Source organism: Passer domesticus, chromosome 3, assembly GCF_036417665.1.
Source record: "Passer domesticus isolate bPasDom1 chromosome 3, bPasDom1.hap1, whole genome shotgun sequence".
Classification (NCBI taxonomy): Eukaryota; Metazoa; Chordata; class Aves; order Passeriformes; family Passeridae; genus Passer; species Passer domesticus.
In genome coordinates this window covers 16,748,966-16,893,144 of record NC_087476.1, presented here as the reverse complement: position 1 = coordinate 16,893,144, position 144,179 = coordinate 16,748,966, and the positions used below count along the sequence as shown (strand labels likewise).

Below are 144,179 nucleotides of genomic sequence, written 5' to 3'. Positions count from 1 at the left end.
GTACTTTGTTTATGGCCATAGTAGACTTCTAATGAGAGAAGAAAAACACACTTTGAGGATCATCCTCACTTGAGAACGTCTCTCTCTCTCCCATGAGAGTCCACTGATGCTTTTGAAGATAGGAAAACCTTTGCTTCATCATGAGATAATGAAAGGGATTTGGTCATGGCCAGGAGTAAGATTTCATTATTTGATCTGCAGTCACAGAAGTATATAGCTCCAGGTGTTTTAAAAGGGATGTCATGTATATAGAAAAATAATCCAGAAATCTGTAGGGATACTTAACTTGCAATGGTGGCATGTAGAGCATTCACCCAACTTGGGAGTTTCTGAAAATTTTTTTTTTAATTTTTCGTGATACGTATATATATATATATATATATATATATATATATATATATATATACTTGTGTGCATATATATATATACACACTTATATTTATATATACTTATATATAAAGCTATAAAGTTATATTATATACTTATATATTTGATGTATATGGTATATATGAGCATACATACCTATATACACTTCTATATCCATAATTATATATATACACCAGTATTACATAAATACATGGTAGGATATATATATTGGGTTTTTTTAATTTCCTTTTTTTAATGAACACCATAACAGTTTCATCAAATTGCTGACTTTTAGTTATTTTCACACATTTAACAGGGCTACATACAGGTCACCTCCTTAAATTCAACAGCGGCAGATCTGTAGCAGTCTGTCTCAGGCTTTCACACTGTAGCAACTTATACAACTGAAGGAGAGAAGCAGCCACAGTGCCAGTCAGCCCAAGCATCACAGAATCACAGCAGAGTTTGGGCTGGAAGTGACTCTCTAAGCCATCTATTCCACTCCCCCTGCCATGAGACTGGTCACCTTCCACTAGATCCTGTCACTCAGAGCCCTGTCCAACAGGACTTTGAATGATTCCAGGGATGACACATCTGCCACCTCTCTGGGAAACCCATGCCAGGCATTCACCCACCCCCAAGGTAACATCTTTCTTATGTCTAGTCTGAGACACAAACACTCTGCATCTTTGGCCTAAGGTTTCTGGATTGTTCCTGGTTATTTGGAGCTATAAACAGCCAATTTAGCTGATCAAATGTACCTATCTTAACTGACATTTAAATTATTACATTCATGGTGAATCAGTTCTCTGTTCTGGAGGTTTTTAGAACCTCTGCTTGGCAAGGCTCTGCTTGACAAGGCCATGACTAATATGACCTATGTAACAAAAGTTCTGCTTCAGGCAAGAGACTAGAGAAAAGGGCTTACAAACTTCCTTCCAACATTTCCATGATTTTCAGATTCAAGGAGCTCTCTGTTGGACCTTCTGCACAACAGGCAGCAGAAATCTTCAAGCAGAATTTCATTCTTTAATATCCAAAGTTCTTCCTGAGTTGGGGTTTACTTTCAAAAAGTCCCAGTCTGTCTTTATGTAAACAGATCAGAACAGGAAAAGAGACATTCTTTCATGAATGAGAAAATTATTTTAAAATTTAGTTTGCCTCACAGTTCAAAATATGATTGCCATTTTTGGTTTGAAATTATAGCAAATTTCGAGGGGCTGTGTCCAATCTTGCTTCTCCTCTCCCTTGGATATCTTGTCTAGCATGCTTTGTATCAGCTTGGAAAGAAACAATGGTCAAGAATAAGATTTGACAGTATCTGCAGCGAATTCTAAGACTTAACTAATTAACATTTGTAATAAATACTGAAGTCCTCTGAACAAAGCCATGAAGCAATGGGTGCAATTCTCATCTCCTGTGGTTTACCAGAGTTGGTGTCACTGACTGCTGGTGTGCCTCCAAAACCACTCTGACCCAATAAGGGGCAATGAATATGAAGGTTGTTGCTTAAACAGCATTGACAAACTTTCCTCAAAGAAAAAATGTCTTAATTTGTATAAAAAGTTAAGTTGTAAGTTAGCTGTGGGTTTATTTTTTTGAAATAGAGAATGTTGGCAGGTGAATTACATCCCAAGAAAGCCCAAAGCATTCATTACCTCCAAAAACTGAGCCAGCCACTTGTGCAATGAGTGTGAAAAGCTGGGAGAATCCAGTCTTTTTTCCATTGAAAAGATTCAGAGATTCCTCACGACTTTAATGCAAGGCTGATATTAAAGGGATTGGACAAACACAAAATGGAATTGAAATTCTGAATACAGTCTGTTTTAACATTACATTTGTATTCACCTTCTTCAACAGTTTGAAGCTCAAAACAAACACAGATTGCTTTCCCTCCCATACCCTCACAATTCTGGATGCAGAAAAATGCTCAGTGAAGGGGATGCTGCAATGTCCAAGTGAAAAATCAAAGTCACCCATCAACAGTATTTAAATGAGTGAGAAAAGTAGAAAGTCTCCACTTACGATCAATTGTCTGCCTATTCAGACATAAGATATCATAAACTTGTGTCACAACCCCCTGCCAACTTTTCCCAAATATTTTACTTTATTTCACAATATGCTTGAGTCACATTTGAATTTGCCTTCATTTTCACCTGACTTCTAAAGAAGTGCATGGAAGGTGGAAGAAAAAATCTGTAAAAGCACCAACCTGATAGAATGTCACTAGGGAAAAATACAACATGGAGCAGAGATAATAATAGCCTGTCTGTCCTTCAGCAATGGGCTACAATAAAAATTGAGAATCCTAAGTGAGAATAACCATTTAAACCTAATCACCTTGACATATAATGAGATTGAAAGGGGATGGCAGACAGAAAGAGGGGAATCAAAGTTCCTGCTTATTGAAATGCTCCTTTTAACAACAGTATTTATTTCACCTAGGCTCAGTAAAAACTGTGACTTACCATAGGCTGTCTTAGGAATAGCAGCAATTTGTAATGAATGAGTTTTTTTTCCCCCCGCTCATATTTTTAAGAGGATCTGCATAAAAATATGAAAACCCAGAAAACAATCCTCTACAAATTGAATTTCTTTAAAAGAAATAAAATATAAGTGAAAAAAAAAATGAAACAGCACCATTATTTGGATTACATTTATCTTTAATCCACTTTGTCCTCTATATGAAATACAGTATGAAGACATCTGCCAATATTTTAAAGGCTTTTGCCTGTGTCTGAATTATGTTTTTAAATTAGACCCTAAAGCTGCATTCTAATGCATTACTTTCATTTACTGGAGTATGCATATACTATCATACTACTCCCATGACATTCTTTATTTAATCAGTCTGAGAGCTGTACAGACTCATATCTATTCCCACATAAATCTCTGCCAAATACTGCTGACTTTTAGATTTAACCTCACTGGCAATGAATGACCTCCTTGGGAAAAAAAATTTATAAAATGGACAAATATTTTAGGGGAAGAAGCAATCTTTTTGGATAATCAGTGGTAGGTATGCAAATATGCCTGGTTCAGAATGGAGGTGATGTCCTTGTGGTGAATAGGAACTGCTGCAGTAAACAACTTTAGCCTTTCCTATTAAAGGTTAGGGAGAGTGATTGATATGTTTGACAAAGAAATGTAAGGTCAGGAGCAATAAAGGCAATCTGTTCTTTATACAAAAAGTACATGAAAAGCAGTACATATACTAGGTATTCTCTAGTTGGTGTTGGTGCACCTGCTATTTCAGAATAATTAATGCAGCTGAGTCCCATTTCAGCTTGTGCAGGTAGGGGAGATCACTGTTAACTCACTCTCTTCTCTGATCATTGGTTCTTCTTTAAAATAAGATAGTCTCCTAATCAGCTGCTCCTTGAGCCTATTTTAACCCCACTTTTTTATTTGTACCAGTTAAGGTGTAACAAAATCCACAACTGCTCCTCTTATTTAAGTAGAACTGCTTGAAGAAAAGCACCATCATGCTTCAGGTGAGGGCATTAGAATATGCTGAAATAATTTTAGACCTGTCTTGGGCTAAGTTTACCAGAAGTATAAATCAAGGATGTATCATGACATCGTGCTAGAAATGTCTGTCCCTAATGTTTAAGATTTGTGTATATATTTTCTATAAGATTCTAGGTGCAGTTACATTATCTTAAATTGGGATAAATACACTTCAGACCATCACTACAGGTCTTTATTTAAATTATCTATGAATTTTAGCTCCTCATCAGCTGGTGAGTTCTGAAAGCACAATCTTCTGCCATCAACCTTCATCCTCTTCAATGCAGATGTTATTGGAGGTTTATTAAATATGCATTCACAACAGATAGTTCATCATGGAATCTGGACTTCCATAGTGAATGCGTAACATTAACATTTCCTTTGTAGCACAATTGACTTACAGTACACACAAGTGACTTAATAACAACAATTACACAAAAAACCCAAGGAACCTCACAAAAATAAACATATTTTTATCAGTCAGATAAGCTGGGGTAATGTGCTTGCCCCCAATGCAGACGTTTTTCCTCACACTGAAGGCAATAGCAGACAACACAGGTATCATACTATTCTGATAGCAACAGGGGTAAAAAGACCTTGAGATATTATCTAGACTTTTCTCTATTTGAAAACAGGAGCAGATATACCTGAACTGTTCCTGAAAATTGTTTTTCTGAATTGCCTTTCAAAACCTCCAGAGATGGGACTTTGGTGGCTTTTTGTGCTGATTTGTTCTGCTATATCATGATCTTCTTCTCTTTGGTTCCTCTCAAATTTTCCAGTTTTATTAGACCATTTCAAAGCAGTTTGGATCATTTAAACTAGACAAATATGACTGACTTTTTTTTTTAATAGAAAAAGATTACCTCTAAATACAAAGTATTCCTCTATTCTTGAACCCAAGTTACATTTAAAATGTGGAAGCAAGGTTTAACCAAGGTCCAATACTGCCAATAGAATCTGAAACAGTACTTCATCAGCAGGGATTTATGTATCCCACATACACACCCAGGACCACAGAAGAACTCTGACAGCTCATGCCTTGCACTGTTGTTGCCTGCTTGCAGTGTAATCATAAACCTACATCTGTATATCAGGATATTCAGCTGACATTTCGATTTCTGTCTTGAATATTCTATGTTTAATGGCTCCGTGCCAAAACTGGAACATCTTTAACAGACCGGCCTGAACTTCATCTGCAGAACTAGGTTCTCACATCTAAGATCAGATGCTTGTGTGTTAAATGTTACAGAAAGGACCTGACCTCGGGGGAGGAGGTGGCTCAGAGAGGCGTTTCTCATGCCTAGTAAAGTTTTGAGTAAAAGATAATTACTAGTTATACATTTCTGACCTGTCTGTACTGCCTGTTAGAAAAGAAGAAAGGAAGAGCTTTCTTGAAACTGGGCTCTGGAGTCAATGAGACTCATTTTGTGGAAGAAGGGTGGAAACACCTCAACTGCAGCTCACTTTCATTCACACTCCCTATTGGACATGAATGAGAATCATAGAATCATTTAGATTGGAAACGACCTCTAAGATTGCTGAATCCAACTGTTAAACTAATTCAGAAAAGTCCACCACTAAACCGTTTCCTTGAGTGGCACATCTGCTCGTCTTTTAAATACCTCTAGAGCTGGTAATTAATGCATTTCCATCATCAGTTGTTGCAATGTTTGGCCACCCTCTCTGTGAAGAAATGTTTCCTAATATGGATATACACCTAATTCTCCCCTGGCAGAAACTGAGCTTATTTCCTCTTGTCCTGTTACTTGTTACCTGGGAGAAGAGAGCAAACACCACCTGGCTATAACCTCTTTGCAGGCAGTTGCAGAGTGTGATAAGGTCCCCTGTGAGCCTCCTTTTCTCTGGACTAAACAATCCCAGCTCTCTCAGCCAGTCACAAAGGACTTTTAGACCCTGCCCCAGCTCTGTTGGCCTTCTCTCGACCAGCCCCTCAACATCCTTCTTGCAGTGAGGGGTCCAGAACTGGACACAGCACTCGAGGTGTGGCCTGACCTGTGTTGAGTACAGGGAAACATTCACTGCCCTGGTCCTGCTGGCCACACTACTGCTGATACATGCCAGGATGTCATTGGCCTTCTTGGCCACCTGGGCATACACTGACTCATGTTCAGTTGGCTCTGAACCAGCATTCCCAGACCTTTTTCCACCAGGCAGCTTTTCAGACAATAATTTGCAAGCCTGTAGGGGGTTGTTGTGACCCAAGGATCCAGCAGTTTGTCTTGAACTTCATGCTGCTGGCCTTGACCCATCAATCCAGCCTGTATGGGACCCTCTGCAGAGCCTTCATATCCTTCAGCAAATCAACACTTGCACCCAGCTTTGGTCACCTGCAAACTGATTGAGGGTGCCCTTGATCCCCTTGTCCAGATCACTGATAGATATTTTAAACAGGACTGTCTCCAGTTCCAAGCTCTGTGGAACACCACTGGTGACCAGTCTCCAATGGAATGTTACACCACCCATCACCACTCTTTGGGTTTGGCCATGCAGCCAGTTTTTATCCAGCAAACAGTACAACCCTCAATTCATGAACAGCCACCTGATCATCACAGTCCTCTGACCAGTGGCCACAGACATTTGGCTTAAGGATCCAGTAGTTTGGGTATATTGTGAGCTGGGACATAGGCTTGGACTCAAGGAAAGGATCACAGAAATTTCTAGCTTAATAGAAATCATCAGCATGCTGCTCCAAAAACCCTGGACCTCTCCTTCTGCCTTCAGTGTTCTCTTTCTTTCACACTGTACACACCTTCAATCTCACCTCTTTAAATCTTCCATTTCATCATCTTTTTTTTTTCTTCCTCAGAGCATAAATATACCCAAAGGTCTTAACATAAATGCCTGTCCTCTGGACTAAACTCCTCTTTACAGCTTTACACATCCCACAGAAAGAGATTTATTTATTTCAGTAGGTTTATCCTCTGAAGCCAGGATTTTCCCGTTTAGATTCAACTCTCAGGAGAAAAACTTGCAGCACAAGTCATTATATATATCCAGGCAATGACTCTCAGCTGCCAGAAAATTACAGACCAATGGGACATTGCTGTAATCTCTGATTCCAACTGGTCCATGCATTTCCAGTGGTTGTGCATAAAGAGACTCAGAATTGTTCATTAAGTTTGTTGTGAAACCAAGTGTTTAATATCTGTAATTCCAAAGGATCAATGGGAAGTTAAATTGAGTGAAACTAGTTTTGAACTTGTACAGTTTCAGAGAAGCAGCAGCATCACATATCTCAAAAGAACTCACATTTTCATGATTTTGAAACCATTTCCACTGTTTCGGACTGATGAGTGTTTTTTATTGTTGTTGATTTGCTTTTTAATGAACAGCTTCATTGTGCATGTTAAGAAACTGCTGCAAAAGAACCCCCAAAAAACAAGCTGCAATGAGTAGAAGCATTTCTTTTCCTGATAGGTTATCAACCACAACCATATTATTTGAAAAGTCTTGTCAGCAAGAAAGTTGAGTTAGTTTCCTTTTGTACACCTCACTTGCATTTTCATGTTATTAAAATGCAAGAACAAAACCACATTGGGAATACATTTGTCTTTCGTAATAGTTTCTTGTTTATTATGGGTTCTTCTGTCTATTTAGGTACAAATTACCTGGTTCATTGATCTAAATATATTGGACATAGTGAATACACTCTTTGTTTTTTAGTGTGCAGCTGCTATTAAAGTGGTCTCTCTCTCTTCCCTGAGAGGGTTCCAGGGCCCTGAGGACACAAGCAGCACTGAGTGTCCCAGACCAGCCCCCCCAAACTGTCCCCCACTTGATCATGTCCCAGGATGCCATGCCAGCCTCCCAGATCCAGCCAATCCCTGCTCCAGAGATGCCAGAGCAGGGCTGATCTGTTCCCTGCAGCCCAACCCTGTAGCATCTGGGATTTTCCACCAATCCCTGTGCACCCTAGGACTCACGTCTCCACCCCCAGAGAGGTGCTGATGCCTGGGGCAGGAGCTCCCTTAACTGTCCCCAGCGGTCCTGCTGCTGTCTGAGGAGGTGGATCACTCCTAGACTGTTTGTATAATTTGTGGAAAGCACTATTCTTTGCCTCTGACACATTTTCTCTATCTGAACAGGGGTAAAAGCAAGGATGGGCTCCTTGGCTCAGGAAGCAAGAGAAGTGCCTTGGTAGCATAGACAGGCTGTCAGGAGGCAGCATCAAACAGCTCTTTTCTGTATTCCCTAGAATATTTGGATTTTCAGGTATGCTGATGCTGCTGAACTAAGCTGTAGTCAATGAGAACTTATAAAGCATTTTGAACAGTCATATCAAGTAAAATTAGACAAATGTTACAAAGTGCATATATTTCTTTGGGAATTTCTTTGAAAATTTTCACTTGAAAATTATCATCATTTCGTAACAATTTAGGACAATGGAATAGTTGTATATTTTCTTGGTCAGATTGTTTAATAAAACCAATCATAATGGAACTATTAAAGGCTTAGGACTTTAATATCATTGTTTTTTAAAAGTATTTATTTAGTTGCCCTGAAGGCTGAAAGAAGAAAGATCCTTGACAATGCTGTCTGAAATAAACAGTAAGGAATATGTCATTGCTAGTATGAGAAAAGATACATTCCATCCTATTCTAGGTAGAATATATGCCTCCTGATAACTAAACAGGGTTAGGTGCTGGGGTGAATGTGCTTCACACCATGCCTTGCAAATTAGCAAATTCAAACTTGTTACTTCATCAGCTGGTACCCTCATAGCACCTCTTTCTTGACAAGGGATTCTGGAACTTCAGGGGGCCTTGACAAGACTGGATCATAGCTTTTTAAGTTGGTTTAATTATTTTTACCTTGTCGGTGGCCAGAAATCTCTAGAAATACTACAGTATTCCAGTGGACTACTTGCACTTCCTCACACAGGACATGTCTGGAATGGAGCAGAGCGGAGCAGTTTACCACCCAGGATGGATCCAGACTGTACAACAGAAATAGGAACTGAGTGAAAGCAGCAACCCTGTTGTCTTCAGGTAGGAGTTAGGAAAAGTGAGCTTTTCCCTTTCATTCCTCTTCACTTTTTTCTTTTTCCCCTGTGGATCTGTGACATAAAAGTACTAATAATAAACAAATCTACATTTTCTATAAACTAGTAATGAACTTGTATTTTTTGTCTTTGTGGCTGTGTTGGTTTGTATGAAAAAAGTTTGGATAAAGGGTGTCCTAACAGCTTGCCATGAAGAAGAGGAGAGCAGGAGAGGCTGTGAAAGGAATATGGAGCCAAATGCTTATATTACCCATATTTTATAAATCATAAGATGAATCAAAATCATTGAAGAAATTTCTAAGTCTCTACTCTGGGAGCCTACAAAATAAAATTTCTTTTCTACAGTCTCTGCCCTGCATTTTGCTGCCAGCCTAGACATGATCCCATCTAAGCTGCAAACCACCAGAACTGTGGTTAACTCATAATACACTACTCTGAGGCAGTTTTTCCCAAAATAGTAAATATCATTCCACAGTAAATTTTTTCTACAAGTCTCTTTTCTCTCCATTGCCATACTGGATAATTGTATATGGGTGAAATAGAAGCAATGCCACATGATCAGAATATCATAGTATAATGTAACAGAGGCTAATAAATATTATTTAAATAAAATGACATATTTTTAAGTCCAGAAAGATCTGGTCTTATAATTTAGTCTGAACTCCTGCTTAAGAAATGTCACATAGTCCCCAATTTTTCACAGCAGAGCTCTAATTCCTGTACTGCCAGGCCAAATTCAACAACTGAACAAATAACTAACTTTTAAATAATTTAAAAAGAAAATCAAGAGGTATGGAAAATTACTTTGATATTGGCTGGTTTTCTTATTCAGTAAACAGCACATGGCCATGCAGTGTCCAGTACAGTATGTACAGCAATATGGAAGTGTTTTCTTGGCAACAACAAGAAAGTAAAGCAAGAGATGTCCAAAGGAACATAAGCGGAAGGCTGGTTGCTGGTGGGCAAGATAAGTCTCCCCACCGAATTAGCCTACTTTGTCATTCCAACTGTTGAAAACCTGATATTTTCCAAGACGTAATTAATATTCACTTTGAAGATGCTTTTAATGAGCTATGGATGCTAAGTTATTCTCTAACAGCTTTCCAGTTGTAAGTAATGATTCATTCGGAGAGTAACAGATTCAGCCTTGGAATGTCCCATCTTACTGCCCAGTCTTGCTATGCTCCTGCCAGCAAAACTCAATGTCTGCAGTGGTCGACCAAGCCATGTGGCACTAGTACTGTGCACAGTCTCTTGATATTAACCTGGCATCTAGCCCCCTTATTTCAATATTCCTCATTTTGTGTTGCCATTAAGGTAGACTATTATTCCACTATTACACGGCACCAAAGGACTGTTCAGTCCAGCCATTAATATGCATAGTTAAATATTCTACTCCATGTATTTTCAAGTGTCAGGGAAAGAAAAGACACTGAGGATTTTATTCCATTTGTATCCCATATGTACAAATGGGTTCAGCTTATGGCCCTGGAGAGAAACTTCCCAGCTTCCAGAAGTGCATGCATAGCCTGGAATGTGAAAATGCCGTTGTTTTCTTTCTCTTATATTATCTTTGATAATAAAGACTGTACAGTCACATAGCTGGCATTTTTACTAATGACTCATAAGGAAGAATAGAATCCAATTTCTTGTCCTTAACTATCTTGGCTCTGATGCTGTAGTAAACAGAAAGCACTTATTGTCAGACAAGTATGTAGATATTCAAGGATAGGGGAGGCCACAGATCATTTCAGAAAAAAAAAAAAAAAAAAAAAGAAGAACAACAACTAGTGAAGCCTGATTTGTTAGAGGCTCTTTTTGGGTATCCCAGCAAGTTCCTTATTTCCTCTTCTTCTAAATCCTCTCCTCATCTGTTGAGCTGGATCCATGTCAGTTCTGGTTGAAACTGAATAACAGGCTCCTTCATTTACAGAAAGTGAAGATAGAAACAGCTCTTCCAGAGAAAGAAAGACAAGCACAGAGAAAATACCATTTTAAACCCTTAATTTCCTTGGAAAAGCAAGCTAGAGTATGTTTGGTATTCTAGCATTCTGAAAGTGAGTTGAGGCCCTTACCAATACTCTGTCCTGGTGTATTTGGTAGTACTAGGAAATGAGGAGAGGGAAGAAGCTTTTTCTATTTGGTCATGTCCTGCACATTGGCAAAAAGCACATTCAGCTAAAAAATATATCACAGGTCATAGTCCCCTTCCTATAAGGTTTTGTCTTGCATTTTCCCCTGCAGTCTCTAGTGCCGTATCAGCTATCAGCATTGAATGAAGTATTAATTCAAATTTCCTAAAATGTGTTTCTTGTAGAAAGTCAGAATAGGTATCAAGTAATTTCTTCCAGTTTTAAAATGTCTCAAGAAATATTCAGAAACAAATAATTTCAGGCTCAGCTATTTGAAAATATCTATTAAAAATACATCCAGAAATATTAATAACTAGACAAGAAAATAATCAGTTGTCTTAGACTTTCATTTCTGTTGACACATCTTACAACACACTTCCTGCCTTGTGATTCCATCCCAGGAATTTCTCTGATGATGAAAACCACTGTCAAATATTTCAGCCCACTGAGCAAACCATTAATTGTATTTTTAACATTAGCTTTCATTTCATTTTCTCTGTTTACTTTGGGCAATCTGTAGGAAGAGTAGCCTCATTACTTCCTGCAATTCTTGATTTTAAATTCCACAGTATTATTTTGACTGTTTTAGTACTGGTAAGGAAATAACACCTATAATCTCTGTATGCCCATACTGTCCACTTCATGCTCCTCTTCAGGCTTGGGTAAGAAAGGGGGCTGGGAAAAAGACTTGCCTAGAAAAAAGCAATTAACAAGAGATATGTTTTACAAATATACCCTAATTTAAGCAGTAGAAGGTCATGTGCATGCTAGATAATTAATTTCAGGATTTAACAGACCAAAGGTCAGAATCACAACAAAATTAGCTGGTTTCTTTATATCAGCACTTATGAGGCAGAAGGTGGGGGATATGTATTGTGAGCACTCTCCAGTTAAACTGTTGTGCTAGCACAAAACATTACTGCATTAGGCTGTAGCCTGTAATCAATCCCAGCTGGAAGCTCATATCAACATTACTGTTCTTCTTGCCAGTTCCTTGTTAATCCTTAGAAAGGGTAGGTAAAAAACAGGACTAGTGTCTTATATTACATAGGTTGATTTATAGAACCCAGCTATTCAAACATTTTATTCTGCACAATTTACAGGCCAAATAATTTTATTTTTGAAATGCTTAATTTGTTAATTTAGACCATGCAAAATAAATGACAAAAGGCTCCAGCGGAAATTCCATCCCACAGTCTCATTTTTGAGTATTTTGTTCCCATTTGTAATGTCAGGCCTCCCTGTGTTCAATGTAGAAATGCTTTGTTAGGCTGAGAAACAAAGGTTTATATGTAAGTGGAATTCTTAGAAATACTGTCATTGAGCCAGGTATTTCAAAAGTGCATGTTTTCCCAGAAATCCCCATCTATCAGATAGCATGTTTGCTATCTCCTTTTTCAGAGATGACACAGGATGGATTGGTAACTCAAAGTGTGAAGTTTTAGCTGCCCTGAGAAGGGCAGTAACACCCTCAGGTACTCCTGTTTTCCAAACCAGTCAGTCCCATCATAAGGAAGCCAAGAAAATCGTGTAAGAGACTGTCCCCTGGATGAAACCAGAGGAATTCAAATAGAGAAAAAAACCTACAAAATAATTTTAGCCAGAAAACAACTAGCTAGAGCTTTGTACTTTTTTTTTTTTTCTTTGGCTTAAAACCTTCTCTTTCTACTCCCTCCTGACCTATAATCTTCAAAGTAGTTTGGATCCTTGGGGTCTCATTGACTTGTCATGAATTCTGGAAGTTAGTAGCCTGTCTGATGAAAAAGTCCTTTTCTTCTACAAGTTACTGACAAATTCCATCCCTGTTCACAGAAGTAGCTGGGACCATAGGGATCCCACATATTGGCTTGTCCCTGATCAAATTCCCAAAACATGCTATTACTAACCCTGAACATAAGGTTGTGTTTCTGCTGGCATCAAATGCAGCTGCCAAGGCTCAGAGCAGTGTGTATCCCAGAATTCTTTCCCTTTTAATTCCCATACATTGGTCCTGAACTTCCATGTCATATATAGATAGGTATGAACTAGTTTTCTGGGTTAAATAGTCATGTTCTGGATACCTTCTAAATACACTGAGACCTGCTCAAAGACATTGTTGATATTATTAAGTCAGTTATTCAGAAAAGGATGCTGCTTTAAATGGGGCTGAAACCAGAAAAATCCACAAAAGCCACTGAACAATGAAAACATTCCTAGTCTTAAGGTGTTTGCTTTGGGAAAATACAGCAAATAGGGGGCCATTTTGGGATGCAATTGTACTGTTAGGGAGATTCTGATTGGAGTCATATTGGCTTCATGCCCAACTGTGCACAACTCTACTACTTACTTCCAATCTATAGTGAGGTGTGACTCAAAAACTGACTCCAGTTTGTGTTTTTCTTTTTTATTTTGAAATTTTTTTCTAGCAGAGATGAAAGATTAAAGCAGATCAAAGTTTTAAAGTCTGAATTTCATGAAGCAGATTTCAGTCCTTTAGCCCATAGAGTAAACTGTCCCTTGACAGTCACAATAGATAGCCAGAGCCTTGTGGAAATTTCTAGGAGTTTTTTTGATTCAAACTTCTAGTCAATTTCCTAGAGGAAAGAAACTTAATTATATCAGAGTTAAATGTGTTACCCTAGATACTTAATAAGGTTGGGGTTTTTTTTTTCATTTTGGTGGGGGCTTTTTTGGTTTGTTTGTTTTTGGGTTTTTTCATTCTTTTGAAAACCATCATGTTAGAACCTAATAGTGTTTTCATAAATCATTTTCCTGAGGTAGACAAATATAATAAAAAAACCCCTTACTTTAAACTCAGTGCTACCTTGATTTTCAACTCTTGACCTTTTGAACATCTCCTTGACATTTGAATCCTTATTATATCTTTGACCCTCATCTTGCAACTAGTTTATTCTCCTAGACTTGTAACAGTCAGTACAGGGAGCTAGAGACTTTTCTTCCATTTACTGCAAATTGTTATGGGGATTTTTTCAACTGACTTTAAGTCATTCTTTTGTGTAGAGTATCATTTCTTTTTCTGCATTCTCACTGTTTGTCTTAAGAAAATCTTTAGTTTAGTTATTAATCTCTTATTGGTTTTTAATAGTATCAAATAGCACCTCAGAATTCCAAGCCTTGATTTTGTGAGTTGAGCAAATATTTCTTACTGAAATTTCACACAAAAGTAAAACTGTAGGAATCCAAATAAGATAAAGTGTTCTAGGTGCAGAAGAAAAAAAAATAAAAGAAAAAAAAAAGGCAAATTATAGAAACATTACTTGCTTTAGCAGAAGTCCATACTATGCATCAACGGATGTCAAATTTACAGTGACCATGACTGCCATTTATTTGGTAGACACAAGAGTTTTGAATATTTATGTCAGAATTTATTGGCTAGGGATGGGTGCAGACACACAAAGCATCATATCTGACATGTTTGGGTTCATCTAACCCACTGGGCATTGCTTCATGAGAAGCTTGTGTTTGTTCTGTGCCTCCAAATGTGTCCCATGTGCATCAGGCACATCAGCTACCCAGCGATGTGCAGTGATTCCAACACACCTAGAATTGGCAATTTTGTTACTCAGGTACTGTGTAAATATCTGAGCAGCCAACGGACCATAGGCAGCTTCTTGTTCTGATGTCTTCCTGCCTCTAAAAGTCCAGCAGAGCTACCCTGAACACCTATCATCCACTGCCCTCTGCATTTATAGACTCTGCCCTGACTAGGCTGCTCTGTTACGTAGAAGTTTCCTTGAAAAATATCAGGAATTGTCACTTCTGCTCAGATAAAATTTATAGTTGGGAAAACAGTTGTTTAGAGAAATGCCACAGGCCTAGTAACACTATACTGTCATGAGGAAAAAAGCATAGAATTACCTAAAATCTGTCCCTAATTGATCAGGCCTGGTTCAAACCATTTGGTCTCTCAAATCATTTGCTCTGTCTGTAACTAATACAGCAAAGGAGCTCTGCCAGACCTCTAGATTGAGTATGAAGTCTATGCTTAGATGTTCATTAATTTGTGGTTTATTTGTTTACTCTTTGATATTCTACTTATTATTAGATGTTTATATTGCTTAAGAAAACTTTAAATGACTAGTGAATCATTTTATTTTGGGGCAAGGTACTGTGTGACGTTTCCTAGATACATCCTGAAGCAAATAATATTTATGGGATGACATTTGTGAACAGAGAGATGTAGTACTTGTTTTAAAGCACCATGGAAACCAAAAGTCTGAAACGTCCAGGATGTTCCATGACAGAAGAATTAAAAATATTGCTTAAGGTGCCTTCATGGGCAATAGATTTTTAATCTGTGAGCTTGAATTAATAAGAGCAATATAAAGAAAATAATATATTTATAGAATTGTTTTCTGGGTTGTTTTCTTTGCAAGTAAGTAAATATTCTTAGAGGTCTTGATGATCTTAGAGGTTCTTCCCAACCTTAACAATTGTATAATTCTATAACAATGCTGATATCCTCAAGCACCTTTCTTTAGCACTCCAGGAGCCTCACAGTAGAAAAGAAAATGAAAATATAAAGTATAACAGCTTTATACAATAAAATCACTGAACATAAGGAAGCAGGCACTTCCCCTTTTTGCTCTCAGTACACACTGACGTTCTTCAGTGTCTGATCTTTATTAAACTGAGTTTCTGGAAAATATATTAGATAAAAAGAGTTTTGACCCTATGAAGGCAAACTCTCTTGTAGACTATTAGAAAATCCAAGTGGACTGTTATGCTCACTCAATGTGAGAAACAGACAGACAGGCTCAAGGATATTGACATGATCTAATACAGTAAGACAGGGTTTCAGACAAGGTTTAAAACCTCCAAGCGTCATTTGCAAAACACACATCTTCACGAAATAGGTGCTTCTTGATTTTCGTAAGGATAACAATTTTATTCAGCATTTTTGTCTCAGGTTATCTGTTGCAAGTAAATGCAATTTTCTGTTTGCTAGATGTGTTCTTAGTGTTTCTATATAGATTTGAAAGTAGATTAATTAGTAATGATTTGGGAATCCTTATTTAATAAATACAAGCTTGTTGGGCCCCATAGACCTTTTTTTTTTTGATCCTGGCTGGACTTTCAGCAGATTTTTTTCCTCAACTCAGTTTTCAGACTGATGCAAAGGTACAGAACTAAAGTTACACCTTCCAAAACACCTTCATTTTTATTTTGTGAGAGCTGCACAAGTTTGTCTAATAGTAAAATTTGACACTCCCTTTGATAGAAAAAAATCTTCTACAAATCATTCTCAAAAGATAAACACTTTCAAGATGTGACAGACTCTTGTATATCAAAGTTTATTAATTTTATGGGATTGTTCTGAGAACCAGATATGTTGCTTATGCAATCTCCCAGAAGTCTTGGAAAGGCTCTCTTTAAAAACTGAAAATCTTTACACAAGTTTTCACATACAAAAAATTCTAAATGCTTAATATAAAAACATGAAAGTGTACTTTGAACCATGAGCTCATAGAAAAAGTAGATTTAGGCTGCTTGCAGTGCCTCAACTAAAATTTCTTTATAGAATCTTAGAGGGTTCAAAAAGAAAGTGAATTACTTTAAACTACATTTTTTTTCAAGGCCATTTATATACCACATTGTCAGTCATCTGCAGCATCATATGGCAGCTTCACAGCAAATAATTTTTCCTAAGGCCAGAGTCATTATTAGAGCTGGACAAAAAAAGGAACAACTCTATCTCATAAATAATGTAAAAATTCTGAGTGCATCTTATTTCTGCAAGAGGCAGAACTGAGTCTTTTCAATGTGTTTAATGAATCAGCCTGAGGACAGTCAATAGGTAAGAACAAGTGTTTGAATTTGCATTTAGCATAAAACATTATTTGCATAGGCTTCTAGGTTAATAGTCCCATCAGCATGAATTCTCTATCTTGATCAATCTTCCTAGTGAACTTTCCTCAAAACTAGGAAAATTCAAGCAAAAGTTCTTATTTGAGTTGAAATGATATTTTTGGGGTTGGGGGCGGGGGGGGGAAGGAGAAAAATTATTGTTTGACACTTTTTGTTGTTCTCTGATCCTTGCTTCTTCGGTGACAAAAACTAGCAAGTCGTGTAATGCAATAGCCAGGTGCAAAAATGATTCCACCACAAATTATTTTAAAAGGAGGACGTAAAGACAGCAAATTTCACGCTTTCAACAGGCTTACACTGTCACATTATCATGAACAGAGGAAAGAGACTCAAAAATACAAAAAAAACCCCCCAAACTTTAAAAATTATTTTACTTTCCTACAAAATTTCAATTCATATCAAATTAATTTCTGCTATATAATTTGGTTGTATAATCCAGAAAATGTTTTGGTTTCTATGTAATTTATGTAATTGAACAAACATGTCCTGTTCTCTTACAGATCTGAGATTTGATCCTGTGGACTCCAGCAGGGATATTATCTCACCACACTTTCTCTAGTGTGGGTCAGTAAAACATAAAGGAACTTAAGATGCTCGAGAGAGCTGTCCCTCTGTGCAATTTGGTTGTGATTAGTAGCACAGTCAGAAGTTATTAGGGAAGGATTGACTAGCAGACAGGGAGATTCCAATTTGTGCTGCTTCCTTTCCCACAAAAAATAACTCCCTTATTTTGGAAATTGGAATGATATTCCTTAGCTCCCCTTTTCTGAGAAATTTCTGGGTTTTGGCTTTAATTCTGTTAAATTCCTTGTTAGTTTTTTCTTAGCTTTTAAACATTTTTATAATTTCAAAGCATATATTTTTATATTTTTAAATTCCAGGTACTTTCAACTCTTATACAATTCTTATGCAATATACAGGTCTTTTGCAATATAGACAGGTTAAATGTCATTATTTGAAAGGGAGAAATTTAGAGGATATTTAGGACTGGCTGCATAAAGGCAGGAAACCACATTATCCTAAGACTTCGTTGAAATACACAGTGGCATCAGTCTGTCTTGTTCAGCATTCTTTGGACACAGACTACTGAAATATAGACTGGTATAAACAATCACTGGAAATGTGCAAATATAATCCCATGTGGTCACAGGCCACAATATACCACTAAAGTAATTTTTCTTCAAGGGATAAATTGTATATTGTTTGCTGCCCTCCTCTCCTGCATGTTTGATATTCAAACCAAGACTGAGCACCAGTCAGAAAGGGCAATGTCCACACCAGGTTGTTGGAGGAATTTCTGGTTTCTGTCTGCTTTCCATGGGAACACAAAACATGTGCTCAAATCTCTCACTGTTCGTGTGATTGTTGTGTTTGACATATTATAAAGAGTGTGAGCCACCATTTTAATGGTGTAAGAACCATCCACTTGCAACTTAAGCTGGAAGTCTCTTACCATGTTGTGTGGCCATGGATGTGAAACATGGTAACAACCAGAAGTTCTCTGGAGACATGATTTGCTAATGTCATTTGGAGTTGCCTGATTCCACTTTTGGATTTCCAGACTGAAAATGTTCATCTTTTTCGTGCTCTTTTCTGAGGAGTTAAAACAAATTTTAACAGGTATTTAAACAGCCCAGATGTGTGTGCAGCACGTGTGTATTTTTAAATTTTTACCTGTGTCACTATAAAAATGTGATATCACCCTTAACTGTTCAATCCAAACTGAGTAGCGTGGAGTTGTTATTATTGTCAGAACACGTGAACAATTAAACCTTGCGGAAGCACAAAAGAAGAAGAAAGTAAGCCACTGCTGCTTCCACTTGCAGGAAAACAGATTTGTCATTTACTGTAAGAAACCAAAGATTAGACTACAACAGCAGCAGCAGCTTACTGATTTCGTTAATTTTTTTAGCAAGAAGAAATCAGCACTTAGACAATGAATTTTCCACCTAATCACCATCACAGATAGGATGCTCAATTTGGCAGGGTAAAGATATCTCCACAAGGAGTTATAGGATTTCACTCTAAGAATGTGCAAGTTACTTATTTAGTGTTTAGAACATTCAGTGGCTGAGTTTCAAAGCACAAATGTAAGTGTTAAATACTAATTTATTACTTTGTAAATTAATTAGAAAATTGTTTTACGCTTTAAAAAGGCAATTTGCAATCACCTGTAAGACATAGGATATGTGTGTTTGTGTGTGTGTGTGTGTGCCGTAACCTTTTGAAGACTGCAATTTAATTTCCTCTTTGTAAAACAGTACTAGTACTTTTATAGAGCTTTGTATTCCTTAGCCAAACATTTTAATGGTGCAAGAGACAGGCTACTTCTCTGACTGGAAGACTCAACAGCCTTCCAAAATATTTTTTCTAAGTCATCTTTTTAAAGTTAAAATTATTCACCTTCCCATTTGATTTCAGTAACATGTTACTGTGTACCTGTATCATTACCATTTACTGATATAATCCTGGGAAACATCCTCCTAATGGGGTCTTTTGCTACTAATTAGACAAAAGGGGGCCTTTTGTTGGAGGGGCTCTTACACCAATGATCTGACAAAAATAGGCTGTTCATATGCATAATAGCTGCCACCAGTCGTGGTAACTAGTCTCATCTAGAATCACATGCAGACAGTCAAGCACTTGATTCTGGAAATTACATCTGCTGAGATAAAAAAAGAAACAGTGTTTTTTATGTGGGTTTTTTTGTTTGCTTGGATTTTTTTTTTGGGGGGGGGGTTTGCTTTTCTGAGCCTCTGCTGAAGGGAGTGGATATATTAAATATCCTAAATATTCTATTTACTTATTACTTTCCAATTTATGATAAGCAAACAGCATGACATCTCAGGGACATAATATAATAATTGTATAATATTGAGAATATATTGCTTTTGATGTTATACAAATCCAAAATACCAAGGCCCAACACTGATTTCTGAAAACATATGACTTGTTGTTTCAGTCATTTTAATATAAACATTTAATAGTGATCATTATCACAAGCACATCACATTTACATCACCTTTATAAAGCAAAAATATTTTATTCTCTACTTTTATTGATTTGGACTTCTCCAAGATAATATAGATAAAGTGCTAGAGAAATATCAAGAGCATGTTTCTTGACTGCATCCATGTTTACCATGCACTTGAGAATATTGCACAGGACCTGGCTCTGGGTCCTGACTCCAGACATGACTGTTATGCCAGCTAAGCTCCAACGTGGTGATGAAAAACTCAAAGATGTCCCTGAGCTTCCAGGTTGATCCTCAATTCCCTGCAACTCATCAAACACCAAAAACTCTGGTAAAGGCTTTCTCCTATCTGCAGCATGTTTCATCTACAGATTATTATAAGAGAGTTTTGGGTTTAGCATTATTGACTTGATATCTGCAGAAAGCTTTCACCAACAGGAGCAGAGTCATCCCTCTGCTCCCTATGGGCAGGCTGCTGCTCATGGGTTTCCAGCCTAAAACCAGGGCAAGGATGTAACTATGATACTATAAAGTAATGCAGCCATGTGGAACAAAAAGGCACAAAACCAGCTCTGGGATATTTATATGAGGAAAAGTTGTTTAACACTGTTTTTGCCCTAGGAACTGTCTGAACTATATCAGATACACTACGTGGAAGATTTAGATTTAATTACAAATTCTTTGAAGTCCACCTTTCAGATATACTGCTGAAAACCAGGAACAAATATTCAGCAATATTTAGGCAAAAGTTAAATTAAACTAAATCCTTCAGTGAAAGAAGCTTTTTTTCTATGAATATTACTGTACTTGAAACATTAAACTTTTACTAGTACTGTAATAGAGAAATGATTGCTGGAAAATAGTCTTTACCATTCCCATCTAACCTTTACTATATTAGACTGCAGTGCTGTTCCCTATGGTGTGTTTTCAGGCACTTTGCCTTCTTTAAGCAGCTTATTCATTTGGTGAGATCACTTTCAGGTTATGTTATTCCTCCACTAGTATCTTAGTAGTTTTGGAGAGGATCTTGAATATTAAACTCATTTCCTTGGAGGAGATTATTGTGTAGCCCACTAGAATTTACTCTTCAGAATTGCATATGGACATTCAAACTACATATCCTTTCATTTTTAATCTAATTAATGATGCTTATGAAGCCTAAAAAGATCTTGTTCCTCCCTGTTTACCTGTATTTCACTTTGGTGTATATGTTGTTGGCATATCTTTGTCACCGTTCTTCATTATGTAAAGAATTTATTTAATTTCTCTTCTTTCTCATTCTTCCCTTGTTTTTAATATAAGTAATTTTTCCTCACTTTGTTGTCACATTTTTCCATCCCTAATATTAGTAAAATGTTGTATTTTAGCTTTATTTTCATAAGGCTATGAAAGCAAAAATTTGTGGGTTTTTCAGTCTTGAGGAGGCCTTTGGAGGTTGGTGGGAAGTTGTTTGGTTTGTGCATGTTTTTCTACACTGCCTTAAACTATGTTGACTTAACAGTGCCATTCTTATGGGAATTTTGCCATGGCTTGTCATGCATAGCCTTCTATTAGAATTACTGCTTTCTTCTTTCTTGTCTCCCAGGATTTCTGTACTTTGCATTGTTGTTTTTGGGGGTGTTTTCTTGTTGTTGTTTTGGGGTTTTTTATTTAAACAATTCTTTTGTAGATTTTCGTCTTTTAACATCCTAATTCTTATAGTGAATTCATTCAGTTTCCTCTGTGCATGAGCATACACGTCTGCTCACCTACACGTCCCCATTAATAATTTTTAAAGTCGTTGTTCAGATTGAACAAATGTTGACAGAAGCTTGAAAGTTCAAAAATAATAAGTTTAATGAAAAATAGATTTTTTTTTTTATCATAAGAGGTTGCTATGTTAAATCAGAAAACACACTTAGCAGAGAGACATTAAGAAGGACTTCATCAAAGGAAAATCTTTTCTACATTACTTACTTCCCCGGACAAAAGAAAATCCAGGAACACAAAGCTGTGGGAGTCTAGCTCTGTTGTTCTCTGATGATAAAAGCTTGTGCTTTGCAGTAAACTGTCTTGATTGTTTCCAGTTCCATTTTCTATCTGCCTGTATATTGGCTCTCTGTGGCCTGGCTTACTCACCCTAAATTGTCTGACTGATACATTGTGGGTATAACATATAAATATGGTAAGTTGTAGGCATCGTTATTTGAAGTGAGACTGTAAATACTCAGGAGAGAGCATATATAGAAATTTACGTGAAGAGTAAATGCAAAAATCACAAAAAACATTAATTTTAAAATGCCCGAGTGTCAGGGCAAGGAGGACAATTCTTGGGATTTACACTGCTTCAAGAGTTAGTTCTACACATTGCCTAGACTGAAAAAGCAGCATTTTCATCTATAGTTTTTCCTTGACAAGGCAGTGTTATAAAAAATTCTACTGAATTTAAAAAGAACTTTAAAAGAATTACTTTAAAGGAGGTATAGGAAATAGGGCAAATTGTGTATGCCTTTCACCAGCATGAAGCACAGGAACAGTATTTCCTAAACTCTGCTGGAATAAGGCATTGCTTTATTATCCTTACAGGCACATCAAATCCTTCTGCTTCTAATCTTCTAGAAATGCTTAAAAAATCTTTCACACTGATGTTTTCATTGGCATTCATCTTCAAAGGTTCCATTTCAGTCCTGAAATAATTCTTGATAATTTTCTTTTGTGGTTTTTTTTCTTTGTTTTGTTTTAATTTTTGTTTGGGTTTTTTTGTTTGTTCTGGGGTGGGGTTTTTTGTTGCTTTTTTTGTGGGGGGGTGGGTTTTGTTGTTTTTGTTTATTTGTTTGTTTTTAATTTTATTCCCTGTTAGTTATACACCAAAATTTCTGGTCCTTTCATTCTATTTGCTTCCAGATTGCCAGGTACCTGGCTAGTTGCAGAGGTACCCCATCACAGCTGCAGTCTAAGTAAGGCATGATTGCAGCCTTTGGATGCTGAAATACGTACCAAAATAAATATGAACTATGCTTCCACATAATTTTTTGATGCTTTTTTGATGTTGTTTTTGTTTTTGTTGTTGTTGTTGTTTTTAATGCAAAACAAAGAAAGAAGCTGGATCTTTGGTGTACCTTTCTGAAAAGGTAATTACTTCTATATAGATATAGATATGTATTTATGTGTATATCCACTTTCCAGAAAAAAAACACACAAAAATTTTCCTATTTATAAGCCAGGTCTACAAACTCTCTACATTTTAGGATAGAGGAGCTCTACCAAATCCTGTCTGTTACAGTGCAAGCACCTCACTTCCATGATAAACAATTTAGTAAATGGCCACTTATTTTACAGCAGAGATTATAAGATTGCAAAAGAAAAGAAAGAAAAAAAATGCAAAAAGAGACATTTTCTTTCCAAGCTTTACTATATTTCAGGTTTAGGCAGATCGATGCTGGCATCCTGCCCAGCTTCCAAGACTGGGTTGTTAGCTATGCACCAAACCTCCTCATTCTGGTACACACCCTTGGTGTATCTGCTTACTGACTAAAAGGGAGAAGTCAAACCCCATCCTTTATTTAGCAATTAACAATTACCTGGGAACTGTGAGTCTTGGAGTGGAGACCCTCCTCAGCCTGAGCAAATTTCTATATGCAGTTCCCAGCTTCCCCAGCCACCAGATTGGCTTTTTACCTGCCTGAGGGCCCGTGTTTGCTTTGCCTCAAACCACTACTGCAAAGGAGTTTGGTGCATGAGAGACACAGGACACAAAGAGGCAGGGAAGGAGGGAAACTCAGAGTAGCCATGAGGATCTCGAACCCTCATGGGCAGGGAATTGTGCTGCTTCCAGGGGCCTCAGGGGAACGTGAAGCAGCCAGTTTACAGGTTAAGGTATCAGATGTACAGAAGAGCTTGGATCACATAACCTTGGGGAGTGATTTGCTTCATTCTAGGGTAGGCATTTTACCAGCTGTGCCAGGTGTCCTGCTGACAGTGCTAACACAATTCCAACTGCTTTAGGGAAAGTTTTCTTATCTTGATTTCTTATAGACCCCTACAGAAGGACAGATAGATGCAGACATCTTAACCTGAGATCTGAAGCATACAATTTCTACTTTATTTGAAAATCATAATAGAGCAAATGTTTTAAGGACCAAGATCAGGGACTCAAATCTGTTCCTTCCCATGGGAATATGGCCTTCTTTTACATGTTCCATGTCCATCCCATTGTCAACAGAGGGGATGCTGCACTTTCTCCATTTCCCAAATATCTCATACTGAAGTGATTAGGTCACTCTCTTGAGATCTAAGTGCTACGAGTTAAACCTGCTCACCTGTTCAAGAAGAGTTACAAACTAATTTTCCCTTTTCCAGTGTTCTCTAGCTATTCAGTTATTGCAGGAAAGAAGTAGGTCACTGCTCCACCTTTGAAAAAGGACTCTTCTGGGTAGGCTGAAGGTTGAAGATTACTATATTTCTAATGCAGCTTATAACTGTGACTGATTGACCTAGATTTCCAAAAAGATATTTAGATAGTAATTGTTACCACAAATTTATGTAACTGTTGTTGATACTTTTCCATGTCAGCTGACACTGCTAAGCTAAAATATAAGGCACATCAGAATGTTTTGGAGTAATTTTGATTCTGGAATATTTCCTATTTACATTAGATCATGAGTAAGTTTTATTATATTATCTCCAGGGCACAGAACATTTAGTCTCAGGGGGATGTTTATTCTTTAATTCAAGGCTACATTCTCTCTGTTTGATAGCTGCATTTAATGTTCAGAGTCCTTTCTAAATCTTTACTGTAAGTCATCATTTATCCAGAGCTCTGCAACTAGAATGGTAATCCCCTGTGCCATTGAATTTACAATGACATGCTGGAGATCTATGGTAGTTTTTCCCCATTATATGAGAGCAAGGATTTTTCTAGCCTAAAAGGCTTTCACCTAACCATATCCATGATCAAATCACTTTTTTATGTAGACACAGAACCAAAACTGGAATTTAAGTTGATGTGTAAGTTGTGGTTTGTGTTTAGCAGTCATAGAGATGAGATGTAAAATTGTAGAATCACAGTTTTCTTGGTGCTGAAGGGCAGTCTGTCTTCTTAGAAAAAAAAGGTATGTTAGAAATGGTACACAGACACTTCAATTTGCTTCTGAGATGACTGAATAGATATCAAATAGAAATATGGATGTTCTCGAGTTGTTGTGGTTTTTTTTGGTTTTTTTTTGTCCAGACTCAAATGAGTCTAATTTTCTGTAGCTGCTAGTACAATCTGGATAGCAGCATCAAGACTCTGTGGAACAGAGACAACTCTGCACTGACACGAAAAAGAAATAGAAGATAGTCAAATTTGCAATGCCATTACTGGCCAATAGAGACAATACCCTTTTATTTTATCAACTGATTGCCCATTAAGAATTTTATATTGAATACATTAAACTATGGTGACATTTGTGATAAATGTGCAAAGAATGCTGCAAGCAGATCAGAAAGAAAAGAAAAAGAAATGTCAATATAAAGTAAAAAAATATGGATGAAATTAGTTTAATTACAGTGGAATTCCTGGTGGATTATATTATATTCACAGTAATACTAGAAGAGCTCACCATGATTAATGTTATTAAAGTGTGTGCCAAGCCAAATAATGCTTTTTCTCCTTTCATAGGAAAAAAGTTTCCACTTACAGTGTAGTAAGATGAAATATTTTACTTTTGCTGTGTAGATATATTAATATCTGTAATTAAATGAATCAGATGCAAGGGTATACCTATAATTTTCTAAAGATGACTTCTCCCTGTAGGACTCTCCCTTGTCCCTCTGACCCTCCACTTTCTTCTGCCTCAACTTCTAATTTTTTTTTTTTAAACTCTCCTAATTTCTGACCTATTTCAAATATTCAGTAGTTTTCTTTTCAACATTTACCACCTAAACTGTCTTTTTTTTTTACACTCACCTTGCCTTTCCCCACTATGAATCGCCTTATAGTTAAGAAGTGATCACTTTTAGCAAATTTTTGGAGCATATTCTGAACTTTCATTTTGTTCATAGAACACCATCACCAGTTCTATCTTTCTTGTGTTTTTTCTGCTCTCTCCTGTTTCTTCTCCTTTCTCTACTATTGGTTTTTGTTGTTTGTTTGATATTTAATGATTGTTTATTGTCTCCCATTCCATTCTCTTGCCATTTTTTCATGTCCCTAAGGAAACAAATTCTAGCAGCACCATTATTCTGTTCTTTTACAGATCTGCACTTCTATTCCAAAATTTTAGACAAATTAAAATATCATTCCAAGTTTTCATTTTCTGCTACACTTTTTCTCTCCTACTTTCAAAATTGCACCCAAATAATATGCCTAAAATATAAAGTAGAGCCTTTGCAGCCCATATATGAAGGTAAGATTTATGTCTTAAATCTGATGACAACTTTTATTCTGATTCAGCACAACTTGTTATATTCAGAATAATGCAGCTCTTGGTCCATCACTTTACTTCTATTATCTTTCTTTTTCCATCATTCCCTTTGCTGTTCCATAAAACAGCTCAAGAAACAAGTTCCTTGTTTGCTAATTCATCCTACTGCTTCCAAGTGTTAAGAGACCAGATTTGCCTTCAGTTCCTAAATCTCACATTTTATTTCAGGCTCAATTTTTACACTGATATTACTGTAAACTTTCCCCCAAACTTAAACATCCCCCTTTAAATACACCTTTAAGAATTTTGTGTATGAAGATATGCAACAACAGACTGACCACAGCTGACACATGAGCACTGTCTATCTACTGGCAGTAGTGTGTTGTAATTTCCTGCACGGTTCCATCTGTGTGCTAACTGCACACAGTTTGTGCTTAAGCCTTCTTAAGCTCTTTCTATTAGAAAGCCTCTTGTATTTGTCAATCTTCTGGAAGAAAAATCATAAAACATAACCAAGCTCATAGCTAATATTAAAATACAAGCAGTATTTTTGAGGGCTTTTTCAGATATATAATTCATATTTCTATAGTGCAATGAAAAGAAGGAAGCTCAGTGACTTTGAGTGAGTTCACCTCACCTAACTTCAGCTACATCTGTGGTAAATTTCTTTCATAGTCAATAGGGAAAATAAGTACTTCTAGAATGTGATTCACTTCCTCTTAATGTCAAAACTTGGTATGTAGCAAGAATGAAATCCTACTCTGTTAATGTTTAATTGGAGTCTGGCCATCAGCATCAGTAGGGCCAGAATTTATCCCAGAATATGCTAAGAATTTTTTCAAAGATATATTCAAATCAACTTTCCAAACTCAATAAAGTACACCAAAATCTTAAGGCAAACCCAGCAGAAGATCCAAAATCAATATGACTTTTCCAATATTATAACTTTTAAAGTAGAGAACTTATACATTTCCACTTGGAACATGACAGGAATTAAGAGTGACATGTTGAATAAATAACTAACTAAGTTACAATTATATTTTTTAATCAGAGACAGAATTTTGGATCACCTCTACGGAAAAAATAGATACCAGTGAGCAACAAAGCTACGACCTCAAAAGAAAAATGAATACTCATTATCACTCTTAATCAAATTAATTAATTAGAATATATATTAGAAACAGAATTACTAAAACAAACCAACACTTTTTAATTTAAAAAAAATCTCATTTTCCCAATGTCTAATAACTCAGTCGATGTCATCTATTTATCTATTTTCAATAATTAGTATTAGTGGAGAAAAATGTCTTATGAGAAAAGCTAAAGGCTATAAAAGTCCTCAAGATGCAGATAATGTTTTTATCCTATGCCAGTTTCTTCCTCAGAAAATGATTAAGGAGAAACAGCAAAACATTATGTGGAGTTGTATTATTAAAATTGCAGTAATAATTGCAATTATCATCCTGTCACAATGTCTGGGCTGCTTTCTGTGAAACTCCACTTCAAATATAAAGACCCTTCCAAATAAACTGTTATAATCTGTAAATGAGCATGGTGGTGCATCCACTCCCCAGGCCACACTATGATCTGAGGAATGCATCCTAGTCCTTGGCCTTGATGAGCAGCAGCTGGGCTGAGCTCCTCTTGAGCTTATCAGAAACACTGTCTGCTCCCAGGAACTTGTGCTGTCTAACGACCTCCTGTGTTTTAACAAACAGCCTTGGAAACTTATTTTTCATACCTGAATAACAATCCAAGTAGAATATTATTTTCATTATTAAACATTCAAAGAAAGTTACCAGTCTGAATTGTGGCCAGGGTGGAAAATTTCAACAATTTTAGTGTTTACTAAAGCCAACTCTCTTGGGACCCTGTAAACAGCAGCCCAAAGTGAGACCCTTGGAGCTCTCCTGGACCGCAGTGCACTGTGGCCAGCATCTCCCTCTTGGGGCTAGTGAACTCTCAAGTTTGCTCAAGAACTCACAGGATCACCAAATGACAACAGATCCTGGGTTAATACCCCCACTCCTCAAGGCTCAGCACTTTGCTCATTGAGAAGATGCAAAGGCATCCAAATTTCACTGAATTCAAGGGGAAATGGGTGTAGTCTCTTTATGTCTGTGTGCATGTGAGTGTGAAAATCCTATAGCAAATATACTTAGGAATATTGTTCTCATAGATTCTTAAGTAGTTTTAATTTGTAGTAAGTCAGGCCTATAAATAAGTTACTGTTGTGATACAGCAAATTCTACATTAATCCTTTGCTAAATCATTTAACTTAAGCTATCAATTAAATGCTGTTGAGTGCAGTTGGGCCTTTAAGCATAAACTCTTGGTCGATTTAGCCTCAGTTTAGCACGGGAGTGTAATTTCAATCTTGTGACTCAACAGGAGGATCTTCCTTTTTGTCTTTACCTTTTTCTATCCATTTCTGTACACCTCAACCTTTCCCTTGCCCCTGCCTCTCCTACCTCTCTCCCCCTCCCTGCCCAGCTTCCACCTAGATAGTTTTGGGGTTATTTTGGTTTGGATTGATTTATTTGTGATTTTTGTTGGCTTTTTCTCTGTGTATTTTAACAATCTAGTAAGCAGTACAGTGAATTTTGACAACAAACTTTTTTGTGTTTTTTTTTTAATATTAAACCTGTTTTTGCCAATACTTTTGTATGTGATTGCTTAAACAATCTTAAAACATTCATTCACAACAACAAGGAAGAAAACTTGAAATTGTGATGTGTGAGGATAAAATTTTTTTTTCATAGTAATCACAGTTATACCTGCTTTGCTTCCCGCTTAAACCTTATGCTTCTCAGAACAGGATCAGGTCAGCGCTGCTTATGAAAATAGGTGAGATTGCACTGGATTTGGCTGGGGTAAGTTTTTCACAGTAGGTGGTATGGGGCTGTGCTTTGGATTTGTGCTGGAAACAATATTGGAAACCCAGGGATGCTTTACTTATTGCTGAGCAGCTCTTGCACAGAGCCAAGGCCTTTTCTGCTTCTCATCCCACCTCACCAGGAAGAAGGTTTTGGTGCACAAGGAGTCAGGAGGGGACAGAGCGAGGACAGCTGACCCCAGCTGATGTCCCATACCATAGAGCAACATGCTCAACATATAGAGCTGGGAGAGAAGGCTGAAAACAGGGATACTCCTCAATGTACAGCATTTGTCTTCCCAAGATATGGGAAGGGTTAGGATTAAGGTTACATGTGATGGAGCCCTGTTTTCCTGCCTGCTATTAGGAAGCAGTGATTTTTTTTTCTTGCCTTACATGCACAGTTTTCACTTTATCTATTAAATAATTGTTTACTCACCCCATGGGTTCTCTTACCTTTACTCATCCTATTCCTTCCCCCATCCCACTGAGTAGAACAAGTAAATAACTATGTGACAGTGAGCTCCCTGTTGGGAGCCCAACACATGTTAAGATATAGATGTAGCATGAGTTACTTATGTTGCAGGAATGGTATTCAATAATATTAATTTCTAACCATCTCTGGTTTTCTGCTTTACATAGTTTAGACCAATAGGATAAAGCATACAGGAAACTCATGGAGGAGTAAAGAATCTGTGATTGAATGCTTGTGTAATAGGTATGGTATATTTGTCTAAGAAATCAGGAAAAGCCATGAAGACTAAACCACTAAAATACTTATTAAAAATATGAAGATCAGTAATCAGTTTAAAACATCTTACTTCAAAGTACCACCCTGTTTCAGAAACATTAGAAGGAGTAAGGAAATATGCCTACAGTGTTGGAAAATTGCTAAACAAAAGAGACATTCATTTAAAAAACCCCAAACATAAAATATATTAAATCCTATTGACAAAGGGGGATGGGGAAATATTCAACAACTGGCAAAAGTATAAAAACAAACTCAAATGAGAACCAGAAGTTCCACAGCAATCTAGTGGAAAAAAAGATGGGACCACAAGTCAGCTGCATACTGATTCAACTCGCAGGCTATCAGTTGGCACCGAGTGATATATGAAATCCCAGAGAATGCCAAAATACAAACCAGCATAACATTTAAACTACAAAGGGGCCCTGCTGACCCATTCCAGAGCTTTCCTTATTTTTTAAATTATAGGTTGGCCTCTTAGGCGTGCTTTGGCCAAGCTCTCAAAAGAAGGGATTTAAGTCTTTTTTATTTGGAATCATTATTTACTTAAAGTTCATACTTCTCTCTTCAAATCCAAAGCAGGGTCTGAATCGTCAATGCACAAGAGCAGCAGAGAGCAGAGAGGTCATGCACACTGTAACTATCCAGATATCTTGAGCCATGCTGTCTATGCAGAAGAATTATGAATCTGAGCTGGACTGCAAATTTAACCAGGTTTTCAAATGCTTTTCGTTGTTGAAGTGGCACAAAGAAGAAAAACTCTACCATAGAGTCTGGCTAGGATCTGTGCAGATTCAAAGACATTGACTAAGACTTATGCACACTGGTTAAGCTTGAAGGAAGAAAACTGTTGTAATATTTAGATTAAACATCAGCTGAAAGCAAACTCCTTTCTTTTTTTTCACCAAATGCATGACTAGGAAAGTTCTCAAAAACTAGAAAATGTTTAAGCAACTGAGCTATTATTGTCATGACTATGTTTTTAATGTTGTTTAATTATGTTGAGGAACAGAAGGATCAAAATTTGGAGATGTGGTAAGTCGTACAGTATTTGTGGTCTCACTATACCTCAAAATTCTGGAAATAGCAGGACACATTTTGTACTCTCAAGACTTATAGTCAAATTTATAGACTTCCCAGGCTAGTTAAGTATGTTATTGTTATGGATAAGACAATAATCCTCAATTCTGGACAACTGCAAACCACAGATTAAAATCAATATCCATGGTCTGTACCTCTGTGCTTTTCTAGTTTGGATTAATTATTTGAATCAAATATCGAAGGTATCAACAAAGAAAAATCAATCAGAAACATATGCCATTTTAAAGTTCTTGTTTCAGCTGTTAAGGGGAATAGAGAGATGGTTTCTTGAATAAATCCATGAGGACTTGTGATCCACCCTCCAAAAAAGCCAGTTGAAGGAACCATATGAAAATAACAGTGAAAGCTGTCCTTACTATCCTCTTACACATTTCCATTTTAAGAGTGTTGTCTTTAAGCAGTGAAAATAACTACCTGTCTCTTCTGTCTCAGGTTGGCACAGTTCTGTCCCATTTTTCTCTTGAAAGAAATGAAATTATTTAATCTAGAACTTCAAAATTTACCTGCTTAAGTCATTGAGTGGGAAAGAAAGGGGTTGCCATTTAGTAATGTTTTACCGAAAATTTGGAAGGGAGAATGCATTTCTTTTCAGAAATTAAAATACAAAATTTGGAGCAGAGGCCTAAGAAATCTTATTGTAGATGATAATATGTATATGTATATGGATTATACACATTTTTTTATATTAAATTGAAATCTGGAGATCTAATCCAGCAACAATTTCAGCTGCAGTCTGTAGGTCCCTATCTCCCATACTGACAGTTTCTAATTTAGGTACATCATGTAAATGTCTAAGAAAAGTCAGGTTAATCCATCAGATACAGCCTCCCGTGAAGTCTGTGCCACATTGGGACAGTGGGAAGCTTTAGGTCCAGCAGGCCTGGAACCAACTGTCTCAATGCCTAGGGTGCCTGGGGCTACAAAGCTGGGACACTACAAAGTGTTTTAGCCCAGGACAGTCCCCACAAAGTCTTGGACATCTGCAGGCAAAAGTAAGCTGGAAATAGACCAGTCAGGTTTCTGAGACAAGCCAGCTGGAAGCTTGTTGACATTGCTGCATGTCCATCCAACATGAAAGTCTACTTTACTGGAAAATGCCTGACCTATTCTGTGCAATGCTGCCACACAAGGTTTACAGTTACTGAAGAGCTTTGGACTACTACAGAATCACTGAATTTTTGAAGATCTGCGTGTAAGGAAGAAAAACAGGGAAAAACCAAACCCAACAAACAACTTTTGGCTTCTTTGTATCCCTCAAACTTGAATGTTGCTTTCAGTTTAACAGGTCTTATCCATTGCAAGAACAGGAATTTATATGCAGTTGCATGTACTGCTGAGTGTTCCTTAGAAATAACAAGACAGTTGGGAAATGGGGAAAATGTTTATAAGACAGACACTTTATTTTAAATTACAGCATCATAAAGTCTCTCAAACTGTTACAGAAGATATAGAAGCAGCATGCATAAACCTTAGATAATTTTCACAAACCTACTGAAAAGGGATGAGAAGCCACTCAAAATGCCACATTTCTTGTTCAGAACTTTGGTGATATTCTCTTCTAATTACTTTGTAAGTTTTTGTTGTGCCTCTGTATTTCATTTTTCCTTTCCCATTTTCCTGTCCCATTTTTCCCATTATTTCTAAAGATATTTACACCACAGTGGGATCAGATGCTAATGTAAAATTAAGTTTACAACCTGACTTCACGAAAAGAGGCAATTCTAAAAATAAACCTGAGTAGTGGTTTTAAAGCTGGTATAGCTTCTCTGACTATTTTTGCATCTTGTATCATTTTATGTCCACAAAAGTAATACCTACAATTATTTTGCTGAGTGGAATCAATATTCTGGTTTTAGTGTGGCTGGCATACATTTCTATAATCTTTAATGTTTATCTAGTTGATGAGCTCCAGGTAAGTTAGTTGAAAGAGAATTAAACAAATGTTAATATTAGGAACAGCCTTGGAGTTGCTGCAGAGAGTGGAGATACTGAATAACTGGACTGAACACCAGGTTCAACCACAGGCTGCTTTCTATTCTTCTCTTCTAGCTCTGTAAAAAGAGGGGTAATATTGCCTTTTTATTACCTTTGCTCTCTTTTGGGCAGAGACCCATGCTTTCCATGTGTGCTTGCATGGTGCCCCTCACAACAGTAGCTGGTTAGTAGCTAATTAGCAGAAAAAAAATACATCTATATGTTTGCCTGAAGCAAAACATTTTGTAGTAACTTAATGTTTTATGTTATTATTAATATAACTCAGGGTCAGAACCCACTTTCTGGAGAGATAAAGAACAGAAACTGTGTAGGACACTCACCTGGAATGCAGAGTTCACATCTAATTCATTCAAAAAAAAAAAGGATCTGGACTTAGTTCTCATAGCAGGAATGTGTTTTTTTCTTGACTCAAATGTATTTTATTTCATCTTCTGCAACTGTTTGATATAATTTAATTAAGTATTCTGTGGATAAGAAATATCCAATTCACCATGACTTATCTCAGGAACTCAACTGAGCTTCCCTAATTAATAGCTTAGGTATACTCTATACTGTGCAAAAAAGACAAAAGCCTTTTGGACTGTTTTAAGCCCTTTTTGATGTTTTTTGCTTGTTTCTTTGTTTGGGGTTTTTTGTTTGGTTTTTTTTTTTGGTTTTTTTTTGGTTTGTTTTGTTTTAATATGAAATAAGGCATTAATCCTGAATCTTTTACATCATCAAAATACGGTCTAACCATAATTGTTCCTTGTGGGGCCTTTCCAACTCAGCTTATTCTGTGATTTTGTAATATTTCTTTTGTGAGAAGTTCACCAGTTATTATGACCATTTTAGAAAGTTTCATTTGCAATCCAGTAAAGAAAAAGTAAATACAATGTTGACATTTCAGATAATTACAAAGAATATTAAAAAAAAATCTGTGTCTTACAAGGAAGTAATAAACAAATCTTTCGGAAAGTCAACTCTATGTTTTTGATCAGATCTTTCTAGATAACTAAAAAGAATATATAAAATTAAATAACACTCTCTGCCCAGAATATGATCTTTCTAAAAATAATGCTTCAGCTTTATCCAGAAACTCTAAAATAAGACTTGTCTGATATCATTGGGAAACATCTCCTGCCATAGTAGTCACATATCATTTTCCAAGTAGAAGACATGCTGCCAAAATGGTGTAGCAAACTCGTTACCATAAAGTAAAAATTCACTGGGTTCTTAACCAAATGCTGAAATTAAATTTAGTCACACCAATTTAATATACCTACAAGACATCTACAAATGTCAGTAAACATTGCAATTGCTTTATTATTTATTCAGCTTTTAAAAAGCATGAGGCAATGTAATGTTGTAGTAGTTTTTGTTCTCCTTCACAAAAATGAGAACAGGGAGGGCATTATTCACTTGAGAATTAGGAGAGCTATTTTTTACATGTCAAACACAGTAGACAGCACAGTTATTGTACAGAATTTCATTAGCACCGTACTTCTTTTAGAAGTGTATATAGACATGAAGGGTGACAGATCCTTTAAACCATTTTGATACTCCAAAATCTAGGCCAGTGATGCATTTATATATATGTGTATAGTTTGCATACATATATTATGAAGGAAAATGGCAAGGCTGCCATTCAGAGAGATCTAGCCAGGTTGGAGGAGTGGGCCACCAGGAGCCTTGTGAAATTCAGTGAGGACAAACACAAACTCCTGGATCTGGGAAGGAAGAAACCTTTGCAGAAATGCAAGCCAGGGCTGCCTGGCAGGGATGTATCTTGTCAAGAAGCAGTGTGGTCCAGCAACAACCCCAGGGCCAGGGACTGAGGGAGGTGCAATACTGACTGTGCCCTCTCCCATGAGGAACAGTCCCATGGAGGTGGTAGCAGGGTCCACTGACAGACTCTGACAGAGCAAGTGATGAAAAGGACCCAGGGCAGAGCTGGGGGCTCCAGCCAGGCAGCAAAGGAGCAGAAGAAGGGCTGGAGCCCAGCACTGCTGTCATCTTGCTACAGGGACTGATGGAGCCTTGCTAGGCTGAAGTCAGGTCTTGGACAGCAAGAGTGGCTGGGGTTCTCAAAGGAAGCTGGGCAGGGCAATTAAACCCTTGATATATTCAAGGCCTTGAAACATCTGTGTTTAAAGGATCTGGGCATGCTGGGGAGCACAAGGTGGACATTGGCCAGCAGTGTGCCCCAGCAGTAAGGACCTCCAACAGCATCCTGGGCTTCCTGAGTAGAAGCACAACCTGGAGCGAAGGGTTATGCTGCTCTGATCGGTGCTTCTTACATCACATCTAGAAACTGCATATAAAAGGAAGATATTGTAAAACTGGAGTTCAGTGAACACAAACAATCTGGCCAGGGCCAGAGCATTGACCTTGTGAGTGAGTCTGAGGGTACTGGGTTTGTGCGTTTTGGACCCTTGAAAAGACACAGCTTCAAGGTGCCTAACTGCACCCCCCAGTACCTACTGGGATGTTATCAAGAAGTCCTGAGTTGCATGGTGGAAGGCTAAAAATAGCAAGACCAAATTGCAATAAAAGAAATTCAGTATGAATATAAGGAAAATTTTTCACTACAGGGAGAGTCAAGCAGCCAAGCAGGTTTTCTTGAAAGTTTTGGAAGTTCTAAAGACTTCAGTAGGTAAAGCCTTGTGCCACCTGGCCCAGTCTCATAGCTTACTCTGCCTTGAACAGCAAAAATCCCTTCCAACTGAATTATCATATGATTCTATGAAAATAAAGAGCAAGAATTACTGATTACACAGGCAAGAGGTTTTCATGTCCCCAGAATGAAATCAAACTGAGCTACTTCCCGTAACAAGACAAAATATTTACAGGATGGTGGACGCAGTTCCACATATTCAGAATTTTGTATCTGAAAGACTGAAGTTTTGTCAATCTCACTCTTTAGATGGATAATATAAAACTGCAGTTCATCATATTACTGCTGCTTATCCTTCCTGTGTGCTCTCCTAAATCACTCATTACCAAAATGCTGGCTGACTAAGTTTAATTTAGAAAATGAAAGTCACAGCAAACATCCCCCTCAGCTTCTGCATTAATTTTTGCTTCGATATACTGCAGGCTGAGGAATGAAATCAAGTCCATTCACTTATCCTTTTACCCTCAAGGTGGAGGTAGCAGGTGTTAGACACATCAAGAACAGTAGTCATTTCTCAGACACAAGGAGAAGAATTTGACATTGAGCTTGGTTCTGATTCAATTGTCCATAGTAATGCAAATTGATGTTAGTCCCACAATCGTTTGCCTCAGAGAAGTATAAAATCTTAGAAATGCTGTGCAATAAACGCACATCAAAAGCACTTTTAGGATTGCATTAGTGTGCATACTGACTATAATTACAATAATTAGAATATAGAAATTATGGGAGGAAGACTCAAAGAGCACATGAAAGCTTGCTTGTAAACATATCATTAAAATATTCAGTCAAAAGTTGGACTGGAAGATCTGGCATGGCCAAAACATGGATTTTCTTTTAGATGTTTATGTTTCACTATTGACTGTTTGTATTCTCTGATTTGAGCCAAATTTCACAGAAAAAATAGTTTTTAGTCTGACTACCTGTGTAATCTCCTTCTCTCATCAATAAATTGATATGGACAGCCCTGGAGAAAGATCAGTTTCACCTATTGGTAAACCTGTCTTAGGAAGGGATAATCAATCTTCTGAAGGCTCCTGTCCTTATCTCCACTGCCTTAGGAACAAAGTTCAGGAGACTGTCTTAGAGCAGACACGCAGCTTTGAGATGAATTCTCCTCTTCTTCACTTCCAGATATTGATTCTACAGTGTGTTAAAAGTAACCTACTTTTCAAATATTTCTTGGACACTTAAAGATACTTAAAGACACGTTTCAGTCTTTTCTCTTGTATTTCTCTCCTTCCAATTTTGGTGTTAAATTACACTTTTGTCTTCATTTAAAAAACAAATATCTGTAGCTGGATTCTTCCCTATTCTGCAATTCATTAGTTTAACTTGTAACAATTACTTTTGGTTATTGTTTCTGAATTGCTATTCGGTTTTTCCTTATCTGGTATTTAATCTATTTGCTTATTACATGGCACATATTCAAGTGGAATTTGAATTGAATTGTATACAATTCTGCATATATTTGCAATGTGTGTATACATATAATGAAGTGGACTATCAGATTTCTACAGTATCACTCACTTTTTTTATCTGCATATTATGAAAGCACCCCTCTGGACTTTTAGGTGATTTCAGTCACTTGAGTGGCTAGTTCTGAGGTGTTGAACCTGCGCTGTGGTGTTGAAGAAATGCACTTCTACAGCGACCCTTCAAATGAGAAGTCTTCAGAGATTATGTGCTCCTCTTCCAGAGGAAACAAGGAAAATACCAAAAATGATGACATGCACACTTTAGGAAAAAGGCTGAGTTAAAAAAATGCACATGAATAATAAACCAGAAGAGAATACTCTTTTTGCAACCTTGTTAACAGAGTGGTTTGGTAGATATCAGTTGCTGGAAGGGCAGTTTGGACATATTTATGTCTGCACCATCTGCTGTCCTATGCCCAGAACCCTCCAAAGCAAACCTGCTGTTTGACATGAGATTCAATATGGCCATAACCTATACCTAATTACTGGTGACTGACATCTGATATTTCAGAGCTGTGATGTATGTGGCCTGGTGGTAAAGGGAATAATACCAACAATAATAGCAGGGATAACTAATCAGTAAGTATGCTTCACAATGTTATCATCCAGAAAGCTCAGACATACTCTAATGCCTCATACTGTGATATTTGGGATTATAGAATCCTAGAATATAGGAACAGTAGTTATTGATCACTCAATATTCTCTCAAGTCCATACCCTGTGGATATTTTTTGCTGTTTGTCGTCTGCAGCATTTAAATCCTCCTTAGCATTCTTCGAAAAGACCTCAAACTGTCCAGCACAGTACACACTGCTCACTCAGCTGTAAAATGATCAGCCTGCCTTGGAATTCATCTGCTGCTCCTTGCCATCCGACCCAACAACCTTTCCAGCTGGAAGGGCTTACTCTGACCATGGAAAACCAAGAGTCCATTCCCTCAACACCAGATGTCAGTCATCCTCTAAAATCCATCTAGCCTAAAGGGGAGGTACATTTAATTCCCCAGTGCCCCACAGACAAACTGCAAAATGCCAAATGACAAAGCCTTCCACAAACTCGGCCTGAAATCAGGCTTGTTGGACCCTTGCAAAAGATAGAAGCATAATAAGATCTGCTCAGCCATATTTGCTGTCTGCATACACGACATTTTCATCTACACTGGAAACTTCAGCTGAATCCCATTAGGAAGAGAACTGGTGCGAGAGACATTTCTAATTTATAACATGTCTAATTTCTTTCAATTTGACAACAATATGGCTATAATTTTAGCTGAGACATGTCAGACAATTACTGAATATGTGCAAATTTTTTAAAAAGACAACAAAAATGACATGGCAAATTGCAGGCTTTTCTTTAAAAAGTAAAACAGAATTTTATGGAGACAGTGCAGTCTTTCAATATATTGCTTAAAATAATCTATGTAAGGAAAGGATTGCCAATCTGATTTTCCAATATTTGTGATATTTATTCAATCAAAATGAAACTAATATTGACTCACTTGTATTTATATTGCATTTTGCTTTCTGTATTAATGTTTGTTTGAATTAATCTGAATATTCCACAATTTAAATTTCAGCACATGAACTGAATTAACCTCATTAATGAGAATTTTGCCTATGGCACCCCTTTTATAAATGCTTTTCCCATTGAGAATCTTGCTGGGAAGACAGCTTGATTGTGAATATATTGACATTCTACTCATTACTGCAAGTCTCCATTTTGTTTTAGATGTTTTAATATCTGATGGCAAAATTGGCCTGAAAATGTAGGATATAAAATATTTGCTTAATAAATACTTGAGGGCACTGAACTCAGTGGAGTCATTTTGCAATGATCAAAGCAGTAAATGGTATTCACTGCTGTTTTCTCAAAAGCTCCTTCTTCTGTCCATTGTAGGGGAAATTCATTATGGAAAACACTACCAAAAATTAGACCTTAAATACTTTATCAAGTTGACACATGACCTGCTCTGATTACCATTTTGATTCATGTAATTTCAATATCTTTAACTGGATTAGGACACTTACCTATTCAAAATTACTCCAGGGTTCTAATATAACTTTTTTTTTTTTAAAAAATATACAGAGATAATTTAATAAGATTTCTTTTGTTTATCTAGATACAGAAACTGTATTATCCAGTTACACATAAATAGCCTTGGTGCGGAAACTCATTTTCAGAAGAAAACAACTGTTCTAATAATCTTCCTACTCCTGTTAAGATCTTAGTAGTGCAAACCAAGAGAGAAAAACTGAAACCAGACATGACATTTTGGGTGACAAATTTCTCATTCTGTAATTTTATAGAGTGGTTTGCTTTCCTCTCTGATGCTTTACTACAAGACACTGAGGGTTCAGCCAACAGGCATATCTATTCTCAAGTGGAGGGAATCAATTACTAGTCATTAGTCCCCTTGCTAATATTAGGATGGCAGCAATAAGCATGTAAATTTGTTACCCAGGAAAATAGATACAGAAAGAACAGTTTTCTGGAGTTTTTACACTAAAATCCACAATTTGGTGTGGTAAAAAAACAACTTGTGGCATTGTAAACCACCTGTGCAATATTTTGCTCACATTCAGCTCAGGTTGTTGTTTTTTGACAGCTATTATCACCCAGCAGCTGTTTGATAGCTGATGTGAAGCAAGCAGGCAAGCTCAGTCCAAGATTCACCATTGACTTCAACGGCAGTGGAATAATCTCCAAATGGTTCTATGATTTAAAGCATCAAAACTAAATCATCAATATTTACCCTTTTAAAAGTTCCTGAAGAAAAGCTGATAAACCTGATGATTATTTCACCTAAACTGCCTTACAATCCTTCAATATCATCATACTAAGTTGCAGTGTGAATACTAAAGACCTTCCACATTATGCTCTGATAGTAAACTTTCCATCTTCGGGAAATGTTGCAGGGTTGACTCTTTCAATATCGTGGGAAAACCATATCATAGCAGGCATTTTATAACTTGCACTGAATCTTAGTCCTGTTCCCACAGTGGTGATTTAAGATAGATTTCATGAGGACATGACAGACCCCATAGGTACAAACAATGAAAGGGCCACAGAACACTGCTAGAATGGAAAGATACAGGACGTTAATTAAAAGGTAAAAATGGAAAAAGATTCACACAATTAATATAAAACTAAGTAAATTCCTATAAAATGGAGCAACTTCCTTGGATTCTTTAGTGGGACACAATTCTTTTAGCTCATCTTGCCATCTGGTACTGTCTCATTGATTAAAATTCAAATAGCAAAGTTTGCATGCTGCAGTCCTGGAGCATGTTACAAAGCATCACCTCCACTCCACAGAGGAAAAGGATATACAGACTTCTAGGCCAGAATGTACTTAGCTGTTTCACAAGTATTTCTGCATAAAGTTCAAACTGTATCCTATAAGAAATGATCCATTTTAATAAAATTATTTTGAATACATTTTTTTGGGTTATGACAACACATGCCCTTTGAATAATGTTGTCAGGGAACATAGAGCAGGTAGAGTACGTAAATAAATGGGCTAGTTTTTTCATAACTCCTTGTTGGACTTAATTTTTAGAACTTGAGATTCAAACAGTTCTATCCACTTAGACCAGATGAAAATCTCCTTTAGTACCTAAGTTTTGTATCAACTATTTTTATGCTAGAAAATCTCTGCAACCCAATATCATAATTTTGAATATATTTCAAAAAGAGAATGCTGCTAGTCTATCACAGGACCGAGGGTTGGAAGAGGTAGATTTAGTACTGCTGAAGGAAAAGTATTTTGTCTATGCCCCATCTTCCATAAGTGCATAGTGGAGGGGTTTTCAGGGCATAGTTCACTCCTGTTTACTTCCCATTGCTATCAGATACATCAGCATAGCAAACCTAATCTGGAGTCTCAACACTGCAGTCTCATCACATCAGTGATACAGCTCAGTTGCTTTTCAGTCTTTGCTAATTCCAAAATCTCCACATGTGACCTTGATATGTGTTTTACAAGTGCTTTAAGATCTCTGGTTGAAAAATTCAGAGCAAGACTGAGGTGGAATTATCACATCCCTTCTGTCAAGCTACCTGTAAGTCTTAAATCTAAAGGTGCTTTATCAGCCTGCTAACCTTCCTCTAATAAACTTAGACCTGGTAACATTATTAAGCAAATATTACAAATCAGCTTTCATTAGATGTTGTTAACTATATCATGAAAGCAATAACAACCTGATCTATAACTTTGTGCCTACTACAGCTGGAGAAACATGCAGGAAGGATGCAGAGCTGAGGAGCTCAGATGACAAGGGGCTACACTGTTCTCACACTGAATTGGTTTGTTTTTCATTACTTTAGAAGTGTTTTCTGGGAACAGGAGGCTTTGTGTAATGCTTGTGACATATGCTGGATGCTATTGAGAAAATGGAGAAAAGCTGAGATAAAAACTTAGTGCTTCTTTTAAGTTTCCACCAACAGGGTGCAACAGTGCACAGCCACCCTCAGCGAGCTGGGGGCTAAAGGCAGCTGACAGGTATATTTTCTCATCAGATAACACTATAGACCTGTTTATCTCTGGCGTGAGTAACACCATAGCATCTCAGAGAAACAGAGTTGTAGCCCTGTAGGAGCAAAGCTGAGTATTCTACTTATAACCAAACCTGACATGCTGCTCCAGTTCTTTTTTCCATCTGTAATTTTTTAGTTTGTACACATTAGTATGCATTCCTTTCTTCCCCCTTCTTCATCATTTCACATAGTGCACTGAGTTAGGCTTCTTTGTAACACCTTGTTTTTACACTTGATCAAAGTAACCTTATTACTTTTTGTATCATCTGAAAGCTTTCTAATTATTATTACCCCAAATTCCCACTGTCAGACCAACCCTAGACTGCTTGTCTTCCAATAAACATATTTGAAGCTTTATTTCATTATCTTTAACTTATTAGGAACACCTGTTGTAAAATTTTTAAGGCTCTTTTTGGAATATTTCACCATCTTCATAGAATTAGGTAGATTACATATCCACAAGCTGGTCAAACAATTGCTTTCTCTGGTGTCTTGTTAGACATAATGAGAGAAAAAGTGAAAGAGAGTGAAATTGTTCTTCTGGGATGACAGTAGGAGAGTAAAATCTCGCCTTCAGAAACTGTGGATGAATACCTCAGCTCGTACTTCAGTCTACCTAAAGTAATTAGCTCTGTGAAAGTGTCTCTTCACCAACTGCCAGTGAGCCAAGGGCCCACCAGTCTCCTCCCTTAGCTGGTTCAGTTGGGATCTTAAAGTTGGATGTGGTGAGTTCAAGTCTTAGGGACCAAAATAGACAATAAGTGTTTGAAAAATTGTTTTCACAGGAAAAAAAAAAACTCAACAAAATATCTGAAAAATATACCAAGGTGAAATTTGACAGTGCATTTACTATTCTTTGCATGACTATATCCCCATAAAGTCAAGATATATAACTTCACTTTCAAAGTGTAAAAAATGTATTTGCTTTTATAGTACATGAAGAGCACTCAGGAGGGATGGTGAAGGAGAATAGCTAACCCCAGCTTGCTGTGAAGTAGCATCCTTCTGAATAGAGACAGAAAAATTGTGGAACTGTTCTATAGAAATCAAGTTGCAGAGACATTCAGCAATATAAAAGCTACTTGGCACTTACTCAGACTTGAATTCCAAAGTTTTTGTGAAGCTGGGCCTCGACCTCAAGATTTAGATGTGATGACAGTAAGCAATAATGCCAGCAAAATAGGACTGAAGATGTGCAGGGAGAGAAAGGGGAGGAGGCATGTTTAATTTTTATAATTTATGTTTTAACAAACTTGCTAGGACATGAATATTCCAGGCACAATCTCAGGGTTGTATACTGTATGTACATATCCTATCAGAGCCAGTGGGATTCTTCCCCAGCCATGCAGACTGGAAAGTTTGTGGACAGCTTGGTGGATGGCTTTCTTCTGGCTTATGTGTCTTGTCTGTCATTTTATGGCACAGCTCATTCTTGCATAGGGTCGGAAGACAGCTGGAGGCAGCTGGACACAACTTCAACAGAGAACAATAATTGTCTTTTCATGCATGCATCACCTATGGAAGATCAACCTGAAAAAAAGGTAATGGTCTTCCTAAGAGTATCCATAAGAGAGTGATTACGTCTTGACAAAACACTCTTCCCATACTTCTTTTATAATAGTTTCACGTGTTTAGTGAAAAAAACCAACTAAACGTTCTAGTAGATTTGCAAGTAAACAGAAATGTTCTGTGTTTGTGATGCAAATCCTGGTGGGTTGCAGTGAACCAAGCTCGCTGTTCTTTTCCTGGACACTGAACTACCTAAGGGTTGCTTACAAAGTGTGTCTCCACAGTCTGCTGCATTTATGGAGTTTTCCTATTGATTCTACTGATAACAATGAGAAAAAAACATCTTGAGTTAACAAGTCCAGTTTTTCATGGAATGGGAAAAGAAGATGCATTTTCTGATTTGCTTTTTTACTCCTTCCCTCACCTCAAATTTCACAGTCTTCAACATTAATAGCACTTACATGACATCCCACTAAGACAGCTAATGAAAACAATGACAGAATTAAAGGGAATTTTAACTATTTATTTTCTTGGAGTTTCCATCTGTTGTTGAAGATGATCACTCCTTCAATGCCAGGATATTAAAACTGTTATTTAAAAGTAAAAGGATCTGGTTGTCACATTCTTAGCTCTGTGGAGAGTTATCTGCACTGGCAAAAAAAAAGGGTCTGTCTATTAATAAATCAAGACAATCATGTTTTGAATTCACTTTTCCCACAGGTAAAAGTGCAAACCTCTGCAAAATCATATACCACACTCTCATGCAGCTGACACACCTTTTCAGTTGGGAAAGTACTGTTGGTCTGCAAAGGTCATGTTTACAGTTCAGTTACAGGGAAAGTTATAGACATGCATGCCTGTACCAGATAATTTCAGGGGGGAGAGCTGCTCTTTTTATGCTCTCAGCATATTTAATAAACACCACCCAATACTGGGTAAGAGGATGTGGTTTCTATCAGAAACCTTTAGAAGATAATCAACAAGAGTAGAAAAACACACCTACGCAGCCACAGGTGCTTTCAGATCCTCCAATCAATGGTGAATGAGTATTAGTGTTCTCACTTTTCTATTATTCTATGAATTAAGTTTAAACAGATATTCAAGGTGTTAATTTTGAGGTTTTTGAAGTGAGAGAATGCACAATGATGAAGATATTTATGATACAAAAGCTGGAATAGAAGATGTTTACTTCTCAAATTCTGGCTATCACCTGACTTAAATTAATTCTCTTGCATAAAAACACAATATTCCATGGTTTGGTAGTAGGTTGACACTTTATTTAGCTCCATGCTGGTGTTGTTCCAAACTAAAAATATGTATGTATGGGATCTCCTGAACACCATCTAAATGTCTTCTAGATGTCTTATTTTTGTCTGAGAACTTCTAGTATCAATAAACATGTCTTAATTATTATAGCCTTTATTTATAGATAGTCAATTTGAGATTATTTACTATGGTGATATTCAGAGGAAGGCCCTGCCTTCTGTTTTGTGGAAAATCACCTTGATACATTATGTCTCACTGAGCACCTAACTCTGACTTTATTTTTCCCAAACTATGCTCCTAAAAAAGGCTTCTTTCTGAAATGCTGCTCTCTTCAGAAAGTTCACTGAATACATTAGCACATCTAGGCTTCTTCACACTCTTCTAAGAGTTCAAAGACTTACTAAAGTGACTGTACTCCTATGGTTGGTCAAAAGCACAGCTGCCTGGCATCGGTCAAGTGGAATGATGAACATCAGTGCCAGACCTGAATCAGGTGAGGGAAGGATTAAGTATTATTGTCAAAGTGGTACATCCCATATCTTCACACAATGCTGTTTTCTTGAGAGTCACAGTAATATAGGCAGGCTTTCCCAGCAGAGTAAATTGGGGGAGAGAAAAAGGAGAGTCAAGATCCTTAGTAGGAAGCAGAGGGGCAATCCCTTGGGTCAGCCATACAGACGCAAAGTGCTGGAGAAGCTGTAGGGAAACAGTACAAGAGGGCAGGGGCACAAGCACTGAAGGTGAATGTTAGGCTGTAGAGAAGCCTCAGGGAATAAAGTCAGTGCCCAAACTGCCGTTTCAAGATTCAAATCTCCCCTCTGTGCCTTGGCTTTTGCCACTCTATGAGGTTTCACTAGAGGGTGAAGGAGCATGGCAGACACAGGTTGTGCATCTGGGTAAAACCCTCTTCTATTCAAACTAAGGCAGTTATGACAGGGGTGTTAGTGGTTCCAAGTTTTCTCCCTTGATGCTGCAGAGTGTTCCTAGTTTGAGGATACCACAGAAGGCTGAATGTGTGGACAAGTGGAAGTCCAAGAGCCACAAATTGTTGAAGACTGAGTGAGTGTTCAGAGAAAGGGCAAAGTTGTTCTTGTTCTTACGTCATCTTAAGCGTGCACTTTTGAAGACTGCAAGCTGGACTAGAAGGACTCAGTGTGACTAAGTATAAATATGCTTCATGTTGTATTGAGTAATGCTCTAAACCAGCAAAAACTATTCATCTTAATACTAGACAATGTCACCTTGAGAAAAGCTGTAGTAGTGTGCCAGCAGAATGACTTTCTATTATCAGGTTTTGTCCTTTTTTCCTTCCAATTACACATGCTGTATTTCTTCCTGATCTGTTTAAAATCTAGGCTTTTCAAGATAAGTGATCTTCCACAATAGTACAAATAATGTTTTCCATCTCAGTTGTTGCTCTGATGCTACATAACAAAAAGAGAATGAAAGAAAAAAAGAGAATAGAGCTAGGTATCATGATGGCTTTTCAAGCAGAAATGCTTTCATTTGTATAATGTGTATCAAGCTATCACACCCTTTTTTCAGTCCCAGCCATCTTAGTGCAAGTGGTGTACTAGCCAATTCCCATTCATTTGTTTCTAAAAGAGGAACATGTTGTTTGGCTTTGTTCAGGGTAGATGAGAGCGAACTTTGATTTTAATAATTTTTTAGCAACTCCACGGCTAAAATAACTACAAACCTCTCATACACTAAAAAAAACCCCCATGCACAGGGCTGCAAAAATCTGTCAGTGCATTTGCAGGAGGAACAAACAGCATCTAATGTAAGTATAATGGAATTTGGAGTGACATCCAGGCTGTGAGCAGCCTTATGTTGTCATGCCTGGTGTGCAGAATATCAAAAACTCTCTTAGGAACTGAAGCTTGCTTTTCATCAGGATGTTTCTCTTTCTGTTCTTCTGTGAGCACTGTCTGAGCCACAAACACTAAAAAGGACATTTGTCCTGCAAGTGCATTTCTGCCTCTATTCTGGCCTTGCATTTGTCTGCTAAATCTCACCTCAAAACACAACATATCAAATGATGAGAGAGTCCTTTTGTATTTGTATTATGTGAAACTGAGAGAATTTATCTATTTTAACATACAGTCAGGTAAAAATGTGGCTCTCTTGACTGAATTACTTTTTGTATTGGTAATTTTGTTTGAGCTGAATGTTGAAATGCATGTAATGGGCCTGCTCTTGAAAGTCTCATGCATTTTCAGGGATTGTGTTTTCTGAGACAATCTTCTGTCTGGCTTCAAACCCAGTGGCGGGGGCACGGGGGGGTGGTATTTGACCTCAGAAATGGATAGATTTGGGGGCAATGGGTAACTTTGTTCCTTCAGCTCTTGAATTTTCTGAGGATATCTTGATTTTAATTTAAAAATTGTAACTTTAGTGCATTTTCAAAGTGAGAGACGTGCAATGTTATTTATTTGGGAGGATTTACACTTGAGCAGGCCATAATTATCCAAATAAAGCTGGGGAGAGAAATTAATGTCCTGCAGAAGTGCAGGAAATCAACCTGCCAAAGCAGCCGTGTTTTAAGGAGTCAGGTACAATGACACTAAAAAGTTTTACTATTTTTTTTCCAGATGAATGACTTTATCCTAAATGTGTAAAGGGAAGGTGGGAAAATACCATTTAGAGTGTGTCCGTGAGCACCACCTTGAATTCAGGATTTGGCTGCCGGAGTTCAGTGACCAATTAGGGAAGATGAATCGAACCATCGACATAGTAACAAGTACACAGGGACAAAGATGAAATAAAAGAGCGGAAGTTGGCTACATTTTGTACTGAGGCTATAAAAGGCTACAGCATGATCTGAAAAGGAGTTGGATCTGCCAACCTTGCTGTTTTTCACTGAGTTTCATCTTTTTACTGTTCTGTTTCTCATTGACACATTAGCTGCTGCACCAATACATCACATGCACATGGCTAAGTCAATCCTGAATTAGATGAGCCATGGAAAACCATAGAACCTGCCAACAGAGAAGAGATTTAGCCAAATATTTCTAAGTAAAGCCTGAGTATGCTCAAACTGCCAAAGAGCAGCATTTGCAAAGACAGCGGGGAGGTAGACGGACCCACTCTGCACTGATCTAATCAACTGATCTTAAACCTTTGCTTGTCTGACACTTCTTGCTCATAATACCACAGAAGGAAGATTATACAGGAGTGAGTTGTACTGAAAAATCTTGTTCTTTAGTGAGTGGAAGGAATTAAAATGAAAGCTAGAAGGCCTTTGAGGCAGGTTTTACATTTCAGATGGCTACACTAGAGCCAGGTCAGATGTGAATAAATAAATGCTCTTCTAAATAAAGCAGAAAAAGTAATTGCTTTTTCTCTCTCCATGTCCTGCACAAGTGCTTCACCCATTTTTACTGCCAGCATACCGTAAACTTGATATGACATGTAACTTTTTTGATCAACCACAAAGAAGTTTTCCAGCGTCTATGGAGCCAGCTAGTAAGCACAATTTATAAAACAATGAATGACTAACCCCTGTAACCATTTTAATGACCCTAAAATAAAGTGCTTAGAGCAACATCTGTCTCAGCAGCTGGGTTCTCTGCATGAGTGGGCAGAGCGACACATTGGGACAAATTCTGTTCTCCCTTTTGACAGAAACAATTGCAGCAGATCATTTTTATCGTAATCAATTTAGGTACAGTTTCTTGGAAACCATCTGTGTAGTGTTCATAGATTGTGCTTAAGAATTTAAATGTGTGTATTTTTGGTTGCTTGATGTAGCATCTGCTAATGACCACATAAGTTCCAGTTTTTATGCATAAAGCTGTTTCCTTGTAAAGGGATTAGTAGAATGACTACTTGATTTTATCCTTTTAACTACCCAAAATAAGCTGTCGCAGCTTGAATGACATCCGCCACAGAGTGTAAGTTACAGAATTAATTGCATTTTTGAGCTGGAGCTGAACACATAAGGATAATAAAGCATTAGAAAAACATATTAATACATTTGTCTCTCAAGTTAATAATTAAAAATTAATACAGGTTTTGTGTGAGCATTTTAAATTAAAGAAGAAAAAGTGATTTTTTAGATCAAAGATACTTTTTCAATTCTTTCCTGGTTTTCCTGTCATTCTTCATCAGCTTTTTTAAGAAAATAAAATTAGTAACATTAAACAAGTATAACAAAAAAAGCAAAACCATGGTTTTTATTTTCCATTTATTTGAGAATTGTCTGAAAGGATAATGATTTTTAAAGTGCTGGAAATATACTGGAGAGGTATTCTTTTTGAAAAGACTACAAAACATCAAAAATGTTCAAAAGAATAATAATAGAACTCAACTCTAATTCTTTTTCTAGTGTCACATAGATTTAATATCTTATTATTATTATGAGGGCCTTTATGATTCCATGTAAGTGTACCACACAAAATTCATATTCCAGTTTTCCACTCTGCTAATGGGTGCAGAGGTGGTTTCTGTATCTGTGCATCAGAGACTGGAGTTCACAGAATGCTTGCTCAAAGGAGAAATACAAAAGGAAAGCTCAGAGGAAATAATAATAAAAAATCAAAACCAAACAAAACAAAAACAAAAAATAGAAGACAGATATTTACAATTTTCTTATTTAAAAGGATTTTGATAGTAGAGTGTGCTTACCTCAGGCATTGGACTGAGGCTTTGGGATGTATTGTCTCAAAATAGAGGCACAGGGCCACTTTGCAAAATAATTAGAAGAAAAACACCTCTTCCCTCAAGGACTGGGGTAAACTGTGATAGTTCTCCAGAAATTTCCAAGTGCTAGGTGGCCACGTGAGTGTACAGCACCAGGGCTGCTGTATATACGTGTGTTTATGAGACATTCATCAGTGGTTTTGCACTCACAGCCCAAAAGAAGGGTAAGCTACCAGTTAATTGCCCCGTTATGAGAAAGGCCGTCTCTGAGAAAAATCTACGTTTTTCAAGGAAATATGTTCACTTCTGTTTATGGGAATTCATTGGATTCAATTCAGTTACAAACAGTAGGGGAAAGGATGCACAGTATGGTTACATTCTCAAAACTAAGAGTCAGAAAGGAGAGGCATAATAAAAAAACATCAGTAACAAAAATTATTAAAGCTACATCAGACAGGCAGAGACAATTTAATTTATCTATATATTTGTTTTTGTTTAGAGCAAATTTGGGAGAAAACCTCCAAAGGAGTTTTTCTAGAAAGCAAATTCAAGTGCTTCCGTCCCTAACTGGTTTGGTAAAAGATTTCTTTGGAGAAAAGTGGAAAAAGGTGTTTATTTAACAGGCAAAATATTCACTAGCACAAAAAAAAACCCAAAACCGATATTAAACAATAAAACCTCTTGCTGCTCTGAAGAGATGACCAATTTAGAAAGTCCTGTTCGTGGGTTGCAGTTCTGCTCACCCAGTCTGTTATCGATCCCTCTGGCGCTGGAAATGCCGCGGCCCAGGCCAGGCCTGGGTGGGCCACAGGTGCAAATTCCCGGTGCTTTTCTGGGTTTTTAGCCCAGAGCAGTTTCAAACAGTTTTAAGTAAAAGAAAAACCTGGACTCTAGGGACCTTCTCTGCCCCAGCTAGCTAAAAACTAACTAAAAGCAAAAGAGAGCTCTGTTCCACTGTCTGTCCATCCGCAGACAGCCCAGTCCAGCAGCAGGAATGTGGAGGAGTGAGCGCAGCCTCTGAAAACAAACTGCACGATTCTCCTTCCCTCCACTTCGCTCTCAGAACCAACCTTAAAGGTGCAGAACCTAATATCCAGCATAAACAGGACAGACATCAGGGATCCAAGCATCATAAAGTCACCCCAGAACAATCTATTAATTTTCTAGAAATTGAGCCAAGCAGCAAGACAGTAACATTTGCAGATAGCATGAATTTATTTAGGTTTTTTTCAAATTTATTTAGGTATTTATTCAATTTATTTTATTCAATTTTATTTAGGTTTTATTCAGTGAAGAATTTCATAAAGAATAAGCCCCCCTAATAGAATACAGTAGCAGATTAGCATACTTGATTAAATTTGAAGGCAGCCAATTGAAAATGTACAAAAGGAAGAAAAACAGACAATGTGCAATTAAACTTCATAAATCACTGACAACAGATAACACTAAGGCCAGGATTTTAGCAAAAGTCAGTGGAGAACTGGACATTTATATGAATACTGAGAATACACACAGTTATAATAGTAAGTGCTAAAAATAGATTATGGGAACGAATGTAAACCTCATGTTCAGGAATTTAAGCCAACTTCCAACTCTTAAGAACGAAGACAAGAGAGTTTCATAAGCGAGTGGATGACTTTTGCTGCCCACTGTGGGACTTGTGCTCTGGCTATGGGACCATGGAAAGCAGGGACAGAGTGAGCACTGCCACAAGTCTGATCTGGCTTGGAAATCTTTATATTGCTCTAAATCACTATTATCAGTGCTGCACTGTATCCCAAAACAAACCTTCTTCCCTGGGATTTTGAGATATTAAATCTGCACTGTAGTAATTCTTAGACAAACTTGATGTGCAATAAATTTGCAGAAAGAATCTCAAATTACAGACTGATTGTGGTTCATGTCCACACTGTATCTCACCAGAGGACTAGAGGAGTGAATCCCACATGAAGCATGTAGTTCACTGGATCTTTGTGTCTTCAAGACCCACATCAAACAAGCAAACACAGCCCAAAATGAGTTCACAAATGCTCTATGGATTAATCCACTTCTGCAGACCAACAGGCCACTTCAGAAGAAACATTTTGCTAATTAGAAGTGTCTTTGGTAACAGAACAGCCATGTAGTCTGAGATCCTAATGAGCCCATCTTCTCTAGTTTTATTGCTTAAATGAATATTCACAACTATGTAAATCTAAAGGGTCTTACAATTTTATTCCCTTTTGAATTCTTTTTTATTTTTAGCATAAAAAGTAAATGTAGAAACAATGTAGACACTTAGCAGAAGACAAGTCTGATGATACGGGCAAACAACTGTGTTCCTGAGAAGAAGCTCATAAAATCCATCTAATCTGTGGGAATTACCTGTGTACAAGATTTCTTACCCCTACCCTTCAATAAAGCTGGATAATCTTTTTTACCTTTGCTCTGCTACAATATTTTGCACTAAAGCATTCACTGAAACAACAAGCATGGAAGACAATGACTTTGAAATAATACCACAGCTTGCCTTGCTGTAACTTTTCTCATGTACCAGTGCCCCAACTCTGTTTAGAAAAGAAGTAAAAGCTTTTTGTAACTGTGATCTGCATCATGGAAACAAATTCTATCTCCTATCAGATTTCTGAGGTAGCACAGGATATGAATTTGGTGTGTTCCTTATCTGAGGCTCTTTATTTATCTCTGCTGCATAATGAGTATCCTTTGTGTGAGTAACACAAGGCTATCATATAAAATATTCCCCTGTTAAAATGGTAACCAGCTGCAGAAAGTCTCAAAAGCATCTTTGGTTGGTAAATGCTTTGGCCAAATGCTACTTACATTTCATACATTACTTACTAACATACAGTGCTCACAGGCAGAGGTACAGAATGTTCAACCATATTCCTCCCTTGTAGTTTTCTGTTCTGATTTAAAGGAAGGTTGTTTTCTTTTCCTCCTCACCCTTGCAGCTCTGAAAGATTTAATCACAGCCTTTTATCATTAGCTGGTATTTCCAGTGTGTTCAAAATACCACAGGGTGGATGCTGATACTATACAGCACCACATCTTTCTTCCATTCCCTACAAGCATATCAATCTATTGCACAGCAAACAAGGAACTGTGCCAAAAGAAACCATGTTAAAAGAAGGGTGCACAACAGTGGTGGGGAAAGGACATAATTTGAAGTTAAAGCAGTACTGTGCTCAAGAGGATAAATTACTTGTTTTAATAATGATAGCTCTAAGTACAGATTAACAACCTAACTTGGCATGAATCAACAATAATGCTAAAACTGTTCTCATGATCTCTCATTTGCTTTTCCATATGAACAGTGCCTTGGAAACAGTGAATAATGAATAATGGCCTGTGTTTTATACTTTAATACATATTTTAATAGCACGTTTATCCAAACAAGGATAATGTTAGTCAGATCACCTTCACAAGGTCTTGATAGATTTCATCAGCCTGCTGTTTTCTTTATGTTCCTAAGAGATTTTACAGTTCATAGTGTTTTACTTAGTTTCTGTGCTGTGTGTATTACACACATAGAGCTACTGGGAATGAGCTCTCCCAAGACAGCTCCCCTGACTTTCCCAGGGATAGTTGGGTGATTTGCAAAATCTACAAACACTGTATGATGTGAGCCTCTCCTTCCTTTCATTTTCTCTTCAATCACAGTCCCTGTGTTTTTTTTCAGTCACAGATAGACACCTTTTTTTTTTCCTCTCTCAACGTTTTCTACCTTGACTCCTCACATTTCCATTCCTGTGTCTCTGCATTATCACATTTTTCAGAATCATCAAGCTTTTGAACATATTTTCTAGCATATCTACTCTTATCCTTCACTACTTTATGATAGTCTTTATCTGTCTACCTTGTACTTTTCCCCCTTCATAATAAAAAAAATGTCAGTTTCTTCTTGCTTAATAAAGTTTTTAAAACTGTCAAGTGAACTCCCTTGCTTCTCCAAATGCCATTATTGCTATTTTATTCTGTTTTTAAAATTGCAGAACATATCCTTAATGTTAGTTGTGAAGATTTGTTCTCACTATATTTTCTTTTATTTCCAGGTTCCTTTCTCCTTTTCTCCTCCCTTCACTTCTTGCATTCTATAACATCTGGTCTAAACAAAGTTTCTGGTGGTGTTGACTTTTTATCAAAAATTACACAGTAGTATTTTGTTCTCAACGTGCCCTTGACCCAGTGTCAGCCTGTACCTTTCTATTAACTGGTGATTCTCTTTCTTTAAATCTTAACACTGCTGGGCTTCTGTTATTGCATTTCTTATATTTCAGCTTTTAAACTTTTTATTCTTCCTGTGTTACCTTTCTCCCTCTATAGAGTCCGAGTCTTGCCACCTTCATACTACTGTAGAGTCCAACAAATCATTATGGATCCTCTTTTTTCTTCCTTCGCATCACATCACGTCACGTAATCTCACCTCACCTAACCATCTAATTCAAACGCACATTCAACAGCTCTTCCTTTACAAAGACCACCTCTTTCCTTCAGACCCCTCTCCCGTTCACACTAAAACCTCATCCTCAGCAGCTCTTCATGTATCCCTGTTCATCTATTCTGTTCAGAAACAAAGTTCTTCAACTTTCTGTTTCCAATGCCCACAAGCTCTCTCCACTTCTATTTTTTTCTCAGTCATGGTCTCCACTATCCCTCAACCAATAAATTAGAATAAAAACTTCAAAGATTTTCTCCTAGAAAGTGTGCTTAAGTGTATTAAATATAAGGAATTGAAAAGCAGGCTGGTAGTAGAAAAAATATTTATTGGTATCAACACCAGGAATATTTGTGATAAGCACCATGGTCATAGGACATGAAGATACACTTCAATCTGTGACACATTATAGTTATGTTTATCTAAAGAAAGAAGCCATTGCTGCTCTGAATAGAAAATCTTTTTTTCTAATAGCTAGTCACAACAAATTGATTCCAGACTTTTGATTTTGTGAAAAAGCAACTGTTATAAAAAGGCTTCAGATGTTCTTTACAGAAGCCCTCAGAAAAAAATAAACAGAAGAGCCAGCAATGCTCTCTACCAGAAAATCTGAATGTGAACTTTATTAATATTCTTAATAACCAGAAAGCAATTAGTGGAGTACCATAGTTACACTGGAATAATAACTGTTAAATGGAAATTATACTTTTTTTTCTAGAAGTTATACGCACATATATTTTATAGCTAGAAAACACACATAAGACTGTTGTGCACAGACCCTCAGTAGAGAACTGGGCAATTGTCTGTGCCTGCATTCATTTGTAGACAGCATAGCCAAGGGTCATTAGTTTAATAGGATATTGGGTTTTTCTGTCTCTCTAAAACGTCTGTTGAAACATCCTCCCAGGAGCCAAATTGAAGAGGTGAGGAAATAAACAGCAACTGACAGCTTTGATCACTGACAGCCAGAGATCCATTCAGCCCAGAAAGTACCATAGGGTAGGAATCAGAAAAAGCAGTCACAGAGCAAGGAAATAACGACCCTGCAAATGAGCATGTTCAATGCCTGATGTAAACACACTCTGAACAAAGGCTACACCCAACAAAGTCCATATAGAGGACCACAGATGAAAAAGAAATATGGAGATACAATTTATGGGTCATGCAATGAAAGTGATGGTACCCACAGGAGTGGAAAGAGATTAGGAAGGTTTGGAGGTGGAAAGAGGTTAGGAAGATTAAGAAGAAGCTTCTGGGTTACATACATGCATGGGTTAAGAAATGAATGAAGGATTTCAGCAAAAGTGAGAGTAGTGGATATAATTTGAGTGATTTCATTTAGTATTTGATTTACCAATTATCTTTTTTAGCCAGCAACACAGTTTGCGCTCCAGTATGATGCCTATGTGTCTGTGGAGAGATATAAAAGGGATTGATTGCTGCAGAACCTGTTGCCTTCCCTACAGTGATGTGCTGAAGGGGAGATCCCAGGGACAGCTGGGAGTGATTTATGATTGTGACATCTTCACTGCCAAACCAAAGGTAAAATTGGGATGATTCCCCTTTCTCTGATAAAATTCTACCTTTTTCTAGGTAGTAAATAATCTATGCCAGAGATGAGTCCCCTCTCAGGGAAAGGAAATGATGCTGAAGAATCTTCTCAGGACTTCAGAATGGATTGTTTCACTTTTTTGGCAGGTATTTTCAAAATGTTTTGGAGACAGTTATATCTGGAAGCCTTCATCTGGTTTTATTCTCATCCCTGTTCAAGCTTTACAACTGGAGAGATTGAGCTATTCCATAAATATATATCAAAATATATAAATGATAGATCTAAAGCAGACTTTTCTTCAAGTTCAGATTTAAAGCCCTAAAGCCCTCTGAGAACTGCTGTTCATCCTTTCCTCTACATTGTCAGGACAAAGCACTTTTATTGAACCAGGAAAAGAAACAAACTTCAGAGTATTTCCTCTTTTTGACACAGGTAGAAAAATTCCTCCTTAATATAGTACTAAAACCTGAATGATCCCAGGGTTCTGAGTTGAAAATTCCTATATTAAAAAATCAGTAGCATATCACAACTTTTCTGTGTCATACCTTGTTGGAAAAAAAATTATTTCCTCAAGAAAAGTGGTATTTATATTGTTTTGGTTTGCTTTGTTCTGTTTTCAGAGAGCTTTCTCAATGTAGTTCTTAGCACAATATACTCAGCTCACAATTTTCTAATGCAGTATTTTTAGGACAGACTTCTGGTCTTATTGTCTTGGTTATATCATGGACCACTGAACAACCCCTTCCAATGCAGACTATTTCCCCTGGAAAGGAGGAAAGGTAGCAATTCATGCATCAAAAGCAGTGCAAACAGCTGACAGCCATCTCCTGCTCACAACACACTCAACACATGGAGCAAAACTGCCAATGTCACCTGTGGGAGGGAGTGTGGACACTCTCCCTCACCTCCTCAAAAATATCTCCTTTCTCTGGCAGCAGCAGCAGCACCAGCCAAACGTCTGTGTCAGCCTGCAGCTGTGAGGGGAGGAATGTCACATGCTCAGTTGGAGGGCAAAAAATCTCCATCTGGCCCTCATTGTTGCTAGGATTAGACCACCCCTGACTTACATAATTAAGATATAAGTAAACAAATATAGAAGCATCATAAATATAGCAATAAACGAATGTCTAAATAGCATTATATTTCTCTTCTAAATGCATTATTTTATAATATACAATTATATTTACTTAAGTGTCCTCACATGTAGAAGATTGGATATGAGCCATTGGAAAGGATGAAATTTCATTTTTGCACGATTGAAGAAAGAAGTAGACCCAAACACTAGCATCACGATTAGAAGTAATTGGATACAATCACATAAATGTTATATGGTACAATCCTTACTTCTATTTTATTCTATTTTATAATTACTAATTGCATATGACTTTAAATGTGCTTAACTTCTCTGCCTCATATTTTTCACTGTTTCACTTCCCTCTATTTATTTGAATATTAACCTGATCTTACCTCTCTCTGAAAATCACTTCATTTTGTTCAAAGAGGGAAGTCCACAATTATCCTATGAAATACCAAAATAAGGAACTGGAAAATGGCAAGCCATCAGCTGCTGCCTTTTTTCTCATTATTCGGGTCATGTTTCTACAAATTAAATAAAAATAACTTCTTCCTCAGCCACATTTAAATGCAACATACAGTTTTCTCACCTAAACATCCTTTCTTTTCAGTAGACTTTGGGGATGTGATTTGGAGAATGCAGCAAGATCACAAATACTCCCTGCCTTGAAAGAGCTGTAGAGTAACTGTCCACCAGGGCTGCCCATATGCTTTTGTATTTCCCCATCTCTGTCAGTGAGAAAACAGTTTCAGACTGCTGACATCCAGCAAAACTGTACTGTGTATGCATTATGAAATGATCCTGAAAAAGTAGAGCTGATGCTTGACATTGCGCACACCTGCATATTAGGGGAACAGAAAGCCTTCCTGTCCTTGAGTGTGCCCACATCCTGTGCAGGTGCTTGGAGAGGGATGCATATACAACTGATCTTCTCCAGGAAATCTGGAAAATTAGCTCTGACAGAGAAGTTTGCAGTTAATAATGCTACTCATCTTCAGCTGATAGAGATGTTTCTTATGCACTGAGACTGATTTGGGGATCTAGTGAAAATGCTATTGCCTTTTTTCCCTCTTAATTTAACACAACCTATTTCTAGAACTACTCAGTACTCAGGTCAGTGTCAGAATGCAAAGTGAAAAGGCTAAAAGTCAATTACTTGAAATATCTAAAAATAATGCTGTTTCAGTCCTTGAGTTTGTGAAGGAGGTCTGACTGTTAGCTCCGAGAAACTACTGGACTTAGGCTGATGAGAGCCTTCCGTCACTGAAGCCTGACAAAAAGCCACCTTTGCCTGAAGGGAACAAACTTGTGAAAGTTGCATCAAGAAGGCTTTGTGCAATCTTATTTCATGAAAAAAGGTCACACATAAGTTTCACTAATATATGAAAACACACAGTGGGAATAACTCGGTTAAACCATTAATTGTATCACCCTACTGTGATTAGAATGACTCATTATCTCCTGGGCAGTGCTAGGGTGTTTAGGGGACATGGTTTTCCTGTGTCCAGCCCTTGTGTTGAAGTGCTCAGAAATGCCAGAAGGTCTTTTAATCACACTGAGCAGGATTTCCTTTAAACAAAGCAATGTCTTACTGTCTATGTTTCTGTAGCAATGATCAAGGAGCTACTTAGTTCCTTGTCAATTTGCCTGTGTCCTTAAGGTAGTGCCACCAGCTGGTTATCTTCATTCTGCCATACATTGTGACTGGCATATCAGTAGCTCATCAGGTTCTGTTTCCTGCAAAAAGACTGGAGATGCAACATTCCACAGAGAGGAGGAAGACTATATAGATTTATTTTTCCCCAGAGCAGTGAGGATGCATTTCTCACCTACCCACCCCCTGACAAATACTGATTGTGCACTCTGCTCATCAGGATACCTCTATGGAGTGTGCAGTAATGTCACCTGTTCGGGTATAGGCTCCTGGATCATTAGGGCCTTTAAGAAGGATGAGGACCAAATAATCCTTCACACTGTAGGATGTCACTGTCTCTGTACGGCCTCTGTGCAGACATAAGCCCCACAAAGGAGCCTGTCAAACTGGTAATTGTAATTTCCAATTACAGCAGGCCTTATATATTCCTACAACTAAGCCATTGAAATAGTAGCATTTGCAGTATTTCTGTTAGTGCTTAAAGATAATCTCTTTGTAAAAGGTATCTCATAAAAACAAATATGACTCTGCTTTACCCAGAACCCTCCTATTTTTGGCTTTTAACTGTAGATTATATGACTTCTGCCCAACTCATTGTGGGGGTCATAACAAGAAGGAAATACTCTTGGCATATTTCTTAATATGCTCTTCACTGAATGTAACATTTAGATCAATACACATGGCACAATATGCACTGTATAATTTTTGTCTTTTTTTTTTTTAGAAAGTGTTGAGGGGATGACATAGGGAATAGAGTGAAGCTTATCATTAAAAGAGCTAGAATATGTCCCATCTGAAACCCAGGTGGGTTTGGCAGATGGATATAAAGTAGTAAACGGAATATATCAGTAGAGTGTGCAAGCTGGTGAGAGCTAACTGCCTGAGTTATTTTTGTTCAGTTGAGCCGATTGCTATTTTCTATAATGATAAATGAATTTCATCTTCCAGATTTTAAATTGGTATATTCTTCTGAATTTTTATCATTTAAAAAAATTTAAAACCATTTGGAAATTAATGTAATCAGGTCAAGAAAAAAAGCGTAGAAAATGAAAAATACTATTTTTATTATATATGCAAAAATATATTTTTATATTTTTATATCTATATAAAGTTGCAACATGTATATTTCTCAATACACATTGAATTGACAAGTTATTATCAGAGTTACAGATCTACTCAAAACTTGCAGAAGAGTGAAGAAGAGTACTATAAAAAGCACAATTACCCTATATTGCCATAAAAGAAAAAAACCATCTTTAAGATGGCAAACCCTCACTTTTTTAGTTTTGGGACCATTTAGTTTTTGTCATTGTGGTAACAATCAGCTTTTAGATCAGCAATTTTCTTATGTATTCACAGAAAGTGAACCTACTTGAAGTAAGTATCATATAAAATGGGTAAAAACTGTAAAGAAATTGTCATGCTCTCTTTCTCTCCTGTCCCCAACTCTGAGTTCTCCCTGTGCTCAGGTACCCATTATCTTCATAGGCATGAATTTGGTTTTGCCATTTCTGAATACAAAGAGTTACAGCTCCAAACACTGGGCAGATGTTAGATGTTTTGTGAAAATGGGAGAGCTGTCGTGGCAGTTGAAGTAAAGATTTCACATACAGGTATATATGCACATACCTGCATGGTATTCTCAGGCTGCGGGTTGGGACAGCCAATAACCACATCCCAGTCTCAGCTGCATCCAAGAATAATTCTGTTTCTGCCTAAAGTTTGTTTTCTTTTCAGCTCATTCCTGCCTCTGCTGTGTCCTGCAAGGTATTAGTAGGCAAGCAGAAAAGCTTGCATTTTGGGGAAGGACAACTCTGTTGTTTCTTCAGGGTCAACAGAATGCAGCATGGCTTTTGGATTGAGCTGTCTGCTTATTTGTTTAATAAAATACTGCACTTGAGATCAGTTTTCTGTATGTTTCTTTAAGCATCAAATGCCTTGTATGAGATCTTCTTTGGTGAAAAACCTATGGAAACTGTCTTGCCATATCCCATAGCAGCACACAGTGATTTGACTGCTTGTATTGATATATAGTTCCTTGTTTCAGAGTTCTGCAGTCAGTTTAGATGCATATGGGGACTGCTGGTCGTCCTTCACCTGAGTTCTGCTCTTCTTCCTATACCCTGAGATGGTAGCTGGGTTTTAAAGGACCTAACACAGATTGCAAGAGTTCCTTTTGAACAGTGGGAAGAAAATGATCCCCTATTAAATTCCAGTCTGTTCCTGCTGGCGAGGGCCTTTTTTGCTCTCCTCGCTTCCCTTTTGCCTACTTTGTGCTCCCCTCTGAATTCGCACACAGCTTTTGTCTCTTCCAGGAGTCACTGAAGCAGAGACTTCACAGAGTTCCAATCAGCTCATATTGTGGCAAGTTATCTCCCAGTGCAGCCTGAAACAGGAGATTTCTAGCCCTGCCTGAGTGGCTAAATTGACCGTAGATTATTTTTTATTCCATACCTAACTCCATTTAAAATCTCTGCTGTAAAGAAGGCAATCACTGAATATGAAGTTTCAGCAGTGTACACACTGCTGAACTACAATGGCAACTACAATAATGTCTATAGTATCTTGGACTATTTTAGCTAGTGTGTTTTTTTTTTTTTTTTCCATAGTAGTGTAGTAGTTTAAGAGGAAGATAGTAGAATGATGAATTATGCATTGCCATAACATTTTTGTTTGTCCTTCAACACAGTGTCTCTGTTATGGTTTCTGCCATAATTTTCCTAATTCTGAATTATGCTTGTTATTTCACACTGTATTTCATGGGTATACACTGAACCTTCAATAAGTGGTCATGAGGTAGCAATAACACCAGTGCTGTGGAAGGTGTGGATTTAGGGCAAATAATTGATGTAGAAAAATAGAAATGCATGTGGTGTTTTTACAGTTGCTTCAGCACACAAAAGGCATAAGAGGTTCTTGAAAATTCCTAGAGGTTGTTCTTCCAAAATTTTTGACGGGAACCAATGGAGACCCTGTTGATACTAAGGTATTCAGGATGACTAAAATGACTTGTTTATTTAAGACCTGAGCTGATAAATCTTGTATTCTCCTCCTCTGCTAGGTTCTTTTTTACTTCCAAAACATGTGAGATGTTTAAAAAAATCCAGGCTCAGAAACAGAATTTATACCTCAGTTATTTCTACATCTGTGGATCCTACTACCTCTGTTCATAGTGGGATATGATGCAACCCTTCAGGAGAGCAGCTTTTATGCCAATGTACAGTAGGATATGCCTCCCATACTCTGCTCAGCAATGTTTCTGTGCCAAAATTAAACATCTTAATCTTTCTTACCAAACTTTCTGATCACGCAAGAGTTCTAAAAATCAGACGTAAGTTCCCTGAGGATGTCTTTGCTTAAACATGATATGCCAACACCCAAGGTACAATTAGTAGTATTTTAAAAGTTTGTGGGTTTTCCCCAGTAATGAATAAAACATTGACCAGAAATATTACCTTGCCTACCAGAATTTACTACCCACTGGACCTGCTATACTGAAAATCTCATGGTTTAAGTTTGTATCTGCATGTCACTAACACCCTCACTTCTATGGGGAGCCAACTTGCTTCTTGGTGTAGATTTTACATATCAAACAGGCAAAACATGGTGTAGATTTTACATGTCAAACAGGTCTTCTCTCAGGGTGGCAGTGGAGAGCCCTTATCAGGGTGTAATCAGACCTCACGGTTCAATACCTCTTCACTTGCATGATCATCCTTGAAGACAGCTAAATCTGATGAAAATATTTATTTTCTTTCTTTCAAGAGCTTTCCATTGCTTTGATTCAATAGATAGAAATAAGAAGAGAAATGGTCCAGAAGACCTGAAGACCTGTGAGCATCAATTTCTTGTTCAGTGCAGGATGAGACAATCAGTAATGTGTTAGTTCATTTCTTACCCAGCAAGCCAGCCAGCCATGTATCCAGCCATCCTTTTCTGACAAAGATCAGCCATGTTTTGGTGATGTTTTTTGCATCAAGAACTTGGCTCACAGTACAAAGATTTGCCCCTGTACACAGCACACAGTCCTTCATTTGTAGCCTATGACTCAAATAATGGAAGAGTTCTGCATTAAAGCAAAAACAAACCAATGCCATAACACAGATGCAGTTCAAAGCTATATCTTACTAATTATCTTGTTAGAATGGGGACAGTACAACTCACAGAAGGCTGTACACTGATGGAGCAGTACTGAACATTGAAATCAAAATGCAAGTAATGACTTGAAATTGGATGTTCATTTCCACAAGCGGAACAACTCTTAAACTCATTCATAAAAATAGGCACCATGTTATCTGTGCATAAGAAGGAAATGCCTGCACTTCTTTTTTGGTTTTTTGGCTCAGGATGTTTAAGGATCAGTGCAAGGACGCTCAGATACTTTGACTCTGAGTGGAGCACAGATGTCTAAGACAGGCAGTGTTTGTAGCACTTCCTTTCCATGCTGTATTTAAGACCATACATGCAGAAAACAGTATATAACAACACAGATATATATGAAGAAGAGTTACCATCAGGATAGGTGTTTGCTTATTTGGTCTCTGTTTCCAAAAAACAATGTTTTGAAAGATATTCAATCTTGGGTGTTTGATTTGCTTTTTGAACTAGTCTGAAATATCACTGAAGCATCACAGATTCCAATTAATGTTTCAACTGACCTCATTTGAATTAATGTGATTACTTTCATCCATTTAGTTATTTATAGCTTACAGGTTTTATGTAGAAAACCTCTGCACTCTAAGAAAAAGACACCAAGAAAATAAATTTGCTAAGTATATTGAAAAGTTGGTTTCTTTTCCCTAGGGATAAACAGAGAATTGGAGGCAAGGATAAGTCATTGAATAACCAGTCACTTACCAGCTATCACACAATTATAATGAGTATAATACTTATTATTCAGAATACAGAGGAAAGGTGCCACATTCACAGAGATATGGGAACTGCTGGTAAGTGCTGCATTTTTAAGTGGTGTATGTACATTTCTTATTGTAAATATTTCATCTAGAAGTGAAAGAGCACAGAGAGCTCTTTGAACACATAGATTATATTTTTCACACTTGCAGCCATTCAGAGCTGGGTGACTTACCAGATACATCTTTTTTCATTAAAAACAATAAATAAATAAAATAAACAGAACAGATCTTTATACCAGAAGTCACAGCACTGAATTCGTACATGGGAGGGTTCAGGTGTCAACTTCAGTATATACTATAATTTTAAAAAGCAAATTCCTTCAGGATACAGAGGTGGTGATCCATGTGAAGAATAGGCCAGTCCAGTTCATAAACATGCAGCTCAGATGCTCATGACTGACAATTGAACCTGTGTTTCAGATCATGTTCAAATGAAATGTGAGAAAAAATTCATTTTCAAGGTGAATTCTTTAACTTATTTGTCAAATGGGGGGTGGATGAACACGTATTCCTTACACCTCTTTCTTTCATTCCAGCCCACAATGATTCTGAGAGGAAATCTTGGTGTTCAAAGCACCCTGTTCTGTGGGACATGATATCTGGCAAGTCAGGGGTAAGGTAGCAATAACTTAATATCACTAAAATTTTAATGATTATATTTAGACACATTTGCAGGAACTTAGGCAACCATTTTGCATTATGCAGTGGAACCAGTGTGCTCCAAAGCATGGACATGAGTCTCATCCCAAGAATATCCTAGCTGGGAGATCTGCTGGAATATCCAAAGCTTCCCTGCTGGTCTGAGACATGTATTTTCTCTGCAAGGAGCCAGATATTGGAAAGAAGAATGCAAGCAGACCCAGATGCCCTTCTGATGCTCCCAGGATGCCAAGTCAGACTTAGAAAACATTAACAGATTTTACAAGTTAGACCTAGTTCATTTTCTCCTGTCAGGGAGAAAAAAGGACTCAGGAACTTGAGTGGCTGACTCAGGAACTCCTGATGGCTAAGCTCCTTTGCCATGTAGGGAGCCCCTCAGCAGTGACCCAGAACCAGTTTGTCCAGTCACATCAGAGAAGTCTCAGGAGTAAAACAAAATAGATGCATTGACTGAAATACCTTACTTGCACCAGAATTCCTGTGGGTAGTGCTTTTCTGCTAGACCTTCCTAGTTCATTGCAGGTATTTTAGCTGAGCTCAAATCTTTTTATCTAATAGATAGTTAAAAATCAACTCTAAATATAGTGTAGTGTAACTGTGTAATGATATGTTTATGTTCAGCTAGGGGAAAAAAAGTAAGTGAAAAGAGTAACAGTTAACAGTGTCACCTCCTGTTGTGCCCAAACTGTGAGATGCAGAAACTGGAGACAGCCTGCATAAAATTAACAAATAGCTGATCTGTGGAACCATATATTCAAACCTGTCTACAAAAGATTCTTCTCTCCTCTACATCAAGCTGTATTACAATGGAATATGACAAAAATACTTTAACAATGAAAAGTACATAGCTCAAAATCTTTAATACAGGGAATTTTAAAGAAATTTTTACCATTAAAAATTCCTTCATTTTAACTACAATAAAGCTATTAAATAATAGAAGCAAGAGGATGGATAAAGCTGCTTTGTTGCAGATGTGTCAGAAAAATTAGTTGTTCCCTAGGGGTTAACAATTGATTTGTTCCAATCAGACTGAAGGGTGGTGATGTTTTTTTCCTTCCTTTTTAAAAATTTTAATTAATTTATCGTTACACAAGGTATCTCTGAGTTTATTTTCTCCCAATGTCTCCTGGAAACTGAAGCAACAGAAAACCAGAAATAGGTTCAAACCACAGACTTTGGATCTGGATTTCCGACACATGAAATCTCAATCTGGAGTTTTGATATAGACTTTGGTACAGATAAAAAGGCATCTCCAAAACTGATCTTTAGAGCAGTGAATTTTGTAACAGTGACAGCCCCATAACCCAGAAGCATCTCAGTCTGGGGGTTTTGTTTAGTGTCTGTTTCTGCTCGTCTTTGTCTTTCCTTTCAAAACACTTTGTAAAGACCAGACTCTAGTGGGTAGCAGCCCAGAACCTGCCAACACTTAATGATGCCCTCTGCACTAGCAAGGAGTTACAGCTCATGGTCACAGGGTGCTCTCCACAAAATGTGCTGTGAAAATTTCAAGGGACATATGCTTGAAATTTTGAATATTTTTCTCATTTATTTATGAGCATTCTTAAATCGACTCATGCTTTGTTCAGGCATTCCTATACATAGCCCTATTGTCTTTCAAAAGTGTGCTTTGCCATGAATGGAGACAGTGGTATCTTCTTCTTTGAATGGAAGTAAATAATCCCTTTCCTGGAACCAAATGCCTAAAAACATTGGTTCAGTGGGACATAGTTGAACCTCTCTGACACACAGCCTCATGTATTCTTTGTATATCTGATCCCAACACCAACAAAATTATTAAAGAAAATTTCATCCCAAACTTAACAGGCATCAGAGACCAAGGCCTGCCATCCATCTCAGTGGCCAAATGATCTCTCTGATAATCTGAAGATCTTGAAGCTAGTCTGAGTCTAAAACTTTTTGAATAAAAAAAATCATAAATTTATAATCTCCATATCAGGAATTCAGATATTTGTACCCATAACTCACAAGGAACAATCTCTTGTCTGTCCTTCAGTCTGAAGACCTCCTTGTACTTTGTTCATGGCAATAGATTCTTTGAAATCTTCGATGTGAAATAGGTGATCTGAAATTCTTTTGACAATCACTTGATTTGACATCATAAAAACTGGTGAAGTCAGGAAAAAAGAGAGTGTTTGGCTTTCTCAACAAATACAACTTTGATTTCTAATGCAGATGTTTAAAAAATGCAGAAAATAAGTAACTACATGAATTTCCTTTAGGCCTATTAGAAGAATCCTAAAACTGTTTAACTGAGTTGGAGTTTTGCAGACAATTTTTGACATGCTGTGATGTTACTGTAATCAACATAGAAAACAAACCTAACCTTCCTAACAAACCAAGGATTTTCACCACAGGTAATAAATACAGCATTTTGTGAAGAAAATATCCACATCATTCATTTCAAAGATCTGGTGACCCTGCTTTGAAGTTTTCATTTACACTCAGTAATTAAATTTTTCCTTCACATTACTGCTCGTTGCTTTGACTGTGCTTTACCTCAGAATGACAATGCATCTGGAAGTCAAAATCCTGCTCCTGAAAAATCTCTAATGCAGCTTGACAATGCAGGAGTTTTAGGAATGGCAGATGAGCTTCTAATAGAGTCCAGAAATTAGATGTCTTTAATGCATAAGTGCATTTTTGGGAGGATTAATTTGCAACAAAAGCATCCCCATCCCTGGAAAACTTGGGATAGAGCTATTTTATTTTTTAATTATCTGCTACTAAAACTGAGCAGAAGATGTCATGTCATTACAGAATGGAGAATACAGAGAATACAGCCTCTGAATGGTTTAATTTGTGCTGGACTTACACAGTTCAGAGGCTGAATTTGACACATCTCGTGCATTGTGGACTGGATCATTTTGGTGCACTGCCAGTGTGAATAAATCTTTGTGCTGGTTCAGAGGAAAAATTTGGCCAATGCACAAAAAGAAGGACAATGGGGGAAGGATTTGGCAGTGTCTGCAAATACCCCGGAATCTGCAGTGGCTGCTGCAACACAGAGACATGTCAAATGAGGGTATCAGAGAGCAGGCTTTTGGTGTCCATGTTTTGTGTGCACTTTTCTGACAGAATGTCCCTCTAGCTGGGGTTGATTTTCTAAGATTAAGTTTTCTCTTCAATTAAGACAATAATAGTATTTCAATAGTGTACTTTAAAAGGTTTCAACCAATCTTCTTGAATTATTGTAGAGTCAGATAAAAAGCCTGGAGTAGCTGCAACAAAAGCATTGTTTTCTATAGTGCTATAGTGCATCTCAGTCACCTCCTAAGCCCATATTCCATAAAATAAAATTTAGCTAATAGAGTTCTTGACCTTGCAGCTACAATTTCTAATTGAGTAAAGCTAGTCAGTGAGCCCTTATTTTTCTAACATAGCATTTCCTATGTGGTGGCTGCACATCTCACCATCCAGCCATATTGGTTATTTTACTCAAAACTTGTTTTAATATACTCTGCAGCACCTAGAACAAGAAACACACACACTGTATATCCGTCATTTCCATCTCGATGAGGAGAAAACAAAGGGATAATTATAAACTGCATCTCATATTGTTACTCTTGCACTCGACATGTGCATCTTTTTTTTTTTTTTCCACAATAAAGTGATTCTGCTGTGGAGATAGCACCAGGTGCATGGGGGTGACCTCACACACACACCAAATCGGGAGCTGACATCCATCACACTTTGAAATTTTGGATTTCATCATTTCCTGATCTTTCTAAAGGGATCACAGCACCTGGCCCTCACAGCTGTAGTTCATTTAGAAAGCAATTTAAAAACCGAGAAAAAAGCAAATGACATCTTGCTGCCTCAGCCTTGTCATTAAGTATAGCAGAATGGCCTTCATTTATGAGACACATGGCTAAGAATTAATATCTTTCAGTGCTTTCTCAAGTTGAGATTACAAAAGGTTTGAAAGACCACTAAATAATTAGTACTATGACTGAGGCAAGCAAAAAAAAAAAAAAAAAGCAAAAAACAACAGACCCAAAAACCCCCTCTCTTCTTCATTATGGATATTGAGAATCACACTGACTTCAACATGTTCCAAATGCGGTGGCCTTTGAGCATTTTGTCCTCACTATACAGTAAACCTTCAGCTTCTATTTCCTCCCCTTTTCATCCTCTTTAGTACTGGAAGCTTTGTGCATATATGGATACCTTCTCTGTACAGTTAAATGCCTTTTTGCATGCAAACTGTTTCTCTGCATCTGTGGGAGCTGCACTTCAGCACTGAAGTTAAAGTATTTTAAAGTTTTGCACAATATGATCCCCTTTCCTTCACTGTTCTGTTACCTTGTGATTTGTTTCTTTTTTTTTTTTTTTTTTCTTTTAAAAATTTAATTTATCATTTTATGGCCGACTTTAATGCTTGTGGAATGAATAGCTAATGAGAGTGGCTAGAGCCAGCCAGCATGCGGGCAGGTGCAGTGCGAGCTCTCCCCACGCAGCTCTGCCAATGCAGCGCAGACCCGCAGCATCCTGCCATGCCGCCCGCCTCCTCCTCCCGCGCCCCCGCGGCACGGCCCTGCCCACACGCCCTGCCAAACTGCTTGTGGAAGGAGAGTTCAGAAGGTTTTATTCTTCTTAAGGAGAATTCCGTCTTGGGAGTTTTGAGAAAAGCCCCTGGTCTTGGATGCGTGCCCGTCCTGTCTGTGCAGTGGGAACCTGGGGAAATCATACCTGTTTGTCATTCTGCCATTAGTCTTCATGTGGAGCTCAAATCTGTACTGCCCAAAGTGTCCTGCCATCCCTTCCTTTGGGTTAAACTGACTATTTTCTGAAAGATTTTAGAAAAACAGAACTTGTTTACTGAGTAAGTAGAAGTGTTTAACCCTTTCAGGCAGTATAGCTGGAGTTACAAGTGTTATCTCATGAGACCCAGATATTAATATTTACGTCATAGAAATAATGAGGTACCAAAATTTTCATTTGCCCTGTTGATTCAGCATCTTTTGATAAATTTGAAAGGATTTCACGCATAAATGCAATTTAAATAATGAATAATAACTTTTTTTTCCTATTGTATTAACTCAGTGCGCTACTAGCTGCTGTATTTGGAGGGTTCCTATTTCAGTTCAGAGAAGTGCAAATAGGCATTTTGATCTTACAAAGTTACCTCTGAATCTTTTCCTCAATGAATGCTTTCAAGCTTTGCACTAAAGAGGATGTCAGGACCCAAAGGTTTTGGGTCCATCTCTCTGGACAGAGTGAGACACCATGTTTGCTGATAGGGGCTGGATGCTGGGAGTGTGTGTGGACATGTGTGTGGGCTTAGGGCTCAGTGCCTCAAAGCAATGATACCTGAATGGATTCTTACATAGTGCTTTGCTGAAATTTTCTGGAGTTGAATCCACTTACTGTCAATTAATATCAAACTAAACAATTGCAGCTGTAGATTTTAAATAATTTTCACTGCAAAGTAAACATTTCATACCTAGAAGAAACCCCAATAAAATCAATTAACCCTTCTGTGGATGTAAAAAGATTTGCACCATTCCCTTTCCACTACCACTGTCCACCACGTCTAAGAAAATCCTCTTCCCAAAAGATTATGCTGTGTTTTAGTTAAACTACTCATTGTCTTAGGACTCTGCTGATCAGAAATTCATCTTCCTCTGGGCCTTTTTGGGCTACCCTGCCTTAACATGTGTCTTCAGACAACAGCAGGACACATCTTCTCTCTTGCCAAACAGTATTTCTGTCTTCTGCACTAGCTCATTCCCCAAAATACCACACCCAGCTCTTCCCTCTGGAGTCATATCCAACTGACTCTGTGCATGCAGAGCTTTCACTAGTAAATAATCTCAGGGAGCCAAATGATGTGTTCTGGAGGGGGTAGTGCTCTCAGAGGCTATTGGCAGTTGTTCAGATGACAACCAGCTGCAAAGAGCTTTAAGAACAGTGTTACACACATACACACACACACACAAAGAAAAAAAAAAAAGGAAAATTGTTGACTGAAGACATATTGCCCTTGACTGAATAGTGAGGAACCTGCTGTCAAGAAAATAGATATTTTGGAATCCAAAAAAAAACCCGAAAAACAACAACAACAACAACAACAAACCAAACAAAAATACAAAACCAAAAAAACAAACATATAAACAAAACCCCCTAAAACAAACAAAAGAATTTGGCCTGTAGATCAGCCTTCAATTCAGCCTTCAGTTCTGAGGACAGACAGTGCTGATTTCTGCTTGATTAGTGTCTGAGTTCACTTTTGTTTTTTCCTATTGCCTGTTGATTTTACTCAAGGGCATTTTTGCCTGGAGTTTGGTGAGTAGGAATCTCTGTAGGAGTAGAGCAACTCATGAGCATTCTAATTGGCACAGCTCCCTGCAAAAGGTATTGACAGAAACAGAAGCAGAAAGCCAGCAAGTTCTGACTGCATCCACTACCTAGACTGTGGCCCTCCACACTTTCCCAGAACACACTTCAACAAAGGTATATAGGGTCCTAATAATTGTTGTTTAAGTCGTATTATACATAACTGGTTCCTGAGTCCCCAGGAGAGTGGACCTTAAAGTGTTTCTGCTTCCCCTTGAAAGGGTTGGAGTTGAAGTAGAAATACAGCTGTATAAGCTCTGTGGGGGAAAGTTGGTTCTTATTATGGGGAAAAGTCAAATATTCATCAGTGTTTCCAGAAAGCATTACATAACTACTTTTGCAAAGAGAAGAGTTTAAAATCTATGTAGGGAAAAAAAAAAACAAAAAACCAAAAAAAAAACCAAAAAAAAAAAAACCACCACCGAAAAAAAAAAGAAAATTAAAAACCCTGAACAAATAAATATTAAATTTGTGTAACTAAGATTTATTTCTGTTTTGTCAGATACATCTCTACAATTACAAAAACACCTCTGTCATTTTCTGAGACATACTATCTTTTCCATGTTCTAATCTCCCATAACAAGAAATAGTTTATCTCTACTGGATATTCAGCTCATATGCCTGGGTTCTTGATGTGAACTCATTTTCTCAGCAATTATTTGTGCCTCCTATGAGCTCTGTAGGGGAATGGCACTTAATATGGGAATTTAAAAGGTAGGCAACAGGCTTAATTTCTACATGAAGTCACATCAGACCTGTGAAAGACCAGAACTCTCTATTGGAATGTCTCTGTGCCCTGACTGTAGACAAAGAGGGGAAAACTCATGCAGATGACTACAGTCACCCTCCTGACTCTGACATGCAACCAAGTTACCACAGTCCAAGCAAACAAAAGCCAAGCTGTTGTGCTTTTACAGGCTTTCAGAGTCTGCAAATGCAGTGGAATTGCAGTTTCTTTATCGTGCAGTCAGTGAGAGCTGCTTTAAAACACTGTGTTGCACTTGCCATGGACAACAAATAAAGCACAGTGGTGCCTGTGGCTGTTCAACTTCATGGGTGCACAAACACAGCCCCAAGTTGATTTGTGCCCACAGGCACTGATGTAAGGCAGCCAGTGGTGATGTCAGCAGCGTGCTGCTGCACACATGGGTATGCTTGCTCTCAGTACTGTGGGCAAAGGAGGAAAAGGGTAGAAAGATCATTTTTCATCAAAAGAATTTTGAGAATGTCAGTGGATGAAGACAGAGACATTTACCCAAATTTTTATGAATCTGTATATTATCAGAGGTCTGGGGAATATCAAACTGTCATTTCCAAAAATATATATAGTCAATTATGCTTTAGAGTTTTTTAATAATATCACCTACACTCAGAATAGTTTAAATTCATAACTGGATACATAGGTCAGTTTCCCAGCACAAAGAACTAGACTATTTCAGTGCCCTGAATCAGAAAACTCAATCCTGAAAGTCTTTTTCTGCAAACTAAAAACTTCTTAAATTCCTACCAAAGAGTTTATGAAGCTCATATACATATATATATATATATTTCTAAATGTATATATATACACACTGAGAACATACATTGATGTTCTTTCTGACTGTTGTGTTTTGAGCAGTCCTGCTTTTAAAACATGGCAAGGTTTTATGCTTTCATCTCTGTACATTTTACATTCCAGTATCCCAGATTTACTGTGTTCTGAGAGTTAAACTGTACAATAGTTAGAAGTTAATTTGCTTTCCTGTCCCCAAAAAACAAACAAGAGAAGGAGGAATTTAACCTCATATCCTCATTCTGAAATTAGCTCTATTGTCAAAAGATGACAGCTGTATCCTGATTTCAAGAATTTCATGTTGGAATTAAGCAGCATTTTTGAAACCATTGTGTTACTTCAAACAGATCCATAATGGTCCCTCAGCAAACCATTTTCAGAAGACTTGTGTAAGTAAGATAAAAAGACACCATTTCTGAAGAGATGCTTTTATGGGCTAGGTCAGAGTGCTCTTTCCATGTTGTTCATTCCCAGTCGAATTTCCTAATAGCCTATCTCCTCAGCTAACAGATGCCCAGCCTCATGTCGGAACCAGATCGAGCCACCACTGAGATGATATCCAGCTCCTTTCTTATTGAGCCGTTTCCCTAGCAGATGGTGCAATGCTGCAGGCACACTCCTTCCTGTTAATTACCAGCCTTCGCTACAGATGGAAATGTCAGTCAGCCTCACAGGTCCTGGTTCCTGCCATTGCCTCAGTCCATAGCCCTCTACCTAGGCAAGATGCTGCCAACACACACCATGTGTTTTGTGACTGCTGACTAGGCAGGCAACAAAAAACAACTTAGTTCATGAATATTCATGGAGGAATGTTTAGAGTTCTGTTCATCTGCAATGCTTATAGATCTGCTTAAAGGAGATTGCACTTTGTGAGGAGCCCTGTGCCCCTTGTTTTACTGTGGTGTGGGCAGATGAGTTATCAAAGTGTGTTGCTATAGTAACGTATAAAGGGCTATTAAATGCCTGTCGTTTGGAGACTCCTATAGGCACATCAGTTTCTGGCTGCCATTTTTTTTCCATACCTTGAGTGCCCCTTAATTATTCTTGTCCTGCAATAACAGACCAATAGTCACCAGGCTGAACTGATTATCTAATAACTGTTGCTTTTCATTAAAGCCTGATTACCTCATTATACATAACCAATATGAATTTCTTGATCTTTCCTGGTATCCAAGCACTGTAAATTCAGACAAATGAAATTTTGTGTAACCTTTGTAAATTCATAAGACACATTTATTTTAATGGCCATAGAAAGACTACTAGTAATCAAAAATACATTTTCAGAAAGATTTTTTATGAAGCTTGAGTTAGAAGATTAGGAAAACATCTACCAGGGGGTTTTTTCCTTTTTCTTTCTGTCCTCTTTTTCTTTTTATTTTCCTTTTTCTTTTTTTGTCTGAAGGTAATTCATTCTCTTGTGAGAATCTGTGCAAGTGTAATGTGTAGTTATTAAAATAGCAATATGACTCAGAATGTGCCAATAATATTCTTCAGTTTTTGACTCATGACTGTTCATGAAGTGAGAGTTTAGATGTTCCAAATCAGAAACGCAGGCATCTAGTTTATGTTAAGAACACACTTTTCAAGAAAAGGAGAGTTGTATTCCACTTCCAGCAGGCAGAATGAGCAATATGTACAGGAGTAGGGGATGTTCAAACAACAGCATTTTGAATCCACTCTGGGCTTATTGTTGTGAGTCTGCTAATGCTCCAGCAACAGAGCAGAGCACCCAGAAATACCTGAGAAAGACACGTGCTGTTTCTTTGAAAGAACAGCAAGCCCCGACAAAAAAAAAACCGCTCTAACAAATCAAACAAGTATACTTTTCAAGCATTGCTACTTTCCTGCACATTTATCTCCACACAAGGAGAGACAGTGACTGCTGAATTTTCTTTCTTCCTTTGTTTATATTGTTCTAATGGCATGGACTGCATTTGCATAATTGTTAACTACTAAGGGATGATGGTTTTCAAGAATCTGAGGTCCTTTCTACAACACCAGAGAGCACAAAGGCTGTCATGTTTCTTGGTCCATTATATTTGGGAGTTTTTGTCACAAAAATATATTCTGATTTTATCTTCACTACAGTGAATCTGAAAAACCAATGTAAGGTATTTCCAAGGTTCATTTCAATTTCTAGGCTCTACAACATTGTATTATTTCAACAGTAAATAATTCAATGTAATGGTATATAGCTTATTAATTTTTCAAGTATATTTAAGTTTATCCTTCCAAGATGAAATGCCAAAATCTATATTATTAGCAGATTTCTGTCAGATCCACAGGGAAGCTGAAATTGCAAAACTTCAAAAAGGATACAAAATTTAAAAAGGATGCAAAAAAAGCCTGCAAAATTTTGGTGATTTTCTTATGTGCTCATAAACCTGAACCTTGACTTTGTAAAGAACTCTTTGAATCAATATGTAAGCTACACACACATTTGACTCTCTATACTGTAAAGCATTTCTTGTTCTTCAAAACCAACCAAGATGTGAGAGCACATGTTGTTCCAGCTGCCAGAGCTCAGGTCTTACGAGAGGCAGCTATGTATCTATTAAAGCTTATGCACTCATTCAAAATATAAAATCATAATAGATAGTCTTATATTGTACACAAACTTGATAATATTGTACAATAAGTTACAAAGGGCAGCTTCCAGTTCCATGCCCAACAGCTGGCTGGCTCTTCATACAGCTGCTGTGCAGCCAAATTTATTCTCAGTGGAAAGTGATTTCATTCCAAATTACTTTTCTCAGCCTTTCTCATCTTGCTGTTTAGAAGTATTTATTTCTGATTACAGTTAAGTCTTTTTGTTTTCTTAAAAGTTCCAGGTATGACTTGCTGAGAGTTAAACAGCTGAAACATTGAGTTGTGTGAAGCAACTCTACCCCAAACCTGCAGCAGCTCCGTCTGTAGGCAGCTGCAAGGCCCGGCTCCTTCTGGTGTCTGTGCTCTTTTCACAGGGATAGGGGCCCTGAGAATAGGGTGGATATTTTACTAAAGCCTGCTGCATGGATAGTATATTTGTACTGAGTTTTGAAGCAGTATGCTAAGATAATTGAGGTTACAGTCTCAGGGAACTGTGGGGCCGTGGCAGCTCTGCTGCTGTTTTGTGGGTGGGATCTCCTCAGGCAAGCACAGTAACCTCCTGATCCGGTGCATCCTCATCGTTCTGCCAGCACATGCACTGCTCAGCAAGGAGAAGAAGATTTTCCCAGTGGTGAAAAAGCTCTGGGGAAAACAGACTCCATAGTCACCAAGGAAAGCATTGTACCTGCCATAAGCACTGGAAGAACCATGCCAGTTTAACTATGCAACTTCCACAGCAATCCAGGGAACCCATTGCCAACTGTTTGGTCAGATTGACACAAAAGAGGTCTAAAAGCCAAATTATTACATTAATTCTAAAACAATACTGGTTTTATTTTTATTCTTTTAATCACTGCAGTAATCTGATTGATATAAGTGGGCTATTCGGAGAAATGAGTGTCAAGATATTGTTCCACATTATACATTGTTGTTTCTTTAATGCAGCAGAGCCTGGTTTATATTTTTCATAGTGTCTTTGGACCTGCATGTTCTGTTGTTCCTTTCATCATTAAATGAAGATGGCAGTTGAGGAGGATGACAAAGTTCCTGTAGGCTAAAAAAGAAAGATTAAAAAAGGTAGATGGACAAATTTAGACATGTGTGGGTGGGAATAGCATCAAAACTTTTTTTTTTTAAATTAACAATGACACATTTCAAACATCATCTCATTTTTTAAGTCCTAAATAATTTACATTGTAACCACTGTTCAGTCACCTGCAAGAGTGATATACATTTTAGCTAAGGCTGAACACACATGGAAGTACTTAGGGACTGCATGAATTAACATCTCTCTTAACATGACCAAAAGGAAAATAAATCTTGACTTTTAATTTCTGATTATGTGAAAGAACACACAAGTGATGTGTTGCATATGTATATGGCCATTTCCATTCCATGACTACACTTGTCCAACCTATATAGCACACTAAACTTGTAACATACTGAAGACACTGCAGAGTTCTTAGACAATAATGGAAGAGGAAACAACTAATTATGACAATTCATACAAAAAAATTATTATACTTCCTTATTGAATCTACCTTACCAACTACACTTTGGATCCTTCACTGCTCATATGTCAAATAGCTGGGCTATATCAAACTCTCACAAATATTTTCTTCAGTTCTTTAAATTTTACACAGCCCTCAGTCATTCCACCCTCATACAACCTATTTGGTGGATTTTGTGCCGTGTGCTTTGTTTGGCTGCATGTATTCATTGCAAGTCTGAAGAACTTCTTATTTTTTGATAAATATGCTGTATTTCATAATTTAAATGAAGTGGCTCCAGAGCAAATACATGCAACAGGAAGTGCAGAAGTAAAAATGGAAACTATGAATATTCTGTGTGCTGCCAGGATTTTGCCTGCAAGGACTCGGCTCTTTTCATCACAGCAGACCTGGAACAATTTGTGATGAACTCACAGGGAAACCAAAGGGAAAAATATTAAGCCTCTGAACTCTTGTTACATCGTAATACTTGTTACTCAAGGATGTCTACCTGGTAGGAATTGAGTGAGCTTATATTGCTCAAGGGTGATCATGGAGGAAACACAGCTTGCATTATATGCCAAGTAATAAGTGCAGAATTGGCATGTGAACTGAAACAGAGCATCCTCTGTGGTCTGGACAAATGAGATCTTGTCAAATGCCCATGATCTCCTAAGTCAACAACCTATCACCACAGCTCCCATGCTGACACTTCGGGTTTAAAAAACTTTCATAGCCAGGGCTCCTACTCATCAGGGCTTAGGTGGAGGGCTTAACCCCACCCACCTAACTGCAGATAAACAGAATCACACTTCTTTATAGCTTGTTATTTTTAGACATCTTTGCCACCTTTTCTACTTATCCCATTCTCAGAGTAACTGCTGACCCAGCAGCATACAACCTTGCTTGTTCCCAGCTGGAATGGCTAAAATGTAGATTCTTCTGAAGTCAGAAAGGACTTGTTCATTAGGTCAGCTGGTGGGAGCTGGTGGGCTAAGAAAAAAGTGAACAGATTTAGCATGTACCCATGAGTGCTTATGTTGAGATTGTTTCCTTTTATTCTTCTGCAGCGCAGTTAAGAACCCTTAAGTACTGTAATTACAGGTGTAGCATAGAGTTCATGAGGTCTTTAGCCTTTTTATTTTACTTATCTTCTCCAAGAATCATTACAAGTCAAGCAAGACATTTCATACTGAATGGAAAACACAGCTTCTTTTTTCCCAGTATTGTAAATTTATATGAGCATAAACATGTGCATGTACATGTCTGTAATTACAATTAAAAAAAACAAAACCACACAACAAAAACAACAACAATTAAGGAAAGCTACTTGGATTGGATTGTTAAACAAATTAAATGTTAGGAAATGCCAAATATAAGAGTATTTAACTCTAATTCTGTTTCTGACATGTCTTTAAAATATTGGGCAAGGTCACATTTTCATGGGAACTTTCAATACATTTACAAGTAATGGCAAATTAATGTTGTCTTAAGATCACCTAATTCACTGGACTTGGACTTTGCAGCCTAAACAATGTCTTTTAAAGCACTTTTGCATATATTTTAGTAGAGAAAAGATAGAACTCAACACTGTCACATGCCAGAAAATCCTGATCAGCCACTGTGTCACAGCATGGGCCACCACTGTCTTACATCTGTCCTGGAGATCAGTTCTCTGTCTCTCCACAGCAGGACTTCACAGAAAGCCAACCAAAGAGTAAGTGGTCATCTCACAGCTATATGGTGGTTGCAAGACATGAAGATAAGTCTGGGTCACTCTCTGTCAGGAATAAGCAGCCATCCCAATCAGAGTTCCTAGAACAGTGCTGTTGGCTTCAGTTCCCAGGCTGCTTTTTTGGTACTGTCTTTCATGAGGTTCTCTGGAATGTTCTAGAATTACAACAATTGATAATATTCTCCTGGGAAAGCTCAGGGCAAAGCTGTGCTTACCTCTGTTCAGCTCAGCCAATCTGTGTGAAACTTCACCACGGAAAGGAAATGTACAACTCCCACCTGCAGAGGTTTCACATGCCCAATTACAAAGCCTTAGAGTGGAGATATCAGAATTTCTCAAAGCAAGGACCACAAGGAATCCTTTACATGATCTGAAGAGTGCGATTTCCTGCCACCTTCTTTCTTAATGATTAGTGAAAACTTCCTCTCTCCTTCTTGTCATCTCAAGCAAGCACAGCATGTAAACTCTTCCAAAAGCCGTTCAAAGTGTATAATAATTTTGTGGCAATAGCTGGAGCTGTGGTTTAGAAAATTACAATTTTTGGATAAAGACTGTACTAATTTGGCTCAAGGACTGTTAAAAGGTATGCAGATACCTAGAAAAATAGCAATGGAGATCAGTACATCTCTGGAGAGGGACAGTGGGGACAAAGGATGAAAGGTCTAACACTGGAATTGCCTAACATGCTCCAAGTCATTGTGATGGGATAAAGACTGTGTAGCTCTTCAGTCTGTTCAGCACCTCCTTACAATAGTGTCTACTGGTTCTTACTCAGAAATATCAAACATGCTCACTTCTCTTGGCATATGTCTGAAAAGCTGTGAAGATGTGATTTTTTCCTTTGTTCTTGGAGTCCCCTTTTATTTTGCGAAAAACCTTCACAATCTCAGTTTCTTAAATGGATTTCCATAATTTCTTTTGCTGTTTCAGCACTTTTCCCCAGGGATATTTTTTTTTCTCCAAACTACTGTAGGACTGAGACTGCAATATCTGGTTTTTGTGATTTTATATTTAGTTTTCCTACTACCAATTACTGTGAAACCATTTTCTTATGTTTACCACCTCTAGCCTAAGGGTTTTTTCTTGGTATGTCCCAAGAAAAAAAAATCCTTCCTGCTCAACATAGGTATTGAGTGAATGAAAGAGCAAGAAGGTTTTGCTGTCTTAACCTTTTCTACCAGTTCTGGAGAGTATCAGCACAGAATTGGTTAATGCAGTAGCCCACCAGGACATGTAAAGTACTTTCTAAATATTGCAAATGAATTGAGAAATCAGGATTTATAGGAACTCTTAAAAATACAATTGAAAAAATTCTGCAGGATCTTAGAATGTGAAATCAGAGGGGGAAAAGGCATAATTAGGACTATAGTGTTCCTGAATCAGGACACGTGAAGTTTGGTATTTACTTCTCATTCCATCACAGACTTTCAGTGAAACCATGTCTAGGAGATTTATTTTCCATGCTTCATCTTCTCACTGCAAAATAGGAATAAGATTTCCTTTTGCAAATACTTTCTCTTGTGCATTTGAATATATATTATTTTGAGACAGTGTTGTGGGGTTGTGATTCACACCACTTAACTTCAGTCATCTCCAGAGCTGATGTGTGCTTAAGGCAAGGTTTGTCAATGGAGAGGGAGAGAACTTTGGGAAGTTGCTGGTTCATTATTATGGAAAACTCTGTTGGAATGAGTCATTCAATAAATACATATTGACTATCCATATTGACCACTTTAAATATTTATTTTTAGGTGGAGCTGAGTCCCAAACAGGTGTCTGTGTAAAATACAATAGAGCATATATGTGACTTTACTTAATTCCTTTCCTTTCTGAACAGATGTGTTATTATATTTGAATCTTCTTCAAGCAGTAAGGTCCCCTCAAGAGGATGATTCATGGAAACATCTTGTCACAAAGGTTTTGATCTTTTTTTTCTTTTTTTTCTCGGTATTTTTTTTCAAATCTTTTTTAAACTGCAGGAGAAAATGACTGATTATGGCTGTTAAAGTGCTTTGTCTGCTTGTGGTTAATTAGCAGGTGTCATTTCCCTGAAGTAGTGTGAATTATTCTAATGTAGGGGCAAAGCTTGAAAATAATGAAGTTATTCAACTTGTTTACACACAGCAGCAGACAAACTAACTTTGCCTAATTATGATTCTACTTTTACAGAGTTGGGTTGAGAGTTCAGTCCTAATGTTTACTAGATTGTTTTCTGCTTTGAAGAAAATGTAGAGAATGAGCACATACCTTTTTTAAACTAAAAGAAAAAAAAATCCAAAATAGATAAACAGAGAAAGATTATAATAATTAACCAGGCAGGAGAGGAAAATAATAATTCTATTAATACAACTCTACTAATAAAATTGTACTTACAGAATAATCATTTGCCATGTTCTGAATGTAGGTCTTTTAAATTAATAAAACTTTTATCTTCTAAATGTATTTGCAATTATATTTTTGAACACTGCATAATATAAAAACATTTATCTGTACCATAACTATGCATTTCTTCTAGCTAAGCTATCTTCTAAAATATATGAAAAATAGCTTTTATTTAAATTACAAGAAAGTAGTTGGAAGTTTCCAATCTCCTTCCTCAAAGTCAGAAACTCTTAAGCTTATCTATCTATCTATCTATCTATCTATCTATCTAATAGGTTTTCTTTCTTATTAATACAAAGGATGCAGTCACTGACTGTTTCTCAGATCCTGCTTCTCAGGGCTGTATCTTCTTGAACTCACAATCCCAATCCCACTCCCCTCTTCCTTTTAAACATTCATTTTTTCCTTTTCCATTTTATGTGCTCATTTCTCAGTGAATAAAATGATCTCCTGCAACAAATGAAGAGCTATTTGGTTCCCTGCATATTTTGCCCAGTGTATTGCTTTTTGGTATGAACATTCACCTCAGACATGAAAAGGCTGTAATACACGTGTTGCAGTAATCTCTATTACTCCCAAAGGTGGTCTGTTTTCAAATGGGCCATGAGGAATTAGGTATTCATTGACAAATGCAGTCAGATATGCATTTTTTCCAGAATGAATTTTTTCCTTCTTCCTTGAAAAAGGCCTGATATAAACCAGGTTAGACTCTTTTTAGCTTTTCCTTTTTTATACGTAGAATAAATGTTGCTTAGAGAGCACACATTCTGTGTTTGTGTGTTTTCTGCTCTGCCCTCTTGCTGATTTTACAACAGATGGAGAGCTCTCCATGAAGCTTTTACCCTTCCTCTAACACGTCCATCGAAGATACAGCTCCTGTGCTTGTGATCACAAGTTAATGTCTGTTGATTGCTGCTTCCTTAGGGCAAGTTAACCCTTCAAGAAGGATAAGATCTCCGATTTCTTCTGCGAGGACCGAGCTCTGTACCAGCACACAGGACAAGATTGCCTTCTGTCAGAAGAGGTCTCTGTCCAAACAGACAAGACGTTGAGTGGGTGTGACTCTTGGAGGCAAAATAACAAGTCAGTGTTAGCGGAAAACAAACACCAAAGGGTGGAATTAATCTCAGTTGACTTTAGATGACTACATCTGAACGAGTTGCCCAAAGTTCATTTACAGTTAATAGACAGAAATAAGCAGAGACTAGCTGACCTATATTAGATTTCTACTTTTATATTACATGCAACAGACGTGGATAAACTTTTGGGGGCCTTTTCTTAACAAATGCACCTTTCCTTCCTTATCTAAGATTTATTTTGCCTAGCAAGTTATTCTTTTAAGCTTACTGATTATAAATCCATCAATAATCTCTCAAACAAGCTACCTTTTGAAGTTAGAGTAGCCAAACTGATCTGGCTAATATGTTACTGAATCTACACTGATCATTCCTTTTTCCATCTAGCAAGCAGGAATTAGAAAGCATGCTGGCCACATGAATGAAAAACAGGTTCAGCAGAAGTTTTGTAAACATTTTTTAAACAACCAAATCTTTGCCTTCAAAATATCGGCAGAATTAGAAAGAGCTTTCTTTACATGAAACAAAAAAATGCACATTTGGAATCAGCTTCTTAATAAACTAAACACCAAATTAATTTCACAAGAGGGCCTTTCTGTGTAAAGCTGCCTCTTTCGCTGTGGTGCTGGTGATAAGTATTCTTTTAACATGGAAATTACCACTGTGGAACTGCCAGTATGCGATCTCAGATCACTCTTTTGGCTTTGAAATTCAAACCTAATAGAAATCCTGCCAAGTTATTCAATGCTAGAATCCAAGAAAACTTAGCCCCATGTTAAGCAATTGCTAATCAAGAGCTATCCCTCGACACCTGAATGGGTGGATTCCACAAAGAAAGGAAAGGAGAGGTGCCTTTGCAACTTTGCTCAGTTTTCTGCCCAGCTGCAGCAATTTTGTTCTATAAGCAGTCAAAAAAGAATAAAGTGAAGAAAGCAGCTGTATGGGATTATAGGCACATTTGCAAGATGCTCCATGTGTGGATTTTTTCCCCCCTGTAAATGCAGTGTGAGTGCAGTGTGACTAATTATACCAGAGAGGAAAGCAGAAGCTCTCTAGTTAAAGTATTTGGGTAATCATGTTTACTGCAGGGAAAGTACGCCTGCATTAAATAAGTCAAAACACGGTGCGTAAAATGTGGAATGACTTTGTAGTCACTGCAATAGAGAGGAAGATGTAGAAATAAGTCTCATTTGTCCAACTAGAAGCACTACCAAAAAAGATAAACCATCTGCTTCAAGTAACTGAGCTCCACTTGAAAAATGCTAATTGAACAAAAGGAGGTTTAAACTTATTAAAAAAAAAAAGAGAGAGAAGAGAGAGAAAACAAAGACAAAAACAAACAAACCAAAAAAATCTCTAAAAAACTTGTCAGCCAGCATGTTGCTAAGTGATACAACAAAAATTATGCTATCCACGATTCGGTGAGGAGGTGAAAAGGAATGATTCTTCTCCTTCCATGTCCAAATTTGGATTTCTTTGATGTTATATCACAAATGAAATGCTTAGTCAGGAACCCAGACTCCTTTAGTTACTTGCTGTCCTTCAAATCCATCTTAAAATACTTCTTTGCTGTGATGCCTGCCAGAGACTGGCAGCAGTTCAGGAGCCCGATGTGCCGAGATCACCCTCTCCCCTGGTGACCAAATGTGGCTTCCCTGTGCTCTGCCTCTGTCTGCTTGTCTGAATCCACCTGCTAGTTTTTCTCAGTTAGATTGGTAGCTGTTCAAAAATATTTTCCACTAGCTGTTAGTAAGGCAGAAAAAACAAAAGGGCAATAACCACATTTGGGGTTGTTTGGAGCAAAGTTGGAAGCATATATAGAGCATGTCACTGAAGGAACACTTGGCTGCAGGATTAAATCTAAGTCTGTCCATTTAGTCCTGCAATCAAGAACCCTGAAAGAGGCAGAAAAACAACTTCTAGCCTTGTTAGTTTTTGACACATCTTTGAATAGCAGAAAAATTGTAAGTGGAAAGGTTGGGACAATACTTAAAAGGGCAAATGAAATGACCTGGATAAGCATAAGCTAGTTGGCCTGAATCTAATTCTGGGCTAAATAATGAAAACATATGTGGATAGAATTGAGCAAGAATTCATTCATAGTTATACAATATTTATGATTTTACTTCAACGTATTTTTATGGAAGGCAATATCCGACAACAAAAGGGATTTCATTTGGTGGAGATTATAGTTTGGTTGATACAGACAACTGGACAAATGCAATATAATTCCCTCATATATTTGGGATTTCTGATTTGAATTTCTGGTATTAAAAAAAAGGTATATGTTAGGTATATTGGAAACCAATACACCAGGAGACACTGAGATGATTTGAAGTACTAAAGTGATGTCATGAACAAATTATAGGATGTATTTTATCATGGAAAATGAAACGAAGTTTATGAAGAAATATTCATAAATTCCAGGGCTTCATCTTATCTATAGGACTATAAGACAATGGTAGAAAGTGTCAGAAAAGTCTGCAAAAGATTCACTCAAGAATTTAGTTTCTTTCACTTCTCAGAAGGGATGAAAGACAATCTGCTCTACTCTGGGCTGGTGCCGCCTCACAGCGATCCAGTGAGCAGCTTTGGGCACTAGAGCATAGCAAAAACATTAAACTGGGAGAGAATGTCCAAAGGAGGGCTATAAGGATGGCAAAGGGCCTTGGGGGGAGGCTGAGGAGTGACTGAGGCCATTGGCCTGTTCAGCCTGGAGAGGAGGAGGCTGAGGAGAGGCCTCACTGCAGTCACAGAAGAGGAGTGGCAGGCACTGATCTCTGCTCTGTGGTGACAGTGACAGGACCTGGCTGAAATTGTCAGGGGAGGTTTAGGTTGGATACCAGGAAAAGGTTCACCCAGAGGGTGGCTGAGCACTGGGGCACTGGAACTGGCGCTTCTCAGGGAAGAGGGCACAGCCGCAGCCTGACAGAGTCCAAGAAGCATTTGGGCAATGCTCTCGGGCCCACGGTGTGATCCCCATCTAGTCCTGTTCAAGGCCAGGAGTTAGACTTTGACGATCCAAGCGGGTCCTTTCCAATTCAGAATATTCTGTGATTCTGGGATAATGAAAATAATTTTTTCATTATTCTTTAAATTTAAAAATCCAGTTTCATTTATTTAGAGAAGAAAGCCAGAGCAAAACCCAGTAGCTGGAACTTCTCATAGGACAATTTCCAGACTGAAATCACATACAACTCAATAGAGGGAGAAAAAAATAAATATGAAAATAAAAGACCAAAGGAAGAATTGACCATATGTCAACATCCTGAAATCTAAACTACCTGGACGTTATGTTTTAACAATTTGTTTTTCTGTAGGGAGAAACAGGAGAAATTTTACAGTTTGATTAAAGTATTAATGCAAGGCACAAGACAAATCTGAGCTTTAAAACAGCAAAATTATTAATTAGTTAATTGTTATTTTCACTAAAAATGAGGATTTAGAGAGCAGATTTGTATGTCCTACAACTTAATTTTAGGTACAAGTTTGCAAGAAATTTTGTTTCTTGTCTGATAGCAAGGTGTTACAAGTCATGTTTCTTTTATTAAAAATGTACTTAAACATCTCTCATCAGTAAGGGTTAGCATGTCAAAATCAAAAAAAGAAAAATTACAGAATAAAATTTCAGAATAATATTTCATATTAGTCTTATAAGAAGAAAAAAAACAGAGAAAATATTAATTTCATATTAGTGGAATAACTCTTTTTTGATTATAACCATGTTCAAGCTTTTAAGGTTATTTTGACATATTTACAAATTGATAAAAAGAAAAATCTTTATTTTTCCTTCATTTAGTTCCTGCACTTCTCACTCCTCACACAAACATATCAGATAGATTTTAATCTAGGAGAGCTAGGCCTTACAAAAAAGAAAATCTTGCTGTAATGGTTTTCACAGGCTGAAAATCACAGCCCTGACCAGCTGTAGAGGAGACAATAAATAACCTATGTGTGATACTTAGGGAATAAAAAATCACTGACTAATTTTCAGCCACAGTCATTATTTTACTTCTGGTTATATTCCCAAGTATACTTTTCTGTTTTAAAATAAATTCTTTATCCATAATACTATCTAATTTCCTTTTTTTCTCCTACAGAAGAAAGATTACCTTCCAAAAATATATGAGTACACATGTTAAAATACAATATTAGCATGCTAGATATATGCTAGAATTCACCAGATTGCACATTAATATCTCCTGTGGCTTATTTGGACAATGCATTTGGACAATGGACTCTTGAAAAATGTTAGGAAAAATATTAGCATTTATGTTCAGACCTCAGGAAAAGCAGTTGGGCTCCAGCCCTGCAGCACACTCACAACAAAAACCATTAAGTTTCACATATTTATAGGCTGAAATATATTCTCAAAGAACCTGTTTGTTAAACCTTTCTCATATGTTTTTGCTGACCTTTCTCTTTGTGGTGTGATTATAAGGAGATGAGGCCAGTTGAGGATGGAGAGAGGCAATAAAAGGTTCTTTCAAATCCATACTGAAAAATGCCATGATGGGCTTCTGGAGCCATAACACCCAAACTCCACTACCCCACATTATGAGCACATTGTTATAATGGTCTATCAGTACATGAGAAAAATACACAGCTGGAAAAAAACTCTCTGATGACATTTGGCACATCGATTTGCATGGAAAGTCAAGGCAAAGAGCAATGCCAAGATTCTTAACAATACTCACTATGTCCGAAATGAGAAAGCAGGAACACACATACATAAAAGGATTAGCTCCCTTGCAATCTAGTTCTCAGCTAGGAATACAGTTTTTCTCAGGCATTCAACCTGGAACACAATGCAAAATTACTCCTCCAGCATGGAGACAGAATTTAGAGTTTTCACAAAGCAGAAATATACTCTGTTTCATACTGAAAACACACTGTGCAGAAAAAGCATGTAATTCTGTAGTGCAGAGAATTGAAATCTGAAGCCCAATAGGAATTGTGAGTTGGTTCCAAGACAGCACGGGTGGGAAGAGGAAGGCATTACTGAACTGCATATCTGCCTAAACAATGCAGTAAGAATAACATTCTTCTGATATCTGCAGTGCTGGTAACATAAATTTCTCTTTTTCTCTTTTTTTTTTTTTTTTTGCTTTGTTTTTATTTTGTTTTGGTTTTGTTTTTTTTGGTTTGGTTTGGTTTTGTTTTTTGTTCACTCAGTAAGATTCTGTTACAGATTATGTTTAAAATGTACATTGCTGCATTGGTAAAATATAATCAGGAGATTGGCTGGGTGAAAAAAACCAACCCTATCCAGTTCACAAGAAGACTGGACAGAAACTGACACAAAGTTTAGCTGGGATGGTTTTTCTTAAAACCTATGCTATCTACATGGTGTTGATGAGACACTGTACTTCATGAAGAATGACTTTCTCATCTAGCTGCCAATCAAGAATGTCTTCTTACTGTAAATTATTTTTTAACAACTGTTTTCAAGCTGCATCTGAAGAAAATATACTCGGGTCTCGTGGAAGAAACCCAAATGAGAGAAGATACACCTCTGCACTTGGCAGCTCTAGATTCAGATTTGTGCTCCAACAGACTCAAACCAGAAATATGAGCCTAAATCTTGCATACACTGAGTACTGTAATCACCTAATTTATTGGGTCCTTCCGTCTCCCTTTTTTCTAATTTCCTTCTCCTATTTAATCAGCTATGAAAACTACTTCCTAAAAAGTAGTTTATGAAAACTGCTTCCTAAAAGACAGAAAACAGCCTAAATTTTAGCACACTTACCTGTGAGGCTTACCACAAAGTAAGCAAAGTTGGACCTTTGGGATATCCGTCACGAGATAAGAGCCATGTTAGGGAAATAAAAAAAAAAAGAGATGACTGTATAAATAGCTTTGAATCATAAAACAAAGCAATTCACCTTGTACAGTATGTAGACATGTTGCTAACAGATTATTTTTGCAACACTGAGAGGATTAAAAAAGAAAAAAACCTATGACTAATTTTGTCCAGATAATTTTATATTTACTTTATACAGGTTTATTTATATAGTCAAAATGCAAAGCGGATTACAGTTGCAAAAGTCAACTTCATAACACATGGAATGCACAGGAATCATTTGACATACAGCTGTTTGATAAATAATTTACTCTTCTTGCTTACTTACTTCCTTACCCTTGTTCTTTTTTACCTGCTTATTTAATTCTCTTTGTTTATCCTTTTCTCAGGGAACAAGCTATAATAATTCAATATTTTTTTCACTAAATAATCTCAATTAAGGTGAGCAAGGTGGCATTCACATGCCCTGAGTCTCAGGTTTCTGTTACAATCACTAGAGAGAAGCCCCCAAATTAGTTTCATCCCAAGGTCAGAGACAGATGAACAGTGTTCATCAACTAAAGCAGGTGCCAATAATGACTAACTTATGATTAGACACCCAGATGCTCAGAGCTCTAAAGTAAGGTGAGATTAATTTAATTTACCCCTTAAAGGGCTACCTTTAAATTGCTTCCCTAGGCCTGCAGGTCTCTGGCATAGTGACAGAGTCCAATCACTTAGGAAAAATTTCACTGATTCACCCCAAGACTTTCCTTCTCTATTCCAAACCTGTAATTCTGGTGATGGCCACAGCAGATGACAAGCCCTCCTGTTGCATCAGTTCATCTCAGTGTCCCAGCACTGACTGAGACAGAGCCCTCCCAGAAAAAAAGTGTGTGATTGTGTAGCCACAGTTGGGAAAAAAGCCCAGGGAGAAGCAGCAAGGAAGGATTCCTCTCATCTGTGCTTCAGCACACACCATTGGCACATCTGCTTACGTGTGTGCTTCCCTAATGCTTGTCTACAAAGCCAGCTGAAAAGAAAGTAAGGCCATTGTGGGACACTACTTTGACTTTTCTGTGAGTCAGCAGCTACTGGAGAACTTTTTATCTACTGCAGAGATTTCTTCTTTGTGAAAAAACTGTGGTAGTTGAGAATGCATCAATTTACACATTGCGGATCTGTTTTTGTACTCCCCCTCAGGCCATTACTGCTGAGGAGACAGGAAACTGGGTTAGGTGGTCTGACCCAGCACAGTCAGCCTGGTGTACTTACCATTAATAGCAGCGGATTTGTATGGCAATTGCTGGAAGCAGGGAAATGACAAGGCTCAAGATTCCCTGGATTTCTGCAGGCTTGAAGGGAGTAAATGCTGATGCACACAGAGCTGCCACCTACTGCTCCCCCTCCCCTGTCCCCTGCCCAAGCTCCTTGCTCCAGCATCAGCCTCCAGCCTCACCCAGTCTCAGCTACCATCTGCTGCAGTCAATCGCTGCTTGCACCGCAAGTTTTCCACCTGAGCTCCAGCACCAGAATGGTGATGCCAGTAAGGAGTTACCAGGCCCGAAATCAGTCTTCACTCTGCCATTCTTATTCTCTCAGTTGTAGCTTCAGCATGCAGAGGCCCTGGTTGATTCCTCACTGCTTTTACCAGACTGCACCCACACCATCAGGAGAGCAGCATTTACATAAAAAAACCACCCCAACAAAAGCAGTCCTGTACTCTTTCCTGGTGTATTGTAAGTCCTGCTGCAGATGTTTCTTATGTATAGGATTGTCAATATGCGTGGGTGACTGGAGCATCGACAATGTCCATGTCTAAAACAAAAATGTTTTCTCCAGTGGGAGCCTATGAACTTACTGTGTATAGTGGGATTTGTACACCACCCTCTTACTTTTATTATGTCTCCAGTCAGAAGAGCTAATTGTTAAAACGTTTGATCAAACAAAGTCCATCATCAGAATTTAGACTTTTTAAAAAATTATTTAATATATTTATGGAAAAGATGACTACCCAAACCTCAAAGCTGTGGTTACACTAGGGTTCCATTACAGGGATATTTTTCAAATATACAGCTATTTAAAACACAGAAATTGCCACAGATCTAAAATTACTTCTTTAGAAGAAGTATCTAAATTTACTTCTTCTTTCCTCAATCCTGCCTTCAGTACTCTTAGTTCAAGTTTATGTGAATTTGACTGACAAGCCTTTAGGACTACTTTTTTCCCAATGGTAAAAACTATTTATTTTTTATCAAGTTCTGAAAAATAGGTACATACTTTGATTAGAAGTTTTAAAAAATTTTGGTCTTAAGGAAACCCTTCATATTAGAAATTTCAGCCCACATAATTCAATCTTTGCAAATCATTAAACGATGCAAACCAAGGTCAGAAAATTATACATTTCAGGCTCTCTTAACAAGCAATGTTACCAGCCAGTACTATAATTTTATGCAGTAGGATTTGAAGCTGAGGTTTTCCCTAAAACCACTGTGATGAATAATCATGTCTGAGAAGAGGAAACGGAAATCACAATGGTTTCCTTGCTGGAACTGATCCATTCGCAATAATTTATGCTTTACCCTTGGTTTCATCCAGTGATATCAGCCTTCCATCAGTCCTATCCACCACAGCTTGAAAAACCCCGTTTCAAGTGAATCCCATTCAAACCCAAATGGCGAGGCCAGGTGCTCTCCTTAAGAGCAGTAGCTTTAGAATTCCCAACTTCTCCTTTCAGAAAGCCTTACACAAAACAGACCAATTATTATTGTTGTTGTTATTATTATTCAAAAACCGGTTCTGAGAAATACTTTAAATAACAGAGGAAAGCAAAAATGCTAATCCTCTTACATAACACAAATCCCAGATGGTCTTGTGTGGAAGGGAGGAAGATGCCATAATAGCAGTCACCATTATCAACTGAGCTTGGTTACAGATGTTAAAATGATGCAAGTGCTTGTGCTCACTCACAGAACTTCAATTAGGTTTTTCTTGTAATATTTCTCACAGAAATAATCACAAATAAATAAAAATTCATGCGCCAACAAACACTAATCCTCACTGCAAGTGTACAACTCATGCTGAATAGTACCTCAAGTAAAGCTGTTACAGTCTCCCCATTTTCAGTTCTCCTTAGCTAGAGAAAACTGCCACAGTAGCACTAGCATCTCAACTCCTAATCTAGAAAACATTCAAATAATAGCACCAATTGCTAGTGATACCTGTATTAGTTCAATTGCCTAATGCAGCACAGACCACTTTTACATCAATGTAAAAACAGCTTTCTTTCTCTGGCCCTAAGTTTTTTCAAATTTATAGCTGATCTCTGTGACATAGAGTGCACAGCTGCCCATTTCTCCAGGCATTTTGTCACAGGGATAACCTTATATTTAAGGATGACAGGGCTGCAGTAGAAGGTAAAGGAGGTACTCATCTGCCAGTAGGCAACATTTACATTGATAAAACATCCTGAGATCCTGCACAGAAATGTTCACTTAACAAATCTACAGTGCAGGAACAGAAACACTTCTATGAAATAGTTTTATTCTCCAGTTTGTCTGGTGTGTGTGTGAGGAACTAGTTTTGCTTACACCTTGTCAGTAACATCACCACAAACCAAGCACCAAACAAAAGCAAGCAGAACATATTGTGTAGGCTACAAACAAACTCAGGGACAACCTGAGGTCAACACAAGAAACCTCCTTATCTATCTCTCTTGGACCCTCTCCCATATTCATAATTGTGAAACCACTGTTTCCTGTCCTTTTCCCATTGATTCATGAGAATGACAGAAATTTAACCTGTTGCACTTCCTCAGACACAGGTGTTGCTGTAAAGCAGCACTTGTTGCAGGCGTCAGTCTGTCCCAGAGTGCCAGAGGAGCTATTGCCCCACAAGGCACTGAGGGTCAGCAGCTGCTCCAAAAACACTAGGAACTGTTTCACAGCTATTCTGCCTCTTGGAAATACCTATTAAATGTGTTACTCCATACCCATTTCATTTCTGCCAATGCAGAGTGAAATGCGGAGGTGCTAAACCATCAGCACTCAGGACAAAAAAACCCTAATCATCAGCTGAACCCTCTTATTCCTTGCTCTTTCCTACAGCAACCATATCCATCAAGGGATACCAGCTTTCCAGTTATGATATTTGTCTGTATTCACTCGCACACAGAAAGTGATTTATTAAAATGCCTGTCCAAGAATCATATCTGTACCAGTGGAGAAAACATCTGAGAAGACAGTCTCACTAGTTCATGATTCTTGGCTTGGAAAAATGAGCTGCTCTTTAATTGAAATCACAGTTTCTCACCTTCTCATTCCTTTGTCTGCCCATTGCAATAATCATGAATCAAAAGCTCCAATCACCAATGCATAAGGATAACTTAGGGACAGAGCAACAAACTTATTCAGTTAATGTATGCAGATTACAGCCTTTTTGCAGTTCTCTTGTCTCCTACTCTGCATCTCTTCTGATTTCTGTAAATAAACTCAGTGCAGTACCCCTGTTTGGGAAGGGGTTCCTTCAAGGCCTCAGCAGGGTGATGGGAACAGGCTCCTTCATCTAACCATACTGAGGTGCTATTCAGCCACAAAGGCAACTTTAAGAAGAAAGATCATAATCAGAAATGAAACAGTGAGGTCACCCTCATTTTTCTGAAAATCCCAGAAAAGGCTTATATTCAGTTTTACTTCATCTTTCCTTGCAGAGCAATAATTTATTCAAACTACAGTTTAAATGTCTCCTCAAAGAGTAAAATTATTAAAACGATCATGAAAGAAATGCCCATTTATACAGAAATTATAGAGAAGTCTCTTGTCTTTATCAAGTCTCAAGTGTATTTGCACTTAAAAGCTTCCCCCCACCCCCCTTTGCCAACTAGAAACAATAGTGCAGGTGCATTGCCCTTCAGTGAACAATGTATTTATCCTGGGAGGCAGGAAGTTGGTTTCACACCTGTTTCTTCTTTTTATTTGTTCTTGGCCTGGCTAATTTGCCGAATGTCATGATTGGTACAGCTGAGGCTGTCAGAAAGAATTACCACTTTGTAACATGACGGCCTAATTCTGGCAGTTCAGATTTTACAATGATTTGCCTTTTGTTCTTTCTTTCAGTAGTGGTCTGTTTTCTGTACTGCACACAAACTGAATCTGATCGGTAGCAACAGAAAATGTAAGAATAAAATAGGCTGCTTTATTAGATGACTGTCCCTTTTGGATATTGCATTATATTATATTATATTATATTATATTATATTATATTATTAGTTCTAAAGACAATGTGGGTTAAATCTCTGATATGATAAAAAATATGTCATGCCGTGGGCCGAAATAAATATGATTTTTACAGGAATTAATGACTTAGGCTTGGAAATTTTTTGTCAGAATTCAAGGACTACTGAAAATGGAGAGGTACTCTGTTTTCTTATAAATATTAAAGAACTAATAAAAATTTTGTACCCACATATTCATTAACGTTTGGACTTTACGATCAGTGATTTATTTTTTTAATCTAAATCTAAGTGAGCACTTTCAGGAATAGAATTATCCTGTTGATGACATTTAAAATGTAGCTGAGAGCTAGGAATTTTTTTTCATGGGTAAGTCAGCTCAACATAAGAAAGAACAATTTATGTAGTTAATGCATAAATTTATGCAATTAGTTTTGCTTTGATTTAATCATTTTAGGAGTGATACCAATCTCTTAACATCTTATCCCCACAAGGACACCACTTCCCAGGCTTCTCTGTTTAACTCTGTGGACCTTTGAGAACTTCTGCTGTGTCCCAGCATGTACATGTTTCACAAAGCATGAGCCACATGCAGGCACAGCACCCGCCACCCCACAGATCTTCCAGAATTCATCACCCTGGACTCATCCACACCACCTGCACAAATGTACACCTGCACTAATAAGCATTCATTCTGATCTTGTGGCAGCAAAAACTGATAGATAGCTAAGTCTTGCTAGGATAGGGATGAAAAGAGAGGGAGCAAGACTGGGTCATGGCATGATCACTAAGATGCAGCCTTTGCTCATAGGTCCCAATGCTGTGACCAGAATGAATGTGAGAGACTTCTCAGCACCTGTGTAGTACAGAAGCATGTTTTAAACACTGCAGGACATTGGTACAAAGGTCAAGCTATCTTTTTAAATCGTATACGGGATATATGTCATGAGCACTCACACGTGAAACCATATCCTCCCATAGATAGATACATATAGACAGAGAGCTGCTGATTTCAGGCTGAATAGGCCAACTAGACAGCCTCTTGTGAGGAAAGATCTTGAGAAGCAACAGACTATTTTCTGGACTTTCCTTGAGAGGATCATTAGCTTCACTAATGCAGCTATATCAGACATTTAAAGAGATGGGGCATTACAATTCCAAGTTAACAAATCTTTTATTGCTTTCATCATCATGAGCTTCTGCAAGGCTTCTCCATCCGCTTCATCCTTGACAAAATTTATGAAAACTAAGGCATCATGTTCCATAATAATACCATATCCAGCCACTCCAAGACTATCAAAAGAACTGACTTCCCCCACTGTCTTCATTGAGTCTGAGTTTATAATAATCATATAGTGATGCTCCCTCATTGTAGGCCAGTTGTATACATTGTCTTCACCAGCCATGCTCATATTGCCAATTTATTTCAAATATCTGGCACTGCCCTTCTTTTGTGACAAACAAGGATCAACATAACTACTTATGTGCAGGAGAATACTAATATCTGCATCTCAAGCCAATCTAACAACCAAGAATTTTTTGCTTGATGCTTATTCCCTTTTGACCATTTCACTCCCAGGTAGCATGCACCAATATTTTCAGGCAGACATTTTTCACAGTGCATTTGGTTGTCTTAGGACCTTGTCAGTGAGAATAGCTCATTGCTTGTGTGAAAAACATCATCCAGAAGCTCATTACACCACTGACATAAGGAAAATTGAGACATTATAAGCCATACAGCCTCCAAAAAGACCATAAAAGCCAGAGGATTCTTGCCCAGTCTAGTGGCAGGTTTGTGCATGTTTTCCTCACCTATCCTTCAACAGAATGGCTTATGAGCAAATAGTAGATTCTGGATTACCCTTTTTCCTGTTCTGTCCATATCCTTCTTCTTACTTTAGAAAGGTTTCATATAGACTTTCCCTCTATTGTTTTTTCCCCTCTGCAAACAATAGATTACTTTCCCTCATTCATATAAACTGACATAATTTCTGGGTTGCCCCATCACCTGACACTTAACATATCTAACATGAATTTGTTCTTAGTGTCTCCTTGTTTCTTCACAAAGAGCAGCAAAGAAATAGAACTCAGAGGTCCTGTTTCCTTTCCTTCCCCTTACTTTTCTCCACTTTCGTAGAATCTAGTACATCATACATCAACCAAAGAAACATATACCAACACTCACAGATTGAGAATGCTAGTGAAATGAGAAAGAATACTTTCTACTGTCCTGTTACATTTTCCTATCCCTAGGCATGCGTTCTCAACTCACTGAGCTAGAGCTCTTCTTCTGGAAGAAGGCAGTGAAAAACAGGATCAGTGGTGGGTGCAAAGCTTTCCTCCACAAAGGAATAGTGAGTGGTCCCCCGGCAGTTATACCTAGAGAAGAGAAAACTAATTTTTTCTACCTGACTGAGTCAAGAGAGATGCCCAGTGTCAACAAATGCAGAACTTTTTTGTTATCATCCAAACAAAAAATAAAGTTGTAGAGTAATTACACTGTTTGCTGTTTGTACAGGTGAAATGTATTGTCCCCACAGAGAGAGACTGCTGGGCAAAGGAAGATCTCTGGTCAGCAGCTTGCACTGGAGATTGCCCAGCTGCACCCACCTCTTCTCAAAGGACAATCTCAGACCCGTCTGTCCTACTGAAGGGAGCTCGTGGGAGGAGAACTGCAATCATAGTCTTTAGCTAACCGCCTTTACTGGGGTCTTGTCAGCCACAGTCATAATTTATTTGGCCATTTAGAACAGATTAAGTTCACACAGAACCCCTTTAAGGGCTTTGAGACGGATTACTCAAAGGAAGATAGACATCTGGCAAACAGGCTAGTAACAACACATCTCCATTAAAAAAGAGTAAGCAAGTGAATCTCCAAATTATTGTCTGCCTTTCCATGTACTTGATGAAATGCCTTCTCCATAGCCCAAAGAGAAAAAAAGGAAGAGCAAAACACACAAATAAAAATCCCCAAACAACCTAGAAATTCCAGTTTGTCCCAGGTTAAAAAAAAATAAAAAATCCCTTATTCCTTCTAACCTTTCTCAGAAAGATAACCCAAACTGAAGCAAATGCTATGACTTTTCAGTCCCAAGTACAGGAATAACTTTCATAAACTCTTTTACCTGTCTGCTCCAGTGGGAGCACAGCTGCATGTGATTACCTATAGATGGCATCGAGGGCACTGGGTTAAGAGTTCTGCTCTATCTTCAGAAGGTCCAATCTACTTTATTTTGGACACAGCACAAAACCCCTGGTGAACTGGCTCTCTCAATGGCCACCAGTGAAGGAATGCCTGCCACCAAGGCGGGGGAGCCGTGGCACAAGTGCAGTAATGAATATCTTACATGAAATGTCTTACTCAGAGAGTCGTTCCCATCAAAGCAGTTTTACCACTGCTGTGTACCTCTCTCCATACCAAATGGGACTCCTAAAACAAAATTGGGTATTCTTCATGGAATTTTTGTCTATCACTCTTCTCAGCTTTGTCTTTCGTGATTTGGATTATGTTATCCCACGACTTCCCGATGACAGAGAGGCCTTGACAATGCAAAAATGTCTATCTGCTGTCTGATCCATTGCTGGAGCATAGCAACAAGATGCTCCTGCACTACCAGAACTGAAGATACTGGCTGTTGAAGAGCTTATATTCTCTCAGAAGTAAGATTTTGGAAAATTACAGTGATAAAGATTTGTAGATGATGATAAAAATGGAAAACCTCATCGAATTTCAGTACATAACAGTCTGTGAAAAAAAAAATTAATAAACTGAACATGAAACCTCACTAATACTTTCATTATGTTCATATTATATGGAAAAATTGAAGATGAGTGAATGGAAAAGACCATTCCAGAGATTCGTAGGTGATTGAGAACTAAAGTCATAAGAAAGATGGTGCTCTATGTTCTATATCTCAAGTTCTTGTTTACAAAGAACTGTCATTTGAATAATTCAGCAGAAGGCTGGACAGCAAAAAAGCTGCTTAACAGAGAAAGGAGTCCTGACCTCCTGAGGTCACTTTTGCACATGGCTTGTTGCAAAGAAATCTATAGAAATAAAAATACTTTAAAATAATTTTATATCAGAATTATATATTAAAGAATAAACTAAAATACAACAATGAAACAGATTATTTTTTAAAAAAAAACAAGGTTGAGAATCTAATTGACTGAATACCAGAAAGGGGGCATTCAAATTCTTCTGGAAGAGTCATTAATACTAATCTGAACTGGTGAAACTAAATCCTGTCATTCAGTCCCAAGAAAACAATTAACTGATTGCAAATTATTTAAAAAATATTAAAGTCCAGGGATTATCTTAAGATAATTCTTGTATTCCATATGTATTAGTGCCATAAAAAACACAATGGGTAAACACTTGTTTATTTAATGGAAAATAGTATTTAAAATCAGCAGAGATACAGTGAATTTAGGGCCAGAGGGGACTGTTTTGATCCTGCAGTTTAACTTCTATAAAGCAGGAAAAAAAATATAACATTTCTGTTGTGAGAGAACTGCTCTTTGACTGTACATATTTTATTTAGAGACCTATACAGTATTTAAATGTCAAAATTGTTCTTCATGTCAATAATTATTTTTAATTATCTCAATTTCTTTCTTAAAAAAAAAATAAGTTCTGCAAGGTTCTGGTGACTTTGAACCGTTAAATAGTAAAAGATACTATATCTTCTAGGAAACTGTGTTAAAATGAAAATGGTTTGGATAAAAAGTTCATGTTTTTAAGTTTTTCGTGCTACATTTGAGTTTTTTTCAGGCTACAAGTTCCTGTGTAGCTCAGTGCTAACAAGAGCTCAGTAGGTCTTATCCATTTGCTTTTAGCCTATAGGGCAGGCTGCAGCACCATGCAGGTTCATACTCTAAATTTGAAATTTGCTTTCCACAGTTCTCTCTCCTGAAATTATGAAGAGGTTCTGTCACTTGCCATAAAGCAATACAAAGAAACCCTTCTCTTATCTCGTGACTGTGTTATTGCCACTAATTGTAAAGCATTACCATTTCAATTTCACAGTGTCAGCGCAGTTTGCTACCTCTGATTCTGGAAACCACGGAGCCATACTAAACAAGGATGACAGGGCTTATCCTCTGGTTTACCTTCATCTGTGTTTTTGCTCCTTTTCAGATACCATGAGTCCTAAGATCAGACTGACCATCCCTTTTTGACAAGGAAAGGTGTCTGTTCTCAAAGCCCTGTTTGACACCTTTTCCACAAAATATTTCCTTGCATTGTCCTCTGAAATACCTTAAAAATTCTGGTGGGAATCTATATGCAAGATACTCTTTAGAAACAATTAAGATGTCTGCAAAGGGGAGGATTTAGATAGTATTCTTATTCATCTGGTGAAACAGGAGTTTTTATTCAGTTCATTGTCTCTCTCCAAGAGAATTGAGATGAGACTCCCTTTACTCCAGTCATGCACAGTTTCTGTCTCAGGTACATCAGAGCCTAACTGCTGTAGACTGCATCTACACCTCTTTGATGTCCGTGGATCACGTTTCACTTCTTATTAAAGATTTGCAGGTTTGATATGATTCTGGCCAAATAAAAGGCTCAGCTCTGTAGCAGATCTGTATATATCAAAGCCAGGTTGAGATGTTTTAAAGGATAGAGGTGTAAACAGTGATGTTCATACACAGAAGAATGGAGCATCAGATAAACAGCACATGTTCAATTGCTCACAAGGCTGTCCTACAAAGCTGGAGATGACACATTGCTTGTTTTGAATTCTCAGAGTCAGGAGCTTTCTTTCTGACTAAGCCCTGCCTAAGCTTCCTGTTCCTCACTCTTACTCCTTTCATGAAATCTAGTCATAATACCTAAGAGAACAAAAGTTTTAAGGCTCAGAATACAGTCTTTTTTGTCTTTTAATGAAAGATATAAAACCAGAATATGTTTTCTCACTGTCTGTCAATGATTGTTATTTAAATTCATTCAGCTTACATGTAAAGAAACATTACTTCCAAATATTATGTCTACAAACTCCAGCTGGACTTGGAAGATCATTGCTATTTGTACCCTATCAACATTTATGAGTGATTCAGAGCTCCAATGAGCCCCTTGGATACAATCAAGTTGTTTTTGATTAAGAGATGAGATTTTCCATTGTTTTCCATAGACTTCTGCAGATATAATTGAATGGAACTTAGCAAACACTTCAGCTAAGCTATTGTACAAGAATCCATCTCCATCTTTCTTAGGCATATGGTCTTGCCGATGCTAAGGTAATGGTACACTGTTTGAAATGTATGTCTCATCCTTTAAATGAATTTAGAAGACAAAAGCAGTTAAATTGAAGCTGATAAAAATACGTTGTTCCACACCACCTGAAAAGGTGAATCACAACTTTCACTAACTCAAAATACAAGTGAAAAATATTACTAATGTATTATAACTGATGCAAAATATTATTTTGTGAAGTTAAAAAGAAACCTGGCTTCTTCATGCTGGGGTGTTTTTTGCATGCTAACGGATTTCGTTACATTCACCATTATTTTAATTTTGTGAAAAGACACATTTTATAATTTTTAATTTTAAAGAAAACAGATATAAGGGAGCATACCAATGGTTCAAAAAGCACTTTTACAGAATTCATTCTCAGCATATGAAGCCAGAGAGGTAACTCAATCTATCATGCTGTGATAACCATCTAAATAATCCAGTGCAGTACTGAAAGAGGTAAACAAATCTTGATAGCAGACAGGTGGTACAAAACCATAGCAACAGAAGGTCCAGACAATGTGGTACAAATGCAAACAGAACTCTCCATATGTATTGTTTTGTCCTCTGCTTAATGTAAAATTGTATTTTAGCTCCAGAGTATTTCAGATTTAAAATAATTTGTTTACACTTGCCGTTCACCTTTTTATTCTTTGCACCCGTCTCCTTCTTGCCTTCCAGTTTTGGTCAACATCTGTTGATGAAGTGCACTTCAGTCTCTAGCCACGACCAAACCTCAGACTGTGTACATATTTCCCTAGAGAAAGTCCTATCCTTTCTTTTTCTCCCATCAGACCTGCCTGTGTACTGCCAAGGTGGCTAGGAGGCTCCTAGATTTTTATTCACATGCCCCATATAGTCAACAGAGAGTGAGAAGTGCCAGAAAAGATTTCTAGAGGAAAATCTTGTCCTCCTCAGTTCATCTAGTAAATTGATGATCTGGCAGCACTCAAAGTTGTGTACATCAATTCTATCAGGATTTTAGGCAGTTATGTCTTAAGGACTGTTCCATTAGAATTTTAAATTTTATATGCAAACTGTCTGTCTTAGGCTGCATTTGCATTAGCATATTGGTTCAGAGAAGTTGTGCATTCTTGAAATAACTCGCTCAGTCATCCCCCCTTATTGCACATAGGCTGAATTCACGCAAAAGTTTTAGTGTTTAGAAACCAAATCCGTTCTAGGGCTGTGCTGTAGTGCACAGTAAATGGGCTGCTGCCCTTCAAGGGAATATGGCAGTCTCACCAACAATCAGTTCTTTAGTGAGCCCAGAAACATATTCATTGTAGGGGTCTTCAGTCCAGAACACCATATTAAATCTAGACTGAAGAAAGAGGCCAAAATATGTACAAAACAAATATAAAGATATCATATTAATTGCTTTAATCTATGTATTCCAATTAAATAATTTTATGTGGATATAGTCATACCTGCATGCCAATGGAATGTAAACTCAGACTTTCCTGCCCTGCCCCCAGGTACAATTTCACTATTTCTGCTTTTCTTCCATTGTTTCAACTTGGCTTGCACCTCCCTTGACAGTACTTCTCCTGTAATAGCACTCCTCTATATTTTTCCCACACAGAATCATTCTTAGTAATTCAATACATTAGCAATTACCCAGCATATCTTTGTCTAGCAACAAAAGTGAGCATAGCTGTCTACAACTGAGCAATTGTCAAGGCCCTTCTTGCAGTCAATAGAAAGAAATAGGTGCTTTTAGGATATGATTCATCTTAACCTAAAGTAGACACTGAATATGGGTCAGATGAATCATATCTCTAAAGTGCCTACTTCTCCTTATTGACAATATAGAACACCTAGTGGGACTAGATCAGATTTGGATCTGCACACTGCAGCCATCTATGATCTACTGTTTTCCAAGCTGTCCTCTATCTTTTCTGGCTTGATTTTCATTTAATAGAGTGATGCAAAAGCCTGGTGATCTGGATGACAGTAGATTAAAAAAAGGGCAATCAGGTACATGATTCCTGGGGAGAAGCAGGGGACTTAGACCCTGAGGAATGGTTTCCAAACAGGTTTTCTGCAGTAGGAGAATCAATGGGTTAGTTTCCAAGTAATGTATATGCTAGATGACATCTGTGTTAACTTCTTCTGTCTGATTCAGATCAAAGCAGGAACAGCTCATGCTTGCTTTGTATCAGACTCAGATGAAGCAACATGCAGCAGCATTTATATCCCACCCAGATTCAGTCCGGACACCTTCCAAGATTAGCTGACTCTTCAATTGTGTGAATAGATAGATAAATGAAATCAGTTAAAGTAATCAGCAAACATTGCAGTAATCACTGAAAATCAGAGTATTGACCTCTTGAGGAAAAGGAATTATTTCAGATTTACCCAAAGGTGATCCCAGGCACTATTTGGATGCAACTACTTGTCTGTCTATGAAATGAGTATTGGGTAGAGTATGGGGATTTGGTTTCACATGCAGATTGCATTTACAGGACATGTTGAGTATTTAAGTATTTAATAACAAAGCAATTAGTTATTTACACAGAGGACAATAAGACTCCTTTGGAAATATCCATCTCATTGCCATTAAAAGCAAATGAAGTGATTATGAACAGTGTAACCACACAATTAACTGATTAAATCCACAGTCTTCTCTATACCAGACCTGCTTTTCAATATGACTTTTATGATTAAAAAAATAGGCTTGTACATGGTGACGCATACCTAAGCCTTCTGAGCATAAGTGAAATTTTTAATTAAAAATGTATGTTTCAAGATAAACAGCTTTCTCAAATATGGGATAATGAAAGAATATGAATGCTGACAGAGGTGTAGAGCTCACAAAAATGGCTTTAGGGAGAGGGGGAGTTAATAAGATGCCAGACAATGATTAAGTATTTGAATATCATAAAAATAATTTATTATAAAGATACTCCCTTTCTACAGATATGATTGTAATTTTGCTGCCAAACAAAAGAGAGTCAACAAATTACAAATTATAGAAAGCAGAAGGAAGAAAGCTGCTATGTAGCCCTTTCTTGGAGATTTGAAAATATTGTATTATACTTGCCCAAAATTCTTCAGAATGAAATAAATTAGAAGACCTATAATCACATGATGAGTAACCTGGACTGTATGGAATTTTGACTAAAATGTAGGCCATGTAAGGAAATATGATGACTGGATTATGTAAGGGCCTCTCCTCCAGACACCAATTATGTTTTTGGCCAAACAGTATGTTATTTAGGTTCTCAAGTTCCCTAGTGCAGTTTCCATGTTATGCTTTTTTTTTTTTTTTTGTTCAAGTATATTTTGGTGTGAATAACTGCAATTCATTTTCCTGAAAAAGTCATCTAAGGAGAAATATATTTTATGATTTTTTTGCACAAAGGCAAAGAATTCAATTTTCAATATTTAAATACTCCCTTTCCCCCAGATTTTCAAATATTGTATTTCCCTGCAAAATAGATGTTGACACATTGGTGATACAGAACACTGGCTGGATATTGGAGGAGTCTCATTCACACAATTAAGTATTTATTGTTTTCATATCTTATTGTACATTTTAGCATAGTTGCCAATCTAAATAAAGACACAGAGTTTTAAAGGTACTAAAAACTTTTAAAGAATGTCAAGAGAAGGAATGAGAAAAACCTTATAAGTAATCTGCAGAGAAAATGAATTTTCAAATGTAAGATTTTTTTAATATGTAGAATGCATTATATATATATATATATATATAAGTATAATAGAGTTTTTTTCACTCAGTATAACAAAAAGGAGGGTTTTTTGATCGATTCGCATAAGAGCTTCAGGACTAAATAAATATATTTCACAGAAAAGAAAATATTTCATCAAATCTATGAATGGAAGATACAAGATATGAGAAAAACCTACTTTCTGACAATGCAGGATGTGTTTGCTAGTACACTTTTCATGCATCAGTCACTCTGTTTTAAATTTTACAAGCAGTGGTAGTAGAAATTGCCTGAAACTTATAAGTTTTAAAAAATAAAAATAGCCAATAGCAGCTTGTTTGGGATATCAGTTAAAATAATAAAACAGTTCAGGTTTCCTCTGTATGGAAAGCAGGCCTGAATTTCCCAACAAAGTGAAACACTTAAGTGGATTTTCAAAATGTGTGTCACGAGAATTGATATTGGTTAAGGAATGAGAGGTTTAGAAATATTCAGCTGAAGAGCAGTTAGTCTTGTTTTCTGATAAGCTGTCAGAAAACAGCTTTATATTTTGAGCTTGGATGGGCCTAATAGTTTAGTCACCATGTCAAGCATCAGTAAAACTTCATTCTGTCAGCAGTAGACTTACAGTGTGCCACTACATTTTAAAATGAAGAGTTGGCGTGAACTCTGTAAACCATAACCTCAGGCTCTTCCTGGAACTGTGATACACCCACGCCATGCAGCCTTCACTGAATATCGTGTTAACACTCCTCCCCCATGCACGGCTGTTGTACTGTATGTGAACAGCAACAGTCAAATATAAGACTAAGAACCAGCTGCACCCTATTATTCTGTTCACTTTCAGATTTGCATACTTACCAAATATTCCGTCAGTGGGATATTCATTATTTCTAGTATTTCACTTAGCACCAGTACAGAATTTCTCACTAAAATAGGTTTTTATCAGAAAGGACATTTATTTCTTGAAAAGGCGTTGGATCACAAATATATATTACTTCCAATGAATTTCCACTGAAGCGCAAGGGAATTTGGCTTAGAATTTCAGAGACTGAAGTTTTAAGGCAGCTCCATCATGCGCTGGAGTTTAAGTTCAGGAAATGATTTAAGTTTGGGAACGTCAAAACTTCTGAGGAACATTCATACAAAATTGAAAACCAGAATCTTAGAAGCCCCATGCAGAATATCTGAAATATCTGTGAAAATCTTACCACTTTTTTTTTTTTAATCAGTATGCTTGGGACCTCATTCTCTGCTTCACCCTAAGGAAAGAAAATCCTTTGTTCACAAGACCTCTACTTCTAGACTAGGAAAAGATACAGTTTCTGACTGTTAGGGCATAAACTGAAAGAAAAAATGTTGCTAAATTCCCTCAGACTGTGCCCTGGGAGTGATGAAGTTTGCTAGATTACACAGCTCACAACACTACAGCAGAATGGTAAGTTACATTGTAAAGTCAAGGCACTTCCTGTAGCAAAACAACTTTTTTTTCAAAACAACTTTTTTTTTTTTTTTTTTTAAATTCCTTCATATATCAGAACAAAAAGAACCTGCACATTCCTGGGATTTATCACTTTCAAGGCAGTGACATGTCTTTCAGCACTGCGACCAGTGGTAGCCAGGGTTACTTTTACTTATTTCCTTTCTTTTGGGAGACCACTAAAGATACACATACAGCGACAGACTCGGAGGTCTCCTAAGCCATCAGCCTGGACATGACACCACCTCATAGAGCTACCATTGCAGCTGGTAGGATTCACAATAGAAGTAATCATTGCCAGCTTATCTCTGGTCAAACTCCATGGGACATAATTTGGCCATTAATACAGATATTGATTTTTTTAGAACTACATTAGAAAAGAAAAGAGCTAGGGATAAGTAAAATTTTAAGGAAGGCAACAAGCAAAAAGTGAATCCATGAAGAAGAAGAAGAAGTGAGACAAAAAATAGTAGGGGGAAGAGAAAACGGGTCCCAGTAGAAAAATAAAATAGCACTGTTACAAGGTAAATCAGCTACCTGTGACTCCCTAATTGACATATATAACAGCAAAAGTTAAGACAAATAACACATAAGCAATAAGAGATACAGAAAAGAAAAATATAGTTCCTCATTGCTGGGACTGGAGGAGAAACAAAACTATTTAGATAAAGTCCAGGTAGAAATGGACTATTTTGTCCCAGTTTTCAATAAAATCAATGCTGAATGGGAAGGGGTGAAGAAAATAAAGCACAGATAAATGAAAGCATCTCAATTCAAATTATATCCCAGACAGACACAGAACACAGAATTCAACCTCAAAAAGGTATGAGAGGGAGGGAAAAGAATACAAAATATCCAAAGAACTGGCACGAGAAATTCTCAGTCTAATGTCTGCGAATTTTAGGGAATTGATCAAGTCAGGTAATGCACAAGGAAAGACTAGCAAACAAACCAGTAATATTTAAGAAGGAAAAAATATAATTTCATTGATGAGGTTTCAGGAATGTGCATTGTTTATACTGCAGTTACAAAGAAATAATAAATTTCCATGGAAATATATTGAAAATTGCATATTATCAACAAATATTTCTTTAATTAACAGCATATTTCTTCCTTGACCTTTTATTTAAAAGAAAATTCAGTTTTAATCTAAGATATAGCTGATGTAGCCCATCTACCTAAACTTTGGGAAATCATTTAATCTTATTTTACACTGGCCATTAGTTTTCAGAGAAGCTGAGTTTTCTCTAAAATTGTACAGTAAAGAAAAAAATGGAGCCATCTAGGAGACAGCAACAGTTTGTACTGAGGGTGATACTTGTATTTTAGGGACAATATTCTTAAAGATTATTAAAAACTTGTGTGAGATCAAATGTTGAAAGCTTTCACAAACAGCCCAAGATATAGGAGCCCACAAGTTCAGTTTGAGTGCTGACATAAAACTGGGAGATACAATCACTATGGAAGAGAACTGGAGTACCACACAGTAGAAATGTTATATTGACCCTGAGGACTGAGCTTATAGAAACTCGTGAATTACCTAATTAATACAACATATGGAGGCTCCTCCAATTGCAGGTTCATAACAAGAATAATTCCTATAATTTAAGAGCTCTTAGATGTTAGTGAGAGTAAAGAGGAAATAGAGTGTGATCATCTCACTATTGATCAATCAGAGATTTATCTGACCTAAATTCAGATATCTACAGTATAGACATATTTCCCCTCACTGCTCAACCCAGACTGCTTTTGCAGTCAGAGGAGACAAGCAGGCACTTCAGACATTATTGATCTGACCTTTTTCAGACTTTTACTTCAGAATGAGATGAATCACTCATGTCTCACTATTGATTATTAAAAAAGTCCAGACAAGTGCATGAGTTTGAGATGTCTACAGTGTGAATACACTTGTAATAAACTAGGTAAGTAAGGTAAGATAAATGCTCAGTTATGTTAATCTAGATCATCCTCTGAAGCAAAGAAATTTTTTTTCTACTATCAAATAGTTTATCTGGAATACTTAAAATCGTAGTAATTCACATTCCAGGAGGACATATTAAGCTGTTCATAAAAAAGAGATAATGGAAAAACAGAAGATTGTTTGATTAGCAAGACACAGCCTAGGATGAAATATGATTGCCCTCTCCAAAAAAATTGTGATGGTGATAACCAGCAAGGGAGATTATGCTGCTGAAGCTAAAGCCTATGGGTACCAATACAATTGCATAGCTCAGTTCACTCCTTTTTTCCTTTATGCTCATTGCCTCCTCAGCTGATTATTTACTTCCAGGACCTCCTTGGGAAGAAATGAACCAGCTCCCACCAAAACAGAATGCGGGAACTCAAAACCATTCCCAGCACATTTATGCCACCACCCAGAGCATGCAGCATCTACTGTTTCATGCTATGGAAACGCCAATCTGTGGGCTGCAACACAGTCCTCACACTTTTAAATATGATGAACCAAGCCACCCCCACAGATAAAAACTGTCAAGTTTTAGACATAACCATATGGGCTATGTGGTGTAGATCGGGTTCATCTGCTCCACTGCTCTACAGAGGACTAGCCTTGAATATCAGCCAATCTGTGTTACTTGGGCCAAGGGACTGGAGATCATTCTGTGAGGTGGGTGTGCTGAAAAACATAGCTGGAGCTGGTGTTGTAAGTAGGTGGCTATACCAGGGCCACAGGAACAGCAAGGCCATGAAGAGGTTAATGAAGGAAATTATATCGTTACTAACCATCACAAGAATGAAGCTAAGGAAGAGCTTTCCCATTGCTGCAAGGACAAGGAACAAAAAGAACCTTCAAAAAGAAGCTGCTGTGTTTTGTGATGCCCCCCACAGCAGAGGATGATTTTTAGGCTAGGTCCGAGCTGTCATATCCTTGCTCACAAAACACCTGTACCCTAGAAGATACTACTTGTATCTTACTGGTATTTGCCAAATGATGCAGTGAAATGAATCAAGTACAAAATGGAGTCTGATTCACCTTTGCAATGATGTGTGGCTTTGAATTCTCTTTTCCTATATACTATGTTCCCATTTGCTAAGAAGTTTTACAAAGAGTAGTCTTTATTTCTTTTTTTTTTTTTTATGTGAAGAGCAGTCTGAGAGTTTCAAAGAGTCTCAAACGCCAAGAAATCAGCCCTCACCTAATTAAGAGCTCGTTTACTCCAAACAGAATTGCTACAGTGAGCTGACTGTTTCTGATCTGCTTGGAAAACACCTTTTCTGATGATGCCAGATGAAATACCATTCACAAGACTTTTTTTTCAAGCACATATACTTGGTCCTCTTTTAACTATAATGAAGATAAAAGCTCTGTCTGCACACAGATTTTCTGAATATCTAACCATATGCACTTGTCTACATCTATATATACACAGAGACACACATATATATGGTATATTAGCAGTCCATGATGTAAATGAGTGAAAAAATCATGGTTTTCTTCCTTCTTTCTTTTGGTTCCCTTTTTTTATTTTCTTTTCACTATTTCCTGCTTTCTTAGCCATGTTTCTTCCAAGCCCAGTGTTAGGAGGTACTTAAGCACACACTTAACACTGTAAATCTATTTAGCATGTAGAGAGAGCACACACTTGTGCATGAATGCATGGCCCTAAACACACACAGAATTTTACATTTTCCAGTACCTTACCAGCAGCCTTCCTCCTTCCTTGGTCTCTTACCACCACTGACATTGTTTTTCACAGCATATTCCCATCAAAGCCATGAGATGGGTTTGCTGTAACATCCAAGTATGGACTTCACTGCTCACACTGTGGCTCACTGAACATCCAGCTTGACAAATACAAGAATCATCCAAGGCTTTGGGCTAAAACTGGTGTCAGAGCATCCCAGTGCCTTGCATTTACTTTTTTCTAATGAATACTGTCTGGGATTTACCTGCAATTGTCACGGAGAAGCTACTACTAATGAAACCTGAGCTAGTGTTAAAAAGGAGAGGACTCCCTTAGTTTGTTTATCACCTCATTAGCAAAATTAATTAGCAAAAACACTTCACCATGACAATCACAAATTAATCCCCAGGCTACCTACCTGTAGATTTTGGGATGAAACCTTTTCTGGAAGGACTATTTTCTGTAGAATCTGAAGTTAACTCAGGCACAAACCCCTTTCAGATTTTAATTGTTTATGTGCTCACAAGGATATAAAGAAGCTTTGAAAATAAATGCAAGTGCTTGATGTATTCACTGCCTGCAATACTTTGCAAAGCTTCTTCAGAATTGTGTGTTTCAAGCAGAAGGATAACATTTAGCAGTATAAAGTCTTCAGGAATGACTAACTTCTAAATTTTGTATTCAGAAAAATATTTACAATCCTCTTCTGAATAAACAATATCATGATGCTAAATCCACAAAACCAGAGCAGAAATATATAGATTGTGGACTCTCTGGGCATCCTTAAAAGCAAAACATAATTGCATTAATAAAATGAAAAGGAAATTTGAAAGTAGAGTCAAGACTCACACAGTAATACCAAACAAAAATGTGTTAATTAAATGCCAAATCAAATTGGTGCATTTTTTAACAAGATTTTAGGTCTTGCAATGATTTGCTTATTCTGCTTAACAAAAGGAAAGGAGTTTCACAGCATGGGAGCTGAGAAGAGAAACACCCTAAAACCAACATTATCTATTTAACTAACAGAGCTGAGAAAATAGTTTTTATTCAGCTAATAAATAGATATTGTTTCCTTTAAGTACTGGTGGATGTGCACCAGAAAGAAAGGGAAAATATTTCAGTTTTACTATCTTATTTCCAGCCCCTTGCCATTCTGTTCTGTTCCAAAAATTTTGGCAGCTGCTAAGCAGCCAGCAAATACAAGTGAGTGACGTTCCAGAGAACGGGATGACCTTGCCACCAGTAAATCCATGTGGACAGGTTGGAAGAAAGCTCATGTCTACAGGGCAAGACAGACAGATGACAGTTTTTTCCCAGGGTAAGACAACTCACTTGGTGGACACAACAGACAATCTGGCTACTGCATCTGTAATCCAGATGGTCATTAGTATTTGAGAATGGCTCACTATTACTGAGCCCAGTTTAGTTCATTTAATGTGGATGACCTTCTTTGCTTCACCTCCAAACCAGACAGTCACTTTTTGCCTAGAGGACCCCCAGCTTTAAATATGATGAGCATTGAAGAACACTTCTGCATGCAGACCCAAGCATTTAATATGTGCTGGTATTTGTGCAGTTTATAAAATATACATTAGGAATAATATGCTGTATTTTCAGACATACTAACACACTCCATGGCAAGTTTCCTATATGCATAATTTGGGTTATTATGCATAAAAGCAAGGGGGTTTTGTTTTGCTTTGTTTTTTTGCAAAAGTGTTTGAAGTCCAGATTTTCAATAGATAAAAATGGGCAGAGTTTCTCTAAGATTATCAGCTGAAATGCTGAATCCTAAAGTTCTACTTTAAAAAGCACACAGAGAGCAAGATTTCAGAGGATTATAAAAACAAATATGAAAAGACTGGCTGAAAACAGAAACTAGTCTTTTCTTGATGTTTTGATCATTACCATTTGAAATTAAAATATGTATTATATTTTGGGCAAATAATGAATTGTTAGAAGATTTGGGAAAGGACTAAACAAAATTTACTTCAACCTGCCTCATTAATAATTTTCTTTGTATGTAGGTAAATTAGAAATACAATTTGGAGACTAAAAATCTGAAATATCTTTTTTTTTGTTTTCCACTGATTTTACGGTTCACCTGAACACTACAAATATTTCAGCAGATTTGAGAGTGTACCCTTGAAACACTTTCTTTATTTCTGTATGCATTTATGCATGTTTTTCTCATCATTGAGATGGGAGATTTTGAAAAGAAAAATAGTTGTAACTGGGTCAGTGTTTACAATTTACAATGCAGCCTTTCCAGAGAGATGTTGTAGATGTCCTGAAGGTGATTTTCTTCTGAGGAATCAGGTGACTCTTACAGTGTCCTGCTACAATAGATATTAAAAAATTGAAATTCTTGTGTTTGCCACTTATTTAAAAAGTGTTGCTTGCTGGATTTAAGTGAAACACCATATTGTGGTTAGAACTCTTGGGAAGAATATGAGGTTTTGGTTTTTTTCACTCCTTAGAGATTTTCAGGATGACTTAGGACAGGTGTCATAAGATATTGCAAAATAATTTTGTGACTAGGATTTACAGTGGATTTACATAGAATTCAAGAGACCTAAACAACTAAGATGTATCTCCAAGGATGTATTTAGGCTGATTAGAAAGGTTTAAGCCTGACTTTAAGAACTATAAAACTTCAACCATTTGGGTTATATGAGAAGTGGGTGAATGCCACATTATTAGCATGAGAAGGGTATCAACTCTCAGTTGCATGTCTAGCTGTGATGGCAGTTTCACTGAATGGCAGCAATGACACACAGGCAGCTGGAATACCAAAAGAGCTCAGCTATCTGATCCTACCACACCTTTGAAAATGACACAAGACATCATATTCAGCCAAAAATCAAGCTAGTGGTAGTCTTCTCAATCTTAAACAATTGAATAAAATAATTGGTCATACTCCCTTCAGTCTACAGATTTGAAATTATTTCTGTCCCTATCCAGAATAAATCTCATCTGATTATACACTGGTCTTCCTCTGTCCTTCCTTTTGAAAGTGGACCACAGCCCAAAGGCATGAAAGATTCATGGCTCTGGAGAGAGGAAGAAGAAATAAAAGGAGTCTGGATTTATAGCCCACTGCCAGGAAAGACCTGGAAATGTGATGTCCTAAGTTCTAATGTTCGTTCTTTCAGGGATGGCAGAGATGGCGAATGTTTTTTTTCAACTAATAAGTCTTTGGATGATTGAATAATGTAGTATGAAGTCTGAGTGCAGCTCCATATCTCAGTTACCCCTCTCTACAAAGCAAGAACACTTGTCTTCTCCTGCCCTTTATCCATCCTGACATTATACAAACTTTTTCTGAATGGGAATTTTCAGGCAAGGACAGCTCTCTGTAAAACCCATATGGAAAGAGTTCCCTGTAATGAGGCCTGCTCTATACCAAAGACACCTATTTCTCAGCTGCAGACTCACATACCTCTCCATTTGACGCCCTAGAACAAAACCCCTCCATATACCTGATACCTGTTCTATTAAAAAAAAAAAAAAAAAAAAAAAAAAAATAGAAAAGCAAACAGAAAATCCGGGCTGCATTACCTACTGCGCTGACAGCCCTGTTGCCGTGCAGAAGCACAGCTGGCGCCTCCCCGCCGCAGCTGGGCTCATTGTCAGGCGGGAATGCCCCGGGAGGCACAGCTGATGTTTGTGTCCTGCACAGATGGGCGCTTCCCTTCCTGCCCTGGTGTTTACTGGAGTCCCGAGCCCGGGCTGCTGCGGGGTGGAGCTGAACCATCTTGTCCCCCAGCCATCCTGGTCCTCCACCGTCCTTCTCCAGTGCCCTTCAGCTGGGGAACTCCGCTGCCTTTCTCCACTGGACACTGGCACTTGGGTGACCTCTGTAGCCTTGAATTCCTTTGCAGCAGACACCAAGACCCCTTTTACATTCTGACAAGGTCAGTTCAGAAACCAGCAGCAGCAATATAAGGACCTTCCCCAGCTGCCAGTTACATCTAAGACAAAAAAAAACCCCACAATGGTTATAAAAATGCGAGAACTCCAACACGGATGGATTTCATTTCACTTCCCTTTGCATCCCCGACTCCTGTCAGCATTTCTGGAGTTTCAAGAGGGGGAGCTAGTTAGCTAACAGAGTCCAGGCTGTTAGAGAAACTTCCCTTGGCAGCAGCCCACAGCTTTCAGATTTTAAGCGAAGCAGAATGAAAACGGAGTTCGCAGCTTCAGCTCATCCCCAAGAAGCACTTTGTACAGCATTGCTGCTCCTGCTTTCCCCATAAACCTAACTGATTATTGCAGATATCACATAGACACAGCATGAAAGCTGATTGTGTCCTGACAAGCGAAAAAATATAAACAGAATTTTTAATCATGAGACACACAAATGAGCTTGTAAAAAGCTTACGAACGTATAATATACAGATCTAAATAAGCAAGGGAATATAACCTTACAGACGGAATAACCTGTGACTGAATTTTTTGCATCAAAGACACAGTACAGAATTTTTGCATTTTAACACAGTACAGAATTTCACGTGTCAGGGAAGGCAAGTCACTCATATCTATTCAGACAAGAACTTTTCTTCTAGCAAAATGAAAGACATTCATTTGTCCTTTAGAAACATGGAGTCGTCCTGGGTCTTTGCAGAACCTTGTACCAGTTAGCTCATTATGTGGAACAGCAAGTAACTTTTACATCTTTTGCTGTCTCTGAGTTTTCATAACAAAACTCAAACATAGTCCCTTTGTGTGGTTTATCCCTCCATTTGCTATTCTTCTTCCTTAATTATACACTCCCCACTCACGAACACACCTGTGTGCTCATCTGCCTTTGGAGGTGCTGTCAGTGGCAGAGCCCTGACTGCTGCTCCCTGGGCAAACATCCACAAGTGTGCAGCACAGGCTATAAGGGCTGCTGTAACTCCTCGAAGAGCTTGCTATCAAATAGCATGCAAGATTTTGTGCAAGATCATTCTTTTACTATGTGCTTTTTTTTTTTTTTTCCTTAGATATACTCTTTTAATTGAAAACAATGTGGCAAAATTGAAAGTTGTTACTTCAATGGCTGGAAGCCTCCAGCAGGCTACAAGTGTTATGCTGCATTTGCCCCATCCAACTTTATCTAGCCAGGCAGTTCAAATGGCAAATGACTTCTATAAACCCTTTTTCCCACCAAGGTCTTCTAAACATTTAGGCCTAGCAACAGTGGAGATATAAAAGGCCCACACTGTGCTCTGAAAGTCACACAGGGCAACTCCGGTTCTAAACTCATGTTTAGTTCTTGCTCTTGCTACAAAGCCATGTCACAACAGGTCAGGTCCCACCACATGTAACTGTTGCCACATACAGATGCCCTTCCCCTAGATTCCATTTCTGAGTCTAGCTTTTCTAAATATTGTTTTATGGCCAAAATCTTTTGCTGTGCTGAAGCACGTAGCAAATCACATTGCCATTGTCAATTCTGTTCCTCTACAATTCTGCAAGGAAAATATCTCACAATACATTAACTCCTGTCTTCTGTAATATTCTTTTCCATGACAAGACAAATGTTTTGTTCAATGGCAAAACTGATGGTATTTATATTTGTCTCTTGGTAAGAAGAAAATGTTGAAATCAGTGGAATTATTGTCATTGATATCTTTCAAGATTCAACTTGGAATTATTAAGTTATTAGGGATCATAGGGAAAGTCACAGAAAACTGTGTTGTCATTCTCTGTAAACATGAACTAATTTTTCTTTCGTGTTTGCGTTAGATTATGTTTTCCTTTCCTTTCTATGTTTTGAACCTTATGATGTAACTTTCTGCTTTGCATGTGAACTGCTTTACATATGAACCTTCCTGACAGACATATGTCAAAAGTGAGTAAGAACTGATTGTTACTCAACAAATAGCATTTTCATGTGTTTCCCAACAAATTCTACTTCAGCGATACAAAGGTGTAAGCAAAGTAGACCAGTTCAGAACAATCTGGCCAAGTCTGGTCACTGTAGTCATTGGATCCTAAATACCTTTGAGGTGCTCAACTGAAAGCATGAAAGGTGAAGAATCTTCCATTACTCTGTAGTTGATATTAGTCACTAATGAAACATTCTAATAATAGGAAAGGTGGGGTAGTATATGACATCTCTGAAGACAACAGTAAAGCAAGAATAATTTAAATAAATAACATAATAAAGCAAAATAAATATTAATTTTTAAAGTATTTTACCTTCTTCATTTTATTCTTGGAGACATAGAACTAATTTTGGTGTTCACTTAGGGTACTCAGTGATCAATATCTATTAATGTGATCATGATTGGCTGCAGACATGGAAGATGCAAAACCAGTGATGCAATTTTATTTGGTCATAATGCTTGAGCATGCGCTTGGTTCTCCTAGCAGACTGAACACAATCCTGCTCTTCTGTCTGTGAATGCTGGGCACTGCTGTGTTGCTGTCCATGGGCACTTGTGAAGTGTTGGGGAAGAGGCAGAGCTCTGCCTTCACCTGACAGACACCTACCAGACAGCCAAGTGCATTGTATGGGAACATTTTCCTGGGCACTGCAGGTGCAGGACCAGAGGGTCACAAGGACAAGACTGGAGCCAAAAGGGAAGCATGTATCAACTCAATCTTTGCAGATTGCAAGTAGATATAATTAATTTAATCCTTTCTTTATAGCAAATTGCATCACTATGGCTGCACCATGGCTCACAGTTAATAAGCAAACTCTCCCTGAGCTCTTTATGAGATTAAAATACAGAAGCAATCTGAACCACTATTGTCTAAAATTTTTCTGAACTAAAATTTAATATTGCTCTTACAAACATCAAGTTACAGGATTAAAAACAGTGTGTTATTTCATTTGCTGTTAAGAGTTTCCTACTTTGGGAAAATAAGGCTCTCAATTTCAGCTGAATGGTTTCTTTCAAGATATAAGGTCCATCAAATCACATTGTTTTATAATTATTTGATAGTGTTTTCTGCTTTGATGGAGGTACTTGAAATATGAAGCTAGCTGGCAGTGGAGGTAGAAACACAGCTCATCATTCATTGTTGCTATGGATGAAGATGAGAAGTCTCTTGGTTCTGCAAAAAAGCACAGTCCCTGTTCAGAATATGAAACTTTTAATGAATTAGTTTGGTACTCAGAAGATTAAAATCTTTCCATTTTTTGGTATGGGAAAGGCATCTGAGTGTCTGCTCCCAATTCTTTCCTTCCTGTGCCTCAAATCCTTGTTCTTGCCTAATGCAGTAGTCACTGACAGGACAAGAATGGTGCTCACAGGGTGGTGTTTCAAGATGATGTCTGACATGGTTTTGGCAAATGAAACTGATGAACAAAGCAGGGGAAGCAAAAACATGTCTTGTAGAAAGAAATAAACTTTTAGATGGTTCTGTCTCTATCCTGCTACACCAAATGATTCATTAATTGGAAGTCTGCATGGTAGTAGCACGGGGAAAAGTGGGGGTTGACAATAAAATAAAGAAGAGGAGCATCTCATCGCCCAGTAAGACCTGATTGGAGTCAAGAAGAGAAGGCTGCAGTCCCCAATCCAGTGGTTTCTCCCAGAACATGCTGCTGCGGGGTTGTTTACTACCCCATTCCTCACTTCTGCAACACTCACCAGCTTTGTGGGACTTGTTTATCAGGCTTGTGAATCAGCAGCATTTAAGCATCATTTAAGACTTGCCAACAGAATCTTTGCTTCTATATAGAGAATTTCGTAACACTTTTGTTTCCTTCCTTTTTATTTAGAGTCCATGGCCTTTACAATTATATCAGAATGTGGCCATCAGCTGAACAGCAGTGGAATTGCTAGCTGCAGCCTATGAGCTTTGTGGGACTTGTTTATCAAGCTTGTGAATTCTGGCAGAGGCAGCTGTAAAGTTTCAATTAAATTAACAGACCTGCACAGACCCTAATATCTGACCTGAACTGCTCAGTAGTAGGAAAACTACTGCATTCCTTTTTTAATCCCCTTGTTTTCTCAGCCCTTAATAAAAGCAGGTAAGAACAACTGCTTTTAAACTCATGGGCTACATTTCATCCTCCCACACCAATCATATTATTTCCATTGAGCAGTCTGTAGTTGTTCTATAGAGCAGTTTGCTTGATCATAGAGGAGACACGTACAAAATCCAGTCTAGAAAATTCAACTGATTTGTGGTGGAATTCTCTGATATCAGGGAGTTAGGTATCATATGTCTAGGTATCCCATCTCCTCTGTTCACAAGTTCAGGCTTCTGAAGTCACCTTCTGGCCTCTGGGAGTTGTGAATTTGTCAGGACATCATGGCACTTAACAGTTTCACCCAAGGACCATCTTTGTATGCCAAATGTCTCCATGCCGAACAGGGCTGTTTTCTTTAACTTTGGGATTTCTGCTACTCTAAATGAGTCATGATCCACCATAATCTTAATTATCTCATTAGCATACATCCTTTATGCTTGCCTAGCAAGCAGGTAGAGACCTATTAAAGAGATGGCTGGATACCCAAAATAAGTCAAAAGCCCACTGGCATTGTGCAGAGTCCTTCACACTGCATAGATCCAAACAAAAGCACTCTATAGGCTCAAATCATTGTTTGTGTTTCAAGCTGAGCAATCATAAAGAGGATATGGGGAATCAGAGTCACAAAATCATCAAGTTTTAAAGAGACCTTCAAGAACATGCAGTCCAGCCATCAACCCAGCATCACCATAATCACCCTTAAATCATATTCCCAAGTGCGACATTGAACACTTCAAAGATGGTGATTTCACTACCTCTCTGGAAAACTTATTCTAATTCCTGATCACTGTCTCAGTGATTTGATGGTTGGTTTTTTTTTTAAATCTATTAGGAACCTCCCCAGGTGCAATGTGAGGCCATTTCATCTCACCCTGTCACTTGAGACATGGCAGAAGAGAACAACCATCCACCTGGCTATAACCTCCTTTCAGGCAGTTGTAGAGAGCAATGAGGTCCCCTCTGCCCCTCCTCTTCTCCAGACAAAACAACCCCACTTCCCTCAGCTGCTCCTCACAAGACATTTTCTAGACCTTTTATCAGCTTCATTTGCCATCCTTGGTCACTCTTGTACCTCAGTGTCCTTTTTGATGTCACAGGGGAAAGAAAGCCAACCCTTCAGGTGACACTGCCATGGTTACTACAAGACCAACATTCAGTCGCCATGGCACCTTCTGTGTAAGGTGTGTGAAAGGCAGTGGGCTGCTAGAGGATTACCTCCTGGAGCGTGTTTGTAGGTACAGTACCACATTTCCAGCTGCCTGGGTGGCACTGTGCTAATTGCCAGCTGGCTGTTGCACTATGTACACAAAAATGTCTTGTGACTGTCAGTGATGTCATAACTACGTCAATAATCTTCAGTGAATACACAAAGTTTGACTTTTATCCTTTCCCTTACAATTTCCATTACATAATACCTGAGAGACTCTCCAGGCATTGCATTTCTAAGGCGATTAGTGCATTTCTTGAGCTGCTAATGTCACTTGGCCTCTGGCTCTGTGCTTCAAAGCTCCAAAGCTGGTACAAGTGTTAACCCTGCAAATAGCACTGCTTGTTGTGCCTGCTGCCTAATCAAACTGCTTCATAAATTCCTCCCATGTAAATCACTTGAGTGTCACTCTAAACACAGGAAAATATTGAGAATAATTACCAAAAAAGCACTTTCCTGCTTATCTCCTGGTAAAGAATATGAGGAGTCTTCAAGTCAAAGTTAGTTTTGCTGAGAATTCACAATTAAAATCTTAAGTCTTCTCTGTGTGAAAAAAATACTTATTTTCTTTCTCATAGAGTGGGATTAAATCAAGCATGTTTGCTATGTGTCCTTACAGACGGTACAAGCAGACCAGAATCTGAAGCAGTAATAGTAAAACCTCAGAATGAAATAATGTGTTCACTATCTGAAGTGCTGGATGACTCTCTGTGGTAGCAGAAAACAACATATTCCAATTCACTTACTGCCAAAAACTATGTACATAAAAACAATGGGACCAGCATGCTGCTTCAGCTCATTTATAGGGAAAAGATCTGTAGTTTCCTCACTATCACAGCCACCTTTCTGTCCTGTCTTACTGCCCCAGCAAGCCTTGGGTCTGCTGTGAGTTGTAACATGTGACAGGGCAAGAGATGTGAGATGGGATCCATGATGCCTGACTTTCTGGGATGCAGAGGTCTCACTGGTAGGAGAAATAAAGGAAAAGACAATGCCTTGTAACACCTCAGGTCTTTGAAAAGTGGATTTGAGTGTATTGTAGTACCAGAAGGCAGCTGGGAATTTATTAACCACAATTTTCAAAAATTAGAACTCTGCTTTATAAAGTGGGCTGTGGCTTTTTTGAAGAACAAGTCACATGTGAGATCAGCGTTCACTGACTGTATCTCCATTTTGACCTAACAGCACAATACCATTTCATAAAAGAAATATTTTGCTCATTCTCTTATCAAATCTCTGCTAGCTCCTGTATCTGAAGTTTGAGCCTAGAGAATAAAAAGAGTTTAGATGCAGAACATCTAAATGAGCACTGACCTCAAAAGATTCTTTCATAAGATATGTTCTGAACCACTGTTGCTCTTTTTACAATTTTTAAATTTTATTTCTTCTGTTTTTGCGGTGGCAGTCTATTTTGCACAGCATGTCTTTCACAATGAGATGTACATTTCAATATTTTAATAATATTAATCTTTTAGAACTACAACCAGCCAAGCCAACTGCCATTTTGTGAGATAAAACTGTCTTGTTTTAATAAAGAAAGAGGAGCTGAATACTTTTAATTGAATTTAGCTGAATTCTCAGTGGCAACTTCCCAGGGTTCTGGCTTTCTTCAAACTCTTACAAAGCAGCACTATGTAGGATGCAGTACCATTGGTTTTAACATATGGCATTATGTGTGTGTAAGGATTACATTTGGTAGCAAAGACTCAAAGGATTATGATAGAAACAATGTCAGACAACTCCAAGATGGACACACCACTGGCCAAGGCTGATCCCATCAGCAACAGTGGTGGACCCTCAGGGGTAACATAGTTAAGAACGGGAAAAAGGTACACAGCAAAAGGCAAATGGGAGAAGTGAGAATGTGTGAGAGGAACAATGCTGCACTGACCCTAAGGTCAGTGAAGGAGGAGGGGCAGGAGGTGCTCCACGTGCAGGAGCAGAGATCCACCTGCAGCCTGTGCAGGACCCCACACCAGAGCAGATTGGTGCCCGAAGGAGGCTGTGATCCTGCAGGAAGCCCACACTGGAGCAGTCTGTTCCTGGCAGTACCTGTGGTCCCAGGGAGAGAGGAGCTGACAGGACCTCTGACCACACAGACAACTCACACTGCAGCAGCCTGTTACTGAAGGACTGTACCCCATGGAAAGGGAACCATTTTGGAGCAGTTAAATGAACTGCAGCCTATGGGAAGGACTCACACTGGAGAAGTTCAGGGAGGGCTGTCTCCTCTGGAAGGGACTTCAGGCTAGAGTAGGGAAAGAGAGTGTGTAATGCTGTCACTTAGGCAGACGGAGTGGCAGAAATGTGTGATGAACACTGCAGTCTCCATTCCCCATTGGAGGGAAGGAGAGAGAGAAAATGGGAGTGAAGTTGAGGTCAGGAATAAAGGCAGTGTCAGGGGAACATGTTAACATGTTTTAAGATTTTATTTCTCATTATTCTTCGCTGATTTGATTGGTAAGAAATTAAACTAATTTCTCCAAGAGGATCCTCTTTCCCGTGATGGTGCTTGGTGAGTGATCTCTCCCTGCCCTTATCTCAGTCCATGAGCCTTTCATTATACTCTCTGTCCTCTGCCCAGCTGAGGAGGATGGTGATAGAGAAGCTTTGGTGGGCACCTGGCATCCAGTCAGGGTCAACCAACAGCAGTTTCTTGGTCAATCATGTTAACAGAATTGTTCTTTTTAATTTTATTTCCTTAATGCACTATTTAAAAATTATATTATGTTCCAAGATAGTTCTATGATAAACCAATTTAAGATAATGAACCTAATTCTTTCTTTTCTTTAACGCTATTTAATGCTCCTCTGCTAGAGATAATAACATTTTCTAGGTGACAGCTACTAACTTCAGAGGCACAGGGCTTTGAAACAAAAAGAGCCTTCCCATTTCTAGCTGCTGGTATTTTTCCTCTTCTGCCTTTCCCTCAAAGTTTTGCCTTGAAATGTACTTTGCCCTTTGCAATGTACTTCAGGGGCCCAGTACTTCACTGGCATGTTTTTCACTCTCTGTTCTGTACTGGAATTTTTTTGGTTCTGTGCAAGTATTAGATGCAGAGGCCACCCTGATACCCTAGCAGATGTGTAGTATGCCATGTTAGAGACAATTGTAGTTTTGGATAGCTAGAATGCACTCACCTTAAGACAGTAGAGTCCCACCCGGCCAAAAGGTTACTTCTGGCCAAGGAATGGTGGAAGGTTCAGCTGGCAAAAAAATTCTGATCAAAAATTGTTTGTTTTTTTAAAACTTTCAACATCACTTGGAAATAGTGACCTTCAATAAGATTCTGGTTGCCCTGCATCACCCAGACACCTGTATCACTGCTACCTTCTGTGCAGACTTAATCTATTAACAGAGAAGCCCATATCTTCCCTGACCCAGAATATCAGGGCAAGCATGCAGACAAGCTGCCTTTAACTCAAATTGTTCAGGGCATCCCAAAGTTTCCCAGGCTTGCTACTCACATGAGCTCCAAAGTTCTAAAGGTCAGATAGCGAAGGTGATCTTGGTGTCAATTATGTCAATTATACCAATTTCCTATCTGCTCACTAGGCATACTCACCCTTCAAGGGTTTCTAAATCTGTGTCAGTCAGCCAGGAAAATGCAAATGTTTCATTCTTTTCCTTTCTCCTTTTTTCTTTGTCAACTCTATTACAGACAAAATCAAGAAGGATTCATTCTCGGTGGAAAATCTAATGATCACAACATGCTATGTTAAGATAAAGAAATTAGTCTAGCTGGCCTAGTTTACTTCATTTACTTTATGCTCTCTTCCAATTTGCTGCTTTACTGCAAATTAATATATAATCTGGATATCCAAACATCCTTCAATCTCTGTAATAGTCTGTGCTGATAAACTGAGACATAAGATGTTTTCTGCATAACAGCTAAAATAAAGCAGCTTCAAGTAGCAGTACATTGGTAAAAGACATTTTCAGATCTGGTACAACTCGTTGCAGGAACTGCCAGATCAATTTGCATAGAGATAGAAAGCATTATGTGTCCCTCATAATCCCAGTAATACACACCTCAGTAGCAGGTTTCTAGGGAACCTGGCGGAGTTTTTCCATAAACATCACACTCTTTACACAGACTGGTTTCATTATCTAACAACAGGCTTGATCAATGTATGAAATCAGAGTGAGTCCTCATGGTTTAGCTAAGGCAATCCGAGCCTATTTTATTACTTTTTTTTTTTCCTCAGATTACAGGAGTACTATATAGGAGACAAAAAGCAGGGGACAAATATTAAGCTTCATGTGGCACGTAACAAACAGAAAAGAAAAAAGTAGGGCAGAAGGAGGGATATGGAACATATTTCTGCCATGTCCATAAGAGCAGCTGGCAGCTGCACATCACCAAAACATTCTACTACATTCATTTCAAGATTTTACAGCAGTTTCTGAACTATACTAAGCTGATCTTATATTTTTTACAGCTAAGCTTTCAGAATTCATTTTCAAAATCAGATACAGACATGGTAATGCACTGCTTTGAAAGCACTTTACATAACTGCTTCAGTAATTTAGAAGGTAACTAAAGTGATATTCACAGTGACTCAAAGCAGCTAACAAGGAATCCATTTAGAATACCATCTTTCCATTTTCACAGGCATCCATGGAGCTATAAAAAATCTGTACCGTAATATGCTTGTCAGGTGACTAATGACCAGAATTAATTTGTTTTCACATCCCAAGATTCCTTTTCTGTTTTATCAACATTTAATTAAAACTATTCAAACGCCTTTGCAGAGTGCAAGTAGCTCCACAAATTCAACTACTATAAAGACTGTGAAAACAAATAATAATGAATCTGCATGTACAGTGGTATTTGACACAGCAATGAGATCTCTTCTTGATCTGAGCTTCCAGCTTTAGGCTTATCTCTGAAAACAGAGACACTTTTCAGGATAGACTTGAAGCATAGGTGAATTATCTTGTTCAGGGATATGATCAAACAAAAAAATGATTGCTGGCATGTCTGGTCTTGTTTTCTGTAGTCAACTTCAAAAGTTCTTTTTTATTATTATTTCTTTTGAGGAAACATTTTCACTTTAAAAAGAGCAAGAATAAAAAACTGATTAGGTAGTGAAGGTCTAGTTCCATTCAATAACCATCCCCACTATGAGGATTACAGTGTGAAGCAAACGTTGAAGCAAAAGGTTACTGTGCAACATTGTCTGAGTGGTAGCATTTGGGAAGGTAAATTTGCCCTGCTTCCAGAAAACAGTTTGATTCAACAGTTTTCATTTTCACACTGCTCTTGTACTTGCACCTCTATTACCATCCATACTCCAGCAACATGTTCAGATGCCAATGGGGATTCTACTGTCTCAATAATGGAGACATGGCCTTTTTCCATTGCTTTTGTGATGGAGTGATCTAAACAGAAATAATTTTCAAGATCACCTGTGTTAGAATAAAGATCCTTTTCCAGAATGGCATGTGTAATGAAATTATGACCTAATTCTTAGACAATATACCAGTTAAAAAGGCTGTATTTGCTGGCATACCATTAACATATAATACCAGCTTTGTACAACAGCATTAAAGTTACCAACTTGTCAAGTATTCATCCAGTCAGATACTCACTTTTTAAGTTCCTTTCTGTACTCTCAGTATTACAGGAAATGAGGGAGGTAAGCTCCAAATCACATATGCTTTTCTTAGGATGTTCCCTAAGGAGGACAAATTGAGTATCATCACCTTAAATTCATAAAGAGGGATTTAAGGCAAATACAGATTAAATCAGTTCTCAAAGTTCAAGCAGAATATTTGCAGCACAGATGGGATTTCACCCGAATTTCTTGAGTTCTCATCCAAAACATCATGTCTCCATTTTATTTTAATGATTTCATGTCTAGTTTAAAAGCTCTATTAAACAAAAGTTTTTGGTTTTTTTAATCACATGAGAACACACTGGAACCTTCTGCTAACAGCTTTAGGAAAAAATCTTATAAATTGGATGCCTTTTTAAATATAATATAGGAAGTTATATCATTTAATTCAGACAGCTACAGCCAATGTTTCTCTCATGAGATATTTACATCGGGTTTGACTTGCACACATTGTTATAGCTCTGTACAAATATGCTTCCTACTAGCAATGATGTAAAGTGTTAAAAGATGCCAAGTTATTGCTAAAAATGTTGCACCAATTCCCAACATTTGTTCCCTGGAGATAGGGAAAAGTCTGGCATTACATATCACTGTCTTCTAAATATGAACTTCTTGAACAAACAATCCCAGAGAAGTGCCATGACTGTTGTGATGTCTGTAAAGCTATTATTTTAGCAGAGTAGCAATAAGAGCTCCAACTCCACAGATTAGGGTTTTATCAACCCTGTAAATGTGAATAAAAAGAAACAGAACAAACATGGGCTTGTTTTCGAGTACTCACATCTCTGCAAGTCACTGAAAGTCAAGCAAAGTAATGATGTTCCAAAACCGACTGAAAAAAGTTGATTAATTTAGTTTCTTGTCAAATTGACAATTTCATATCTTCTCTATAGAAGAACACAGTAATTTCTTCTGAATTCTAAGTAAAAAAAATATTACTTAACAATGTAATACATTTTACATTGCTAAAACTGAGTATCATAAAAGTGGAAGATTACAATCAAATTTATAATTTTTAGCTAATTAGCTATTTTGTGGGCATCTAATGAAACAACACAAAGAAAAATTCTGGCAAAAATCTGGCTATTTACACAAAATGTGGGATTTAATGTTGATCTGAATTTTATTTATGTTGCTAAATTTCTGCTTTTGCCTAAGGAAACAAACCAAACCAACAACACACCCCACATCTCAGAAAAAGAAAGGCATTAAAAACAACAAGACGAAAAAGTCTTCCTTGTCACAGGCAATTTGGCCTCAAAAGAAATTGTAACAATTAACATAAAGAGTATTGTCTTCAAATAGAATAGACATATCAGTTTTCCAAAGGCTCAGCCAAGACAGAAAATTGTTAACAGCTAAAAACAATAATATTTGAAACAGGAAAACATTTTTTTCAAAAAAGTTCAAGTACCTCACTGGAGTAAATGGAAATAATATTTTTAATTTTTTTCCACTGTTTCCCATTAAACTTGTAGTGATCTCTTACTTAGGAACCATTTGGTGAATTGCTTTTAAACACTACAGCAACATTTGCAATTTGCAAACAAAACATATTTTCCCAGCCTAAATTCAAGGATGAGGATGGCTAAAACAAAATTTTTCAAAGGCTGCTTTGATACAGACCTTAAAATTGAACAGGGTTTTCCTCCTGCATGACCTACAGAAAAACCTGTCACAGCTCTCCTGGCAAAGGTGGCAATCTCTGCAATTCAGCTATGTGACAGGGATGGCATTTCTGCATTTCCTTGGTCCTTTTTGATTTGTTTATGTTACTAACACAAACCATATAGGGACCATTTTTGATTGCTAATAATTATTAGTTGTAACCTACCAAACAATTTGAAGAAAAAAATGGATCTGTCACAGTAACATCTACACTACTGTCAACTCCAGACAGCACTTCAACAGAAATATTTTCTCTCCCAAATATCACATCTAATATTCCCACAATTTCTTCCAAAAACTCACATGTTATTCCACTCCTGAAACATAATTTTAATGTAATGGGAATAAAAAAACTGATTAAGGAATGCCTTGAATTGTTCCCTACAGAGTTCTGTAGAGCTGTGGACATGTAGGCTCTGTCATTTCACTTCTCCCTTTGTGTCCTCAAGACTGGCCCCTGTCCCCAGGGCTGCTGAAAGGACAGGTTTTCCCTGGCTACCACACACCAGTGTGCCCCTGCTCCCTGAAAGCCCTCCTAATATCCATGCAATTAGTTCACACAGACCAATAGAGAGCAAAATCCTTATGCCAGAACAACTAGAGTTTGTTTTCACTGTAGCAAATGCTGAATTTAGCCAGTTACAGCTTCTGGAAATTGGGATGGATCCACAGGCTGTGGTATAAATACAGGACCTGGTCATAGAGCTGTTACTTTAATACAATAGCAATGCTATTATTACAAGAATGAAAAAATAAATTAGTAATAAAACCATGGAGACATCATGATTTTCCCACAGTGAATTTTGTGACTTCTCATTATGGGATTATGCCGAGGAGTAAAAGATGAAATCGTAACATTATAATGTTTTGTGTTCTTAATGTTCCAACATTAAGTACAGGGACAGATACAGCAGAAACAACACTGAGATTGACACAGTCCACAGGTCAGTTTGTGCTTCAGTTAAGCATGAAGATATTTTTAGAATGAATAGAAATGTTCCATAAGCATATTTTAATTGATTAAAAGTTCATAGCTAAAAGTTTTTCTAGTTTCAAAGACTTCTTATTTTCAAAAATGAAGTTTTAAACAGAAATTGTTGGCATCAATTTTACTTCACTTCTTCAATACCCTTCAATACTTTTTACTTCTGGGGCTATTGATCAGTGATTTCTTTATAGGTTCATATGCTTGAAAATAACTTTTTACAGTGTAGCAGAAAACATAAAAATATATGACATGGAAAGCAACCAGGAGTAATTATAACAACTTTGACATCTTTTTCCAGACAAGCATTTTTTCTCTATGAGATAGATTTACAAGTTTTGATAGTGTTTAATATTAAAATCAATCACTTTCCCAAGGGTTAGAGCTAACAAGGAAGCAGTTACCAAGGGGAAGCTGTGATGCCATTTGTGTGTCTGCCTGCTGCCCAGGGGCCTCTGCAGCAGAAGGAGTCATGCAGAGCATGTGGCTTTCGGAGGGTTGGACTGAGGTAGCCCCAGAGCAGCTTCCCAATGATCCTGGCTAAGGAAGTGATGGGATATCAGGACAAAAAAAATCCTATTCTCAGCACAGCAACAGCTTACAGACACAGCTCTTATTAACAAGCACTGCTGAATTGCTGAAAACTAAGCATTTTGCTTGCTCTGGCAAAAAGTCAATGAGTGAAAGTAAAACTGTACACACACCCCCTTCTATTGTTCTGTTTGGAAACCTTCCACTGCTTAACAATCTTTTTCAATGAAAGGTAAGAAATGATGAAAATAATATCCTTATCTGAGGATTTAATAACACTCATTTATACCTCACCTCGAAATATCTACTGCAAAAATCCAAGTGAAAATTTCTTTTGTGAGATCTTTAGTTCTGCAATCATTATCACAATAGCTTTCAGCCCACCCACCTGAAATTCCTGAAAGAACTACCGGTATTTTATGCTGAAAGTCCTTTTTACAGAGATCATTATAACTTACATATTAATGAACTAATTTAATAGAATTATTCTACACAGTAAGTCATACCGCAGCTAACAGTCATATCAAAAGGGCTAACTTCTGTGTCTCTGATTATTTTGCAAAATCCTTAATCTGTGCCTGACAGATTCACTGTAATTTTGCTTCTCCAGGGAAACCTTTATCTCCTGTACAAGTTCAGACTCCCCATTTTCATTATCTGTACAATGTGTTGACATATGATATAACCAGCAACAGCACAGAATAGCAACCCTGAATGGCGGGAGAACGTCTCCCTGTTTATATTACATGAAGGTTGATTTGATGGGCTGCAGCAATTGCCTCTGAGAGCAGACATAAGAGCAGCCTGACTCTTTCAAGTTGACACTTTGCAAATACCATGCAGGGCTTGCCACGGCTGCATGCTTTGTATCAGTTGCACCAGCAGATACAGTAAATGTCACTCCCTACAACTGCACATTACTAAATTAGTCCTGGTGTCAATTGTTATCTGGCAGCGGTCAGTTGCCAAGCCAGCACTGTATTTTCAAGGGCTTGCTGTTTTACAGTGAAAAAGCCCAGGCCAAGAGGTCTGAGCAGCTACAGACGCGGGCGGCTGGAACACGCGAGGGCTGCCAAGCGGCGCCGCTTCCTTTTGTGCTGCCGAATAAGGCAACTCGTGTCACTCCCTGGGTGCCTGCTTACAAACACAGAACCAAATTTGTCCCTCTGTTGTACTCTTCTGTAAGCACCACTGAGTGTAACCAGTGGCAGAACCTGGTCCAAAGGGCGCAACTGCAAAAGCAAATACAGTGTGACACAGCCCAGACAGAAGACATACTTTTCCTGATGAGGAGATTACTGTGAAGTGCTAAAGCCCCACCTCTGTTCCCTAAACAACAAAGTGTGTTATGACTTAGGGGCTTCTCATTCTTCTGCACTTCAACTGTTGCAGAAAATAAACTTGTCTTGGAGACGTGCACAAAAGCCCAGCTTATTTTATATTTCATATATACAACATTTCTTAGGGAGGTCATAGAAAAAAAATCACTGCTCATTTTTGAAAGTTGTTTTCATAATATATCCTTTCTGATCCTAAAACAGTCCACAGAACCAGGAAAACAAAAAAAAAATACTGCTTCAAATTAATAGTATTCCTGGAGAAAATTTCTGTTTATATTTAATTAAATTAAAATTAGTTCAGAGTTGTATATTATTTATTTGTCTCCATGTTGAATATTAATTTATTCACTACATCTTTTTTCTCCCACATTATGGTTAAGTATGGCTTCAACTTAATGACCGAAGTTAGCTGATTTACAAGACAACTTCAAAAGGCTTGCCCTCATGCCTTGTCCTCATTAAACATTTTTACAAGAATGTAGAAATAGTCATAGACACAGATTCAGGCCCCTTGCCTTCAGCATGGTGTAAAATACTTCTTGTAGGCCAGCATTGGATAATCTTTTTCCTGTATTAGGTTTCAGTCTTTATATTTGCAATTAGAATTAAGTCCTCAAACTATGAAGTTTAGCGATTTGTAAAGACATATTCAAACCCTATCTTTGTGCTGGGAGTGGGGAGCTGTGTTTTCTGTAAAATCCCTAGCCTTGGCAAAGAATCTTAGAGATGTCTTAGCAGCCAAATAGGAAATTACAGATGTATAATTTCACCCTCTCTGATTTAGACAGAAGATACTGGGTCTTAGAAATTCAAAGCCTCTCTTTAGCCACAGACCCTGTTCTGATCTCCTCTCCCAGCTGGACCTCGTATGATTGCAAAATAAACCTCCACTATAATTCATATTCATTTTCCTGCCATAGCAAGGGGGAGTAAAAGGCTGGACAAAGAACAAATTTACTGGACTGGGATAGTGGACCATGAGGCTGTGATGCTTGATGATGGGTGCAACCTCAGAGCAGCACATTCCCACATTCTACCTGGATGCTGTAGGCAGCTGGCTCTAGAGTCCTGAAATATTGGCCTTCTGGAGGAGTTTATTGTTTGCTTGGTGTCCAACAAAGACAACAAATACATATAAATCCTATTTCCCTCTTACCTGGTGTAAATCTGAGTTTCCTGATGCCAAATGAGGTGCTCTGAATATATACCTGTGCAACTGAGTTGGTGCAATGAAGGGAAAATGTCCCACAGCTAGATAACTTCTTTTCCAAGAGCCTTAGAAGATAACTAATTAAATATATGCTCTAAACAATACCTTGTGAGACATTTATGAAAAATAGAGAACCTTCTTCAGAATAAAACATCAGAGTTACAAATCTTCAGAAACGCCCATTGCCTTCTTCCTGGAACTGTTCTTGCTGCTTTATCTCAGTGGTAGGATTTGTGACTGATACCTGCTAGTGTGCCAAATCTATAATGGGATACCCCTTTCAGGGAGAGGGGGTGGAATTAATGGTGTTAGGAGAACTTGTGCCGAGATACAGATGTCCTAAACAAAGGGTGACTTCAAGAGTATAGTCAGGCAAATGGCTTTGTCCAACTACACTACCACTCACTTTCTCTCCAGACATGTTCTCTTATATGTATTTTCAGCTAATAATATTTTGAAATATTGCAAAGTCTTATTTTCCTTTGCAACTTTATTTAATTTTTAAAAATCTGAAGGAAATAATTTAATTGTAAATAGGCTGAAGGACATGTCTGCCACAAGCACCTACTGACTTAATTTCCTGAAATTGTCAGACTTTTGTGAGCTCTTATTGTACATGAATAAAGAAGGGAGGTAAATGCTATGCCTACTGTTATTGTACATAAACAAGTTTTGTAATAGCCATCAGTGAGCAATGGGACATTATTCCTTCTTACTTATTCCTGAAAGAGAATAGCATGGCCCTATTATTATGGTACAGAGCTGGGACAGAGGCATAACTCCTACACCAAACTTCTGTACTTTTATTAGCAAGTTGCACATACTTTTTTCCTCATAATCTTCTAAGCAGTACAAAGAATAAATGTGGAGGAAAAAACAAAAAAAAAAAAAAAAAAAACAAACAAAAAAAAGCAACAACAACAAAAATAAAAAACAAGCTACCTTTCACAGATACAGGTTTTCAGAAAATTTCAACATATCTGTATTGAGAGACAGATTGAATTTCCAGTTTTGCATTTTGAATCTCATCACAAAGGGACTGGAGAGAAGGAGAGGTCCCCTGCTCCCTTTTGGGAAAGGTCAGTCCTGGTCCCATTAATTTCACCTCAAAAATGTAAAACTATATTAAAAGCTTTTAGGACCTCACAAAAAATCAGCAATTGTGAAGAAGATTATAAATTATTTCAGTAAGTTTGTCCTGCTCTTATCCTAAGCCACAAGAAAACTTGATTCATAACTAATATTTGCTTAATATAAATATTTATTAAAGGATTTAAAGGCAAAACTTACAATCATTGAAATATATGGTTTCCTGTCATGCCTGCGAGGTGATGCCAACCTAACTCTGTAACGAGGAAAAAGGTGTGAACACAGGGGTTAAAATAATCATGCTAAGTCAGAAACTAGCACTCAGTGGTAGATCTTGGAATATAAACCAGACCTCTCAACAGCCAGCACTTTGCCACCTATTCACTCTTACATATACTATGTGGCCAAAATAGAAGGTGATGTTTCTCACTGCTTAATTCAGTAGTCATTGGAGTGGCAGGGAGTAGAGTAAAGCAGAACTGGCTTTAGTGGGCCAGATTCTCTGTCAGGCCAGTTTAAGGCCATTTACTTGCAGAAGTTATTCTTAGTTCATCCTGATGCAGTTAGTAGAAGAATCAGACACAGGATAAGGACATTTCAAATAAACTTTTAAAGTAACTATAAACCATACTTTATAAACCAACTTTACATGTTATATATAGGGATTCAATGACTTTGAGGGATTAGCAGGGATTGATATCTCTGGATTATTTTTGGCAAAATTTCAGATATTTTGGGTTGTTTCTTCAGCTACACAACTTAAATCACACCTAGTTTGGTTTTGCAGTTCTTACCCCGTAGTGATACAAAGTTTTTTTACATTTTCCCAGTTTCCCTCCTGACATCTAATATGACTAAATTAAAAAAAAAAAATACCCCTTTTCCCCTTCCAATTTTTCTTGTCCCGCCTAGTGCTATGAAAGAGTAGAACATGCAAACTCAGGTTCAGCATTACAAATCTACATTCTATTTAGGAATATGCAGGAAACCAGCATGCCAAAACACACATGTAGTAGGAACAAGGAGCAAAGCAAGTCCTGCATTGCCAAAATACACATAGAAGCATTCGTGATTCATTGACCATCGCCAATACACATGTGCAAAAATGCAGGGAGCTAGCCCTCTCCATTTTAATTGATACTTTGCTACCAAATCCTGCACAGATCTGTGCTGTGAATGTGTACTGAAACAGGCATATTTCTACCATAAGAAGTTTGTGTACACATTGCAAGTGTATAACAAGAATACTTTCATGAACATGCAGTTTGGCTTTTAATAACCTTTCAGGGTGCAGACACTGATTCAGTGGTCAGTAACAAAAAGCCCCAGTGATGATGGAAAATATAAAATTGTTCAATTTGGACATCTCCATACATCAATAAAAAAGATTCACAACTCCCACTGCTTATTCCTGTTCCCCTTTGGAAGATATAATGAAGTAAATATTTCTTTTTTCTTCAATACTTCTCATTTTTATTTATTTTCATGATGGATCCCAGAGTAAGTTATCTCTTACCCTGTAACCCTCTCAAGCAACCCCTGAGATACTGGTAATCTAATCCACTATTTTCATGATTCTTCATCTATGACAAATCAACACAGTCAACTACAGTGAATGTTATCTAAATCCACTAGATAAACAAACTCAACAAATTCTGGTTTAGGTCACACTACCTAAAACCTGCCATAATTACAATTATATTGAGTCATTGGTAATGTAGTTCTTAAAATACCTTTTGGAAGGTAACAAGTGTTACTTATATGGGTTTTTTCTGCTAACCTCACAAAAATTAATTCCTTGGAGTGGAACAATGGCTGTATCTCTGATTGGACACAATTTATATGTTTTATAAGTATGTATTTGAGAAGATTAAGGTTTCTTCTGTGCAGCTGCATTTAGCCTATGGATTGTTTTGCCATATTTGGGAAAAAATCAGAAAAATTACAGAATGCTTCTAAGAATTTCCTTTCCTCCCCATATTTTCACCTTCTTTTTTCACTTGAAAGGTGGCTTTCAACTGCCAAAGTTGCAGAACCTTACTCAAAGGGTGAATATTCATGAGAAAGAAGACAGAGGAATGACAGCAGTCTGCTGATCCTGCTTCATTTCTGAACCTTTCTTTTTATGATGTTGTCATAGTCTAGGAACAGTGTCCCCCATTTAGGGCTCCCATTGAAATACCCTGGAATATCTTCTGCTCTTTCACTTTTCCCGCACAGTCCCTGTGGCAGGATGGAGAGGAGAACTGGCACAAAAAGTTAAAGATCAGAGGTGGAAATAAGAACAATTTACTGGAAACAGCAGTGGGAGAAGAAAATGAACAGTAACAACCACAATACTAATAACAGAGTGCAATACTAATTTAGAAAGTAATCTAATGAACTGGAACAATTTAGTAGTAACACAAAACCAACATTCATGGGAATTTTTTTTGCAACACAGGGTTTCATGTAATATAATTTCAGAAGATAGTCCTTTTAGAAGGTTCAAAATTGTGAAAGATGTGAAATTAACTTAAAGGACTGATTTTATATCCAAAAGATATAATTCAAAAAGCTCTCATATGCTCCATTTTATTTTTTAAACTTATAAAAAGGGTGGAATTTGAATCTAAGGAATTATAACTGATCTGAAAAAAGAAGTCTGTTCAGAGACTATTTCCTTTATGTATTAAAGTGCTTTAGAGACTTCAAAGAATTTTAAGTTGTATATCAAGGACTGTCCAAAGACAAATTAAGATTATTCAACTGTTACTTTATCTCTGTCCAGAATAGTCCCCTCAGATCATCCAGTCATTTACAATGATTTCTAGAGTCTGTTTCTGCTATGCAGGCAATATTTTTCCATTTTTACATGGAAGATTTTGGAAAAAAGAGTAATCATGTCTTAAAATCATATATTAACCACTTTTTCTCATTGGTAATTGAGTCATTCCTTTCTGGTTTGTTTTGGGGGGGAAGGGTGTGTGGGGTATTTTAATTTATATTGTTGTTATTATTTTCTTTAATCTTACATTTCTGAGATTAAAGGACAATCAGTAATGCTTTTCTATAAGTTAGAGAAAATTTTTTAATATGTATCAATTGATGCTCTGCAAGTTCAGTCTCATTTCACAGTACATCCCAGTGAAAAATTGTAGACTAAAATTAGACAAGTATTACAGGTATTCAAGCCGCAAAGGGCACAGCATTAAAAACTACACCCAGTCTGGCATGTTAACTTTGGCTAAGAGCTAACTTGCCCACTTGCCACTTGCCTACTTCCCACCTCATGTTTCACATCAGGAGCAGGGGAAAAAATTGAAAGAAGAGGAAGCCCTGGGTTGAGACAAAAACAGGGAGATTGCTTACTGGTTACTGTTGTGGTAAAATAGATATTACTTAAGGAAAATTAGTGGTGGACTTGGCAAAGCTGTGTTAATGGCTGATCAGGATGATCTTAGATGTCTTTTCCAAACTAAAATATTCTATGATTCTGTTTTGCCAGCAGGGGCTGATGGGATCAGCTGTGTCCTCTGGTGGGGCCATTGGAGCTGGCTGGAACCAGTTGGAAGCAGCTGTGTCTGGCATGTGTCACTCCTGACATCTCACAGACACCCCTGTGGTCTCAACCACACAGGAATTCTGCCTTTTCTATGAGAAGAAACTGTTCTTCTGTGATTTAAGGACTCAGCATAGATAGTTCAATGCCACTCCTTTTGGCTACCCATAGATCAGTCACTACCATTTTCCCTTTCTGCTTGCAGATATGTGTGTCTGCATTTTGAAAGTATTAAAATTGGTATTGTTTGTAGTTATTCCTACAGCAATTGTTTTGACTGCACTGCTAGAATTGGGTCCTTATTCAGGAAAATAGAACTACTTCAGAAGGGCAGATAAGTCTATGTGTTTAAACACACTCAAAAATCTGACTCAAATCATAAGGTACAGCCCGGTGTTCAGATGTTGATATGGGTCACTGGTTAAGGGAAGGTTGTCCTACTTGTCTAGTACCCTAGCTAATAATCCTATTGCTGATTGAAACTGAAAATAAAGAGGTCTTTTGTCTAGGTGGCTTATGCATCTAAGTTTTCTTCTTTCAACAGAGTTTTAGAATGTCTCAAGGGGCAAAATCTTCCTCATTTCTCTCATAAGTGAAATTCTTCTGGTGTATAAGGGTATAATAACCACACTTTAACTTTACACAATGCAGAGTTAGCATTGTATCAAAAAAGATTGTTGTGAAGAGCTGTAATTTTATTCTTATCACTATCATTAAGGCATGAAAACTGGGTCTCAATGTGCTCATCAAGGGGCCACTCTAATTATTAGACCTATAACCTTCGAGAAGGAAAGAAAGAAGGTAACAGAGCAGCATTGATTTGTGAAGATCCAAACCACACAATGGCATTCAGCATGGTCATTACCACAGGCAGACCTGCAGTGCTTGAAATTATTTCCTTCTAGACAAACAGGGAAGGGAAACTGTGAGTCATCTAAGCCTGAAGGAAATCGATAGAAAATGAGAAAATCAAGGATAAATAAGATCAGTAAGGGTGTATTATTACTCTTTGGTGCAAATGGTTGCCCCTATTGACATTCATGGGAGATGCATGAGTATGTATGTCCATGAATTAAGGTACAGAAAATTTCTGGGCCTAATTACACAGAATCACAGGAGGTACCACTGGAGACCTTTAGAGCAGATTTCCCAGGATGATATCCTGTGTGTTTTGACTGTCTCTAGAGAAAGACACCACAGCCCCTCTGGGAAGACTGTTCCACTGCTATCAGCCTCACAGTAAAGCTTTTCCTTATATTCAGTTGGATCTTCCTGTGCATCAGTTTACATCTGTTGCCCTTTGTTCTGGCTAAGAATCACTGAAAAGGGTCTCATCCATCCTCTTGATACCCACCCTTCAATATTTGTATGCATTGGTAACATCCCCTCTCAGTCATGTCTTCTCCAGGCTAAACAGGCAGTCTCCACCTTGCTTCATAAGACAGATGCTCCAATCCCCTCGTCATCTTCACAGCCCTTCTCTGGACCCTCCCCAGGAGTTTTTTTTCTGCTTTCTTGAACTGGGAATCCCAGTACAATCCCTGTACAAAGTATTCCAGATGCGGCCTCACCAGGACTGAATAGAGGGGCAGAATCACCTCCTGTGACCTGCTGGCAATGCTCTTCTCAATGTACCCCAGGATACCTGTGGTTTTCTTGGTGACAAGGCCACACTGCTGGCTCGTGGACAAATTGTTGTCCGGCATGACCCCCAGGAACTTCTCTGCAGTGCTGCTTCCTAGCAGTTTAGCCCCATGCTGTACTGGAAATTGGAGTTTTTCCTCCCCAGGTGCAGGACCTTGCCTTTGCCTTTGCTGAACTTTATCAGCTCCTCTCTTCCCAACTTCACATCCTATCCAGGTCATACTGAATGGTAGCACAGCCTTCTTGTGTATCAGCCATTCCACCCACTTTTGTATCATTAGCAAATTTGCAGAGGGTGTACTCTGTCCCCCTTTCCAACTTGACTTTTGATAGTCAGAATAGAACCCAGCATGCCACATCTCCTTTTTAGTTTTTCTATGATTAGAGAAGGACATTTCCATCAACATATCCTAGAGACCTCCTGGCTTGCTTATTCCTTGCTGAGTTGTCCCTCCATAAGGTATCAGGGTGCTTGAAATTCCCCGTAAGAACTGCTGCTTGTGAATGTGAGGCTGCTCCTATCTGTCTGCAAAGGGCTGCCACCAATTCGTCAGAAGCTTTTAAATTCTGCATAGGTGAACATCCACCACAGGGGTACAGAAGTGACCACAGGCCTCCCCTAATAGCACAGTTAACTGGGGCACACATTCCCTGAGCCTCCCTCTGGAGCTTGAGTCATCATTGCATTAGCTCCTCATCATACATCTATGTGACAATCGGTGAACTGAGGAGAACAAGGGACAAAAATCAGATATATCTCATTAAAGGAGTTGTAGATATTTCAAGGTTTTAGATGTATTCCACTTCTTTTAAATGTATAACACTTAAATATTTATCATTTCTTCTCCCATCCTAAAGGAACAATCCAAAATAAACTTGAGAAATTCTACTGCAAAGCATTTCTCACTGTTATGATTAAGGAGGGAACAAAAACAGATTTCTTCTGTTATATATCCATATTTTGTCAGATTAATATCAGAATTTAAAAGAATCAAATATGTCTCATATGAGACTAAGGGATCTTAACACTTCTGATACCTACCCTGAGCTATAATCACTTATATTTTACTGCCACAAGAAATTATACAGCTATGTTACTTTTATAATGGGAAACAATTTTTTATTCTTCCATTGTGTTCATACTTTAAAATAACTATAATTTTTTAGTAGTTTTCAAATTCCCAAAGAAAATAATGATCCAGGAGAGGCCAAGTATTATAAAAATCCCATTTAAAGGTGATTATTTGGGAATATTCTATTACTGAAAACAGAAATTATTAGTTACTGAAAAAGAATTAGTAGTGAACAGGAAAGAAATTTGCTAAGCAAGAGCAGTTATATGGAAGGGGAAATAGATACAAAATTAATAATCTCTTAAGGACTACAAAGTGGAAAGGACAATAAAAAATTATAGATTAACAGTGGTCTGCTAGTACATCTCTCCAACCATTTCTGTCCATAGTTTTTTATGTATTCCTTATTTAAGCTTCAATTCCACAGATAGATGCAAGAATATAAGTTGACTCAACATGAATGCATTTATGTTTATATTTCATTTCAGCTTCAGGATCTGAAGAAGTGGGAGTGACCTACTTCTCACTGTTTGTAAATAGTTGAGGTTTGTGAGTGGTAAGACTCAAAGGGAAAATATATGTTTACACGGATGGCAAGAATCTAGAGCTAGGACAACGAATGCAATTATTGAAATCACAGCTAATTACTACTTCAGAGCCTTATATAATCTTTAAAATTTATTAGAAGGCCTTAATATAGCATGTTCTATATTTTGTCTGTAATTGTCTTAGAGTGTACTTAGAAGCAGTTGCTTTCAAAGACAGAAGTTTTGGTAAAATGACTCAATGCCTGAACCAGTATAATAGTTTTAGTGATCTAATCACCTACAGTACTTTTACCCATGTTTTAAAAAGTGCTAAGACCTTGCAATTACCACTAAAGTAAGAAGACTCAGTATTTGGAGATTGCACACCATAGCAAACTGAACAAATTCTAAGAAAAAAACATCAAAAACCCAGGAAGGTTCATTGTGTAGGCAACAAAAGTCATGCTCAGCTGGGGAATATTTTAGTGGGTTATCTATATTCCAATATGTTGTAAATCTTCCTTGTGCTTGGGAGAGGAGTTAGTTGGCAGTATACTGAATCTGCATAATTTGTTTCTGAAGTTGCAAATCAAATGCAGAAGTTATGTCCTAAGCTAAAATCCTAACATCCCTTGTATCAGCTGCCCCATTTACACTTTTTCTGTTTTCTCCCAGAGCTGGGAAAACAGTCCTTCCTTGTCATGTTGTCTCACCACCTCCAAGATGTTCAACTTAGCAGGCAGGTGATGTAAAGGGGAGAATGAGGAGAGTGGGAGTCCAAGCATGTGTTAGCACTGTGTGTAGCTAGAGATCTGACACATTCCCTCCCAGAATTTCTCCACTTACCCACACTCTTCTCTAGGTATGTTAAAATCCACACTGCTTTAACATAGGGAAGTATAGATGAGAAATACAATTATATTCCCAGCTTCACAACCTCGAGTGAAAATACTGTCTTTTGGAAGGGTGTTTGCTAGGCAGAATCCTTTCTTGAACTCTCATGCATACATATACTTACTTCTTGCAGTCAGGCTCTTTACCTTCAGGACTGATCAAAACCATACTTTTTTAATATAAAAGGTAAGAAATGTGCATGGAAATGAAGAGCGAAGTTTATACTTTTGCCATGGGTGTTTTGTAGATAGGTTTAACTTTGAGAACTCAGCAAGTCCCACAGATTTACACATCACTTCCCTTAATATTAATTCTGAGTTGTCCTGACAATGAAAACTAAAAGTGGAAGATCCTTCTGTTTATGTTTCAAAATAATCAGATTTACAGAGGTAATGTACAGACTTTATTTCAAGGCCTCATTTTTAGATTCAAAGCTAAAAAAATCTTTCCTAGATGGGATCTTAAGTTTTAATCCCCTTAGAGAAGTCAAATTCTTCCCATGTCCTCCCACACATAGTCTTCTTCACACCCACATGGGTATGTGACATGTACCCACACTCAACTTAGCAGTGCCACAATGTACCCTATTACCTCCTTCAATTTATACATTTTTAACGTTTTTTGCACCTTCACAGAAGGACTTGACTGTTTTTCAAACACCAAAATAGATTTAATGTAACAATTTAGCATGCATTCTCATTAGGATTTGTCTGCAATGCAGGGCATTTCCCCTTGACCCAGATACAAAAGAAACATAATATAAATAAATGAAATGGAATAATTTTTATTTATGAAGCAGAATTGTAAACTTGGCTTGATGTTATTTAATGAATATATTTCTAAAGTCATGCTTATTTTTTTTTGTTTACCCTTCTAGCTGTATCCTTGGTACTTCTACACTGGACAGATTAATTTATAGTTTTCTGAAGCATTAAATACTGCCCTAAAATTCAGAGTGGTGTATCACAACAGGTACTGTGTGATTTTTTCCATAATCCTTTTGTTTAGAGCAGACTCCTTACAAGGCCTGATGCCCTCCATGATTCTTGACTGATGGGTATTTTTACCCTAATATTTTATTTCACCAAATGAGTTTTCTATCATTTATATTTTGTACCACTACTGAGAAAGGTGAAAATTCTCAAAGGTGCATGAGATTTTATATCTCACTCTGTTTAATGAAGCTGGCAGTTCTTATGTATGTCACTTCATACAGCTGAAGTGACCAAGTGCACGTCACACTGATTTCAAGGACACGGAAATTACCTCATTTCAATGTGTGTCAGCTGTGCTCCCTGATCTCTGAGGAAGTACTGAAGGAAATATAAATATGCCTGCAGTGTCTGATGTCAGCCATGATCTGCTCTCCCTGATTTAGACTTCTACATTTCATTTGAATTCACACTGCATTAACCATATGTGAGAAGTGCATTATGTGAGGATTTAGGTGTTTCTTATCCTTCTTTTTTTAGCAATATAGAATTCCAGTATTTTATAGCACTAATTTCTCTCCTTCATTCTGATTGTTCCAAATTCATGCAGGTGTGGAAAGGTGAGTAATTGGCCAGTGCCTGTATTGACATTTGTTACTCAGACACAGACTCAACATATTTCTTAAGAAAATGGGGCAGTAATAGGAGACACCAGGATCTCCCCATTGAGAGAAGAAAGCAGAATGAATTAGGACATTACACAATTAGACAAGTTACAAGAAATATTTTCAAGATTCTTTTATCAATTATTTTTCCTCCTTCACAGGCAAAATAATCATTTTATATAAACTACTTTCATTGTATTTCTTGCTGGGTTGAGCACACTTACAGCTTTGCAGAAAAGCAGCAGTGGACAACAAAGTTCTGAAGCAGAGCTGGCTTTAACATTACTGGGAGAATACTCTCTGTACATGTACTCAAGTACTTCTTGAAATTAACCAGTATTTCATTTTCACTAAGAAAAAGGAGGTGGCAAAAATTATGACTATTTAAACAGTTCCACTTCTGCATGCTTCTATGAGGGTTTCATATTTGTCTACTTTAAATATTTTTTTATGTTGCACAGTACATAAAGAAAAGTTAAAATAAAATAGGAGTATTTTAAGGTTGCTTAAACAGAAGGCTTTTAAAGAAATAACAGCTTGTACTATTTATTTTAAAAAGAAATTTAAAATCATCAGGTTTTGCACTGATTCTGCACACAGACAAGTTTTGAAATCATTGGATATGGCATTTCTACTCTTGGTACTGGAATTGTAATGAATTTCAGCTTGATTCTGCTTTTGTTGCTGCTGACCACAGAGGGCTATGTTGACCTCAATCTAATCCCCTTTACAAATTAATCCACTGCAATATTTCTCCCTTTAGTTTGGTAAATTCAAGTTCCTGCTCATTACTGTTCAGTTATTCTTTTGGCTGAGCTTTACATAGAAATTTAGAGCACAAGACTCTTTTAATTCTTTTTTTCTTCTTTCCAGTCAGATGGCTGCCTTAAAGCAATCTGTTTTGATGAAAAACAGCATTTCTTTTAAGATATGAGCTTTTTTTTTTCCACTCCCATAATTTTTGATGGCACCTGGGGTAGTGAGGCCTGTTGCCTGCAAGAAGGAATGTTATATATGTGGTGCTTGGGAGAGAGGCAGCACACAGGAAAGGAATGTGGAAAATTGTCTTGTCTTGCTTTTCCTTTTCCCGTTCACTTTTGCCTGCTTGTGTCTACAGTCCTTGCTCAGTTGTTTAGTGGGGTTTGGGGTTTTTCTTTCTTTTTTTCCTTCCTTCTTTATGACTTTTTTGAGGAACTTTGAGGAAAGTTAGCTCAATTTACACTAGTAATTATCCCAGAGGGGTGAGGACTAATTGCTGTAATTATTACTTGAGGTCATACGGGGAGATTTAAAGCCTGAGGCTGGCTATAAAGGAGCAGGTTAAAAATTAGCTTTTTTGAATTTGAGAGGCAGTTGATAAATCCTGGTGTTGCAATGTTCTTATCTGCTAGAGGAGAATCTGATAGCACAGATGGAGCAAATGCAACAGAAATATGTTTCTATTTCTATTTACCTGATTTTTAGTTGGAAAATAGTTTAACAAGACATGGTTGCAATGAGATTCTACTTTGTTTAGATAAATAATTTTTAAGAGTGAGTAAGACTGCATGACAACACCAATATATAGAAATAATGAAAGGACTAGTTTCTAACATCATAACAAAATCATTCGGCTCACTTAAACAGAAGAAATTTTAAGATCAGGACCAAATCCAGAAACAGGTAATAAAAGTAGTCTCAATGTCCAAAACAGGAATTAGTAGTTACTGAAGTGACAATTCAGTAATTTGTGTAAGATATTTACTAGAGTTGAGCAGCCATATCCAGCACTGACAATTTGCTCTGGTGAAATTTTAATACCTTTAGGTTCTTAAACCTTTTAAAAGTTTTTGCCATGCCAAAAGACTTTCTAGTTGTTGGCATAATGTACAAATGAAAATCTGTTTGGAGTTTCTATTATCATTAATAAAATTGCTCATAATCAATACAGACCTAAAATAACTCCTTTGAGGGGTTCCCATTCATCTTTCAGGAGTAAAATTTCAACTAGCTCTCAAACACTAAGAAAAAAAAAAAAAAAGAAAAAAAATGAAAAGGAAAAAAAGGAGGGAAAAAAGATCCATGGAAATAAAGCAGGTAAGAATTGTTTTAGTTATTTCTGTTTGGACATGATTTTTCTTTCTTGTCTGGACAAGGTCTAAAGATAGGTTTACACCAGTTTTGATTAATAGGTTAAAACACATCCTGGTTTTCATGCCAGAGCTTTCCCTTGTGTTAAGTGACGGAATGCATCCTGACCTGGCAATAGGTTGTGTATGTGAAATGGGAAGGAAAATGTCTTCCAATTTCTAATCCCTACTGTAAATCTTGTAAGCACATGTACTCAGCAGGGCGGGTGGGGGGGGGGGGGTCATTTCTATATATTAAGAGATAAAGAGGACTTAGCTGGTACTAGCAGGTACCAGCAAATGTAGCTTAGTTTGCTGTCACCTCATTCATTAATAGCTGACTGTAATGGCGGGCAGTGGGCATGAGATTCTAATGGGAAGGCAGATTGCCTGTCTTGTCAAGGTTTAGGAAGTGAGAACTTCGTCAAAAGTGTAACAGAAAAGCTGTTATGTAGGTTATGTATAATCACCAGGCTCTGTGAGGTGTTGATGTAGATTGTACTCAAGCCTTCACCTCACATAAAATGGTGCTCACACATTTAATAAGGAGACTTGATTAAAATGCCATAAACACACACTTCTGTAAGAAAACAGAGGTTAAAGCAGCAGGAGGCATTAGAAGCAGCCAATAGAAGACTATAGGGGTGTTTTTTAAAGGTTAGAAGAAATCACTCCTGAGTAATTCTATCTTCCCCATACACATGTAAAGGATTTTTTGATATTTTGACAATTCAGTTGAAACAGGAAAAAACCAAAACAACAACCAAATAAGACAACATCTGTCAAAATACAAGTGACAGTTTCCTGTCAACAAAACACTCCCTGAATTTTTGTGCTTGGGTCTTGGACACTGGTGATATTTGAAAATAGTCTCTCCCAGCATTTGAGTTGTTTGTTTTCAAGGACTCATAGAAAACTAGTTAAAAAGGGACACAGGAGACATTCAATTCTCCTCCTTCTGTCCAAAACTAAGAGCTATTCTAGCTCCATCAGCCCTGAGAAGGACTTGCAAGAGCAGCTGCTCCATTGAGGCAGGAGAGCCCCAACCAGAATTTTCCACTCTCAGTAAAACCACCCAAGCCTCACCTGCTGTGGTAAAACACAAAGCACGTGCAGAGTGAGCAGAACACATGCTCACTCCAGCCCTGGCACAAGAAGGCACAGAGCAGGAAGCATCCTGTGCCTATGGAGCAGCCCTTGGGGCAGATTTTACTGGCTGTAAAAACAAAGTGTCACCTTGACCTCTGTGTAAGAAGCTGTGCACAGGACAAATTCAAAACATCCTTTACAAAGTAATTGTTTGACTTTAATGTTCTCTAGCATGTAACCACTAAATATTCCCATAAGTAGTAATGTCTTGGTAGTGGATAATCTAGGATGTCTTCCTTTATAAGAATTTGTTCGCTTAAACCCCCATCCTGTGCATACATACACTGAACACACACAAACACACAAGTTAATACCAAAATTTCAGTTTAAATCTCCAGCAGCTGAAAAGCATTAAAAAGACCACTTGGTGTATGTGCAAGCCCTACTTTAAAAAAAAATGTTTACATAGCCTTGTCAGTCAACTGAGTTTTTATTTCTCTTTTTTTTTAATTTGCCTGGTTTTCTTCCTGTTTTCTAATTCTGGGATCAGAGTCCTGTTACCTGCTTATTACAGATTACATTGTGCCATTTGGATGTTGGAAATTAGTGAAATCTTGGGCCTAGCCAGGGAAAGCATCAATTGAGGCTACAGTGCAGCTCTCCCTATAATTACTGTGTAATGTGGTAAGAGATTGTGAGATGCCCTGTCCTACCACTAATACAAGTGCATTTTTGGAGTGGATAATCTCCTCCTTCTTTCACAGATGTCTTTGGTTGTCCTTTAACAGGACATCAGCAGTGAATAGACTGCACCATCTTGGGGGTGGAGGCTTTCCTTTAAAAAGTCCCTGTGTGGAGAAAAGAGGAGCATACATCTCCTTTGGTCACATAAAACACAGGTTCTCGTGCTAATACTCCCAGGGAAGTTGATGACCTGTTAGTGAAAGGTAGAGGAATAAGACATCACAAAGACATCTGAAGTTTCATGGATCCAATATGTTGTGCTTCTCTGAAATAGCAAGGAAACACATTAAGAACAGCAGATTCAGAAAACTCTGGGCTGTGTGATGTTTCTCCAGAAAGTATTTTGTTTTGCAGTCAGCTGTTTGGTAGGAGAAATCCTTGACTGAGCCAAACCCATCCTGGTGTGTCTGATCTTTAATCTCATTAGCTTCAACCTTTTTCCAGCTGCATCAAAGACTGAATTCAAAACCAAAATACATTAAACCTTCAGCATCTTATTGTGCTCTATTACACAGAAGAGACTTAGATGTGCACCCTCCACCATTTTACCCATATCAATGGGAATAATCCCAATAGTCTTTAATACATTTTGAAATGTAATTGTCAAATTAAATATCAAATTATTAAATATTAAATGAATAATTAATCAGGTTCTACTTTTAGCAGAACAAGCCTATATAGTCCAACAGCATACCAAAATACAAAATATTCAGACACAGGTGGTCTCCTTACCAGATTTTGGTCTGATTTTACTGTTAATGTAGGTAGAACAGCCTTGCAGAACGATCTGTGCAATTCTGCCTTTAAACTCCTATATAGTCTTGGAAACAATTTAGCCTGTTTCCAATCCTCAGCTGGTGTCTGTCTCACTTGTACTCTCAACAAGCTTTATAAAGTACTTAGAGCACAAGTACTCTTAGAGTGACCTGAAAAAAGTAGTCTCTGCCTTCCGTAGGTATCTACTGGTCCAGGCAAAGGGGGGAATGGACAGCCAAGACGATGATTTAATGATTTAATGATTTAATGTTAGATGATCTTTGGTTTTATGATTTCTTACCACATTACAGTTGGATAACAGAAAAGTGTATGACCTGCCAAAACTACTGGAGATGTGCTCTCAGCAACAAAAACTTTTCTCATATGGGTCACAGAGATACCAACAGGAATTTATAAACACATAATTTTACCCATCAGAAAAACATCTTGCAATTGCCAACATAGTGTGACCTGCCACACAAAAAATGCTGGTTGGACTGAAGAACAGGGTGCACAGTAGCCTCAAAGTTAGTAAATTTCCAGAGAAAATTAAATTGTGTAAGGTTTAGTTGAAAAGCCCATAAACACAAAACAGTACTAATACATTCCAGCTGGTGTGAGAATGCAGGCTGAATGCACTCAGTAACAGGATAATTTTATTTTGAGATATGTTTCACTCCAGCCCTTACCACAGATTTATGTGGGTTTGGCATATATGCTTCTAACTGTACTTTTAACTTCAAAAGTGGATAATGATCGATTATAGGATCCCATACCGCTGTGAGGAGACAGGGACAAAAGGTTGGGGGCAATGTACTGAGCAGCTCTGGCTTCAGCAGCCAGCACCAGTGGCAGTCATGAGCACTATGCTCTGCCTCTGTGGGCTGAACCCGTGACACAGAAAAGAGTAGAGAAAAAGTGCACAAGCTCATGGATCTTTATTAGCATGGAGCTTATGTAAATTGCACATTAAATAGGTTACAATACTTCCACTTGGCAAGAAGAGACCCAACCATCTGGACTGATGTGATTAGCAATGTTCATTCTAATATTCTTTGACTAAAAAACACATAGTTTTCTGGAAACAGATATACATGACAAAAAAATGAGGATTTCTTTAAGTTGTATTAATAGTGGACGTTATGCTGTGTAAATCCAAATCATTTGGGTAATGAAGTGTACTAATTTTTAGACTCAGTCCAGTTTAGACACACAGCATGCATATGCCCTGTAATAGGAGTGTTTATTAATTATATTTAATTGTCATCGTTTTTCCTAATGATGACTGTGTTCACCTCTGTTCATTTTGTTTCTGAAATGGTGATTATTGAGAATGGGGAACATGAATGAATAGGCAGCTGAAACTAAGGAACCATGGGTGTCTGCATTAGAAAATTGGCCTTCAACAAGCCAGCCATCAACACAGTCATCCAGGGCCATCATGCTCCACTGGCTGGGAAAGGAAAGCTTATCCAAACCCATTGCTCCTCTCCAGTGGTTAGCAGGCTGGTCATAAAGACAAGTGCCTTTCATAAATGGATGTCTGCACCATGAGCACAGGCTTAACTAGAATCTTCCAATTAGCTGATTGCACATTTTTATGGGGTTAAGTAATGGTAACCTCCACAGCACTTACAGGAGGGGCATTAGGGCTTCTAAGCCTAAAAAATGCCACCAGTAGGTGGAGAACAAGCAACATGAATCATGCACATGAGCACATATGCACTCAATCTTAGGACATTTCTGTAACATGCAGAACTGCATTTTGTCACTAGGATACTAGTTTCCAAGTCCTTTCCAGCTGCAACTTTACATGTAGTTGCAAACAGAGCTTCTGGCTTAGCTCCAGAAATGAGAACTGCCATCAGGACTCCTTGAAGTTGTAGATTGTATGTTTGGAAAAGCTGCATTAGAGCCATGATGGTCGTAGCCTCCCAACATGCTAATGCCCATCTGTAGTGGTTGTATATTTAAATGCTCTGCAGCTTCTCTGAA

General features: G+C 37.7%; 1 long non-coding RNA gene across 1 annotated transcript; it reads right to left on the bottom strand.

Moving 5' to 3' along the window:
• Nucleotides 1-74,961: 74,961 nt before the first annotated feature.
• On the bottom strand, nucleotides 74,962-142,296 carry LOC135296083 (uncharacterized). The gene is made up of 4 exons (XR_010358135.1): nucleotides 142,161-142,296; nucleotides 121,363-121,448; nucleotides 86,287-86,321; nucleotides 74,962-80,486 (listed from the first exon to the last, which is right to left on the bottom strand). It is a non-coding gene; the product is annotated as an uncharacterized LOC135296083 (long non-coding RNA).
• Between the last annotated feature and the right edge of the window lie 1,883 nt (nucleotides 142,297-144,179).